The 142,983-nt window shown below is 39.4% G+C and overlaps 1 protein-coding gene across 2 annotated transcripts; it reads right to left on the bottom strand.

Annotated features, from left to right (window-relative positions):
• Window positions 1-21,958: 21,958 nt before the first annotated feature.
• LOC134355659 (RNA polymerase II elongation factor ELL) lies at window positions 21,959-123,938 on the bottom strand. 2 transcript variants are annotated; one of them, XM_063065905.1, is made up of 12 exons: window positions 123,581-123,938; window positions 109,386-109,433; window positions 75,146-75,276; window positions 69,174-69,337; window positions 67,869-68,134; window positions 58,843-58,967; window positions 44,822-44,936; window positions 41,203-41,704; window positions 40,039-40,102; window positions 33,519-33,690; window positions 30,911-30,955; window positions 21,959-28,251 (listed from the first exon to the last, which is right to left on the bottom strand). In XM_063065905.1, the coding sequence occupies exons 1-12, from the start codon at window positions 123,713-123,715 to the stop codon at window positions 28,141-28,143; spliced, it is 1,878 nt and encodes a 625-aa protein (XP_062921975.1). In that variant the 5' UTR covers window positions 123,716-123,938; the 3' UTR covers window positions 21,959-28,140. The 2 variants fall into 2 exon arrangements, with proteins under 2 accessions (XP_062921975.1, XP_062921976.1); XM_063065906.1 differs by having other exon boundaries at window positions 75,146-75,273.
• Window positions 123,939-142,983: the final 19,045 nt, after the last annotated feature.

Genomic DNA, 142,983 nt, shown 5'->3' with positions numbered 1-142,983 from the left:
GAATTTCCACTCTGGGACCTCCATCATGCTGAGTGTCTGCCCCTGGACTGAGGGAGGAGCAGTGGTGCAATCGCCTTTATTCGGGGATCTGTGGAAGGAGCCACAGGAGCGGTCAGCAGAGGAGCGTGTCCAGACAGGTAACCCAGTTACAACATATATATATGGTTTACCATAACCAGCAAACCAGAGTGGAAGCTCGTCCTCATTAGAGAATGAGTGTTAGGGCTGTGACAATTTATTTTTCCAGAGCACATCTACTGCATGGCTCTCAATCCTGTGTAACTTGTACAGTACAAGAGTTGGAGGCACGGGCAGGGGAAGGGATCTGGCAGTCTTTGCTGCATTTGGCTTTATATCACATCAAGATCATATAGATGGACAAAGCAAACCAGAACCTTGGATGAAACTTGAGATGCGCAGTCTGCTGATGGCCAGATCTCTGGCATTCAAGACCGACAATCCAGAACTCTAGATGTGGCGGCACAATAGTGTAGTGGTGAGCACAATGCCTTACAGTACAGGCGACTCAGGTTCAATTCCCTCTGCTGCCTGTAAGGAGACTGTACATTCTCCCTGTGACCGCGTGGGTTTCCTCCAGGTGTTCCAGTTTCCTCCCACAAGGCGTACCAGTTGGTAGGTTAATTGGTCATTGTAAATTGTCCAATTAGGCTAAGGTTAAGTCAGGGATTGCTGGGTAGTGTGACTCGGAGGGCCGGAAGTGTCCATTCCATGCTATATCTCAATGAATAAATAAATGTCTAATATGACCTAGAAAGGCTATCTTAAGACCAAAAGGCACTTCTGAGTGAAGTTAGAGATGTATTTGGATGCATGTCAGCTATGGCGTTTGCTGGTCACTACTATCAACAAGGCAAAACCTAGCATCATAAGTGGCTGTGATGCTTCAGTTCCGGATGAGCTGAATGTCTTTTATGCGTTTATTGAAAAGGAGAATAAAACTCTAGCTGTGTGAATCCCTGCAGCATCTGGTGATCCTGTGAGATCTGTCTCAGAGGCCAATATCAAGAGGGTGAACCCTTGCAAGGCGTCAGGCACTGATCGAGCACTGAAAATCTGCGCTGACCAATTAATGGAGTGTTCAAGGACATTTTTGATCTCTCACTGCTGCCATCAGAGATTCCGACCTGCTTCAAAAGGGCATCAATCGTGCCAGTACCCATGAACAACAGAGTGAGATGTCTCAACAACTATGAAGTGTTTTGAGAGGTTGATCATGGCTAGTATTAACTCCTGCCTAAGCAAGGACCCCAACCCACTGCAATTTGCCTATCGTTACCATAGGTCTACAGTGATTGCAGTTTCACTGGCTCTCCACGCAGCCTGGGACCACCTGGAAAACAGCAATACCCACATCAGGCTGCTTTCTGATTGCAGCTCAGACTTTGAGGAGACTTGATATGTCACCAAAGACTCTTCCAAATTTCTACAGATGTACCATGGAGAGCATTCTAACTGGTTGCATCACTGTCTGGTACGGGGTGTGGCCGGGGGGGTGGGGGGGTGCAATGCACAGGATCGGGAAAAGGTTCAGAGGCTTGTAACCTCAGCCAGTTCCATTTTAGGCACAAGTCGCCCCATTTAAAAGGCAATGCCACAAAAAGGTAGCATCCATCATTAAGGATTCCCCACCACCGAGGACGTACCCTCTTCTCATTATTACCACCAGGGAGAAGGTACAGGCACCTGAAGACACACATTCGATGTTTTAGGAACAGTTTCTTCCCTTCTGCCATCAGATTTCTGAATGGTCCATTAATCCATGAACACTACCTCATTACTATTTCTCTCTTTTTGCATTACACATTTATTTTTTCAATATATTGTAATGTATAGCATATTTATATATTGTACTGAGCTGCAGCTGCAAAAAGCTAATTTCATATTGATTATAACATTGATTCTAATTCACTCTGACTTTTGTCCAGTCTCTCGTTTGCAAAACCCATAAAAAGCTGAGGTCTGATTAATTTAGACCTGAGTGATGTTTATGTTGTCAACAATAGCCGAATTCTAATCAGTCATGGGATGTGAAATTTCTAATGTTTTATTGAGCTGGTTCACATTATTGGAAGTATGGAGACTGTCTGATTAACTCCTAAATTGGGAAATCATTTACCTCATTCTTACAAAAGGGTCATAAAACATTATCACATGTGATAACTAGAGAACAAGAAGTCTCTTGTGCTCTAGTTCATTCTTGGTTGCAGTGGAAGCAGCATCAAGAATAAACTAGAAACATAAAGACTCTGCAGATGAATAGATAGTTGACGTTTCAGGCCGAGACCCTTCTTCCCCCTTCCTTTCCAGCTTTGAAGAAGCGTCTCAGTCTGAAATGTCTATTACCTTCCATAGATGCTGTCTGACCTGCTGAATTCCTCCAGCATTTTGCGTGTGTTTATTTGGATTTCCATGACTACTGCCACCTAGAAGGATGAGAACAACAGATACCTGGGAACACCACCACCTGGAAATCCCCCGAGTTACTCACCATCCCGACCTGGAAACATATCACCGTGCCTTCATTGTCACTGGGTCAAAATCATGGAATTCTCTCCCTAACAGCACTGTGGGTGTACCCACACCTCAGGGACTGCAGTGGTTCAAGAAGGCAGCTCATCACCACCTTCTCAAGGGCAGCTAGGGATGGGCAATAAATGCTGGCTCAGGTGGCGATGCCCTCATCCCGTAAATGAATAAGTAAAAAATAAAAATTCCAGCGTCTGCAGACTTTCTTGTGTTTAAGACACTGCAGAAGTTGGAATATGGACAACAAAATTGCTGGATGAATTCAACAGGTGATGCAGCATCAGAGGAAGGAAATGGATAGAAAACATGGTATGTTGACTCCAGTTGGATTAAAGATAATTGAACAGGTGCACGGACAGGAAATATATAAAGTGATATGGGCCAAATGTGGGCAAATGGGACAAGACATCTTGGTCCACATAGACAAATTGGGTCAAAAAGTCTATTTTCACACTGTATTACTTTATAAGGAGCATTTGATGGCTCTGGGCCTGTACTCACTGGAGGTTAGAAGAACAAGGGGGTGGGCAAGGGATTAAAATGAAAACTATCAAATCTTGAAAGGTCTAGATAGAGTAGATGTGAAGAGGATGTTTCCTGCGGTGTGGGACTCTAGGACCAGATGGCACAGCCTTAGAATAGAAGGACGTCCCTTTAGGACAGAGATGGGGAGGAATTTCCTGAGCCAGAGGATGGTGCATCTGTGGAACTCATTGGCACTGTTGGCTGTGGAAGCCAAGTCGGTGGGTACTTTAAAGCAAAGGTTGATAGGTTCTTGCAACCTATGATGCAAGGGCATCAAAGCTGTGGGGAGAAAACTGGGGAATGGGGTTGAGAAGGATAATAAATCAGTCATGACGGAATGGCAGAGCAGACATGATGGGCTGAATGGATTGATTCTGCTCCTATGTCTTATGGTTTTATAACGCTATCAGTCTCTGGTGCACTGTCCATTTTCCTCTACAGATGCTGCTTGACCTGCTGAGTCCATCCAGCAGTTTTATTTTGCTCAAGATAATATTAGATATGTTTCCACAGACAAGAAAGAAAAAATACAGGTAGCAGCTGGCTTAGTTCACCCCTGAAACATCTGGTTACAGCAGAGACCCATGAAAGGCATTGTCTGACTCCCAAAAGAATACCTCATTCTTGTGAGGAGAGAATAGGCCAAAATTTATATGTAGAACTAAAGTATACCTTAATTGTTGTTGATAAAGAATATTTTCTAACTTAAGAGACAGTTCTAGAGGACTCATTTCCCAGAACAGCTCTGCTCAATTGTTCCCACCCAGGGGAATGAAGATCTCCTTCAACATAAGCTGTTCCCTCATGGCTTTACTGAGAAAAAATAATCATTTTAACTTGGAAAATATTTTTCAAAATGATCCTAACACCTGCTCATGCTAATGTCACAGATGGCTGCAAATTTTCATCTTATTTATCATGTTTACAATTTTGTAAAAGAAGGTGAAAGGGTTATGGAGTTGAGGAGAGAGAGAAAAACACAGAGTGGTCAGCAAATGAAGAAAGAAGGAAGGAGGAGGTGAGAGGGAAGTAGAAAGTTGAAAGATGGAGGGATAGAATGAGAGAGGGGAAGAAAGAGAGACAGAAACAATTGTTCAGGATTCCTTAAAGGTTTATTTGCAGGTATTGTGAGAAATTTTGGGTCTCTTATCCAAGAAAAGATGTGCCGACACTCGAGAGGGTCCATAGGAGTTTCATGAGAATGATCCCAGGAGTGAAAGGGTTAACATATGAGCATGTTTGATTGCTCTGACTCCAATTACTCATTGAAGTTTAGAAGAATGAGTGGGGGGGGGTGGAATTCTCATTGAAACTTATTGAAGACTGAAAGGCCTATACAGAGGGGATGTGGAGAGGATGTTTCCTATGGTGGAGGAGTCTAGGACCGATGGGCACAGCTTCAGAATAGAGGGACGTTCATTTAGAACAGAATTGAGGACAAGTTTCTTTAGCCAGAAGGTGGTGAAGCTGTGTAATTCATTGCAGTGGAAGCCAAGTCATTGGATGTATTGAAAGCAGAGGTTTGATAGTTTCTTGATCAGTCAGAGTGTCAAACGTTACGGAGAGAAGGCAGGAGAAAGAAGTTGAGAGGGACAATAAGTCAGCCATGATGGAATGGCGACCACACTCGATGGGCTGAATGGCCTAATTCTGCTCCTATATCTTATGGTCTAAGGTAGAGTGAAAGGGGAAGAAATGAAAGAAGAGAAGAAAGGAATTGAGGAAGAGAAGAAAGGGTGGGGAGAATGTGGAAAGGAAAAATGATGTAAGGGTTTGGAGAGAGAAATATAGAGGATGAGTGCTGGATAAAGAGGTGAGATGAACGAGGATGGTCATGAACAACAGGAATGAAATTCACTTGAACACTAAGGTACAAATTCACTCTGCAGTGTCTACAGTGCATTGTTATTTGGGGATTGATAATGACAGGATGTGGTGTGGTTATTGGACCTTGTGATGTATTGCTGCAATATCACTATCATGAACTGACAAAAACTAGAGAAAATACTGCTTGGATAACCGGCCAGTATAGACAAATTAGAAAGCATTATATTAAAATTCTGCACTGACAATATAATCATCATTACAGAATCAGATTTATTAATACTGACATACAGTATGTCATGAAATGCATTATTTTGTGGTTGCAATACAGTGCAAGACAGTTTATTATGGGTTACACAAATAAATAAACAAATAAAAATTGTGAAATGGAATAGTGAGGTAGTGATTATGGACTTCTCAGAAATCTGATGGCAGAAGGGAAGAAGATGTTATTAAAATGATGAGTGTGGGTTCCAGCTGCTACTATCCGGGAAACTATCCAGTACCGCAGATTAAAGCCAGGACCAACAGTCTCCGGGACAGCTTCTTCCACCAGGCCATCAGACTGATTAATTCATGCTGACACAATTGTATTTCTAAGCTATATTGACTCTTCTGTTGTATATCTTACTGTAAATACTATTTATTACAAATTACTATAATTTGCACAATGCACATTCAGGCAGAGACGTAATGTAAAGATTTTTACTCCTCGCATATGTAAAGAAAGTAAGGGATAAAATCAATTCAATCCAGTTCAACTTAGACTCCTGTACTCCTTTGCAAGGCCGGCGGGTGGCGCAGTGACATCAGTGTCAGGCTCCGGAGCGAAGGTTCCTGACTTGGAATCCAGTTGGGCCGCTGCTGGACACGCTTTCCATCCGTGCCGGGTTGAGTGTTGAGCTCGCAACTCAGCCTCGTAAAAAAAAGACTGCACTGTGAGAAGGACGTGGGGGACCATTCACAGAATCTTTCCTCCAAGACAACCACTTGAAAAAATAAGTGGTCGCAGAGACTCTGGCAGAGTGTGGCACACAAAACAAAAGCTCCTTCCCAGTGGTTGTAATGAGAAGAGGGCAGGCCCCAGGGAGGGAAGGGTGGCATGTCGCAAATACTTTGTACTTTATTGTCGTCAAATAATTGATACTAGAACGTACAATCATCACAGCGATATTTGTTTCTGCGCTTTCTGCTCCCTGGATTACAAATATATAATATTAAAAATAGTAAAAATTAGTAAATATTAAAAATTTAAATTATAAATCATAAATAGAAAATAGAAAAATGGAAAGTAAGGTAGTGCAAAAAAACCGAGAGGCAGGTCCGGATATTTGGAGGGTATGGTCCAGATCCGGGTCAGGATCCGTTCAGCAGTCTTATCACAGTTGGAAAGAAGCTGTCCCCAAATCTGGCCGTATGAGTCTTCAAGCTCCTGAGCCTTTTCCCTGAGGGAAGAGGGATGAAAAGTGTGTTGGCTGGGTGGGTCGTGTCCTTGATTATCCTGGCAGCACTGCTCCGACAGCGTGCAGTGTAAAGTGAGTCCAAGGACAGAAGATTGGTTTGTGTGATGTGCTGCGCCGTGTTCACGATCTTCTGCAGCTTCTTTTGGTCTTGGTCCCATGCTTGTGGGTAGCAAGACCAGAGGCAGCGACAGGACGAAATGATGCCATTACACTATTTTAAAACAATCACTCAGATGCCAAATTTATTTTGAAATATAAAAATCTATAATCTATCAAATTAGAATCAGAATCAGGTTTATTATCACTGACATACGCCAGGAAATTAATCATTTATTAGTTAATTTAAGCACAAACAAAACAGTTTTGTGAAAGCTAAAAACAATGAAAGGATTCAAGTGGTTATCTTGGGTGCAATAACCATAGTATTTACATGCCCATTAGATCAGTTAACAATAGACAGTGCAACAGCAGACATCGGAGAAATGCCTGTGTGTTTGGAGAAGAAAGCTATTGTGAGTCGCTGGGTGCAGCTCAGTAACCTTGAAGCAAAAAGTGATAAAAGTTCACTCGGACATCATCACTTGAGCGTTCCCACTAAGATGCTGCAGATCACTAGAAAGCTGCCACTTTCAACCGTGCTGATGTAGAATACTGGTCCAACTGCTGAGTTAGTAACGAAAAGAAGTCAGTGCTGCTCTGCAGACAGACAGATACGATTCTTCTTTCTGCGTAGCAAGATTTCTCAAGAAGCACATGAGATAAATTAACTCCTCATCAAGTCCCTCACAGATATCTTAAGTAGATTTCCCAGACACTGTTCTCCTTCCTCTTAAAACTCCCCATTCTGAGTAAAAGCATTACAATGTATCAGCCAGACACACAAAATGCTGGAAGAACTCAGCAAGTCAGGTAGATTCTATGGAAAGGAATAAACAGTCAATGTATCGGGCCAAGACCCTCATCAGGATTGTCTTTTGCTCAAGGTTTTCAGCATCTGCAGAATCTCTTAAAGTTACAATGTATTAGCTTCTCCCTACTTCTGATAATTGGCAAAGTCCGCAATCCATGTCCGCTTTTCTCACAATGTCACCTGCTACTCTCTGACCGTGTTTCTGACTTGTCTGTTTCCCAGAAATGGCCTTAATCAAAGCCACAAATGCACCACTGCACCTGTGAGTACGATGTACCAATCTAACTCATGCAAGTTCTCTGTAGTCCTGGATATGGAGGAAGCACTGTCGTGTATCGGTTATCATAATGCTATTGCAGCACCGGTGACCCCGGTTCAATTCCTCCATGATCTGCAAGGAGTTTGTACATTCACCCCATGACCACGTGAATTTCCTCTGCGTGTTCTGGTTTCCTCCCACATTCCAAGGCAGACAGGTTAGTAGGTTAATTGGTCACATGGGTGGTATTGGGCAGTCTGGGCTCATTGGGCTAGAAGGATCTGGTAAATCTATCTATCCAGCACAGAGGCTCTGGAGCTAAAATATGACAGGGATCTGTGAAAGGTTCAGCTTGACTTCTTAAGGAATATCTTATTTAGGAGGGCTGAGACTAAACTGACATTTAAAAATGAAATATATTTCAATGATTTTTTGAGGAATAACATATTCCAACATAAGGGACAGTCCTGGAGTTCTAGTTTCTCAGATTTGCGAAGGATTGTTATCTGCCCAAGCACAAACGGCCCTTCTCCAAAATGCATTGTTATACACCCAGGAAATTAAGATCTTCTTCAATATAAGCAGTTTGAGTCAGTGCAGTGTACACACTGTGTGTGTGTGTGTGTGTGTGTGTGTCCATTATAGTTAAGTCTGTGCATCATACCCCATTCTCCAGTCATCACTGGCTTCTGGCATTGAGTGAAGACTTCACTTTGTCAAGTGCACGTGCTGGTTAATGTGCCAAAACTTTTATCAATCTCACAAAAACCCTTTTCATCGGTATCAGATCCCCATCAACAATGCAGAGGGGGATTGTGGACAGTCATTCTCAAATCTAGCTCTGCTTGGAAGTCTATTCAGCTACATGATGATATCCAAGTAGCTTCATTGCAGGTATAACACCTTTGCAGACCAAAGTCCAGGGATCGTGAGCCAACACTCTTCTCAAACATCTACTCCATTTCCATGCAATAAACTATCCCTAGGCTACTCTCTATAGGAAGAAATGAGAAGCTTTTCAATCAAATGCACTCCCACCTCAGAATTAAGATGACCTCACCGCTAGTCATTGGATTACTGCATGCTTTTGTTACTAATGTATGCGCACACAAGGGGCTGAGCTTTAAGTCATGATTGAGGCAGACATGAGGATGAGCCTTTATTAGATATCCAGAAGAGGCAAATCCTCTATCAAGCCACCCCTGCCACACGTACCACACCCTGACAATAAGTATTCATGACATAACTCTGGAGAACATCACCAATGTTTCATATTTCAGGACATAGACAACAACAACCACATCAAGTTCAATGTGTCAGCTCACACACTGTACTATTTCCAAAATGTTAAATGCAGAACCAGTGGCCTTGCTATCCTATCTGTTTTCAAAAAAAAACAAGCAAGCTCTAGAGAGATACTACTGTTGCTGGAAAATCCTCCAAATGCATTAGTAGTTTAGGCAGGTCAAGGTCAATATCTTCTCCTAGGTTTCCATTCCTGTGATCGAGGCTCTAATCAACTTATCCTGCTCTAGGAGGCAGACCATGTTGTCATCAAGTCATACGGCATTGTAACAGGCCCATATGGCTCACTGTATCCACACTGACCACTGAACTCATAATCATATTAATCCCATCTTTCTGCACTTGACCCGTACCCTATTCCTGATACCAGGTTCTCATAACAAACTCTCTACTCAAAACCAAGTTACAGCAATAGGAGGAAAAGAGATTTTTCAAGACAAAGTTTTCTTGAATAATTGCAGCATTTCAGGTTATTGTCCCTTGAAATGATGACTAGCTGTATGAAGGCATTGCTTACACATTGTCAGTTGTGCCCCGGTGAGTGTTTGTGGACTGGGAAAGTCTTTTGTGGAGTGTACCTGTGTGATGGGGTGTCTGAGATAATTCTGCTTGCAGCTGAAGTGGAAGCCAAGCCATTGACACATGATGTGGACGTATGGTTGATGAACAGTTGCTGGATCAGCAATTTACACTTGGTTACCATAAATATTATTGCTTGACTCAGTAATAGAGTTGAGCTACAGCTAAAAAAAGGAGACCTGTTTTCTAAGTCATAGGATGATATAGCACCAAAATGGGACCCTTATTCCAACTGGTCCTTGCCAATTAAGACTCCCATTGAAACTGGTCCTATTTGTCTGCGATTGGCCCATATCCCTCTAAACCAGTGTTTCCCAACCTCGGGGTCATGGACCCCTCGGTTAATGGTAGGGGTCTATGGCATAAAAAGGTTAGGAATCCCTGCTTCACCTCCTCTGTCAAGCATCTCATGTAGATCCACAATCGTTTCAGAAGCCACAGATGTGGATGGAAGCACATAGCTTCCATCGTGAGGCACTATCTGAGAAGAAAGGTGAGGAGTTCCAGGACTCAGACTCAATGGCAAAGGTTCAAAGGTGAAAGTAAATTTATTATTAAAGTACATATATACCTCCAAATGATAACTTGAGACTTATTTTCTTGCAAGCATTCACAGTAGAACAAAGGAATTCAATAGAATCAATCAAAGCTACACATAAAGACAGACAAACAACCAATATGCAAAAAAGACAAACTGTGCAAATAAAAAATAATAAATTAGTAAATAATGCAGAGAACACTGGTTGAAAAGTCCTTGAAAGTTGTATAGTCAGTTCAAAGTTGAGTTGAGTGAAATTATCCACCTGGTTCAGGACCTGATGGATGAGTTCCTGAACCTGGCAGTGTGGGCATCTATACCTCCTTCCCATTGGCAGCAGCAACAAGAGAGCATGATCTGGGTAGGAGAGGTCCTTGATGATGGATGATGCCTTCTTATGGCAGCGCTCCTTGTGGATGTACAGGATGGACTGGGCTGCATCCGTCACTTTTTATACACCTTTCCATTCTTGTGCATTGGTGTTTCCATAGTAGGCCATGTTACAACCAGTCAGTATCATCTATAGAACATAGAACATAGAATAGTACAGCACAGTACAGGCCCTTCGGCCCACAATGTTGTGCCAACCCTCAAACCCTGCCTCCCATATAAGGCCCCACCTTGGATTCCTCCATATACCTGTCTAGTAGTCTTTTAAACTTCATTAGTGTATCTGCCTCCACCACTGACTCAGGCAGTGCATTCCACGCACCAACCACTCTCTGAGTAAAAAACCTTCCTCTAATATCCCCCTTGAACTTCCCACCCCTTACCTTAAAGCCATGTCCTCTTGTGTTGAGCAGTGGTGCCCTGGGGAAGAGGTGCTGGCTATTCACTCTATCTATTCCTCTTATTATCTTGTACACCTCTATCATGTCTCCTCTCGTCCTCCTTCTCTCCAAAGAGTAAAGCCCTAGCTCCCTTAATCTCTGATCATAATGCATACTCTCCAATCCAGGCAGCATCCTAGTAAATCTCCTCTGTACCCTTTCCAATGCTTCCACATCCTTCCTATAGTGAGGCGACCAGAACTGGACACAGTACTCCAAGTGTGGCCTAACCAGAGTTTTATAGAGCTGCATCATTACATCGCGACTCTTAAACTCTATCCCTCGACTTATGAAAGCTAACACCCCATAAGCTTTCTTAACTACCCTATCCACCTGTGAGGCAACTTTCAGGGATCTGTGGACATGTACCCCGAGATCCCTCTGCTCCTCCACACTACCAAGTATCCTGCCATTTACTTTGTACTCTGCCTTGGAGTTTGTCCTTCCAAAGTGTACCACCTCACACTTCTCCGGGTTGAACTCCATCTGCCACTTCTCAGTCCACTTCTGCATCCTATCAATGTCTCTCTGCAATCTTTGACAATCCTCTACACTATCTACAACATCACCAACATTTGTGTCGTCTGCAAACTTGCCAACCCACCTTTCTACCCCCACATCCAGGTCGTTAATAAAAATCACCAAAAATAGAGGTCCCAGAACAGATCCTTGTGGGGCACCACTAGTCACAATCCTCCAATCTGAATGTACTCCCTCCACCACCACCCTCTGCCTTCTGCAGGTAAGCCAATTCTGAATCCACCTGGCCAAACTTCCCTGGATCCCATGCCTTCTAACTTTCTGAATAAGCCTACTGTGTGGAACCTTGTCAAATGCCTTACTAATATCCATATAGATCACATCCACTGCACTACCCTCATCTATATGCCTGGTCACCTCCTCAAAGAACTCTATCAGGCTTGTTAGACACAATCTGCCCTTCACAAAGCCATGCTGACTGTTCCTGATCAGACCATGATTCTCTAAATGCCTATAGATCCTATCTCTAAGAATCTTTTCCAACAGCTTTCCCACCACAGACGTAAGGCTCACTGGTCTATAATTACCCGGACTATCCCTACTACCTTTTTTGAACAAGGGAACAACATTCGCCTCCCTCCAATCCTCCAGTACCATTCCCGTGGACAACGAGGACATAAAGATCCTAGCCAGAGGCTCAGCAATCTCTTCTCTCGCCTCGTGGAGCAGCCTGGGGAATATTCTGTCAGGCCACGGGGACTTATCTGTCCTAATGTATTTTAACAACTCCAACACCTCCTCTCCCTTAATATCAACATGCTCCAGAACATCAACCTCACTCATATTGTCCTCACCATCATCAAGTTCCCTCTCATTGGTGAATATCGAAGAGAAGTATTCATTGAGGACCTCGCTGACTTCCACAGCCTCCAGGCACATCTTCCCACCTTTATCTCTAATTGGTCCTACCTTCACTCCTGTCATCCTTTTTTCCTTCACATAATTGAAGAATGCCTTGGGGTTTTCCTTTACCCTACTCGCCAAGGCCTTCTCATGTCCCCTTCTTGCTCTTCTCAGCCCCTTCTTAAGCTCCTTTCTTGCTTCCTATATTCCTCAATAGACCCATCTGATCCTTGCTTCCTAAACCTCATGTATGCTGCCTTCTTCCACCTGACTAGATTTTCCACCTCACTTGTCACCCATGGTTCCTTCACCCTACCATTCTTTATCTTCCTCACCGGGACAAATTTATCCCTTACCTCCCGCAAGAGATCTCTAAACATCGACCACATGTCCATAGTACATTTCCCTGCAAAAACATCATCCCAATTCACACCCGCAAGTTCTAGCCTTATAGCCTCATAATTTGCCTTTCCCCAATTAAAAATTTTCCTCTCCTCTTTGATTCTATCCTTTTCCATGATAATTATAAAGGCCAGGGAGCGGTGGTCACTGTCCCCCAGATGCTCACCCACTGAGAGATCTGTGACCTGACCCGGTTCATTACCTAGTACTAGATCTAGTATGGCATTCCCCCGGTCGGCCTGTCCACATACTGTGACAGGAATCCATCCTGGACACACTTAATAAACACTGCCCCATCTAAACCCTTGGAATTAATCAGGTGCCAATCAATATTAGGGAAGTTAAAGTCACCCATGATAACAACCCTGTTATTTTTGCACCTTTCCAAAATCTACCTCCCAATCTGCTCCTCTGTATCTCTGCTGCTACCAGGGGGCCTATAGAATACCCCCAGTAGAGTAACTGCTCCCTTCCTGTTCCTGACTTCCACCCATATTGACTCAAAAGAGGATCCTGCTACATTACCCACCCTTTCTGTAGCTGTAATAGTATCCATGACCAGTAATGCCTCCCCTCCTCCCCTTTTTCCGCCCTCTCTATCCCTTTTAAAGCACTGAAATCCAGGAATATTGAGAATCCATTCCTGCCCTGGTGCCAGCCAAGTCTCTGTAATGGCCACTACATCATAATTCCATGTATGTATCCAAGCTCTCAGTTCATCACCTTTGTTCCTGATACTTCTTGCATTGAGGTACACACATTTCCGCCCTTCTACCTTACTGTCTTTACACCATTTATTCTGCTTCTCTTTCCTCAAAGCCTCTCTGTATGTTAGATCTGGAAGTTTGTCACAGTTTTAGATGACATGTCAAATCTGCAATAACTGTTAAGAAGGCAGAGGCACTGTCATGCTTTCTTTGAAATTGCACTTACATGCTGGCCCCAAGACAGGCCTTTTGATATGATCATGCCAAGGAATTTAAAGAGGCTGATCCTCTCCACTTCTGATTCCTTGATGAAAACTGACTCATAGACCTCCATTTTTCCCTCCTGTAATCAATAATCAGCACTTTGGTCTTGTGATAAGACTGTTGCTGTGGTGTCATTCAAACAGATTTTCAATCTCCCTCTTAATATGCTGACTTATCAACACCTTTGATTTGGGCAACACCTTTGATTTGGGCAACACCTTTGATTTGGGCAACACCAGTGGTGTCATCAGCAAACTGAAATATGGCACTGGAGCTGTACTTAGCCACTTAGTCGTGAGTATAAGGAGAGTAGGTCCTTGTGGTTCATCTGAGCGGATGGTGATTGCGGAGGAGATGTTGTTGCCAATCTGAACTGACCGTAGTCTGCAAGCAAGGAAATTGGGAATCCGGTTGCAGAGAGAGGCATTGAAGATTTGTCTTGGAGTTTGGTGATTAGTTTGCGGGGGGGGGGGGGCGTGATAGCTTAGTGATTGATTTATTTAATTATTTATTTATTGAGATGCAGTGTGGGGTAGGCCCTCCCAGTCCTTCAAGTAGTGCTACCCAGCAACCCCTGATTTAATGACCAATTAACTTACCAAATTGTATGTATTGGCCTGTGGGAGGAAACTGGAACACCCGGAGGAAACCCACCCAGTCACAGGGAAAATGTACAATCTCCTTACAGGCAGGAATTAACCCAGGTTGCTGTTACTGTAAAGCTATAGCCATTGCACTATAGTGTTGAAAGCTGAGCTATAGTCAATAAAGAGCATCCTGATGGATGGACCTTCATTATCCAAATGTTTCAGAGTCTCGTGAAGAGCCAATGAAATAGCATCTGCTGTTGACCAGTAAGCAAACTCAAGCAGGTCCAAGTCACTTCTCAAGCAGGAGTTGATAGGCTTTATGACCAAACTCTCAAAGCAATTCATTGCAGTGGATGTAAGTGGCACTGGACGATAGCTATTGAGTCAGGTTACCACTTTCTTCTTGGGCATCGTATGATTAAAACCTGTCTGAAGCAGGTCTGTACCTTAGACTGCTCAAGTCGAGGATGAAGATGTCAGGAAATGCTCCAGCTGATCAGCATATTTTCAGTGCTTGTCCAGGTATATCGTCTGAGCCTGATGTTTTCCATGGGTTCATTCTTCTGAAGCATGCTCTCACATTGGCCTCAGAGTCTGAAATCACAGGTTCGTCAGGGACAGCAATATACCATTTACTCAACTCTGCCAACAAATTCACACTCCCAGAACTATCTCCAGCTTTCTTTGCCATTGACACTGAACAAGATTGGTCACAACCTTATGTCCTCTTTGATCCTATGCTGGGCCAGACCATCATCCAAAAAGGCCAACTTCTACCTCAGCATTAACACCCTGCCTTACCTTTTTACACTTCCATGGCCATTTCAAATTTCTCCTTGGTAGCATCTGCCTACCAGACTCCATCAACAGCATGCAACCAAAGTATCTTGCTGCTCATTCAGCCCAGGTCTTCCTTGACCTGAATCAGTTGTCAGTACACCAAAGTTATTAATCTACATTCTCAAACTTTTCCTTATATATTTCTACACTGTTCTCTCTTCTGAAATCTGTTTTATTTTCCACTAGTAGTTTGTGGAATCATGAGCCAAGAAAAGCAATTCCACCATGTCTTTTTTTTAACCCAGTTACCGACAAGACACCCAAACATTCAGTATGTTTGGACAGGAAACTTACCTTCCACCTGAGCCTCAAATTGTGTTTGAATTTAGAGTTTTTGGAGTGTAAGGAAAGAGTGCAATGCCTGATTCAGGCTCCTTCCATGATACTATGCTTTCTGGAGGTAGTTATGTGTTTACTCAGTGCCTGTTGAGACTTACATTACTAAAGCCTTGACAGGCTAGATGCAGGGAGCATGTTACCCCTGTCTGAGGAGACTAGAGTTAGAGACACAGCTTGAGAACAAGGGGTAGACAATTTAGGACCAAAGTGAGGAAAACTGTGCTCATTCAGAATCTTTGAAATTCTCTAGCACTATAGAAGCTCAGTTATTATGTTGGTTCAAAACAGAGGATGATATATTTTGGGATAATGATGGAAGTCGCCACTGCAAACACAGGTGCACCCTCAGATTCTCACTGGATGCCAGTACCTCCCCAAAGGTGAGTGGTAGAGATGACAGAAATCTGTGGAGAATAAGTCACAGAGGAATTAATGGAATCAATGAGCCAAGATGGTCTCCTTCAGGAAAGCAAGGAAATACAGCATTTCCAGCATTGCCTGCCCCTGTGAAATTCCCCTCTGACTTTTCTCATTCTTCGTCCCAGTTCTTTCTCTCTCTCTCATTCATTATTTCTCCTGCTCACTTTTACTTTCCCTTTAGTGTTCCTTGCTGATGAACTGACTGGAGAGTGACCAGCAAGTGATCACAGCTCAACAATCTAACTGAGGAATGAGGCCCCTCGTTGGATGCATTTGTTCTGAGCAGTTTAGATGCAGGGATAGCTCCTTACATTCTATCAGTGGTTCATGCATTCAGCCTAATACATACAGCAGGTGGCAGTGTTATACAGATTTCAGTTATTAATGGGCAGCACACTTCTTCATTTTCTAAGGGGACGAAAATATGCCTTTGATATGGATTTCCATAGGTCAAACATTACTTTTAAATAAAGGAATTCCGCATGCTGAAGGCATACGCTACATGCTAAGGCACAGAAAATCCTACAAAAAGTAGTGGATTGGCCCAGTCCATCACAGGTAAAGCCTTCCCCATCTTTGAGCACATCTACATTAAACACTTGCAGGAAAGCATCATCCATCATCAGGGATCCCCAACATGCAGGTCATGATCCTTTCTCACTGCTACCATCAGGAGGAAGGTACTGAAGCCCCAGGATTCACACCTCCAGGTTCAGGAACAGTTACATCCATCACCACCCATCTCCATCCCACCCCCACCCAGCCATCAGCATCTTGAACCAAAGGATAACTTAATTCCATTTCACTTGTTGCATCATTGAAATATTTCCACAACTAATGGAATCACTTTCAAGAACTCTTCAGCTTATGTTCTCAATATTTATTGCTTATTTATTTACTATTATTGTATTTACGGTTTGTCGTCTTCCACACTCTGGTTGAATGCCCTTGTTGGATGGTCTTTCATTCATTCTGTTACAGTTATTATTCTATAGAGTTGTTGGGTATGCCCAGAAGAAAGTGAATCTAATGAATCTCAGGGTTGTATATGGTGACATATATGTACTTTGATAATAAATTTACTTTGAACTTTGAATGAACTCTGTAAGCTTATTATATTTGAATTAGTCACATTGTACCTTTGATTTGTAAATTACTTCTTTCCTTTACTTTTAAAATTTTGAGTGTAATTGAATTTAAGTTCTGTGCTTACAGCAATACTTGCTGATGAGAATCCCATTTCATCACTATATAAACATAATCAAATGAAGTGAGAGCACTATATGAACAACATTAGTTTTATCAGACTAATGATATCTATTCTTAGGCAATAGTTCTTGGACTTGAAACATTACCTAAGTTTCTCTTTCCACAGATCTGCTGAGTGTTTCCAAAATTTTGTATTTACATTTTGGATTTTCAGCATTAGCAATTTAAAAAAATCTTCCATTTAATGACTTAAGGAACAGGTACATATCTTAAACTTCAATGTTAAATGAATAGGAATAAAAAAAATGCTCACTTTTCACCAAACTACTAATCAGGTTGCTATTTCTATTTCACAAATTTCTTCTGTTGACTGAAAATGGTAGTGTGTAAACAAGACTTTGGGATAATCTGTTTATTTAACACACACGTAAGGTTATTGAAATAATTGTTAAATATTGGTTTCGAATTGTGTAATGCTGAGAAAACTGCCCTGTGGGACTCTGTTCTACAACCCACTCTGAGTACATCACTGTAGAGAAATGTTTTACAACTAGCAGTTTGGAAAGCAGCAAGTACAGGAGCCCTTCTAAATGTTTTCTTTTAGAGAATTGTGCTTTCTGCCATGGGTTAAACTTGTGTAACGAACAATTAACATGTTACACCTGCCCTCACAGTATCTAGCTATAACTTGTCCAAATTAGGATCTTTACAGATATCTAACAAATTCTTCTGGGAAGCTAGAAGAATGCTATGGAGAGACAGAAAGGGAAACACATGCACAACAGAAATTAATCTCCAAAGTCTCTGTGGCTTTCATTGGCTGCTGTGTTGGTGAGAACAGAGCACGCGAATGATGCTATGTAACTGGAAAGTCTCATATAAACCCTAAAACAGATGGCAAAATTAAGTTCAATGAACTAATTCTGGAATTTAAAAAACCTAATCTCAGTTATTGAGTATTGAATCCAATGCTGTAAAAACCCATCTGGTTCACTGAAGTCTTTCTGAGAACTTGTCATTCTTATCTTCTGTGACTTCTGGCCAAAAGTAAAGTTGTTACATTCTGAAACCACCTGGCAAGTCGCTCTCATATTTAACACCAACTCAAAGTATTAGCAACTTACAATGCCATTGCCAGACCACAGGGACCCTGTAACATCCTCTCACAAAATAAGGGGAAAATGCCCAAACTGGGAAGGAAATGTCCCACAGGCTCATTAAAAACAGACAATTCACAGGGTTGTACCTTTTAGTCAAAATTACATCTGTGGACATATCCTGTCCCTTTGAAGGGACACAGTCACCAGAGATGACATACGTAGGAAGGGGTGGTCATGGGGTCACACCACCCTGCTGAGCCATAGACTTAGAACAGATCTAAGAGTTGAATGGTGATCCAGACAGCCCTGTCAGCCATCAGGATTGTTCCATTCCATCACAATCTGTTACCTACACAAAATTCTGGTGGAACTCAGCAAATCAGGCAGTTTCTATGGAAGGGAATAACAGCTGACATTTCGGGCTGAGACCCCTCGTCAAGATTTTTAGCATCTGCAGAATCTCGAGTTTAATCAGTAACCTGCCATATTTCTCATAAAACCATTATACCAAACCAAAAATCAGTTTAGCTTTAATGAATGTAAACATTACCACAGCAGTAACTATCTACAAAATTTTCATTCAAAAACAAATTGCCAACATTGTGAAGCTACACAGTAGGATAACCACTTGCTAAGCAAATCACACAGCGTACTGATAATGGAAATTAGAAAATGCTGGAAACACTCTGCAGGTCAAGAAACATGTGAGAAAGGTTAAACAGTTAACATTTCAAGTCAAACATCTTTCATCAGGACAATTCCATTTCTACACTGCTGATAAGAGTTAAATGATCTACAACCAGTGGTTCATAGCACACACATCCAGCCATAAGTGATGGTGTGCAATTGAAACACTAACAGGAGGATGTTCCTTGAATATCACTATCCTCTAAAATTATTGGGCATTGCACACTACTAAAGACAAGACCAAAGGCTCAGCTGGTAGTATTGCACTGATGATTCTATTAACTCCCCAATATCACAGAGTCCAAACTCTTGCAAATTCATTGGACAAAATGTTAATAAGTAGATAAGAGAGCAATAAGCAGCAAGTGCTATGGAACAAGGGAATAGAAATAACTGCAACTGTTCCTGGATAGCTAGGACACATTGAGGAATGTGAAAAGTTGTCCAGGTATTTCTTTTCTAAAAGAGGGATAAATCTAATCCAACTATCAATTTTCAATCATTAGAGTGATGAAAGCTATTATCAACAATGCCATCAGATAGCATTTGCTCACTGGTAATCTGCTGACCAATGCCCAGCAAACAGTCAACCATTACACAAAGGAAAGTGTGCAAGTAGTAAGACTTCAATCATTTCAACCAATTATCACTGGACATCCTTATTGTACTTTATACTTTATTGTCGCCAAACAATTGATACTAGAACGTACAATCATCACAGCGATATTTGATTTTGTGCTTCCCGCTCCCTGGAGTACAAACCGATAGTAAATAGTAAAAATTTAAATTATAACTCATAAATAGAAAATAGAAAATGGAAAGTAAGATAGTGCAAAAAAACCAAGAGGCAGGTCCAGATATTTGGAGGGTACGGCCCAGATCCGGGTCAGGATCCGTTCAGCAGTCTTATCACAGTTGGAAAGAAGCTGTTCCCAAATCAGGCCATGCAAGTCTTCAAGCTCCTGAGCCTTCTCCCGGAGGGAAGAGGGATGAAAAGTGTGTGTTGGCTGTGTTGTCTATTGTAGCAGTGACTTAACCCTCCCATCTTCAAATGTTTTATCAATGGCCTTCCCTCTATCAGAAAAATTGGGGAGATTCATTACTGATGATTACACAATTCCATTTACAGCTTCTCAGAAAATAGAACAGTACATACTCGGACGCAGAGGGTACCTGGCAAACACACAGGAATGAGTTTGTAAGTGACATAACATTTGTATACACAATTACCAAACGATGATCATCTCCAACAAAAGAGTATCTAACATTAAGCTCTCGATTTTGACATTCAGCATTACCATCTCTGAAACTCTATCAGCAACACTGATAGTCAACGATGACCAGAAAATTAACAGGAGCAGCCACTTAAACAATATTTGAAGAGGAGAAATCTGTCAGTAATCAGGCCCTGCAACAGGTGAATCACCTCTCACAAACTTTCTACCCTCTACAAAACACACATCAGAAATGTGACTGAGTACTGTCAATTGCCTGAATTACTGCAGCTCTAGCAGTACCGAAGCAGCTCAACATCTCCTTGGGGATGAGAGGGTAGTTCGTTGCCACACGCATTTCCTTATAACAATGACTCTCCTCAGTATAGCACAACCTGCCTGAAGTGCATATCATCAAAAATTTAAATGCAGCAACAAGACAAAGTTCTGAAATGGCACCTGCCAAACCTGTGGCATTTAGTAGTTAGGACAAAAACAGGTGAACAGGAACATAACCACCTGCAAGTCAGATGTCATTAATTCACCTTTCCTTGTCACTACTGCTCCCTATCTAACAGCACTGTGGAATATAGTCTCCACATGGATTTGATCTGCCCAAGAAAGCAACTTGCCTTCATCTTTCAATATATATATATATATATAGGGATGGACAATGAGTGCTAGAAGCTAGGAAGATGTTACTTCCTTATATGTCTATATTAGGGCATGGGTATTATATGGAGTGAAGCTGCTCTTACTTTGCATGTTTCCTGTGTTACTCAAGTCAGAAGTCAGTGATGTAAGGAACCAGTCAAAAGAAAGTGTGGCATCACACATTCCTCAAAATTATACAGAAATCATTGTTTGGAGAAGGGTCTCAGCCTGAAATGTCGACCGTACCTCTTCCTATAGATGCTGCCTGGCCTGCTGTGTTCACCAGCATTTTGTGTGTGTTGCTAATTCTATTCTTTCTATTGAAATTCAATCTTTTTTTTACACTGAGTATGGATTATTATCGAACACCAAATTTTAACGAGTTTCGCTAATCTTGTAATATTCCTAAAATTGTGGGAGCGGGGCACAGTATTTAAGTCACAATGAACAGACACACACACACACACACAAAGTATAAACAGACACAAACAAGAGTTGGCACAAAATGCAGCAATGAATTGCACTCAATATGAAAAACACTCAAAATTAGGGGAACTAATATTTGTCTGTTTACTGGTCTGAATCTGACCCTGTGCAGGTTTTACTTTGATACTGGAGACTCGGAAACAATGTTGGCCATTATCACCTCTCCTTTCCTCAATCTGATAAATTCGAAATGCCTAAAATTATCACGGGGACTAGGGTGATCGCTTTCTCCCTCTCTCTCTGGGTGGTGAGTTTGCTGCCGATTCTTGAGTCAGGGAAGTCGAAATAAAATGCAACGCTTCAGACAGTGACTGTTTGTCTCCGCTCTCGCTCTAGAAGGAGTGATCTCCCTTGCTAGTAAGAGTGCCTGAGGGATGTCAAATTGCTGGAATGAAGTTAGGTTTTGATATACTATAGAGCATAGTCTCTCTTTGGGGGATTTGCTGTTGTTTGCATGGTGGGTGGTGGGAATACTTAAGCTTTCTGCTAGCCTAAGTGGGCGGATTTGATGCTTTCTGTTGCTGCTTGTGCGTGGGAGGGGGCAGGGCTTTTCAGCATCTCAACGTTTCTTTCTGTCATTCATTCTTTGTTTTTTTTTACCTATTTCAAGGATGTCTTTAAAAAGTAAGAATTTCAGATGGTATACTGTATACGTTCTCTGATATTAAACAGAACCATTATCATAAATATTTAATTTGTGATCAGAAGGAACAGGCAAATTCAAGGAGAAATCGCCTACTGCAAGTAAACAATCCATCACCTTCCTCTTTAATGAGTTGTCAGATCACTTGTTCACAGGTTTGATCATATAATTTGCAGCTGCAGATTTAAAAATCAACAATGCTTTATTAAGACATAATAAAACATGGCTAAGAATAATACATTTAAAATTTGAATGCGTTTTAAAATATGGAGCATTTTTCTGTAACATCATTTCAAATTTTCTGCCATTAAACCAGTGGTTAAATCCAGCTAGTTTCTGCCAAAATATATGTGGCAAACAAATGCAAAACAGAATTATTCCTAATTCACCATATTTATATGAAATCATTAGATTTGAATATTTGGAGAGGGCAAGCTTTGAGAACAGTTCACATTAAACACAGGAAATCTTTTCATGCTCTCAATGCTAGTGTTTGTGTCCAATTGTGGCATTCCAATCCTGATTAGTAATACAGTACTGTGTCCTCAATAAAAAATTTACTAAATCACTTTCATCATAAATTAATAAGCATTGAATAATACTCTGAACAATATTTGAACTTGACAGACATCAAACGTAATTATATCCCAAGTGCCAAATTCCAAACAATATTGATGGCAGATGAAACTATTAAACCTAACTGTGTTATAGAATAACACAAAAAAGCATAGCTGATTAATTGTCTTCAAAGAATGTTAACAAATAGAATCCAAGATGCCAGTAGAATGAAAGTTATCCATAACATTTGCAATGCTTTCTGAAGGGTTCTGATGGTATAGTTTTTCTTGCAGATGTTGTATAGTATAATAGTACTGAATATTTTTTTCAATTACAGTTACATAGTTAAGATGAGCTGATTATTGAATTTTTGAACATTAGATTCCCAATCCAATTTCTTTTTAAACTTGATTCAAATTACTTGCTTAGGTGCAAGAACTGATTCCCAGGAATTACCTAGTTAAGATGACTGAATGCTACCAAGCAACATTAACTTGCATACTAACAGGCACAATTTTGCAAAACTTCATTCAATGCCCAAATTTGATTGATTATGGAATTACTCATTCTGTAATGAATGGAAGCGAAGGGATTAAAATAGGCAGTAGTGCACCTTTCTATCTCATGATAGATGGAAAGGTATTACAAAGGTATGTTCAAAATCTGGAAAAGACCAACTTTTTATTTTTTCAAGCTTTTCTGGATATCCTTAAGGGATTCATAAGTAAATACAAAGGTGGATGCAAACTAAACATTCTTCCACTGAATTGAGAGACCCAACCTAAGTGAAATGATTCTGAACAAAGAAACAGTGTGTGGTGTTAAAATTAAGAAACACTGGATAGCTGTTACCACTTTATTTCGGAATCCTGTAATTTTTCCACGTACAACAGACACTAGTTGTGCACTGAAATGAATCCAAAATCAACATACTGTATATTACATGGTAAGCACACATTATATGTGAATGCTGAAACACAAATTGACCTTGAAACCATTTTAAACAGGTAATTTGCAGTCTTTCTCCTAGTTTGTCATAGAACAATTAATTAAGTATTGGTCAGTGGAATGTACAAAGATTTGGAGAGATGTGAAAGGAATGTGACAGCAGTTTGCACTTGGGGAAAGAAAAACAGTAAATTGCTTTACTTAGGACATAGTGGCCCTGGGAAAAAAATGGAGCTGCTTGGTTGCTTTTAAAGCAAAGGGGATGGCAGAAATCAAGAAAATTTGGCAATACCCCACCTTTTCCATGAGAAGGCTCAAAATGACATGAAAGGAAACTGAGTAGCAATATAAAATAAGCTGCTGGACTGGAAACCTGTGCAGTCATGCAGTCAGCCACACACTTCACTTGTAAATATAAGTTACAGATTCACAGTCCATTCAGTGGAGTATGTATATTTAATAAGAAGGAACAAAACAGCTAGTAGAAAATGGCAAATTTATACGTATATAAGTTGGTAAATCATTGTAAATGAATATTTTCTTTTTGCATTCTCTTTAAACTATCAGTGCTGAATAATTTCAGGTATATTTCTATTCATCGATGGCATCTGTCTAAATGATTGCTTTGTGGTTTACTTGTTTCTCTAGTTATATAGTTCTTTCCATCTAACAGCACAAATTTTCAACTCTGAATCCAACAGACTGATTACCAGCTCACTAGCTTGATAAAGATGGTTAAAACCAGAGGCTACAAAGGTAAGGGATAATCAAGAGAAAATCTGCAGATGCAGTTAATCTGGTATTAATCTAAATGAACAATGTTTAATATTGTGGCTCTTAAAAGTTGCTGAGTGAAATTATGGGTTCAAGACTCACAGATAAAATTTAAGTAGATATTCCAGTGCAGATGAGTGTGTGCTATCCTACATTTAGAAATGCAATTTTCAAAGTGAGATACTAATCCAGGATCTATACCGCTAAATCTGTGGAAGATCTCAGAGAAGAACAAAAACCCCAAATAAATTCACTATAAATAAAATACTGGGCCATCACCATATGGCCATCTGAGGCTTGCTATGCCCAAAGTGGTAGTGATGTTTCTTACATTAAACAATAGATATACCTTAAAAGTAATTAAGCAGTGCAACAAACCTTTGGCCTGTTATATTGCAGATACAAGTGCATGTCATTCTTTTATTAAATACAATTCACTTCCTGGACTGAATTCAACCTGTACCAATTTTAAAAGATTAGTTGTAGCTGAGGATGATTTAAGAACTGAATGTACATAGTGGTTAAAATATTACTGATGTTTTTAAGAAAGGAAAGAGCTGGATGGACATTTATATGACTGCATCGTAACTTAAAGAATATGAAGAACTGAAGTCTAAGTGGAATTAAAATGCAGCCTGCACACTCAACACAGTTCATTTCAAAATGAGACAAAAATATTAAAATTAGGAAAGATATGTTGCATAGGAAACAATTCAATGTAATTGCCAAAAGTTTCTGTTATGCAGAGTTCCAAAGCACTGTGCTGTTCCAAGCAATCAATGATGCAAAACTTGTCTTTGGCCCTGTTGAGAGCAACCACTAAAACTCTGAACTACGTTTTGGTGCCCTGTATCTCTTATTATAGTTTTTGTCAACAGTATATCAGGCTGGAATGGATCACTCAGATTTTCAGCCAGTCTGTTGCATTTCATACATAATACATAGGTGACACTTGTTCAAAGAAAAATGGGCACAACTTGAAATGATGTCATGAGATAAATATAAGCAATACCAGATCAACTCTCCACTGGAAAAAACTGACACTGAACTGAAATGTTGGGAAAATAACAGGCACCAGTATTATAATTTGGAATTCTATCAAATAATTTTACATAGCTGGACTTCAGTAACTCACAACTGTGCTCTTAATTTATCTTGTATTTATATTTTCCAGTAGAAGGCTTAAGAACAAATTGCACAGTATAAGAAACATAAGATGAGACCACATTAAAACAAATTTAATCAAAAATGGTAACTGCTATATAAAGGAGTAAGTTAGATTTTAGCTGCAGAATGTCACGTGCAACATTCTTGCTTAGCATAGATTACTTTATTTAATGCCAGTAAAGAGAAATGGTCTTTCAACAAGCAATAATGACATTTACAAGGACAAGTAAATATAATCCATGGAGCTAGTTCCTCACTGTGAGGAATGGCAAGTTACAGCTGTAATGCTGCTGGGAACACGAGATTATTTTTCATATGTACTACAAATTTATATGGAAATATCAGTTTTCACTATTAAATATTTAAAGCGGAACTTAAGAAAATAAATGAACAAAGGTTGTGTTGTAAGTAATGTGATACAAATTTCTTCACCTAAGGAAGTTCTGGAAGTAGACTTTGACTATGGCCTTTCGTTGCAAATTACTTAAACAGAGGCCTTTGGTGTGATATGAAATTCCGGATCTTTAAATATATTTTTAAATATTACACTCAAACTAGAAAGAAATCTCTGGATAAAAATGAAAATCAAATTCTAAGAAGCCAGTTTTTAACTCTTTTTCTTGAGTTAACTCTGTCTCCGTACAATATTTAAATAAACAAAAAACATGTTTATAAACAATTAAACAAATAATGCTGATGCTGCCAAAACTTGGCAGGTTAGGCACATCAGCTGAGACCACCTGCATTTAGAGTTCTGAGTTCTGAGTTCCACATCCCGTAATTCCATATAATCTTAGGCAGAGGCTGATTGTTTCCAATGTGTTCTGTGCAGGTGAAACATCTTTTAAGGTACTGCATATGTTAGGGTATTTAATATTAGGTGCAAATATGGTATAAATGGAGAGCAAAGGAAAAACAAATGATGAGGCTAATAATAGATGAAAGAATGGTAGCTAACTGATGCTGTGTTAAGACAATGGCAGAGCTGCAAAGAACTGAAAATTAATATTATCATGATCAGTAAAAAAAGGTGAGTGGCATACAAACGAGGGTTTGTTGCATGGATGCAACTGGATCACACATCCAAACAATATTTATTCAGCTTTTCATAAACTTATATGCCACTTAAGTCTATTTCAACTTCCTACTGCAAAACATTGTTTAAAAAAGAAAAACTAAATTATAGTGAAAGCCAAATTGGTTAACACAAATCTTCACAGATAGTGACTTGTAATATTCTGAGAACACAGAATAACAATAATAATTTTATCAAAGAAACAATAAAAAATTGTATATTTGTATACCTAGTTAGTGGAAAAATGGAAAAAGCAGGAGCTAAAATATCATGTACCCACAGCATGGAATCCTGCTCCATCACAACAAGCAAATATTTGTACTTGATTTATTTATTCCGTGTCTTTGCCAGAAATTCCAAGATCTTCAATAATCGTACTTGTGTAGATAAACAAAACTCCAAAGATGCTTTGTTTTTAGATGGACAGTAATGTCAATATGCGATTTATAAAACAGCATCAGAATGGCTCTGAATATCTGATGTAAATATAAGGTTTCAGTGATATCCATACACATACAGTACAAGTAAGGCTGCTGTACGGTCACATCACCATACAAACTAATGAATAGTTTAAAGTATTTTATACTGTGAGTGTACACTATATGCAGTATACCAACCCTGAAGCAGATTCAACCAAAAAACAGGCTGTTCTAATGGAGGGGAGCCAGAATTTCACCAGTGTTTTAGAATTATACAGATAGTACATATTTCCCTATAAACAGTGCACACCTGTCAAATACAGACACCATTGTTACTTTTTATTCCATATATTCTATACTTAGCTCAGTCACCTAACAATTTAAAAACCACCCTGTTTTAATTGTGCAAAAAAGCAAAATAATTGAGCAAGAAATTATTTTGTACACAGATTCAGCTGGTGGACTGATGCATTAAATCAGTACACATAATATCCAAATGTGTTTCCAAATAGTAAGGACAAACAAAATATTCTACATCATACACTTTGTGCACTAGTCACACAATCTCAGAGTACACAGTAACTTCTGCAATAAACTTATATAAAATCTGGCTTTAATTTTGTTCCACAAATCAGTTATATATCATTATAACCCTCACATTTTTCTGAGATTGTTGAAAAATATATCTCTAGGGAAAAAAATCTATATTGGGAAAAATGTGAATATGGTGCATCTTGAATACATTCACGAATTTGTTTTTATTTGTGTACAAGTTTGTAAGAAATCTTGATGAACATATTTTAAAATACCTTACTTCACATACTTGTAAGGTCTTGGATCAAATAAATCCTTTCTTTCTGGCTAGTTTATCAGCAAACTAAGGTAAAAGCAAAATTCTGCAGATAATTTATACTAGTGTTAATCTCAAGGAAGAAACAAAAACAAGTTAAGGCAATATTATTGATAAATTGGTAGCTTTGTGTTAAATATCACAACCGTGTTGCCTAAAGCTATTAATATAAGAAGTGTTAATCAAAAACAATGAATGCATGAACATAAACTGTATTCTAAATATTGGCCCCGCAGAAATGCATGGCAGACTTAAGTTTTCTTGTTTAAAACTTATTTTAAGGCATCTTCAAAGATAAATATTTTCCATGATACATTAATGTTTTTTCATTTTATGTAATACATATATACATTGCAAAAAATATATATATAAAAGATTGCAGTTTATGGCTCAGTTCAAACTGCTATAGGTCACAGGTAGTCAAAATTCGTTGCTAGCACTGATACAACTCAGTCCTTCATTGACAGATTTTACTCCAGTAATGGCAAACCCGCAATGGACAGAAGATTTCTTTTTTAAATAGAAAAAAGATCTCCTTAAAGTTAGTTTCTAGAACCTTAAGTTTTCATTTGTGTCCAGAAGTAACTAAATGGTCTTAAAATTCCAAACAAGAAGCTCTTGTTAGTGTAAATCATGATGGTATGTTGTTCTGATCATATTCTAAAATCAACTGCTTGATGTGAGACAGCTTTCGGTGCAGATACTCGCAACGATCCTTCTCTTCCTGATAACTAGGATGCGCCTATTTCAAACAGGAAAAAATAACATCTATTTTATAAAACTGTCAACTGAATTTTTAATTACCCTAATTAAGAATAATAGCTTGTTTGAAACAGTACAGAGTCCATACTAATTTTGAAATGAGAAGTGATCCAGAAAAGCATGGGAAATCCAAAGCTGCTTTGAAGGTATTTGCTGTTATTCTCGTATTTAATTCAGAAAGCTTCTTGAACCAGCTCAACTTTGACAAGAATATTGATAATTTATGGTGTTATAAAAATGAGGATGAAGAAAATGTATAAACAAGATTAGAGACTCTTAGAAAGGTACATGGAGCTTAGAAAAAAACAGAGGGCTATGCGGTAGGGAAATACTACGCAGCTTCTAGAGTAAGTTCTATAGTCGGCACAACATTGTGGACCAAAGGACCTGTAAAGTGCTGTAGATTTTCTCTGTTCTATGTTTCTAAGATATTGAATAAATCAGGAGAAATGGATGTTATAGACCATAGCACCAAATCTACCCAAGATTCAGAGCAGTAAAGCAAGTACATTATTAAGAGTGTTAACAGATCTATGCAAAATCACATCATTGCAATGCTTGTAACATTACAAGTATTAATATCAGTATTGTTGCAGGTCATTCACCTTTAACGTTAACTCAGATTTTCTCTTTCCACAGATGCTACCTGATCTTTTGAACATTTCTAGCATGCCTTTTTTTCTAATTTCAGGTTTCCAGCAACTGTTCTGCACCTCTCAGTTCCATTTATCCCCCTCTTTCTTATAGAGTTATAGAGTAATTTAGAACAGATATAGGCCCAGGATGCATGAGTATATGTTGAACATGGTGCCCACCCAGCTATCCCAATTTCCTACTTTTGCATATATCCCTTCAAGCCCCACCCCTTGAAATACCAATCTTAAATGATACTACTGTACCTGCCTCAATCAGTTCTTCTGGCAAATCATTAAATTTCCTCACCACCCTCTGCATGAAAAAGTTGTCCCTAGGTTCCTTCTAATCTTTGCCCTCTCACCCTAAATCTACACTTAATGACCACTTTATTAGGTACCTCCTGTATCTAATAAAGTGGCCACAGAGTGTACGTTCATGACTTTCTGCTGCTGTAGCCCATCTAATTCAAGGTTTGAAATGTGCATTCAGAATCACTCTTCTGTACATCACTGAGGAAATCATGATTGAACAGATCTGTTTGCAACTAGCAGAATAGAAAAAGGCAATGCATGTATGTGGATTTTCAGAAAGTCATTAAGAAATAATTAAGAAAAAATTAGAGGTTTAGATTAGGAATTTAAATATACTATTATCCAGGTTCACTGATGGTACAGACCTAGTTGACCATATGAAGAAGATATAGAGAGGCTTTAGAGTAAAATACAGGCTAAATTAATTGGCTATAACATGGCAGATGGAACATAATGTGCCAAAGTGTGAGGTAATGCACATCTTTTAGAAAAAATAGAAAGGTGCAGGAAGTTAAAAGGTGTTGGTACTCAGAGAGACCTGGGTGACCTTGATCATACATTACTATCATACAGATTCAGCAAGCAACTAGGAAGGAAACTAGTGTTGGTCTTTATGACAAGAGAATTCAAATACAGGAATTGAGACATTTTGTTCCATTTATATATAGTTCTGGTGCGAGTACATCTGAGACATTGTCTATTTTTCCTTCCTGGAGAAGGATGTATTTGTGAAAAAATGACTAGCAAAGGTTCTTCAGATTAATTCCTGGAATGGCAGGTATGACATATGAGAAAAGATGGCTTACTCTATGTCTGTACTCTCTGGAGTTTAGAGAAGGGAGACAACATTTTAAACCATACCGGATCGATTGTGAGGATTACCTCCTGTACCTAATAATAAATAACAAAGTGGCCATTGAGTGTACGTTTGTGGTCTTCTGCTGCCGCAGCCCATCCAATTCAAGATCTGATGTGTTGTGCATTCAGAGATGCTCTTCTGCACACCACTATTGTAACAAGTGGTTATTTGAGATACTGTCACCTTCCTGTTACTTCGAACCAATCTGGCCATTCTCCTCTGATCTCTAAGTAACAAGTTGTTTTCACCCAGAGAACCAGGATCCTAACCTTCCAGACCAAACTACAATCTAGGATTATTCTTAAACTACTCTTATTCTTCCTGTTTACACGCTTACAGGCAGAGTAGGATTAATTAACTAGCATTCTTTTCCCTCTGTTGGATAATGTGGAAAGCAATTGTGTCAACTAAATAACCATGGTCTCCATCCTACAACTCTCTTCAGCTCTCTGCTACTTAAAACACATTTGTTGTCTCCCCTCCCCCCACTTTTCCAATTCCAACCAATGACTGTTAACCTGAAACATTAATTATACGTCTTCCTCCACAAATGCTGCCTGGCCAGCCAAGTTTTGCCTGCATTTTTGTTTTTATTTAACAATAAAAACAATAACTTGCAAAATAACCATATCACAACACTACCAGGAAAATACTAGTTTCATTGTTACGTGGTTCTCTTAAGGCATCTTCTAATTGAAAACTTGAGAAATCAGCAACAAAATAATATGGTAACCATATGCTTGTAGTGATGATTGATCACACAAAACATGTCCAAATTTAGCTATTAAAATCTGTCAAATATTAAATTTCTTCAATTCTGAAAAACAACCTACCTTTTTAAATTTCCTATATTCCTCAAATATTTGATCTTCTGCCATCTGAAATGCAATATTATAAATTTAAGAACTTGAAGTTAATATTATTTAACCATCAATTGATCGTTGAAACTCTTAAAAGACTGGTGAAGTATGAAACGATCTTTCACCATTTTGCATTATGAATTCATAAGGCTGAGATCGGCTTAAATGAAATGTTAAAATGATTTTGCAGGCAGTTCACAGAGCATATATGAAAATACATTTAAGCACAGATTACAATAAAAATTGAATATTCTTTTCTTACTATACTAACTTGAATAAAAATCTCAATTTGTGTTTTTCTAAATCTATCTAAAATATGGGAGGATAGAAATTCTCTTGTGCACAAAAAATTAAGTATAAACATCTGCAGCAATGGTTTCTCTTTCAATGCCACCTATTGCCTCAGGATCAAAAGTAGTTCACAGCTGTTATTATTTACATGGCACTTCTTGGTGACATTATCTGAAAATGAACTAATCAATTGTCACATGTGCAATGCCAGCCATCTCTACCCTTACCGTAACTTTTCTAGACCCTTTTATTGCCACTAAATTATCAGACATTCTCGCTTGAATCTAATATTGGATAAAGAGAAATTTCCTTTGGGGAAATCAAGTTAGTTGCTTCAGTCCTCTTAACAAACTTCATTCTCTAATTGCCAACTTCACCTTTTTATTTGTTAACTGCCTGAAACAAAAGCAATTTGTTTGTGAGCCTGACATCACATATGAATGGCAATAAACTTGGAACTTATATCCAGGTCATCAATAAGACTGTATACTTCTATCTCAGTAACTTTATTGATCACTATCCCCACCAGTTTATGCCCACGCTTCTGTTTGCTCTTTCCAAAGTACCTCTGTCATCCAAAGATCTGCAACCCAGGTCTCAAATTGCATCCAACTCTTTTTGGTTCCCAGTTAAGCAGTGCCTCAATTCCAATCTCTCACCCATATTTTCAATTTGCTCCATGGCCTCACAGCTCCCCAGATCTATAACATCCTCACACCATAAAATGCAAAAAGGTTTCTATACTTAAACAACTGTTACTCTTAATCACTCCAGAGATGGTGCGTGTAGCTGCAGTTGCTTAACCGCCATAATTCCCTCCAAAACCTCTCCACCTTTCTCACATTCTCTAAACATCACTTTCATTTACTTGTTCTAAATTCTTCACCTGACTTATATATTTTTTCCCCTTTGATAAATGCAGGAGTCATTTTGTTATGCTAAAAATATACATTTTCAGATGTACTGCTATTACTCTTTGAAGCTATATATGATTCAAATCAAGAGCAAGGGAAATAATGCCATCACTGCTCACAGTGAGAAACTTCCACATAAGCCCATATACCATATCGTATCAACTGATCTCTGCTCATGGAAGCTGCATTGTTTTCTTTATTTTATCTTTGGCTTCCCCATACTGTACGGCTAAATGATGACACTTACCAAAGACTCCCATTTCTCAAAATTTCATCTTTTCCTAGAAAGGACTGTTAAAAGTACTGTTATAGTGTTCTACTATCTGCTCTATTGAACTAAATATTATCCAAGTAAAGAAATATTATCCAAATATTGTCTAAGTAACAACATTCATAACAGCTATAAATTAGATTGGAGTCATCAGAATAGTTTACTTTGTCATTGTAAATAACTTCAGACAAATGTGATATATCATCACAGTATTATAATATTACAGTACAGTCAAACTGATTCTGCATTTACTGGTCAGCTTCCATTTTTACTTTTCAATTATTACATTTCACAAGCTGTGCAGTACATATTTAATTATGCTGTTCTTTATCATGCTTGACTTGCTTTGGTGCAAGTTAGTTGTAATAGTAGCTGAATATACTGTAGTCCTTCTTTAATTATTGTACTCCTGACTTGAATGATCTAAACACAGCAATCTACTAATTTAACATATTTCCACGTGTGTAGAAGGTTAGAGTTACAATGCTGAGATACATCCTAGGATGTGCTGGAATGCATCATCAGTGATGTAACCTGGGGTCATCGGGTGTTTCGGGTCTTTCAATATCGAACACCCTCGTTCAGGTGACTCAGCCAGGATTAATCAGCCCTGGCTTGTGTTCTAGTAGTCTTGATCCATAACTATCGGGAGGCTCCCTCTGCAGCCTCTGTGATGGCCCTGATGGCTCTTTTCTTTGTAGCCTCCATAATCCCAAGGAAAGGGTAGAATCTGCACAGCGAGCAGCCAGCAAAACCTTTACACCCCACCTCTATAGGCTCACATTGTGCCCTCCACTCCTGTCTCTGGCACTACACTGCCAGCTCCTGGTATTTAGCTTTCTTACACTCAAACAGCTCTTCAATCAGGTCTTCCCAAGACCCTGTCAATTACAGGTAGATATAAATAAGACACAAAACACATGTCAGAACTAAGTGTGCAGTATACTTCATTTTCTACCCCTAATATTTCAGCTTCTCAATGCTACCAGTGATTTTATTACGTAATCATTCAAAATTGGCTGGAGGTCAAGGGATGAAGAAATGCAGAGGAGAAAGAAGAACAAAAAAGCAGCATCCTTTGCTGGTCAAACATGCATTCTTTTACCTTGTATTCCTCTGTCCCAGGGCTAAGTGTTTTGATCTTTGAACCCAGCTGCATGAACTGTTGTGTTATATTTCCAATTCTCGTGTGAAGATCTCGATATTCATTATATTCTGCATTGAAATCATTCCGATAGTTTTGACACAGCTCTAAGGATGTAATGGCAGTATACTTCCTGCAAAATGAATTGACCATGTAACTAAGTTTTCAAAGACAGTTTTTGTAAAGAAATCAATAATGTTACAAGATGTTACTGCGAGTCAATTACAAACTTCATTGAACCTCAATAATATGTACAAAAATTAAATGGCAGATGGGAGAGAAGAGAAATGGCACCCCCACTCCTTATATGCATACAAGATACTTGTTTTTCTTTTTCTATTACTTTTAGTTGAATGCTTGAACTTCTTACTCTAGATTGTACCCCACATGATAAACAAAATTCAAACTAGACATTTGGCGCAGACTTAAGTTTTGGAATGTGGACATTTTCTCTTGCCTCCAAAGGCACAAGAATACTTAACAACCCAAATTTAATTAATAAATATCTTGAAGAAAATTAAGTGAAAACGTGACAAAATAAGCTCTTTTGCAATGTTAAATTAGATCTTGTTCCAACTTTCAATTGTGTATTTATAAAAAATTATAAAATTCCCCCAAAAATAGTTAAAATCAACTGCAGACTAAGAATCTGATGGACTTTAGCTATCCACTTCTCAGATAAATAATATAATTAACATTTTTTCTTATAAAATATTATGTTGAACATAATGGATAACAACTATAGTGAATCTTCACAAAAATTGTGTTACAATATATTGATCAACATATTACAGAATGATTAGTAGTTTAAATATTAAATAATTTAACTGACAACTACTATATTTAGTATGATGTTTAAAAATTTGAAGCCTTTGGATGCTTCAATGCAAATACACTGGTGACTATTTTATTTTGGCACAATATTACATGCCTTTCAATTAATTATAAAATGTGAAAACTGTTCATCTTTTTATAAAAAGGCACTACCAAGGTAGGCAGGCACTTGACTATTTATCCAATAAAATAAAATAAACACTTGTGGTAAAACTAATTCTCCCAGTTTTTCCCGCCTGGATATCACATTTAGCTTTACCAGTTAGCATTTAATATTCAATCAAGTAGAATACAAACTGTTTGGCTAAAATATCTACCTGCTTGAGCATATTTGTCTATTAATTACAAACTAAGCTGAAATTCTGAAAATCCACAACTGGATTCTTTGTTAAATTTCCTCATTTTTAGGATATTAAAACACTTTAAAATACATGTGATTTTCCACTGGTGACCTCCCAATTATCATCAACTATAGGACTGTAATAACAACCAGTTGCCATTCATCTTTCAGCATGACTGATTAACATTAATATGAAGAGGAATGCAGTGTATGAATTAACACCAGAAAATGTCACTAATTTTAAAAAAATCAGAAGGTTAATTTCCAATTATAAATTGCCTATGAATCCAGTGATTAGGTTAAAAAATCTTGTGAAAATTTGATCTATCCTAAAGCACACTGGGAATCATGCATTCTTCTGTTTTTTTTCTAGCTACGGAGACTCAAGCTCTACAATTCACCAGTCAGGACATGCCTAAAATGATCACTCATTATGTTTCTGCAACAATAGACCAACATATACAACTATGTTGAAACACTGGTAACAAGAAAACCAACAACTTTTCTCAGTTCAACCAGGATAATCTAGAAATTTGCAATTTCTATTCAATTTTGTTTGAAATAAAATCAATCATAAAGGGTAATAGTGGATCACTGCAAGTTCCACAAAATCTGCCATTTTCCTTGTCAATCCTCTAATGCAAGAAGGAACACCATTCCATGACATTCAATGCAAACCTACAGAACACTTCCATGATTTTGATTAGTACACATGCCCCAAAAATTATCCCTGGCAACCGGTGGCAACAAATATCCTTCCTTTTAACCTAAAGAACCTAACTGATGCTCAATTACTCTGACTGGTGTCATGAACCTCCCAAAACTACTGCCCAAATGTTATCCAGGCCCCCTTCCCCCCCAGTCAGCCCAGAGTTAAAGATTACGTAATAATCTACATTTATCCTTGCACTGTGCTGAGAGTGAAAGAAAGTACTTTTAAGGTCTGTATTGTAGTAATAATGCCCTGCTGCTACTAGATTTTGCAGCACCACACCCTTAATAATTCACCTTATTACCATGTACTGGCCCCCTTTCGTATACCATTACAGTGTTATTCAATTCCTAGCCAGTTGCGTCTCTGAAAACTTAACTACAAATAAAGATGTCGAAACACCTGTAATTATCTAATCTGTGATATCTGATATAGAGTTCAAAAATACAGAGTTTAAAATAAGGCCTCTCTTAACTTATGGGATGTGGGTGTCACTGAAAAGATAAAGGTTTACTACCAATCTCTAACTTTGGAACACAATGGTGTGCTGCATCTTTACCATCACAATCTGTGTAGTTAAGATACATCCAAAGCATTGTAGGGTGGAGAATTCCAGTACTTAACCCACAGATGAAGGAATGCAGCATATATTTGTTAATACAATAAGTGATGTGTAAGGGAACTTGCTTGGGAATGGGGAGGCATGGAGGCTTCCCATCTGGTTACTTCCCCTACCTATGTTTTAGAGGTCAAGAGTTCGGAATGCACAGTACTTTCTGAATACTTTCTAAAGTCACTAAAATAGTTGCACTTTCTGGAAACACAATTATGAAGTTATCATTTTCTAATCACCTTTAAACATTATAAAATTGAATTAATATGCAGAATATTCTTAAGTCTGGATGCAACTGAATACTGAAATATCTCTAGGCTGTGGGAGAATTTCTGGTTACATACTGGGGGTGTGCTTTATTTTTCAAATGTACAGCATACAAATAATGTAATAATGTTCAGTTACATGAACAGAACCAAAGTAACTGAAGCTTACATCTAACTGCACAACTAGACTGTTCTTAACTCTTCACACCCCCTTTAATCTTTCTCCAAGATTCATTAGCCTTATTGTGAACATATCCTCAACACATTTTCAGAAGCAGTGACAACATTCAGGCATTTACCACAACTGCTGAGCATTTGGCTTTTAATCCTGGCCATTTAATTGCAACAAGTGAAAGAGGAAATACCAAAACAGGACAGTGCTTTTTATATTGAATGCAGTGCAGCCTTTATTAGAAAAATATGGCATTCAGTATCATGTTATTCATCTATCTACAAGTTCAGATCCAGGTAGACAAATCACTTCAAAATAAGAGTTTGCTATAATGCTGTATCAGAGTGATACAGCAAGGAAACAGACACTTTCGCCCAGAGTCAATGCTGATCACCAAGCATCCATCTACATGAATTCACCTTATCACAACATAATACTGTACAGTACAGCTCAGTGTTTACACCGAGCATGATACCGAATTAAGCTACTGTAAGTTTCTTCTGGCGAAACATGATTCAAATCCTTCCATTTTCTAACAGTCCTTTAAATGCTACTATCATATCTACTTCCACCAATACTGGTAGCCCATTCCAGGCTTCTATAACTCTTTCGTAAAAAAACACTTGCCACACATCTCTTTTCAACATTTTTCCGCTCACCTTCTGCCACAAGAAAAGGATTCTGACTGTCCATACGATCTACACCTCCCATAATTTTATAAACTTCTAACAGGTCTCCCCTCAGCCTCCAGAAAAAACAATCAAGAGTTTGTCCAACCTCTCCTTACAGCTCATACGCTCTAATTCAGACAGCATCCTGATTAACCACCTCTGCACCCTTTTCATGACCTCCACATGATCTACTGTTAAAGAACAAAATTTTTTCCCCACTTTCATAGCAAATCTCCCCTTATTTTACCACTCACCAATGTAATTAAGACTATTTAGGCCAATTAACCTACTAAAGACTTGAGGGTTGATGTGTGAGGAAATCACAACATCAAAAAGAAACTCACAGAATTGTGGAGAAACATATACACATACAGAACCAGAGGTTCAGTTGGTCCTGAATCACTAGAATTGTGACACAGCAGCTCACCAGCTGCGATATTATGAGCCCCCCCCCCAACTCCCGCTCCTCAATTATTTCTTGGGTTTCTCCACCACACAGTTAGCAGCAACAGCTCATATTAGCGAGGTTGCCTCAGGTTAATTCCTTCAAATTTCCTTTGAGGAAAATCTTGACAAGTAGGCTGTCTGATTGATAAAACCAAGCAATTATGCCCAGAACAGACTGGAAAAAGTGAGGATCTCAAAATCTATGGAGTATCTGTGGACAGTGAACACTTACAACTGCTTGTCTCTTGTTCAGATTATAATCTATTTTTGCACCTGAATCTGCAAAGATAGGATGCAAGTTGACAATTCCTTTAGATTTAAGAAGTGTAGAGATGATACAATAGTCAATTCAAAGAATTAAGCAAGTACCATTAAACACATTCATATTAGGCTGTCCTTAGAGTAATTTTGTACTTATTCACCTATTTGGCTGCATACAAAAACAGCATTCCTTTCATGCCTTTATGGCAAGCAATTATATTAAGGTTGTTTAGCACCAAATATTTAATAACTGTTTTTCCATATCTACTGATGGGCAGAAATTCAACTGCTCTCAGTCTTTGCCCCAAGATACAAATACTTCAATGGAGATATTTCTACTTTTCCCCTGTTCTGTGTTAGAAAGTTGGTGACTGTCATCCAGCAGTTTAACACACCTTGCCAGGATAACCTAGTGCTAAATTTGCAGAGGAGTAATTGTAACAGTAATAAATCAGTAAAGTCAAATTTCTTTGAAATATCTGTGACATATCTCCAATAATTTTATGGGGATAAATGAAAACCAGCTGCTGCTACATGGACACAGGACGGTTTATCCCAAAGTTAGTTAGTGGAGTTTTTCTGATACTGTACTTACTCAAAAAGCTTTGATGTAACAGGATTTACCAAGGAAAAATTGCAAACATCTAACCTCCAACATTCTCCCCCGGAGGGCTTAAAGCATCAACACTATTATTCCTCTGGTGTCTCTCTCATTGGTGAATCCAAACTAAAATCCTGTTTTGGTCTAATCATGCCAATCTAGAAGTAGAAGAGTGGCAACTAAAATATTCTGTGCAGAAAGCCAACTTATAATCACTGTTGGACAAAATTCCTACAATATTTGCCTCCCGTCAGGGAAGACATTCATGAAAAGAACAGCAATAGATAACAATGTGATCCCAGCCTGTGGTTAAAAGAGAAGTGAATTCAAATTCACTTGAATCTTCAAACTTACCACAGGCACAAACTATTAGACTTAATAAAAAGTCAACAAGTGTTAAACCAGGACAAACATATTAGCTAAAGTCTGGCTGAAGAGAGGCAGCACAAGACTTCAAAAATTAAACAAGAAAAATTTAATATTTTCTATGCAATTAATTTCTATGAAGGGAAAGAAGCAAAAAAATGAAACAACTAGGAATGTTTCTATTGATTAATAATTATTAAGCTAAAAATAAATATTAAATGTCTTCCCAACTAGGTTAGACATATAAATGGGCATAATGGGCCAAAATATGCCTAAATATTGTAAAAAAAATCCAGAAATCCCTCCCCCTTTCCACTTCTGCGTCATTCAGTCAGGAAAATGTTTTATTGATTGCTGTTTTCAAAGTATAATGATGTAAACCATAATGTACAGATACATTATATTCTTTTATAGGTGAAGAAATTGCTGTATTCTCAAACTTCTGATATTTTAAGGAACATTTATTGTAATAATAATTGGAGTGCACTAGCAAAGATCAGCATAGACTAAATGGATTAAATTTTAACCTGTGTTTGAAGAGACCATTATCAGTTCAAATGGTTTAATTTAATACAAGGATTTGGTTTTATTGCTTCAAGGTGAAAGTGACAAAATGGACTTTTAACACATCGTAAACCAGCGGGTTGTTGTTACGTCTCCAGCTCGCCGTGAAAGTGGGGACACCACCCTCTCCCTTGCCAGGGAGAGAGAGAACTTGTGGTTTGTCGTATGTCTGATGAAACGCGAAGCCTTTGGTAAGCTTTGGTCTGTGTCTTTGCTATTGCTTAGCACACGCTTGGGCTCAGTGACAGTACCCATGTACAATTTTTTGCTGGTGGGGGGGGGGATCGTTGCTTGCTGTCACTGACACGTGGGAGGGGGAAACTCGGGGGGGACTTTAGGGTTTTCACGTTTAACTGTCACTCATTCTTTGGGGCACTTCTCTGTTTTCCTGGATGTTTGCAAAGAAAAAGCATTTCAGGATGTACATTGCATACATTTCTCTGACATTAAATTCGACCTTTGAACCTTTGAAGATACAACTTTTACCAATTTTGCAGAGGATTGCTTTTAACTCTTTAGGAAACAGTAGAATCTCAGCTGCCAACTAGTGCAGGGCTATATACAAGGCATTATTGCCATCACTAAATACAGATATCCTAAACAATTTTTTTTTTACCAAATTAAGACTACTCACAATAAATAGTCTGGCATTTCCACTGTTGAATTAGCGGTTGCAGATGTATTTGTGGTCTCATGCTCTGTAGATAAGATCATACAGGTTATTTGACTATCTAAAATACTAAATGTCAATGGAAATTACTAATTGCCAGTGGTAGTTATATGGTTATTTATGGTAACAGGCATTAGTAGCAGCATTTCTTCAATTTTTGTTTTAATGACTTCAACAGCAACAGTTACTTGGGTATTAAGATCTTCACATCTATTCTTAGTCAGTAATCAGCAAAATGAAAAGCTTTTGTACATTGTGAACAAAGATAAAAGCAGATGTACTAACATGCACCTACCACATTTCACAGAACCTCAGACTGAATATCTGAACAGCAACAACAATTGGAAATAAAAAAGGATCATTAATCATTTCCATTGACAACCTACACAAGGACATCTATATTAGTCCCTATGGCTCTTGAACAATTTGCTTCTGAAATTAATCAAATAGTACATTTTTATAAAATGTACTTAGAAATTGAGGGATCATGTTTAATAGCATTTCATGAATTAACATTTCAGAAGAAGCGGATTTATTTTACAGTTACATGCTAATAATGATCAAATGTATAACTACTCATAGCAACCTGAACTCTGCGGGGTAGACAATATGCAGATTAAGTTGTTTTATAGATTTTAAATGAAACTATATTCAAATTACTACTATCACAAAAGAGCAATTTGTTATATTCCTCATCACTGGTTGTGGGACTCCATGACTGTGAGAGCTCTGGAAAAGAAGGTGGGCATGCAGCCCCTCAAATATTTCCTGTCAGTCAATCAGATCAATGATAATTTGCATCTCAACTTCACCTGTCTGCCTATGATTTATAAAACTGTGCCCAATTTTAAAACAAAGTCTATGTTTAAGAACAGTTTGACCAGCACCATGAAGCAGTATGTCCAATGACAAGAAACATGAATAATCACTTGAAAACAGATAAATGCACATCAAGACTTTAAACTGTAAATTTAAAGTTGAAATGATTTTTTACAATAACCCCCAAAAGTACTACATTAGAATAATAATTGATTATTAATAATAGTGACATAATTTGAGGATTTACTTCCATGGCAAAACTTTACAAAATCAATATTTAAAGGAAAATTCATTGCAAGACATCATTACCTTTATGATTTTCTTCATGTGATTTTTCAAATCTCTGAGACGGACTCTCTTTCAGCCACTTTCTTGCTTCTGGTTTCATGTGCTCCCTCTCCTTCTCTTTATGTTTTTTGTACTTTTTTTTATTATGACCAGCACCAGGTTCCATATCCTCTGGAAGATGGTAGGATGTCTGTTCTAAATGTATTTGTGCAACTTGGTTATGAGAAATCCCAGAAATATCACAATTACCTTTGAATTCTTTATCATTTTTGTTTATGTGCGTCCGTGTAGAGTCATTACAGTTTTTAAATGGCTCTGTAACTTCATTCTGACTGTCAGGCAGTGAAGAATTTGTTTTCTGTAATTCTGTTTTAGTAGGAAAACAGGAATTCGATGTGGTAATAGGACATGTTGAATGAGGAAGATGACCATTCAAAATAAGCTGCTGATTACCCCTGGAATGCAATACTTTACTTCTCTTGTTTTTGTGAGAATCTGTTCGTTCTGAAGGCACTGATCGTTTCTGAAATTAAGGCACATTAAAAAAGAAAGCTTTTTAAAACAGCCAATACTAGGAGCTATATATATTTTCCCAGATGCCATATATAATGATCACAATTTAAATACATGGGGCTTCTTGGACCAATTTCAAAACTGCCTGTAATAGTCTTACTTTTAAGGTTATGTGACCAATAATGGAAGGGATGACAATGAAACGTAACGATCATTTTTTAAATTCTAAATTTAATCTGTAGAAACCCCCAAACAGTAATGGTGCTAGCAAGTACCAATTTTTTTCCTCTGTATTGTTATTCATAACTAAGCAGATAAGCAACATTGTACCATTAAATCTTTCTTATTTTAACCTTGAAGCTAACTAAAACTTTGAGAATAATTCAGGAAATCACATTACAGGTTAAAATTTTCAGTAAAAGAGGGCTGAGTATAATTCACTGAACTGAATTTGGATTGGATTGAAATATAAAGAACAGGTTGAATAAAGAAATGTTAATTATTTTATTTTATTTATTTATTGAGACATAGTGCACAAAAGGGCCTTCCGATCCTTGGAGCTGCGCTGCCCAGCAACCCTAGCCTAATCACAGAACAATTTATAATGACCAATTAAACTACCAACCTGTATGTCCTTGGACTAGTTGAGGAAACAGGGGCACCTGCAGGAAATCCACACAGTCACAGGGAGAACATACAAACTCCTTTGAGACAGCGGCAGGAATTGTACCTTGATCGCTGGTAGTGTAAAGCATTGTGCTAATCACTATGCTACTGTGCTGAAATTCTGGAAGTTAATCTGACAGAAAGAGGTTGATATCAAGATGAGAGGAATTAATGGGATAGAGTGAAGAGGGTAAGGGTAAAGATCATTGGAAAGAGCTGAAGGTTAAGGGTTGGAGGAAAAGTGAGGGTTAGATGAGAGAGGTAAAGGGCAAAGAGTGAGTCAATGGAGATGTGGTAGGGAATAGGAAGGTTTGCAAATGACACAAAAATTGATGGTACACTGGACAGTGAAGAAATTTACTAAAATAACAATCGGATCTAAATCAACTGGCAAAGTGGTCCAAGGATTGGCAAATGGAGCTTAACTCCAACAAGTGTGAAGTATTGTGTATTTGGCAAATTAAAGCAGAGCAGGAATTACACAGTAAATGGCAGGACCCTAGAGCATGTTGTAGAACAGAGAGATCCAGGGGTACAAGCACATAGTTCCCTGAAAGTAGTGACACAAGTAGACTTGGTACCGAAGAATGCATTTGACATACTTGCCTTCATTGGTCAGGGAACTGAGTACAAGAGTTGGGACAACATGTTACAGCTGTACAAGACTTTGGTGGGATCATACTCGGAGTTGTATGCACAATTCTAGTCACATAGCTACAGGAAGTATGTCATTTAGGAGGAAAGTGCAGAAAAGATTCTCAACAATAATACCAGCTCTGGAGGGATTAAATTATAAGGACAGGCTGAATAGGCTAGGCTTTTTTCCCTAAAGTGTAGAAAAATCAGAAGTGATGCTATGGAGCCTATCTCCATGCTGTATCTCTCTTTGACCATGACCTAAGAGAGGGGCAAAGATAGGATTGGTATCCAGAATTTAAAACTAGAGGATTCAGGTTCAATGTGACACTAGAGAAACTTAAGAGAGATCTAACTTAAGGAAGAGTTTGGAACAAGCTGCCAGCAGAAGTAGTGAATGTGGGTATGATATCAACCTTTAAGAGAAATTTGGATAATTACATAATTGGGAGAGATATGGAGGGCTATGGCCTAGGTGCAGGTTAATGGGACAAGGCAGAATAATAGTTCAGCATGGACTTAATGGGCCAAAGGGCCTGTTTCAATGCTGTAGTGTCCTATAACTCTATCTGAGGTGTAAGGTAAGGGTGACAGTTATCTGGAACAAGCCGCCAGAGGAGATGGTAGAAGCCAATACAATTACAAAGTTTAAAAGGCATTTGGACAGATACTTAAGATAGGAAAGCAATGCAGTTAGGCTGAATTAAGCCTGTACCCCTCGATGCTTTCCTAGGATGAAGTCTATTTTCTATGAAATGGGGTAAGTGGCATGATTCTATGAAATGGGGAAAGTGGCAGGGCAAGGTAAAGGGCATCATTATAGGAGAGTGGGATGGCAGTAAGGAGGGAATAGAGGAATACAAATGGAAAAAGGGCAAGAGGCTGGATAGGAATGAAAAGGACTTGGGCTGTAAAAAGAGAGATGAAAATGATAGATGAAAGGAGGAAGTTGTTGAAATGACAGCAGAATAAAGGTGAAAGAAGGGCAGAAGAATGAAAAATGTATGGTGCACTGAGTTTTATTAACCTGATTTCACACTCACTAAACATAGAGTAAATGGCACATTAAAATTAAAGTTAACAATCAACCTTTAAATTTTCACCTTTAAGCTATCTGATGATTCATGTAGTCCTCATGATTTAATGCCAAATTAATTTGTTTTGTTTAGCTGAAGTACTACTACACCAATCACAAAAGTAATATAAATTACAGTTAACACACATAAAAATTGCATTACTGTTCCTTACTGTGATAAACAAAGTCAAATAACAGGAATAGTTTCAAAGTATAGGTCATGTTTACAACAAACCTTCAAATTCCTTTATCAAATATATTTTGCAATCTGGCTATACACAAATAAATATATTTATATGCAGCAATTTTTAAACTCTAGTAAGTAAATAATTGCAGGAGCTAGAAAAGAAAGGCCAAAATAGAAAATAACATCACGATCAACAAAAATATCTTAGTGGTTTAAATTAGAACCTTTCAAGTTCTATTAGGTATTCAAAGTACTTGTTTCAATCAATGTTTCTTCCTGCATATTCTAATTCCTCTATTTTATAATGCCATTTTGAATGCATACACAAGTATCATGCTCCATTTCCATTCACTCTTTGAAAATGAATAAAAATCCACATATGTTCATTTTGGGGATTTTAAAAGGCATTCCAGTTTTCACCATAAGTTCACATATTAATTCTATGAAAATGAACAAGGAAAACACCATCAAAGCTCTTCTAATAAGTAGGACATGTATTTTATTTGCAACAGACGTGTTATTGTGAGAAATCATAGAAATAACATAAAAACAATCATTGTTACCAACAAAGAAGTCTTGACAGGGCTTGACTGTGGTGAAATTTCCCCTGAGAGCTTCTGGAATGAAGAACTGAGTTGAAAAGTCTTGGGTTGACAAGAAATTGGCGGCTGAAGTTTCCTATAAGGAGATATTAGTTACAGATGGACCAAACTCTGATCTTCTATAAGAATATGCTTCCTTGTTCAGAATCATACCAAAACATTGCACAGCATATAACAAAACATGATCATAAGCAGAATCTCAATATTCTTCTCACAGCTTTGATGGCCAATTCTAATAATACAAATTATGCTGAATAAGCCTTTCCATTACAATGTAGCGGCAAAGAGAATTAGAGATTTTTGCAGTAACAGCATGCTTTCAATATGAATGTATAGTTCATATTTCTTTAAGATAGACATACAGGTGTCCCCCGCTTTTCGAACGTTCGCTTTACGAAACCTCGTTGTTACGAAAGACCTACATTAGTACCCTGTTTTCGCTAACAGAAGGTTTTCACTGTTACGAAAAAAATCAGCGCGCAATAAAAGGCAGGGCGCCATGCGCCCCAAGCAGCTGCTCTCCCCCGGATTCGGAAAAGCATTCTCGCCAGTATTGCTTAAACACATGCCTGTGAGCAGCCGTTAGCAAGATGAGTTCTATGGTATCAGAAAAGCCTGAAAGAGCTCGTAAGGGTGTTACACTTAGCGTAAAACTAGACATAATTAAGCGTTTTGATTGTGGTGAATGAAGTAAGGACAAAGTGAGTTTCGCTTGTGCAAGCTGACGAAGATGATGTTGAAGAGGCTTTGGCATCCCATGACCAAGAACTGATAGATGAAGAGCTGATGCAAATGGAAGAGGAAAGGATAACAATCGAAACCGAATGCAGTAGCGAAATGAACGTCAAGCAACAGCGTGAGATTTTCGCTGCAATGATAAAGTACGACTTTAATTTTGAAAGGGTACGTCAGTTTAGGGGATATTTGCAAGATGGTTTGAGTCCTTACAAAGAATTCTGTGATAGAAAAATGCGCAAGGCTCAGCAGTCAAGCAAGCCTTCCACATCAGCCACAGCAGATGACGACCTTCGACATCGAGGCAGGCGGTCACAGGAGAAGATGAGCCGCCTGCTCTAATGGAAACAGACGATGAGATGACACTCCAGTGTCCCACCACCCCAACACCCGGGCCACGGACAGATACCGATTCGCGGAGAATGCAGCGGTAGCCGGGAGGTACACAGCACATCTTTAAGAAAAAAGCCAAAATAAACATGCTGATTAATTAGGTGCCACCCCACATGTAAATGTCGGCCCAGATCAGAGGCGATGCAATCGGCACTGATCTGGGCAACAATTACGTGCCGGGCGGCACCTAATTAATTAGCATGTTTATTTCGGCTTTTTTCTTAAAGCTGTGCTGTGTGCCTTCCGGCTACCGCTGGACCCCTGCATGCTTTGTGGTAATGTATCGGTTGGCGGCCTGGGAGGTGGGGGCCACTGCACCACCCAAACTCCGACGACTCAGCCTAATACACCATCATCAGTGTGCCCTGCGCTGTCTTCCCAATTCCAGTAAGTGATACTACACTGTAGATACATTATTTCTACTTTATATAGGCTGTGTATTTTTACGTGTTATTTGGTATGATTTGGCAACTTCATAGCTTAAAGGCTACTGGAGAGCGCTTGCGTGAGATTTTCGCTTCGGCGAACAGTGCCAGCAATGATTGTGGAAAAGTATTTCTACTTCATATAGGCTGTGTATTTATCATATTATTCTTGCTTTTACTATATGTTACTGTTATTTTAGGTTTTATGTATTATTTGGCATGATTTGGTAGGTTATCTTTGGGTCTGCGAATGCTCACAGAATTCTCCCTTATAAATAAATGGTAATTGCTTCTTCGCTTTACGACATTTCAGCTTACGAACCGTTTCATAGGAATGCTCTACCTTCAGATGGCTGGGGAAACCTGTAATATTTTTTAAAACCAAGTGATTTTGATCAAAAAATACATTTCTGAAATCATATCAAGTCCTTTGGATGATCTGCCTTCAAGTCAAATGCAGTATAACAGGAATGCAGCAGTTGACTTTAATATTGCCAAGTCAAGTAGGAAGTCATTAGCATGAATCCCTGTTGAAAGTTTACAAGTCTAATTTATATCAAGACAGCATCAGATTCTGTTGCGATGTAGGCAACTATACCTTCATATATTTCAATATAGATTACCATCTTCAAAAAAAGTGAAGAAAACAGCATATCAGGAAAAGTTAAAGATGCTGATCATCATCGAAAGACAATTATGTAGGCATTCAAGGTTGTGGCTGAAAGTTTCAGAGCTTGCCAAAGAGCTGAGAATGACCTTTCAAAGCTTGCTGAACTAGGAATACTTAAATCTAAAGGGAGAAATGTACCTCTGGTCACTGGAGATAAATCCGTATCATTATTGGCTGTAGTCATCTCCTGATATCAATAGTCTAAATTTGCAGATGAGTATAACCTACAGTTGATATACTGCTGAGTTGACATTAGGCAACAAAGGAGTACATCCTCTTGAAGTGTGGCAGGTGCGATGCAAAAGCGGGCTCTGCACATACTTGGAAATCAACTGAATACTTCAAGTTCATATTTTGCTATAATGCTATTTTAAAGCCTACGGCTCTCTGCTTTTCTTTGCTTCATGTTGGTGGATGCACCAGGTAGATGCTTCCCTGGTATCATGGATTCTTGACTACCTGACTGGCAGACCACAGTACGTGTGCTTGCAACACTGTGTGTCCGACAGAGTGATCAGCAGCACTGGGGCTCCACAGGGGACTGTCTTGCCTCTCTTTCTCTTCACCATTTACACCTCGGACTTCAACTACTGCACAGAGTCTTGTTATCTTCAGAAGTTTTCGGATGACTCTGCCATAGTTGGATGCATCAGCAAGGGAGATGAGGCTGAGTACAGGTCTACAGTAGGAAACTTTGTTACATGGTGTGAGCAGAATTATCTGCAGCTTAATGTGAAAAAGACTAAGGAGCTAGTGGTAGCCCTGAGGAGAGCTAAGGTACCGGTGACCCGTTTCCATCCAGGAGGTCAGTGTGGACATGGTGGAGGATTACAAATACCTGGGGATATGAATTGACAATAAACTGGACTGGTCAAAGAACACTGAGGCTGTCTACAAGAAGGGTCAGAGCTGTCTCTATTTCCTGAGGAGACTGAGGTCCTTTAACATCTGCCGGATGATGCTGAGGATGTTCTACGAGTCTGTGATAGCCAGTGCTATCATGTTTGCTGTTGTGTGCTGGGGCAGCAGGCTGAGGGTAGCAGACACCAATAGAATCAACAAACTCATCCGTAAGGCCAGTGATGTTGTGGGGATGGAACTGGACTCTCTCACGGTGGTGTCTGAAAAGAGGATGCTGTCTAAATTGCATGCCATCTTGGTCAATGTTTCCCATCCTCTACATAATGTACTGGGTGGGCACAGGAGTACATTCAGCTAGAGACTCATTCCACCGAGATGCAGCACAGAGCGTCATTGGAAGTCATTCCTGCCTGTGGCCATCAAACTTTACAACTCCTCCCTTGGAGGGTCAGACACCCTGAGCCAATAGGCTGGTCCTGGATTTATTTCATAATTTACTGGCATAATTTACATACTACTATTTAACTATTTATGGTTCTACTACTATTTATTATTTATGGTGCAACTGTAACGAAAACCAATTTCCCCCGGGATCAATAAAGTATGACTATGACTATGTTTGGCACTTCCCTATTTCGCACTGTAAGATTTAATTACCAAGTTTAATTCTTTCTTTATCAATACACTGAGCCAATTTTCTTGTGAAAGTACTACATTCACAACTCCCAGAAAATAATCGTTGCTTAAAGACAAATAGTTATATCACGCCAATTTTCACAATATAGTTAAATAGGTTCTTTGTACATGGAATTATTATTGTACAGGAGGCCACCATACGACCCATTTAATCTTGTTGATTCTCAACACGGAAATCCCATTGCACAATGTCACTAAGCCTATGTGTCTCTGTGTTCTTTCTGCCAAAATATCACTGCATTTTTTTATGCTTTACATTTCACTGCCACTTATCTGCTCATTTTGCCAGTATATGTCCTTTTGCAATCTATTCCTATGTCTCTCATTGCTTACCACAACTTTCCATAACAAACAAAGCTGATACTTAAAACCCATGCTAAAGGATCCATTTAAAATAACTTAAGAGTAACAAGACTAAGTCAACAGGAAGATATCATTACAGATAAGGCGAGAAACAATGCTGCTTTGCTAGATGTCATAAAAGCTGGAACGGAAGATCAGCTTTAATAGCACTATCTTATAGAGTGGGGTTGAGAGGAATAATAAATCAGCCATGATAGAATCATGGAGCAGGCTTGATGGGTCAAAAGGTTCCTGCTCCTATGTCTTATGGTCTGTTAACTACAAACCATTTGCAGTATGTTAACTATAGTGGCAAGCACGGAAGGATTTGTATAGGATTTTGCAAATGAACATTGGAAAAATAATCTTGTTAATACAGTTTGTTTGGATCTTGCAAAGCAGTTAATGAAGTTTATTGAATGAGATTTGTAAATAAGGATAAAACTTATAGAACAATCAGCTGTTTGGTTAGGTGTAGTGTTGAAAATTATTTAAAATAGCATTAATTAGAAACAGCAGTAAAATGCAGAGAAGGATATTCAATCACTTGTGAAAGCAGTGTATTGAATTCATTTAGAAACCCTTGGGCCAAATTGTGCTTGATCTAGTCCAGTATGCATATTATGTTCACCTGCTGTGCATTCCCCACAACCACACTAATCTTTTGTAGATTCACATTAGTAACCAAGTCCCAGGCCTTGCAGTTGTGATATTCCCTATATAGAGTTGATGTAACACAACCATGGAAGAGATCCTGAAGCCGTACCTCATACTATATTGATAGTGTTTTGATAATCTGAGCAGTCATATATTTTGACAATTTTTTCTAAGCATCTCTGATAATCAGACAATTGAAAAGATTTAATAAAGATTAAAATATGCTCTATCCTTAGAGTCCAGCAGCACAGCAGGAGGTGACATACATGGACACCTGACCACTTCTGTCAGAAGTCAGTAAAATGCTGACACACAAGGAGGACCTCACTGATGGTTATCTTCTGAACCACTAGTAAAAAGTAAGTACATTTTAATACGTTAACTTAAAATAAATAAATTATTATTGAACAATGACATGACTGAATGCACCATGTCCTGTTATGGAAACACCGATGCCTACAGAAAAGCCTACAAAAAGCGGTGAAGCCCTCCCCACTATTGACCATATCTACAAGGAGCATTGTCAGAAGAAAGCAGCTTCCATCACCAAGAACCCCCACCATACAGGCCATTCTCTCTTCTCGCTGCTACCATCAGGAAAAGAGGCCTAGGTCCCACGCCACCACATTCAGGAACAGTTATTACCCTTCAACCATCAGGCTCCTGATCCAGTATGGATAACCTCAACTCTTAACTGATTCCACAACCAATGGACTAACTTTCAAGAACTCTACAACTCAGGTTCTCAGTGTTACTTTATTCACTTATTTATTTTTAACAGTAATTTTTTTTCTGCTTGCATAGGTTGTACAGTGGTTGTTTCTTTGTGTGTAGTTCTATTACATTTCTTTGTCCTATTGTAAATGCCTGCAAGAAAATGAATATCAAGGCAGTATTTAGTTACATATATGTACTTTGATAATAAGTTTGCTTTGAACAGGTACTGACAGCCTTATCTTTTTAACAATCTCAGTATTAAAGGACAACAGATGCATTTGGATTAATTAAGAAATATTTCATTGGTCTAGACAAAATTAACTTCACTAAAAATTTTAGGTGAGGCGTAGTTTCATGGAAATAGTTAAAAAGGTATAAAAAGACAAACTATTGTTTAACTGAGTAATAAATTATGTATTTAAACAAAATACAGTACCAATTAGAACACTATCAATACTACTACAACACTATAAAACTGTGTATTAGTTCCTAATCATTATCAATGGAGGAATTCAGCCAGTATATGCTGCCATGTTCTTTTGATTGACTGTAAGTAAGCAAAATCAGCACAGCCACCTAGTGCAGATAATGGACTGCCTTCATGTAATGTTTATTATATTTACATCCTTCAAATCTTCATTTTCATCATAACCTTCAAGATGACTGTTGATACTTGCAAATTCTTTCTAATTCCTAACTTGCTGAAATGATGAAATCATTTCATTTTCACTTCTGGCCATTTCAGGCATGTCCAAGCCTGAATGCTTGAAACCGTAGGGAGCAAAATAGTTCAGAACGGTCTTACTGCTGATTTCCCACCAACTATCGGTGACAGAAGTCACTGCTTTTTGAAAAAAAACACGCAACTGACGCTATTTAAAAACTATTCACTCGAAGCATGGTGTAGTGCCTAATAGCCACACAGGTGCACATAACTGATATTAGTTAGAAACTGTTCAGTAACAGTTTCCTGTCCCAATTAAGTGGCATTCTATCCCAAAAAAAATAAATAAGTGGCTGTCCCGATTAACAAATGGCCTGATTAACTGGAATTCACTATACATCAGATCTGGTAAAGTACACTTTGAGTATAGCAGACCAAATCAACTAGCACTCCTATTACACACATGGTAGTTTTGAACATTAACTGCGCTATTCCATTGACATAGACCATTAATGACCCTTTAAGTATAAAGAGGCAGACTGGCCTCAAGTATTCTCAGCAAATCCAGACAAAAAAAACCAAAATGTTGTGGCAATGTGTTACTGGTATAAATCTTTGTAGGTTTACTGGTAAAGTGTATTTTTACAGTAAACAGAGCAGTCTTCTAACCAGTTACTGGAAAGTCCCAGGCTTGAGATTTATAAACTGCAATTCAACCACAGGGCTCAATGATAGATATAAAATCCTTTCATCTACAAAAACATGATGCAGACAAAACATGTGCACTATAACTTCACATCCTCAATGACTCAGATATTTTGGCATTGTTTCTGATTTTCCTCTATCTGTACTTTAAACACAGGGTGCACAGGAAACTCGAAAATTATACAGCTGATGCCAAAAATACTGAAGTATTTCATAACAGTCTTTCAAGCTCAAAAGTCCAATACACTAAACTGCTGGAAAATCAAAAGCAATGGCACTTCAATGCAGAATTTAAAAAAAAATCTTCATTGTACTTTAACAATATTACTTCACCATTGATTGTAATCCAGGCAATTTTACATCTTTTATAACTTGTAGGTGGTCAACTTGACAAAAAAATTGACACAACTGAAGAATAAGCCAAAGGCACATATTTACATATATTTAAGAACACGCTAGCAAAAGAAATAGGAGCAGGAGGAGGCTATCAGGTCCACTGACCTTGAATTAGATCATGGGTAATCTGGCCACGGGCTCAGCTTCACCTACCTGCCTTTGGAACAAGTTGATAGGTCAGTAGGTGAAGCTGAGTCCACAGCCAGACCAACCATCAACTTAATCAGATTCTTATTGAATTGATGTTTTAGTGACCAATTTTGTGGATGATACAAAGACAGGTGGAGGGACCTCTAGTATTAAGGAGGTGGGGTATCTGCAGAAGGACATAGGCAGATTAGGAGAATGGAGAAAGAAGAGATTAGTAAAATGGCAGATAGAATACAGTGCAGGGAAATGTATGGACACTTTGGTAGAAGGAATAAAGGCATGGACTATTTTCTAAATGGGGGAGCAAATTCAGAAATCAGAGGTGAATAGGGACTTGGGAGTCCTAGTGCAGGATTCCATAAAGGTTAACTTGTAGATTAAGGTGGTAATAAGGAAGGCAAATGCAATGTTAGCATTCATTTTGAGAAGACTGAAATACAATGTAGCATTGTTAAGGCTTTATAAGGCATTGGTCAGACCATGCAACACACAGAAAATGCTGGAGAACTCAGCAGGCCAGGCAGCATCTATGGAAAAAAGTACAGTCAACGTTTTGGACTGAGACCCTTGAGAAGGACTGGAGGGTCCTGCTCCAGTTCCTCTAGCATTTTGTGTGTGCTGCTTAGATCTTTTTTCTTCAGTCCTGCTGAAGGATCTCGACCTGAAACATCAACTAAACTATTTTCCATAGATGCTGCCCAGCTTGCTGCATTCTTCTAGCATTTTGTGTGTGTTGATCTGCAGATTTTCTCTTGCTTTTGACTGGTCCGATCATATTTTGGAGTATTGTGAGCAGTTTAGGGCCCCAGATCTAAACGATGATGTTCTGGCATTGGAGAGGGTTCGGAGGAGGTTTATGAGAGTTATCCTGGGGATGAAAAGGTTAATGTACAAAGAGTATTTAAAGGCTCTGGACCTGTATTCATTACAGTTTAGAAGATAAGGGGGAACCTCATTGAAACCTACAGAATATTGAAAGCCCTAGATGGAGTGGACGTGGAGAGGATGTTTACAATAGAGGAAGTGTCCAGAACCGGAGGGCATAGCCTCAGAATACAAGGACATTCCTACAGAACAGAGATGAGAAGGAATTTCTTTAGCCAATGGGGGGAAAGGCAACATATGTTCCAAATCTTTAAGCTGTTACATACCTCGCGGGTATCTTGTGCCTGTCTTATGAGCATGATGTAACGGTCTTGCGGAGGTCACATGATGCAATTTTCCCGCCAGAGAGGTCACATAATGACCTGTTCTCAACAGGTATAAAGGAGACCCCTGGTGTGACATAGTTAGCTTTCAGTTTAGTTTTGTGTTAATTCGTCAGTTACTCCATTATGCTGCGTATTTGTCATGACGCAGTTTCGTTTTAAAACGGAGTTTTCCTTTCTATTGTAAGGTGCAAAAATTGGTGCTGGCAGTTTCGCCAATTGCTGCCAGGTTTGTGTGTTGCATCTACAGTTTTTCCTTTACAGTAGTATTGGAGAGTGAAGACTTTATGAAAGGACCGGAGCCTGAAGGATTGGAATAAAGTTGGAGTCGTTCGGCGGCTTTATAAAAGATCAACCTCATTGAGGATTCGTTCATAATATGGTGACCTGTGTCTGAGATAACCCCTGCAAGAGCAGGGGGAAATTGTGCAGTGTTCACTCGCCAGGAAAAGGTCAGTTCCTTTAAGTCGTATTATTTCCTTCGTCGTGAATCTTTTGGAGAATCAGCAGTAACGTCACGTCTTCGAAGAAATCCGTTTCCAGAGAAATCTCTCCTTATTGACTGTGTAAATCATTTGGACTTTCGAATTTACCATTTTAAGATTGGGTTCGAATTTACCACTTTAAGAACTGTTTTCACATTTACCCTTTTAGGAACTGTTCCAGAGTTGCCGTATAGCTGTTAACTTCTGGTTAAGTTAGTCGTTTGAATACTTTTCGCTATTTGTTGAGCAGAGTTTAATAAATGTTAGTTTGTTTTTTATAAAACCTGCCTCATTAGATAATTCATTGTTGCCAGATCATGTGACAAAACACACACATAACCCTGGTGAAGGGTATTGGCCCAAAACATCATCTATTTATTCTTCAATGATGCTGCTTGACTCCCTGAGTTCCTCCAGCATTTTGTGTGCTGCTAATGTTAAATTCAGGTTGACATGTATTAATCTGTTTTGGTGGTAAGTTATTTTATTATTAAATAATAATCTATTCCAGTTCTTAGCTTGATATTTACAGCACAATCATCAGTCAGTTTTCTATGAATTTCCAGGAAATGATACCTAAAGTCACTTTTCCGGATGTATTTTTTCCTGGGTGAAGGGCTGCATCCATGCTGTATTATTGTAATACTCCAGCAGATTTAGCATAGAATTATCCCTGGTGAATTTTAAGGAGAAAACATGCAAATTCTCAATGATCTGAAAAGCATTTCTGGTAATGTGCTCAGACGATAAATAGTTCCAGGGGTGAAAAATAGATTGTAATAATTTTCATCATAGTATGTGTTTGCAGGATATCACTAACAGCCAATACAGTCACTGAAATAATTGGGACATTCTTTCTTAAGGAAATATTATTGTGATGTATATTAAAAGCTAACATGTGCTTACTAGACCGGATGAAACAGTATCGTTCTGTGTACTCATGGGAAATTTCTACATGGCCGCCTCAAGTTATCACGAATATAGGTGTCGGCGGGGGGGGGGGGGGAGAATATAGAGTTGGAGGAGGTGATGTCACATAAGTATCCCAAGAAGACTCCCTCCTGAATAGGGAGCAGCCCAAAGGTCCCTCATAGCCAGTGGTCCCAAGAACAAACCTGATTAGTGGTAGCAACAGGACGAAAGATTTGTGAATCACACTTACCAATTTTCAGAAGCCTTAATTTTGCACCAGTGTCTGATGCCAATAACAGAAATAAAAATTATGTGATGACTTTCAACATATAAAAGTGATATCCCAGGAGGACTCCATAAATCACATGTTCACAACTTTTGACACAACTTTGCACTCCTTTTTGAATTGTGTGCAGGTCATAAATCTAACTGAATTTCTATCATGAAGTAAATGGTAAGAGCTGTGCATGGTAATGACATTGTCGCAAATGCACAACACAATAAGGAAATTATATCAGTGCCAGAGTGAATCATGTACAAAGTGCTTGATACAATTTCTTGTTGCGCAGAATTTCAGCAAGAAATGTGTGCAAACACTGCAAAACATGACCAAAATTAAATTGCAGCTACTGCAGCTATATAGGACCCTGGTCAGACCCCACTTGGAGTAATGTGCTCAGCTCTGGTCGCCACAATACAGGAAGGATGTGGAAGCCATAGAAAGGGTGCAGAGGAGATTTACAAGGATGTTGCCTGGATTGGGGAGCATGCCTTATGAGAATAGGTTGAGAGAACTCAGCCTTTTCTCCTTGGAGCGACGCAGGATGAGAGGTGACCTGATAGAGGTGTATAAGATGATGAGAGGCATTGATCGTGTGGATAGTCAGAGGCTTTTTCCCAGGGCTGAAATGGTTGCCGCAAGAGGACACAGGTTTAAGGTGCTAGGGAGTAGGTACAGAGGAGATGTTTTTTACTCAGAGAGTGGTGAATGCGTGGAATGGGCTGCCGGCAATGGTGGTGGAGGCAGATACGATAGGGCTTTTTAAGAGACATTTAGATAGGTACGTGGAGCTTAGTAAAATAGAGCGCTATAGGTAAACCTAGTAATTTCTAAGATAGGGACATGTTCGGCGCAACTTTGTGGGCCGAAGGGCCTGTATTGTGCTGTAGGTTTTCTATGTTTCTATATGATGTGGTATTTACTCGTTAAAATATATGCATTAATGTACTGTCTTTCATTGAATTTTCATATACCCTCGAAGTTGAAACAAAAATATCAAATAGGTGGAAAGATTAATCATTTCGGGTGTCAATTTCATAATGGAAATGTAAAACAAGTTTCCATCTTTCCTTTTTATCAAATATCATAGCAACAATATGTAGTATAGCTAGAAAAAGGATTTCCTTTAATAAGTATAGAATTTAACCTGGTATAGTATGGTGTTATAAACTGACCGCACTAAGTGAAACCATATGTATCTCTCTATTCTATATCCACAGCTGTATTCCAGATAAAATATGTAGATCAGATTCTTAGTACTGCATTCCAGAATCTATTGCTCTTTCTATGGTACCACAGTTGTCAGAACAACCTGTCTCCCTGGAATAAACATCTATATAATCTAAGAGGACATGAAACTACCTACAGTATATTTGAAACTATAATATAATGAGGCATATCATTTTTAGTAGCACTCTACCTGAATTCTGTATTTTTAATTTCAAACAAAATACTACTATAATATTAAGTGTAAAAATTTCAAAATATTTGTAAAATCTATCCACTGTGGTAATTTAAGAGCACAGCACAGCTTAAAACACTATTTTAAAAAATAATTATCAATTTTGCTAGTTCTTTTTACCATTGACCAGGCTTTGTTACCTGCCCATTAGTGACTTGGTTTTTTTGAGCCTGCTTTGCCTTTCAATGCCATGATTGTTTGACCTCCATCTTCCCACATTATTCTCCATATCTCTAATCCCTTCATAATCAAGTCTATTATCTATGGGCATTCCCATCTACCTAAAAGTTGTGAATTCCAATGATTCATTACATTGTGAAGGAATTTCCTCTTATTTCCATTCTAAATAGCTTTTATTCTGTGATTCCCTTCCATAGGTTCAGCAAGATATTTTCAGTTCCTTTTAAAAAGAAGCTGTGTTTTAAGAAGACACATCTCTTATTTTTCTGTACTTTAGAAATGTTGAACCTGGTCTATTCAGTTTTCTCTCAAGCTAGAAAGACGTTTAATGCAAATTCATCATACACTTGCAGACATATCCATCATAAATAGACCAGAACTATACACAATAGTTTTGATATGGTCAAAATAAGGCCATGGATAACTTTGAAAAGACATCTGCTCTCTTATCTTCTTATCCTTTTGTAATGAAAGTCAACATAAGATTTGCATCCCTCAACATATGACAGAACCAGTGCATTAATTTTCCGCAATTCACACTCAAGAAAACCCAGATCATCTCAACACCAATGTTACAAAAAATTTAAGAACAATATCTAGAAAACATGTTTACATTATCTTCAATCTGCTGCATTCTTAACTATTTAATCTAATAATCTGTCTATTCGTGCAACCAGAATCTCTCTCACAAATTGCTTTCCCACCTGGTGGCTTCACATAAATCACAGGCTATTATCTTTATTACAAACCTAATGCACACAACAGAAACTTAGTACTGACTGGCAGTTCTTTCTCTGTATGTTCATTTTTGAGATGTGGGGGGTACTCACATTAATTTACATTCTCACATGTAAGACCATAAGACAGGAGCAGAACTAGGCGATTTGGCCCATCGAGTCTGCTCTGCCATTCAATCACAGCTGAGTTATCATCCCTCTCAACCCTATTCTCCTGCTTTCTCCCCATAACCTTTGACGTGCTTACTAATGAAGAACCTATCACTGTCTGCTTTAAATATACCCAAAGACTTGTCCTCCACTGTTATCTGTGGCAATGAATTCCACAGATTCACCACCCACTGGTTTAAGAAATTCCTCCTCACCTCTGTTCTAAAGGGACACCCTTGTAATCTGATATTCGTGCCTTCTGGTCATCGATTTCTCCCACTACTGGAAACATCCTCTGAACATCCATGCTGTCTTGCCTTTCAATATTCAGTAGGTTTCAATGAGGATTCCCACTCCCTTATTCTTCTAAATTCCAGTAAGTACAGGCTCAATGTTTTTAAGGTAGTGGTGAATTGCTACCATAAAGCGGTTCAATTCTTCTGCATTCCCACAATTCTTTTAAGTAGGGAATTTCAGGATTTAGACCTGGGAAGAAATGGCAATGTATTTCGTACTCAGAAAAGTGAATGACTTGGAAGAGAACATGCAGGTGATAGTTTGCCCATGTACATGGCTTTGTCTGACATGCTTTGGGAGGGTTTATTAGAGAACATTTGTTTTGTTCCTGCAGTGCTTTTTTTAATCTAACACATTGCCGACACAATAAACCACATAGATATTTAGGTTGATGAAAGCAGTACCAATCAAAAGAGTTGCTTTGTGTTGAGCTTAAGTATCTTTGAAGTATGCACATCTAAGCAAGTGGATTATACTGGTAAAAGTCCTAACATATTTTGAAGATTATTAAAAGGCTTTGGGGGATAAGGAAACAAGTGACTCTCGACATGATATTCAGCCTCTGACTTGCTTTTATTTATGTGGCTAAAATTTCTAGTCAATGAGAATCTTCAGCACTTAGATGGCTAGTGGCTCAGCGATGATAATGTCAACGAATGTTAATAAGAGTTTACTGGAATTACACATGTAACTTATCACTTTATGATCCATGCCTACATCCATAGCCAGGCTTTGTTTCATGTAAGAATGGGCAGCCTTATTATCTTTAAAAAAATCACTTCTAATAATCTGAAGTGCATGGTAGTATAAGTATATTCAAAGCAAATTCTATAAGCCGTTGTAGATTTACAGAAATCTACCTTATTAGGAGTCTCCGTATCAATTGCTTTTCTTCGTCACTGTATCCAGGCCAATCCTGCTGAATTTCCTTGTAGAGCTCATCCTTTAGTGTGTAACTGTTGTCCTTTGTATTTAACTTTGCCACCTATGGAGACAGCAAAACGGATGCTCATAGAAAAGCAATTTTAATCAATTTGTATTAAGACATAAAGTTAGAAATCAGAATGCAATTTTTATATTAAGTAGAGGTACTTATTCACAGTACAATTTTTGGTTTGTGGAGGCAATTAAATTGTTTTGCTAATAAGACCCTTTTTCCTGCTTCATCGTGAGGTACATTCTTGCAAGCTTCAACAGAATAAACAATATTACTTTGTACAATAAAGCCCATTTAAGTTTGATACCAATAAAATGAAATTATTGAATACAAATTTATGTATACAAATACAGAAAAAAACTCAAGTCATGCAAATAACTTCACTGCCAGACTCAATCAACAGAGATTATTTTTTCTGATTTTAAATTTATAGTAGTGGAGGCCTCATTCTACAATCCTGATCATTAATTGCATATTTTTTAAAAATCTCAGGGTTGTATGTGGTGACATGTATGCACTCTGATAATAAAGTTTACTTTGAATTTTATAATGAATGTTGTAATACAGGTGTTCCCCGCTTTTCAAAAGTTCACTTTACGAGACCTCACTGTTACCAAAGACCTACATTAGTTACCTGTTTTCGCTAACAGAAGATGCTTCACTGTTATGAAGAAAGGCAGCGCGCAGGAAAAAGCAGCGCGTGCCCTGAGCAGCCGCTCTCCCCCGGATTCGGAACGGCATTCTCGCCGACATTGCTTAAACACATCCCTGTGAGCATCCGTTAGCAAGATGAGTTCTAAGGTATCGGAAAAGCTTAAAAGAGCTCGTAAGGGTGTTACACTTAATGTAAAACTAGACATAATTAAGCGTTTCGATCGTGGTGAGTGAAAGTAAGGACAAAGTGAGTTTGGCTTGTGGAAGTTGACGAAGATGATGTTGAAGAGGCTTTGGCATCTCATGACCAAGAACTGATAGATGAAGAGCTGATGCAATTGGAAGAGGAAAGGATAACAATCAAAACCGAATTCAGTAGTGAAAGTGAAGTTGTCCAGGAACTGAACGTGAAGCAACTATGTGAGATTTTCGCTGCAATGATAAAGTACGACTTTAATTTTGAAAGGGTACGGTACATCAGTTTACGGCATATTTGCAGGATGGTTTGAGTCCTTACAAAGAACTGTATGATAGAAAAATGCGGGAGGCTCAGCAGTCAAGCAAGCATTCCACATCAGCCACAGCAGACGACGAACCTTGACCTTTGACATCGAGGCAGGCAGACATAGGAGAAGATGAGTTGCCTGCCCTAACGGAAACAGACGACACCCCAGTGTCCCACCACCCCAACCTCCGGGCCGCGGACAGATACCGATTCGCGGAGAATGCAGCGGTAGCCGGGAGGCGCACAGCACATCTTCAAGAAAAAAGCCAAAATAAACAAGCTAATTAATTAGGTGCCGCCCGCACGTAAATGTTGGCCCAGATCAGAGGCGATTGCCGATTGCGACTGCCTCTGATCTGGACCGACATTTACGTGTCGGGTGGCACCTAATTAATTAGCTTGTTTATTTTCGTTTTTTTTCTGAAAGATGTGCTGAGTGCGTTCCAGCTACTGCTGTACCCCTGCATGCTTTGCGTATCAGTCGGCGGCCCGGAGGCTGGGGGCCACTGCACCACCCAAACTCCAACGACTCAGCCTAACACACCATCATCAGTGTGCTCGGCAAACTGTCTTCCCGATTCTCCTAAGTGATACTACACTGTACATACATTATTTCTACTTTATATAGGCTGTGAATTTTTACGTGTTATTTGGTATGATTTGGCAGCTTCATAGCTTAAAGGTTACTGGAGAGAGTGTTTCTGCCAACAGCGTTTGTGTGAGATTTTCGCTATGAAGAACAGTGCCGGCAATGATTGTGGAAAAGCATTTCTACTTTATATTGGCTGTGTATTTATCATATCATTCCTGCTTTTACTATATGTTACTGTTATTTTAGGTTTTATGTGTTATTTGGCATGATTTGGTAGGTTATTCTTGGGTCTGCGAACGCTCACAAAATTTTCCCATATAAATAAATGGTAATTGCTTCTTCGCTTTACGACATTCTGGCTTACAAACCGTTTCATAGGAAAGCTCTACCTTCAGATGGCGGGGAAACCTGTATAATGTACTGGAATCAGACTCCAAATGTTACACATTTAAGGTAAATACAAATAAAACAGTGAGATCTTTTATCGACAGAATTATGAAGTCATTATGTATTTATCTATGACACATTTACAGCCTACAACTGTTTGTTTAAAAACAGGTTCAATGAATAATTCACCTTTGGCTGCAAATTCAAATAATCTTAAATGGTTTTCAAGTTTAAATTGAAATGACTCCATATATAATAACTTGCCGTTATTTCATGATCACCTTCATACCACAAAAGCAATCCTATCTGAATAACGAGTAAAACAAGTATATCTTCAAATAGAGTAAAAACTTAAGAGCTAGATGAATGTTAAACACAATATGTCAGAATTAAGATCTACAGCTTTACCATCTCTTGATGTGGACAATAGCATCCAACTTGACAAATACAACTGAAAAAAGCTTTATGAATACTCTATCATGTCGAATGCAAAACCATGAATGTAATAGACAAATTATTGTGCATCTCAGCCAAAAAATCACTAATTTTATTTCACTTCTCTCCTAAAGATCCATCTTCATTGAGTTTAACATCCAGTTGAATTAGATTATGCACTGAAATTAGCCAATTCCCCAGCCTGGTAGTTCCAGCACAGTTAATGGCATTAGCCTTCAACAGAACATGATAATTGCCCTGATGCATATCATCCACAAAAACAGGATAAATGTAATCTCCATCATTACATCAGGAATGGAATTATCTCACCTCCATTTAATGTTAATAATTATAAATTTGCCCCCAGCTTTGGAGCAGACAAGGATATCACTGAGGCTTGAGGTAAAAACTGGCAGGTAGCACCTGCTAAGCAAGTAATAACAACAAATAAAAGAAAGTCAAGACAACATCCATTGATGTAAGCCACTTCAACTATGCCTAATTCAGCTAAATGCATGAAACAGGTGCCAGGAAGCATCGCAGCTCTCTGGTCGGTCTCTCTCTCTCTCTCTCACACACACGCTCACTCAACACGACCATTAAATGATTACTTAATTTCCTGACTGATGATAGTTCTTTGCATTGAACAGATCTTGTGCCAGTTTTGCCTACATAACTAGGTCTATATTTAAAAGTTATTTTAAAAAAGTACTTAGGTATCCTAAGGCTTTGTTTTTGAAATATGTCCGCACAATGACAGCAAGAATGCAATGCGCTGATGAAAATCAGGTCAATATGTATTAAACCATTGTGCTTAGAATTAATGCCAGTCATTATTTGGGCACAGAATTTTTGGTGCAAGGTTTCTTGGCAGTCAGCTTGCTCAAATAGTTAAAATGTGTGTGACAAACTGGCAGCCAAAATTTATCTCTAGTAGAAAATTGGTCAGGCTAGTAATTGTCGCTGTTCCCTCTCAAAAGAACCAGATTTAAGAAATGCTGAAGGCTAAAACTGACCATTACTCTAAGGGTCAGTAATTAGCAGAGTACTAGGCACTCATTGCAAAACAAACTTCAAGTAGGCAACTGGAACTATGATCTTTGTTATTGTACTCTCACATGCTTTTAGCAGGCTTCTCATCAAAATTAACAGATCAGAAATGCTGGAAGAAATCCAACAATTAAAGGTTCATTCCATATTCATTAAATGAAGAATTAGTTTAAAAGGGTTAAAATACATTAGAGATGGCATGAAAAAATCTTCTATTTCATAAGGAGCTTCCTCTCATCAATATTTCATTACAGAGTAACATTTGTACAGCCTTCAGCCCCACAAGTTAGACCATATTTTCATCTGTGAACTCTGCAAAACATCAAGTACAAACTCATACAAGAAGCTATGTTGTTTTAAAAATCAGGATCACTCTCACTCAGAAACTTCATTTCAGGGTCCTTTCAAGCTGCATCTGATGATATAATTCAAATATGATATTTTACTAATGGCTGTTGCTTTGCAAGAATCAGGCAAATGCCTATCAGAATAGCATGTAATCTTTATTATAACTTTTACAATCACACCTGGAAGGAGTACTTTGCTGCACTACAGTGTCCCAAAGTGCAAGTGTTAGGGACATCTTCCAGGCTACCTCCTGCCCCTTTGCACAATGTTCCTGTGCACTGTTCTTGAAAAGCATGTCCAGATTCCTTGCTTCACCTCTCCCCCAAGAGTCACAATGATATGTACATTTATTGCAAGACTCCGCAATAGCTGAATGACTGCTGGTTATAGTGTGGTGAACCTTTTTAGTACTGCCTCCTGGTTCAGAGCTGTAAGGAGAGGTGCTATTAATTCAATCCCTAAAAGCTGATGTTTCTGAAACAGAGTAGCATTATGTGACAGAGCTTGCTAGTATTGTCATGGAACTGGCACTGATGGATGAATTTTGTACTTTTGGCTAGAACATTTTATAATCAGTATTTAAGAGACTGTTAATACTGCTTTCAGCTGCCATGTTTATTACTGAAGTTTTAACATTTTATTTTTACTTCAGATATTTCAACAGCCTTTTTCAGAAGATAGTCTGTGATTTAATTAGTTAACACATCATGAATCAGAAAAATGCTTCAAATTTAGGATTCCAGATGAAGAAAAATAGAGAAACACTTCTAAATTGTGCGTATTGGATATTGTCATAAAATGCCAAACATTGACACAGAAAGATTTGTTGACAGTAGGGAATGTGGCTTGCTTAAACTAGTAAATATTTGAAGTCAGATATTCTACAGAGCATAAAATGCTCTGTTTATACTTTGCAGGTACTGTTCATTCCTCATTTTGCTAAAGCTGCAATGAACTGAGGTTCAACAGAACAGAATGACAGTAAACACAAATTTAGTATCTAAGCTCTTAAGGAGATTCTGATCATAAAACAGTTAAAGGAAGATTTTAATTCACATTGAAACTTTAATGGTTTGCAAATTATTTTGCTTACCCTCCTATGCAAACAGAAATGTATTAACTGTACCATATTATGCAAAAATATATTAAACCACTAGACTATCTTCCTAGCTCGTCAGAGAATATACTGTTTTATGCTAGGGCTCATGCCATGCAACTGTGATTGTGTTATTTTGTTTTTATGGTGGAGTTGTGTTAAATCCTGTTGCTCCTTTATGAGTACAAAATTTAATTTGTGGTTCAACACAACCAGGAATTAAATGGAGACAAAATTACCCCACCTCTTTCACCCCAGTTTTTAGAAAACTTTCTGGTTGTACTCTTACTTATGATTTGATGCTCTGTGAATATATTTACATCAAGTTTATGATGGATGAAAGGTTTTCACAGAAAAATATTAAACTTAACTTGTCTATTTAAACATCTACATTGAAAAACCAAATTGATGCAATTATCAAGTGTAATAGGAAAGTTGAAAGTATTGAAATATGAACTTAATATAGTATAGAAAAGGTGGCTGAAATCTTGGCCATAATAGTGGATAGAACCCTTACATAGGAAGGATTTCACTTAGGTCGATATAATTAAAAAGGTGGAACAGTGGGAGCATACTGGTAATCAACTGGTACTGAGCTCATCAACTGACTGGAGTGTTTATGGACATCTTCAACCTCTCGCTTTGGCAGTTTGAGGTACCCACCTGCTTCAAGCAGACATCAATCATACTGGTGCCCAAAAAGAATACAGTAACCTGCTTCAATGACTATTGTCCAGTAGCATTGGCATCCATTGTGATGAAGTGCCTTGAGAGGCGGTCATGAAGCCCATCAACTCCTGCCTAAGCAGTGACTTGGATTTGCTCCAATTTGCTTATTGGCCAACAGGTCAATAGCAGATGCTATTTCATTTCCTCTTCACTCAGCTCTGGAACACCTGAGCAATGAAGGTGCATATATCAAGATGCTCTTCGTTCATTATAGCTCAGCAACCAACACTATCAGCCCCTTGAAGTTCATCACTAGGCTCCAAGAACAGGACCTCAGTACCTCTGTGCAACTGGATCCTCAATTTCCTCAATGGTAGGCCCCAGTTAGGAGAGATTGGCAACAACATCTCCTCCACACTGACCAGCAGTACAGGTGCACCACTCTACTCATTTTATATTTATGATTGTGTGGCTAAATACAACCCCAGTATAATATTTAAGTTTGCTGATGATACCATTGTTGTCAGCCAAAACAAAGGTGGTGACAAATCTGCATATAGGAAAGTCTGAAAATCTGGTTGAATGGTGCCACATCCACAACCCTTGACTCAATATCAACAAAACCAAAGAGCTAATTATCAACTACAAGAGAAGCCAGAGGTTTTTGAGCTTATTAGAGATGAAAAGGGTCAAAAGCTCTAAATTCCTGATATCAACAGATCAGGTGATCTGGCCTGGGACCAGTACTTAAGTGTTATCACAAAGAAGGCATAACAGTGTCTCTATTTTCATACAATTTTATGTACATTCTGTATGGCATCAAAAAACTTTGGCAAACTTCTATATATGCACACAGGAAGAGATCCTAACTGGTTGCATTAAAGCCTGATGAAATACCAATGCCTAGGAACTGGAAAAGGCTATAGAAAGTGGTGGAATCACAATGAGAAAATCTGCAGATGTTGGAAATCCAAGCAAAAACACACTAAATGCTGGAGGAACTCAGTAGGGCTGGCAGCATCTATGGAAAAGAGTAAATAGTTGCTGTTTCAGGCAGAGACCCTTCATCAGGAAGTGGTGGATACAGCACAGTCTATCACAGGCAATGCTCTCTCCACCACTGAGTATATTTACATGGAGATCTGTCAGCGTCCATCATCAAAGAACACCCCCAACCAGGTAATGCCCTCTTTTGCTACCACCATCAGGTAGGAGGTACAGAAACCTTAAGTCCCACACAACCAGATTCATGAACAGTTAGTACCCCACAATCATCAGGCTCCTGAACCGTTGTCAATAACTTCACTCAGCACTATTCTGAACTAATTGCACGATCTACAGACTCACTTTCAAGGTCTCTTTGCAACACATGTTCTTCTTATTATTTTTAATTGCACATGGATGTTAATCTTTATCTGTTTATGTTTAGTTTTTTATAAAATGCCACTGTATTTCTTTTTTCCCTTGCAAATGCCTACAAGAAAATAAATCTCAAGGTAGTATATAGTAACATATACAAACTTTGATAATAAATTTACTTTTAACTTTAGTAATGAAGTATCAGTATAACCAGATAGAAAGAAATGTAATGATTTAACTCTCTGTCTACCTTTGACCAGCTGAATAGACCCAGTGATATTTTTAACTCAGATGAATCAAGAGAAGCAATTATCTAAACAGACAGTAATGGAGGAACCCAAAGCTGTTTACATCTGTAAAATTGATTATCCTGAAGATGTCAGTTGAAGTAATTCTGAGTCAAATTGGAAATGATGGATTGTCAATTATTTTAAAATAAACTCTTCTCAATCAAAAAGAAGTGGACAGCTATATGTTATATCTATAGTGGTGTTGTTTTCAACATACAAATACATTTTGAATTGAATTACTGAATGTTCCTATTGGCAAGGAGTTTCCTTCCTCCATATTATATTCCCTTTGGAATTAATTTGTGTTAATTAATTATGCGATCTACCAATTGGCATTTTTTTCCTCTATGAAGTTTTATTTAATAACCCATCTCCATATTTGTATCTACTGAAAATAGATTTTCACCAAATGCTTTGTTCAATCTAACAGGCACACCTGTAAAATTTCTTTCAAAATATTGAAGTTATTTTCTGATACTACCTATCGAGAAGAACTCAATGTGAATGATAGATAAATTGTCCCACCAGCTAAGATTTCCACTTGTATGTAATTAGCAATAGGTTAACAAATCTGTTTCCAAAGCAAATACATTGGAAACTTGATAATTAAAATTAATGGTTTAATAACTTTAAAAAATGAATTGAAACAAACTAGAGAAGAACTGACAGAGCAATCAATCTTACACGATAGTATGGGTTAATTGGAATGCATCAGGAAATTGAGAGAACAGTTAACTTTGTAATAATCTTATCAAAAACATTTGGTAATAGTATACTACGCAGTGACAAACAAATACTGCGTTCAACTAATTAATTCTGCTAAAAACACCAACGTATCTTACACAAAGTTGTGCAATGTATTCATACCACACACATTCCTCTGCTTGGAATTATATGCCAAGATACAGAAAATCAGCTCTCCACGGGGAGTGAAATGCTATCCTGCAAATTAACCCATTCACCATTATACTGTATGTATGTCTATAGCCGCCAAACTTTAAGCACAGTTTTGTCCACTTTTGATGCAAAATTCCCTATTAAAATAATTACTCGCTCTTACCCTGGCTGCCAGCTCCTTAATCCAAATCCAGTGTTGCTCTGATTCTAAAATTTCAACTCATTTTCGAGCACAAGAAACCCACCAATGATTCCTTTGTCCTTGCAAACTGCTATAACACCAAGCTGCACCTCAACACCATGCTCTTAACCATTCTAATTTTTCTATATTGTTAAATTTCATGACACAGCATTAAGAACAGCAGAAGACTTGACTACACTTAGATGGTCATTCTTTCAACCTACATCATCCAAAATTCTGCTTCACATAGTCTTAATTTGTATCAAGCCCCACTCATCCATTCCTCCAGTGTTTGGATACCTAAACAGGGCTCTGATTAAATAATGTTACATTCAAATACCTCCATGGCATCTTCCTTCATATCTCTGTAATATCCTTTAGTCTTTTAATGTAACATTAAATGGCAATTACATTTCAAATACATTTAATTGATTGTAATGCACTGGTATCAATCTTAGGTTGGATAAGCTGTTTATTCTTTCTCACCTGGTCCAATACATATGAAAGTTCAGCCTTGTCCTTTGGATTAGCTTTCTCTCTCTCCAACCATACAATAAGCTCAGGCTTTTTATATGGTTTCAAAGCCAAAAGGTGGGTGATACGATCTCTCAGAGGCTTATAGGTAATTGAACTGACATGATTTTTCTTTGCCGCAAGGCATGGCATCATAGTGGGCGAGTGTTTCCTGAGTGGAATGACATCAGTAGCTTGGCTTGCTGGTTGCTTTCGAACACTGATTGGTTTGCGTGTACCTAGGAAACAAAATTGGATTTTAAGTGGTGATAAACATGTAACATGAAAAGAAACCAAAAAGGACTTTCATGTGCTATTAGAGCGTTAAGTGGAAATATGTTACAGAGAAATTCAATAAAAATAATGATTCAAAAGTGCTAATGTGTGGCTTATTTTAGAAATTAGTTAAAACAAATATTTGACAATTTCAAAATAATGTTTTCAAATGCTGTGCATAAATCTACAACTGTTCATACATTATAAATTACCTTTTCAACATTTTGAAACACATATTAAGGTACATACTTCTTGTATATGCTTCAACATTTTTAACTGAAACAATACTGCAAGTTTCTTGAGTTATAAGTTCTTATGATTGCTCAAATATATCTTGAGGAATGGGATTGGGGAACTGGATAACATAATTAGGAAGGAGAAGAGCAAAGAACAGGTCAGCATGTGATTGAAGAAGGGTGTAATTCAGAGCAACACCTCATGTGGGGAGTAGAAAATTGGAGTGTAACCAATGATATTTGTGAAGCATATGTGGAATAGGACTGGCTGTATGGTGAAGATAGGGTGAGCTTAGGAGGATTAACTGCATATTCAGGGGAGGGAGAGGATCAGGCAATTGGTCTATTGTGGAAGTGGAGAAACTCAAAACATTTAGTTTAACATCATATGTATATCCCCAGTTGGTCCTATGGGATTAAAACCAAAATCTGCTGCAGATGCTCAGCAATAGGTGCCCAAGGACAATGTGATACAAATTTTCCCAAAATTCTCCAAAAGATGTGTTGTATGGGCAATGTTGCCAACTCTGTATCCATGACTCTGGGGTTGCAAAGGTCTCCTACCCATACACACAACAAAATTTTAGGATTGATGTATTGTAGCTGGACTCTTGTCAAAATACACAATCTTTCAACCAATTTGACATGTGAGAAAACTGCATTCCAACAGAAAACTAATTCTTAAGTTTGTTGCCTAATAAAGTTTGGTTAAAACAGGTACATTCTGTTTAGTCTGTAATTGAATACAGTTTTAAGATGTTTTTACCTTGATGTGATGACCCTGGTTTAATTTCTATTGTTGCTCGACTCCAAGATTCCTTCTCTACTTGTGACATACGGTCCCGAGTCATCTGATAGGAGTCATCAGTGGCACAAACTGTAATTTTATCTTGAATGCTTCCCAGGCACTCAAGTTGGTTTCTTTCAAAACTGGTTTAAACAACAAAAGCAATGCTCAGCAACACAAATTTCAACTAAAAGTTTTAATCCTATTAAATTATCTTATTCAATTAATCTTCTAATAGAAAAAAGAAGAAGTCTACATATATTTTTACATGTTTAAAATAATAAGCTAGGTATCACAAAGAAAATCAGGCTACCAGAATACATAAAGTTTTAGAAGCCATTCAGCTATACTTTAGACAAAACTAATTTTCAGCTTCCTAAATTCTGGTATGATTTTACTAATTTCCAATGTCACTTTGTAATGCCCATGACTAAATAATAGAGTGAGTATGTTCAATGTTAATGACATCGTCAATTAAACACTTTCCTGCCCAATGGACAGACAGTAGATCCTTGCTCATCACCTCTAGTTTAATCATGTTGAAAAATAACAAATATCAACAGAAAAAAGCAGAAGAACATATCAATAATGGTATCATATTCAATGGTGTACAAAAGAACATGAGAAATACAAGCAGGAAGAGGCCAACTGGCCCATCATATCTGCTTTGCCATTCAATAAGATCCTGGCTGATCTGGTTGTGGACTCAGCACCACTACCTGCCTTTTTCCCCGCAACCCTTAATTCTCCTGTTATGCAAAAATCTGTATTTAATATGGTAGCCCATACTGCTTCCCAGCGCAGAGAAACCCACAGATTCATTATTCTCTGAAAATAGCAATTTTTCCACATCCCCATCCTACATCTATTCCCTCAAATCTTGAGGTTATCTCCCAATTCTAGTCCTACATACTAGTGGAAAAAAGTTCTTTCCTCTATCTTATCTATCCCTTTCATAATTGTATATCTCCAAAAGTTCCCCTTTCATTCTTCTGTATCCCACCTAGTCGCAGATGACTCAATCTCTCCTCTAAGCTGAATCCCTCATCACCGAAATTAACCACCTCTGCACTACCTTCAAAGGCAATACATCTTTCCTCAGGTTAGGAGAGCAGAACTGCATGCAGTACTCCAGGTACAGACTCATTAGTACCCTGTACCGTTGTAGCACAACTTCTCAGCAGGTAAATTTAATCCCTCTAGTAATGAATGACAAATTCCATTTGCCTTCTTGATAATCTGTTGCAGCTGCAAACCAGCCTTTTGCAATTCATGTACAAGCCCTCTCAAGTCCCTCTGCATAACAGCATACTGCAACCTTTCACGATTTAAATAATAATCTGATCTTCTATTTTTCCTTCCAAAGTGGATGACCTTGCATTTACCAGTGTTGTACTCCATCTGCCAGACCCTTGACCACTCACTTAACCTATCTATATCTCTCAGCAGACTCCCGTTATCTTCTGCACCATTTCTTTTTCCAATAAATTTAGTGTCCTAAGTAGACAGAGAACATGGATAAATAGGTTTAAATATTTTTTCCATCTTCTGAGTGATATAATCTAGTGCCTTAGTGGCAAATCTAGAGAAATATGATCTAGTAACAGCTGATGGCAGTCTGTTGTCCATTTTTTAAACTTTGCTCCCAAATTGGGTTGTTATCCCCAAGACAAAATGGCTTATGATGTTCTATATCATGGAAGTTAGGACACAGATGAATGAATTTATTGATCTAAACAGATATAAGGACCAGTGTCTCCAGAAAAAAAACTGAAATGTTAAACTATATGAGGCGAATTGCCATTAAATATAGAAGTTTGCAAAAACAAAATCTAAGGTTGCACATGTCAGGAGATCCAAAAGGGGGCAACAAAAGTATGTTAGGGCAAGATTCTGCAGGTGGACACTTCAGTAAGTTGAGAGGGCAGAGCATGTAGCGATCCGATGAAGAGAGAAGATTCTTGGTGTTGTGTCAGGTAAAATAAATAAACCTCACTGCTTGGAAGTTATCTACGTATATTATTCAAATCACTGGCATGCTGTTGATCACCATATAATTTCTTTGAAATGTCAAACATATTGTAAATCAACAAGGATTGATCAAAATCCCCTGAAGTTTGTAAAAATAACTTCGAATGTTAAGAACCATAGGCAGAAAGTTCAAAACCATAATATAAGACCTTAAAAGAGATATATATAACACAATTTCCATAATTTGTAGTAACTCCAGCAAATATCCTGATTTTAATTTATAAATTACCTATATTCTACTTCAACCTTGTTTCTGTTCACATTTGATTTTAACCAAATACATCGTATATTGTGAAAACTTTTCAGAAATGTTTCAAAATTAAAGTCAGGACACAGCTGAATCTACCTTGTTTTAATGAGACAAGTTAGAGCACCCTGGTTTACTTTGAAATGCTTTACTATTCTCAGAAATGCCATTATCAGCATTATGTTGTTGATTATCACAGTCAATGGGAGCTCTTATCACGTGTAAGGCTGCTTGCTCTGAGTTCTATAAGTGAAGTTTTGGAAGGAAAGGCATTATCTTCTTATAGGAGTTGGCCTTTGCGTCTCCAGAACGTGGTGTTATAATAAGAAGAGCTGGCCTAAATCAGTTCAACAATACTATTATGTTCCCCTGCAAATCTCCACTGAAGATGTACCATGAACTTCCTTTACACATCATTGCTACTTCTAAAACATGTTGTAATTTAAAGGGCAGAGAAGGTGGAGGAAAAAAAACACAAAATTTCATGACAGGACAGGAAAACATTATTGTTTTGTTAGAACTGTCAAATACGATCAACAAAAAATATAAAGGGACTGGTAAAAAATTAGGCAACAGCCTCGAGTATCAGTCAAATTTTCACACATAAAGTTAACCAGGCAACTGAAAGAGAACTCAACATGACATGGCATGACAGTTAATGGAACGGAAAACAATTTGATACAACGACAAAATGAAAAAAAAATGAGGTCTTAGTGCAGAGACATACACAAGAACAAACTGTTATGAAGTGAGAAACAGAGAATTAGAAAACAGGCTTAAAGTAAATGAACAGACACAGGAGCTTATTTAAAAAAAAACATTTTTTTACCCAAGAGGTTAATTTGGCATTTTGATAAGTAGGCAGCAAATTAAATATTAAGGCACTAACAAAAACTATTTGTTTTGTCAAACCACAGTAACACAGAAGTTGATTATTTAGAAGCAAAATGCAAAATATAAAACAACCATATATACAAAGGCCTGTAGTATTTATTATTTTTCAGGATCAAAGCATCACAAGCAAAGCCACCGTAATACCCCTTGCATTTTGTTGTTTGCTAAATCCTCAGCGTGTTTAAGAGTGAACTACACTGGTGTCCCATAGAAACTAAATTGGATAAGGAAAGCAGATTTCCTTCGCTGAAGGATATTGGTAAACCAAATAGATTTTTATGACAAATTTTCATCATCACTAAATGATTTGTTTTTTTATTCTAACCAATCAAGTCATAAGTACTATGATGAAATTTGATCTCAGGTTTCTGAAATGCTAATCCAGGACACTGGATTATTTATCAAGTTTTTTACTGACTGCAAAATCATCATACCCAAGAATATTACACCATAAATATAAGTTGTGTCCACTTATTTAAAACAATATTATCATTGATAAATAATACAAAGCTGTTAAATGTTCAGGCACGTCTTTTTCAAATTTAATTTCAAACATTAGGCATATTTGAAAAGAAACAGTGCTGCAATAAAGGCAATTGCTCAGAGACCGGAATGTTATTCTTGGCTGGGAAATAATATGTTACTGCTGTTTGAATTTCCCTCAATGTTTTTCAGACCTGGTGCAACTCGCAATGAATGATCAAGATTGTATACTTTCACAAGATACCTTTTACGTTGAACTGAATTTAGTGTAGCAATAACACAAAAGCAGCAGATCTAGTTGCACATTTAAAGATACTTCTACAGTGCTTAAGTTACAAAAAACAGTAGCAGTGAATTCAATCAGTCAAAAGATCATAATTTCCAGCTTCTTGCCAGGACTTGAGCATGAAGAGAGTGGTGCATTATTAGCAGTGTTGGTCTAGCAATTTCGATGAGTAATGCTGGTTTCTTAGTGCACGTGAATGAAAGTAGATTTCTTTTTTCCTCCTGCTGTAGTTTGGCATTTGTAGGTCACATCATAGCATACTACCTCGGATAGTTTTAATGAATCAAACTGGTCCTGAATCAGAAACATATGTCTAGTGACTTGTTGACTAAGATGCAATAGACCACTGACAGGAAATTTGTATACTTGGTTGTGAGATACAGCTGTCAATGAGCACTCTCAGAGTAACCAGTTTTTAACAGTGCAGCTTTCACAGCAGCAGAGTGACTTAAAGGTCACCTTCCTGAGCAGATCCCCACTTGGCACTGGGCACCTCAATCTATTGGTTCACTTTAATTATTCACCTGCATTCTTTTGGTTTCTCAGTACCATCCACCCCCACCTAATAACATCTACCAACCTCCTGATTTGTATACACCCACTCACCTCCTCGCCCTCCACATCCCATCTTGAAACCAACAACCTAACCTCTGGAATGCTCTTTCCCTAAGAATTTCCTACATCCACCCTGGATCAGGCCTGATCTAATTTCCTCTCTCACAATCGTGCTGACAGCAAAGGAAGCTGATTAAGAACTAAATAGGAACACTTGACACTTTGAATTTCAGACACTACTAAATTTTTAAGATACAATAGACAAATAATGGATCGTAATAATGGACTATTGGTGATCTTTTGATACCAATGAATCTGGAGACTATCACATTTCAGGTGGGACATTCCCCTATCTGCTTGATCAATTAGGTCAAACATTATATACACAGAAGAGGAAGAAACTTACTAGCTGTGAGAAATACAAGGATGTGAACAATACAAAAGTTACAAATGCTAAGTGTTAAATACAAGTCATTTATATTTGTTGAGCAGGCACTTATATCAAAGGGAAAACAAATTCAACTCTTTATGAGACATTAATGTAATATCTGTAAACAGGGTACTATTTACAAATGTTTCAGATATATAATTTAAATAACTTCCTATTTCAAACAAAAGCCCTTAGTAGAAACTACCCAGTGTGCAATTTACTAATATATTACTAAAGATGTGCCTCTAATAATTAATTATTAATCTACCAATGACACTTTCAATACTTAATTGCAGCACTTGATAAATAATCCTTCCATCTAACCACCCAACATTAAATGAAGTTTACATATATATACACAAATAAAGTTAAAAAAACACAAAAGAATACTGATTTCTAATCTCTACATTCAATTAACAGAGGTTTATGATTACAAGTAAACAGGAGAAATACAAAATAAGCAACAAATCCCCACTCAACAGCAAGAATTTCACTCTGAAGGCAACAAGATTACAAAAGAGTGAATAGTAAAGAGTAAAAACAAATATGAATGATATATTTTAAGCTTCTTAAAGGAGATACAGATCCTCCCCAGGTTACATGTGCCAACTTATGAATAACCGAGGCATACGAACAGGAGACTGGCAAGATAGATTGGTATGGACCTGCCCAGCTGTTGTGTGACTACAGGCATCTTCAGCCAAGTGGGAACATGGCATTTCCCCATTTCTTCTTTACCCACCCACCGATAAGGCACAATAATCAGGGACTGTGTTGAGCTGAGAAAGCAGCGAGGGCCTTGCAGACTTACTTGTAGACTCGCTGAGTCAGTGATGCAGGCTAGTGGCTGATTTTTCCACATCTCCCATTCACAGAACACCATTTTTGTTCATTTTCTACTTGAAAACAATTCATGTTACAAGCTTTGAGATAACCTGGGGATTGCTTGTACTTGACACGAAATAACCATGGCATACAAGAACACAAGAATTTCTCTTAATTACTATACACTTTATTTATTTTACCTGGAAACATACTGGTGGATACAGTCAAAGCTTGCTTGAGGCTTGTCTTTGCTGTCAGTTGACAGATAGAATGAAAAACACCGCACACCATCATGGCAGCCTGACTTAGGAACAGGTATTTTGATGTACTGCTAGGGAAAAAGATAACCATGCTTCATTTTTCTTCCACAATACACAATAAAGCAAAAGTTTTGTTAAAATGATTATTGTAATTACATGAAAAATCACAGCACATTAAGTTTTGCCTTTGCATTTAAAACATTATATGAGCCACGTTCTCACCTAAGAAATGGTTTTATGTGAGTATAATTGCATAACACAGAATAATAATCATTCTCAAATACCACTGTGCTGAAAAGTTGACAATACTGAGGATACTGGTATCACCAAGCAAAATCTTAAGATATCAGGGGAAGTAATTTTCCAGATATTATTATAGTGAAAAAATACTGAATTTGGAGGGCACAGAGATCTAAACATTTAATACAGTAACCTATGCCATGAAATTTTGTATATAGATGCATAAGAACTTGCAGAATGAAAACAGAAGTATCTAACAGAACTTCTCTTAACTCAATTTTGAGAACATTTTAAAATTATAAACTGAAAATTTACTTAGAGTGCAACTTATTTGATATCATGAATCAGTACAAGGAAATCAATTGTTCTGTGAGAATCAGAATGTATACTAAAGACTGCAATTTGTTTTCTTGTGTGTATACCAAGATAATAAGGGCAAAAATAGTTAACCAGGATCAGAAAATTCAGCTAAAAAAGTTTAAGTTCCCAGAAACAGACATCATATTCAACTATGCGTGCAATTAGAGCACTAAGTAATTCAGTGTTAGGGAGGTCTTTGTGACCTATATATCTCCAATGGATAAGCAGCCACTTGCAAAAATATCGCTCTGCCAAGTTGTCATAGGTTATGGCTGCAGTACCTAGCTCTAACAGCTTTTATGCTTCTTTTGTTGAACAATGTGTCTAATTTTGTGTTTGCAACTATATACTATAATAACTGAAATCATTTGAATGATTATTTTTGATAGAAAGCCAATTCACTTATATTTCTCTCGGAACATACCACTGATGGCTATAAATAGGTATTAGTAAATCTGCCATGACGCTACATTTTAATTATCTTAGAAAATTATTAGTGCATGCTTATGTGACGCTCAGGAATGACTCTCCACTTCTCACATCAACTATGTGCTGAGAGGTTACTAAGATAACCATTTACTCTTTAAATTCTACAAGACCAAATGAGTATTTGCAGATTACTGCCTCAACAGGTCTACAGCTCACTTGCTCTCCACTCTGTTTTGGAGCACTAGGAAAAGCAAAGCACATGTCAGGCTAAAACAGACATAATGCTGGAGGAACTCAACAGACCAGACAATTATAGAAAAGAATAAACAGCCCTGATGAAGGGTTTCAGCCCGAAACGTTGACTGCTTACTATTTTCCGTAGATGTTACTTGGCCTGCTCAGTTCCTCCAGCATTTTGTGTGCTTCACTCTGCTTTCCAACACCTGCAGATTTTCTTTTGTTTGTGACACATGTCAGGCTGCTGTTTATCAATTACAGCTCCGCAATACCATCATTCCTTCAGTATTAATCCCTAAGCTTTTAAACCAAGCCCTCCAAACCTCCCTCTACGGCCGAATTTTCCATTTCCTCATTGGGAAACTACAGTCAGTATGGATCAGTAATAATAACTCTTCCTTGGTGACAATCAACACAAGCACCTCGAGGATGCACACGTAACCCACTGATCCACTATCTCTAAATTCATGACTCCGTGGCTAACCACAGCTTGAATGCCATTTATAAATTAGCAGATGACATCACTCATGCGGGTAAAATGTGAGATGGCAACAAGGAAACGTATAGGATTGAGACAAACTGGCTAGTTAAGTGGTGTCGCAACAGCACGCTTGCACTCAGTGTCTGCAAGACCAAGGATTTTATTGTGGACTTCAGAAAAGTCAGGTGAACAAGCACGAGTCCTGATTGAGGAGTCTGCTGTGAAAGTGGTGAGCAGCTTTAAGTTCCTGGATCTTAACATATCAGAGGATCTGCCCTAGGCCAACAGTTTTGATAGAATCAGAAAGAAGGCACACTAGTGGCTCTACTTCATTATACATTTGGGGAGATTTGGCATGCCACTAATGGCTCCTGCAAATTTCTACAAATATACGGTGAACAGCAATCCAACTGGTTGCATTGCAAGAGATTAGAGGATTGCAGTCTCAGCCAACTCCATGATGTGCACAACCCTCTCCAAGAAGTGATGTCTCAAGGCAGCAGCAGCCATCATTAAAACCCTAACCATCCAGGACAAGTCCTCTTCTCGATGCTACCATCAGAGAGGAGCTGAAAGAGCTTGAAGACCTATATTCAATAACTCAGGAATAACTTCTCCTGTGTTATCAGATTTCTGAACGATCCATGAATCTATGAATAAAACCTCATTATTCTTTATTGCATTATTTATTTTGTAATATATAGTAATTTTACTTCTTTGCACTTTACTGCTACTACAAAATAAAATTTTACAGTATATAGGACAGAGACCTGAATCTGATTCATTTCTATATTTTTAAAGGATGTACCTATCTGCAAACAATTAAAATTATGCTATTTTTTCACAGTGCACTAAGGCTGAATGTTTTTTTCACAATAATAAATATATTACATGTAACAAATGTCCAAAATACTAAAATCACTAGGAAGTTTTCACTCCTGTCCAGGTTGCAAGAAGTCTAAGCTACGCGTTAAATATAATATGCCAAACTCTTTCAGTTTTAAGATGTTGGCAAACTGCTGCTAATGGAAGAAAACCTTTCTGTTTGTCATGTTCTTGGAAGACTCGTACACATTGATGACCAAATAATACTTGGATGGTAAAATATATTCCATAAGAATTAATCCATAAATAATAATTGCAAATAAAACACAGCTTTAAATATAAAGTTCTAACCTGTTCAGTTACCATAGTTATCTTCTATGTTTAATATTTACTATGTATTTAGAACAGAATCGTTTTGCTTTGTCTAGAGCCTATACTCCCATGCTCAGCAGGTATACAACAACATACAATGAAGAAAAGTGCATCATCAAAAACACACCATCCCTACTGTGAAGCATAGTGATGGCTGTATCATGCTGTGGGGATGTGTCACTGCAGGCCCTGGAAAGCTTGTGAAGGTATAGGGTAAAATAAATGCAGAAAAATACAGAGAAATCATAAAGAAAAACTTGATGCAGTCTGCAAGAGAACTGCGACTTGGGAAATTTGTTTTCCAGCAAAACAATGACTCTAAGCATAATGCCAAAGCTACACAGGAATGGCCGAAAAACAACAACGTTAATGTCCTGGAGTGGTCAAATCAGAGTCCAGATCTCAATCCAATTGAGAGTTTGTGGCTGGACTTGAAAAGGGCTTTTCACTCACAATCCCCATGCAACCTGACAAAGCTTGAGCAGTTTTGTAAAGAAAAACAGGGATAACTTGCAGTGTCCAGATGTGCAAAGCTGATAGGGACCTATCCACACAGACTCAAGACTGTAATTGCTATCAATACTGACTTGAAGAGGGTGAATACTTATGCAATCGATTATTTTGTGTTCTATATTTGTAATTAATTTAGATCACTTTGTAGAGGTCTATTTTAACTTTGACACAAGTGTCTTTTTCTGTTGGTCAGTGCAAAAAAAAATTAAATCCACTGTGGTTCAATGTTGTAAAACAATAAAAAATGAAAACTTCCGGGGGGGGGGCGGAATGGGGGAATACTTTTTATAGGCACTGTATATTGCACTATTCATATTTTCTACCTAACATATATTTTTACTTTTGGAATAACCATCTGATAATATGTTGAACCACAATTTCTTAAACTGTGCAGCGGGTCTTAAATCAGAACATATTTGAGAGATAAGGAAATAAACTCTGAGGGCTGGAGCCAAACTCAAAAGATGGTATGATTTAGGGGTTTTTAATTTGTGAATTAAAAATGGCAAGGTACAAAGCGTAGGAGAGCGTCAGGTTAATTCAGAACCCATAATAATCAGCGGAGCTTAGGAGGACAATGGCACCTAACTGTGACTCCTTTGCTTGCATCTTTGGAAACAGCTATTTCTATCTTTGATAATCTCTTTTTTTCCTTTTCAAGGTCCTTTTGAAGACCCTGACCTGGAATTACACGCTGACTTCGGTTCCTTGCAGAAATGGGACCCGCTCTCAACCGGCTGCTGTTTGATACGCCAAGCACGCTATGGCGGTCGGTCTTTCCACCTGGAGGTGAGGGGGATCCCCAATGGAAGTCCCTTTATGAGGGAGTTCTTCCCATGCACCTTGGGGATCTGGGGTGGAGGCTGCTGCATCGAGCAGTGGCTTATAATAAATTCTTTAGTTTGTACACGGATCTCCCAGACGCATGTCACTTCTGCAGGGTGGAGGAGACCATGTACCACATGTACATGGAGTGTGTGAGGCTGCAGCCTCTTTTTGCGAATTTGCGTGGGCTGCTTCTCGTCTTCTGGTTGCATTTTAGCCCCACCCTATTTATATACAGTCATCCAGTAAGGAGGGGGGGCATGGAGGGATGAGAATGTCCTTGTCAACTTGCTCCTGGGGCTAGCGAAAACAGCCATCCATGGGTCTTAGAAACGGGTGGCAGGAGGATCTGCCCGGGTAGACTGCCTGACAATGTTTAAGGGGTATGTTTGTGCCCGGGTAAATATTAAAAAGGAACACGTGCAGTCCATAGCGACCTTAGAGGCGTTCCGGGACCGTTGGGCTCCGCGGGGTGTAATTGCCATCACTGATAGAGGTGGAAACATTTTGGTTTAATGTGTGTTGTCTATTTGTAGTGAAGTAATTGTGTTAGTCACTATTTTGTACTGTTTTGTATATATAACACTGAATTTGTAATAAAGATATTTTGTATGAAAAAAAGAACACAGCCTGGAAGACTAGCATGCCTTCAGGGTGCTGGATTTTCATGGCTCTGGAGGCGGGCGGATTCAAGGACGGTGCTGCCATCGCCTGATGCGTTGCGGGAGACGGAAGATCGAAAGCAGTAAGCCGGCTGCTGGCTGTGTGCCCAGACACCCGAGTTCTTTGGGCACAGAACTTGGAAGACGCGAGGCAACAGATATTTAACACGATAAATCAGCGAGTTGCTTTGTTATGTCTTCACTGTGAAACTGGGATACCTCTTTTTTCTTTATTAGGGAGAGAGAGAGAGCCTATGTCTAATACCGGGTGAACGAGTAGTCTTTTGGGTACTGCAAGTCTGTGTCTTTACTGATGCTTTGCTGCACGCTTGAGTGCTCGGTGGGAGGGGGTGTTGTTGATGTTTTTTGTTGGTGGGGGAAGGGGGGGTCATTGCTGCTTATGCATGGGAGGTGGGAATGGAGGGGCTTTGGGGTTCTAACATTTAACTGTCATTCATTCTTTGGGGCACTCCTGTGTTTTCTCTGATGTTAAATGTACCTATAGAAACTTATTAATACACAAATTAAGAGCAAAAGTAGATCATTCAATCCTTTGAGCCAGCTGCACCATTCAAATGACTTATGTTTTATGAATTAAATCTTCTTGGGCTTCTAGCTGGCTATGGGCAACAATTATAACCGACGTTTTGATGACAAACTCTGCCATCTTCAGGGATGATGCCTGGGTATGTCTAGTCCAGTGGTATTTACAGCCCTGCAGTCTGACCTTTCTGATTGGTTAGTCCTCATTCAATCAGGTTTCCGCTCACCCTCCTTGTTTACAATCAAATTCCAGTTCTTTCTTTCAGCGAGACCTTTGTCTTTGTTAAAATTCTTTTCCTCTAGTTTTATTTTAATGGCTTCCCTTGCCAGACTAGACATGCCCAGGTATCATCCCTGAAGAAGATGGCATAATTTGTCATCGAAATATCAGTTATAATCGATACCTGTAACCGGCTGGAAGCCCAAAAGTGTTTATTCATTATATACACCAGGAAAGCACTAGATCCTTTCTTGACCTATGTTTTATTTCAAAAAACTTTTTTTTGGCTTGACCAATGTTCCCTCTAAGGTGTGCGCACGCATACATCTTTTGCTACTAGCGCACAAAGGAATTTAAACTACGCACCCTCCACCCTATTAGCACGTTAAGTACATTTCATGATCGTACACAATTACAATTACTTTTCTGATGTGGACAGTGTTGACAATGAGGAGTTTGCGATGATTTGTCTGCAGATTTTAGAACTGGCTTATTTATACCATTTTTATTGAAGAAATTATTGATTCACTATGTCGAATTCCAAAGAAGCAAAGGGCATGAAGCGCAAAAGAACTGCTAGCTCATTGAAAGCAGAATGGCTTAATGAAACAGTAGAAACTGCTACACCGAAAGCTCATGTGGTTAGGAACATGCAGCTGTGTGAAACATAGAAACCGGTGTTACCTGCGTGCACTGTCACAATGCAAAAGTTGCTAGAGAATTTTCAAGTGGGAGGAAGTGGGGTGATATTTGGAAACTTGACTTTTTAAAGTGTCATTTAGCAAGTAAGTCACATTTGGACGGTGTACAAATGCTCCAGCGAGAAAATCCTTCATTACCCACTATAGGCCTGCTACATATGTTTTGTGAGAGTGCAAATGAACAAGAGCGAAAACGATCAAACCCAGAGGAGATCAAAGTACTTCTTGACAGTGTTTTGTGAGCTGTTAAAATGAATACCTCTATATATAAAATTCAGTGGCGCACACACTATTGTCACTGGGCAAAAAGTAGCACAGGACAACAGTTTTGCGCATACTCATCATTAAATTAAAGGGAACATTGGGCCTGACCCCCATTTCTCTTGATTCCTTTAATATCCAGGAATCTGTGTCTGAAGACAGTTAGTGATAGAGTCTCCATAGCTTTCCAGGGAAGAAAATTCCAAACATTCCTTACTTTTTGAATAAGTTTTCCCCTCATTTCAGTACAGGTCCACAATCCCTTATTTGAAATCCTTGGGGCCAGTTGCATTTTGAAATTCAGAATTTTTCGGATTTCAGGCCCCCCCACCCCGGATACCGAAAAACATGTATGCTGAAGTCCCTTACTTAACCTGTCTCAGTACGGTGGACTTTAGGACCCAGCAGCACACCAAACCTATGCACATCCTCCCGTATACTTTAAATCATATCTTGATTACTTATAATACCTAATACAATGTAAATGCCATGTAGATAATTGTTATACTGCATTGTTTAGGGAATAATGACAAGAAGAAATTTTACTTCCAACAAAAACATTCAATAAAACATAAAAATATACAGCTTCAAACGAACCGAATCAAACACATGGTAAATGACTTATTGGAATAAATGTAGAATGTCATTGTCACTATAAAACTTCAGTAACTTGTCTTTCTGTTTATTTAAATCATATACAGTGGTGGTTCTGACACTATTTTTTTCAGTAAGATGCCGCACAGACACACCACGATCAAGCTTCTGCAATAACTCCACTTTCTGAGTTACTGATAATGATAGATGCTTCCTTCTCTTTTTCTCATTGCTACCCATAGGAGTACCTGCAGCTCTTTTTGACATTTTCACAGTGAAATTAAACACAAAGTCAACAGTGAACACAAACTATCAGTGAACAGCAAATGCACGTGTAACCAGTACGAGCACTGAGCCACAACTGACGTCTGGCGGCCTCTGCTAGTGTTGCCATGTCACACCTGAGTGACGTCAGCTGTTGGCAAAAGAAACTCCAGTTTTCGGAGCTTTTTGGATTTCAGAATTTCGGATAAAGGAATGTCCACCCATACCAATTCCCAAACTCTTACTTTTAGAATGTGATCATTAGTTCTTGGGCACAGGAAGCATCTTCTATGCATCCATGCTGACAAGCCCTCTGAGATCTTTGTATGTTTCAATGAGATCACTTGCCATTCTTCTAGATCCTCCTACACAAATTTCTTCTCATACGAAATGCTTACCATACCAGTCCAGTGAATCTATAGCAAATGTATCTTTTCTTCGGTAACAAGACCAGCAAGACCCGCAAGACCCTAACTTTACTTTTGTATTCAAATATATTTGCAATCTATTCCAACTTGTCATCTGCCTCTGCAAATACCTGCTGCAGCTACACGTTACTTTTCAGTGATCTGTAGGACACACAGGTCATCTTGAATATCAACATTTCCCAACTTCTCACTATTTAAAAAAAATTCAGTACTTCTGTTTTTCCTAGTTAAGCAAATAACCTTTTCTCCCCCACATTACAGTCCATCTGCCAAGCTACTCACACAGCTCATTTACATCCTCTGAAGGCCCTTTGCATTTTTATCATACTCACTTTCACACTTAGTTATACAGTAATTCATCAGCAACCTACAAATATTAAATCTAATCCTTTACCCATAACCATGCTAAGAAAAACAAAAAAAAAACAAAAAAAAAAACTAAATACACCACTCACCCAGATTTTTCCAGGTCAAACCCATCAAGGACTCTGATAAGAGCCTTCGATAAGGTGCCGCATAAGAGGCTGCTTAATAAGATGAGAGCCCATGGAATTACAGGAAAGATATTGGAATGAGTGGAGCATTGGCTGATAGGCAGAAAGCAAAGGGTGGGAATAAAGGGATCCTATACTGATTGGTTGCCGGTTACAAGTGGTGTTCCGCAGGGGTCGGTGTTGGGGCCGCTTCTTTTTACCATGTACAATATATCGATGATTTAGATTATGGATGAAGTGGTTTTGTGGCTAAGTTTGCAGATGATACCAAGATAGGTGGAGGAGTAGGAAGTGTTGAAGAAACGGAAAGGTTGCAGAGAGACTTGGTCAGTTAGGAGAGTGGGCAAAGAAATGGCAGATGAGATACAAAGTTGAGAAATGTACGGTTGTACATTTTGGAAGAAGAAATAATCGGGCAGATTATTATTTAGATGGGGAGAAAATTCAAAAATCAGAAGTGCAAAGGAACTTGGGGGTCCTCGTGCAGGATACCCTAAAGGTTAACCACAAGGTTGGATTGGCAGTAAGGAAAGCGAATGCTAAGTTGGCATTCATTTCAAGAGGAATAGTGTGTAAGAGTAAGGAGGTGTTGATCAGGCTCTATGGGGCACTGGTGAGACCTCATTTGGAAAACTGTGTGCAGTTTTGGGCCCCCTATCTTAGAAGGGATGTACTGATGTTGGAGAGAGTTCAGAGATTTACAACGATGATTCCTGGAATGCAGGGGCTAACATATGAGGAGCATTTGTCGGCTCTTGGACTGTATTCATTACAGTATAGAAGAATGAGAGGGGATCTCATAGAAACATTTTGAATGTTGAAAGGGTTGGACAGAGTAGATGTGAAAAGGCTGTTTCCCTTGGTGGGTGAGCCCAGGACAAGAGGCTACAGTCTTAGAATTAGAGGGTACCCATTTAAAACAGAGATGAGGAGAAATTTTTTTAGCCAGAGGGTCGTAGATTTATAGAATTTGTTGCCACATACAGCTGTGGAGGCCTGATCATTGAATGTGTTTAAGGAGGAGATTGATAGGGGTCTAATTAGTCAGGGTATCAAGGGATATGGGGGAAAACCCGGAAATTGGAACTAGATGGGAGAATAGTTTAGCTCATGGTGGAGTGGCGGAGCAGACTCGGTGGGCCCTTTGTCTTGTGATTTTTAACAACATAAAGTAAGTGAAAGAAAATATTCATTAAAATGTTTAATCAGTCCACCAACTCAGTATGTTTTAAGTTAACAATCTGTTTTGCCAAAGCAAACCTAGATTTCTCTAATCCTGACTGAAGTTAATATAGATGCTGCAATTCTATTCTGCATTTGCCTGTATCAAATAAAGCAACAAATGGGAGTTTAGAATTTCTCTAGTACAATGGAATGGAAAGTAGGAAGGCAGAGAAGAGAAGAAACAGGCACATTTTCTTACTCTTAACTGTCTGTCTGTCTGGGTACCAAATCCGATGCCGACTTTGGTGACCATGGTTTTCCATGTAGATCATTTATACACTATTCCTCTTGAAATGAATGCCAACATAGCATTTGCTTTCCTTACTGCCAATCCAACCTTGTGGTTAACCTTTAGGGTATCCTGCACAAGGACCCCCAAGTCCCTTTGCACTTCCGATTTTTGAATTTTCTCCCCATCTAAACGATAATCTGCCCGATTATTTCTTCATCCAAAATGTACAACCGTACATTTCTTAACTTTGTATCTCATCTGCCATTTCTTTGCCCACTCTCCTAAATTGACCAAGTCATTCCGACTTAAAACAAAATATACAGATCCCAGCAGTGTTCAGGCTCACAGTCAGATATGACAACCCATCACATTCAAAATTTATCAAAATTGTTTAGCTCCACACACAATGAATATACTCTAGAGAGTTTCCCTGTATTAGAAATTCTACCTAAACACAAATTAAGTATTCTCAAAAGGTAGATTTCTTATGTTCCTATACAAAGGAACATCTGCAAAGCAAAAACAAATGAATTCCGATACTGATTCAAGATTTCAACTGTCTCTTCATTTCCCTACCTCAAATTCTGAAGAATGATTGCAAACTATATCACACAAATGCTAATGTGTCAGGTGAGTCGCACATCATGATTTTCAGTCCAATATTTATACCTTTTAAATGAACTCTTAGCTACAAAAACCTACAGTATATTACAGCAATTCACAGGATACGAAGCACAGAAACAGGCCTTCAGCCCACTTTGTACATAAAGTCTTAACAATAGTAATCCTATTTGCTAGCACTTGATCTGTAACCTTTCATATCTCAACAATTTAAGTGCTCATCTAGATGCTTCTTAAAAGCTGTGGGAATACCTGTCTCCACCACTTTTTCAGGCAGTGTATTTCACATTGTAATCACCCTCTGGGCTGGAAAAAAATCTTCCTTAGATTCCCTGTACAATCTTACTCCTCACTTTAAAACCTAAACCCTCTGGACTTAGACACCTCTGCTATAAGAAAATGTTCCTCACTATCTGACTTCTCAAGGTTTGGTAAATCTGTTTCAGGTGTTCGCCCGGCCTCCTCTAGTCTGAAGAAAACACATCCAGCTGATCTAGTCTCTCCTTATAACTAAAAAGTTCCATCCCATTGTCTTTTTGTAACCATATCTGTTCCACACCATTTTAAAATCAGGATCTACAAAACTACAAAGCATTACATTATAATTCATAGAATATTTTAAGCAGTGAAAGGATGATCAAAAATGTGAAAACAAGTGAGAATTTTTTCCAATCTAAATGGAAATTTTATGCAGCAGTGCTGTGAGAAACTGCAGTTGTTTATTTTTCTAAAACAAAATGCTTGAGTAGGCTCATTCCTGTTGGTACAGGCTCATGATCTATTCTGTTTCTGCACGTCAGGTATAGTGCCACACCTTGGACAACTGGCTTGCATGAATAGTTTTTGTTATCAGCACAATTCCCAAGCCAGATCTCTTCTTTAAATAACAACTGAAAGCACACCCATGGGCTTTTTTGGTTAAATAGATTAAACAAAACATCATTCCATCAAAGAGGCTTTTAAATCTACTCAAATAAAAATGCACATGCCATGCCAGAAATCAGATGACAACAATTAATGAGATATTTTGAAGTTCTATAAAGTGTGCTGTTCCTTTTATTAAAATTAAGTTTTTCTGAAGAAGGCCAACCTGAATCAACCAAGTCCCAGGTTTCTAACCTGTACCAAGCTTGATCTCAGTTTGAGCGGCAGCAGAGGCACTATTATTTTCTTCAGGGTCCTGAATAGAAAAAAACGTGTAAGTGTACATTTCCTAAATTGATGCATGTGTTATGTTTTGTAACTCCAAAACATAAAACTAAATGAAATAAAAAGCAGAGCTGGGAAAAACGTGTCTACTTCATTCTTTACTCAAGTGAGTTGTGCACTTATGACGTGATGATGTAGTGACATATGCCATTCACATATTTTTACAAACAATCCATAATGAAGTAAGTAACAACAAAGAATGCTTAATCAAACTATACAGTATACTTACAACATTACTGAAATATTAAATACACAACAGCGTGGTTCCCTCAGCTGAGCACTCATCAACAACCTGAGTTTGTACAGGTACCAGGTGAAAACAGGATGATTGATTTTTTTTAATTCACACAGAGAATGAGGGCATTGCTGCCAAGCACATCATTTAGTTCTGATTTCTCCGTGTCCTTGAGTGGATGGTGGTGAGGTGCCACCTTAAACCACTGCAATCCTTGCTGTGAAGTTATTCCTACACTGCTGACAAGTGAGGTACAACAAGTTACTGACCCAAGTCTGTTAAAACCACAACATATATTCAATTCAGGATGTTACATGACTCAGAAGGGAGTTTGACAGTGGTGACATCCTCAAGCCTCTGCTTATCATTGTCTGTATGAAGAAAAGGTATCTTGGTAAATGTTGACTGTCAAAAAAAAACTGGTGAATTGCTGCAGTGTGCTTTGTATGATCCTTCAAGCCAAGCATGAATTTGCACTGATACTTCACAGGCTGAAATCTGATGTGTCGGTGTTTCAGTGGAGTAAAGGAAACTACAGTGGCATGAGAGAGGAACTGGCCAAAGTTGACTGGAAAGAGACACTGGCGGGAAAGACGGCAGAGCAGCAGTGGCTGGAGTTTATGCGAGAAATGTGGAATGTGCAAGACAGGTATATTCCAAAAAAGAAGAAATTTTCGTGTGGAAAAAGGATGCAACCGTGGTTGACAAGAGAAGTCAAAGCCAAAGTTAAAGCTAAGGAGAGGGCATACAAGGAAGCAAAAATTAGTGGGAAGACAGAGGATTGGGAAGTCTTTAAAACCTTACAAAAGGAAACCAAGAAGGTCATTAAGAGAGAAAAGATTAACTATGAAAGGAAACTAGCAAATAATATCAAAGAGGATACTAAAAGCTTTTTCAAGTATATAAAGAGTAAAAGACAGGTGAGAGTAGATATAGGACCGATAGAAAATGATACTGGAGAAATTGTAATGGGAGATGAGGAGATGGCAGAGGAACTGAACAAGTATTTTGCATCAGTCTTCACTGAGGAAGACAGCAGGATACTGGACACTCAAGGGTGGCAGGGAAGAGAAGTGTGCGCAGTCATAATTACGACAGAGAAAGTACTCAGGAAGCTGAATAGGCTAAAGGTCGATAAATCTCCTGGACCAGATGGAATGCACCCTCGTGTTCTGAAGGAAGTAGCTGTGGAGATTGCGGAGGCATTAGCGATGATCTTTCAAAAGTCGATAGATTCTGGCATGGTTCCGGAAGACTGGAAGATTGCAAATGTCACTCCGCTACTTAAGAAGGGGGCAAGGAAGCAAAAAGGAAATTATAGACCTGTTAGCTTGACGTCGGTAGTTGGGAAGTTGTTGGAGTCGATTGTCAAGGATGAGGTTACAGAGTACCTGGAGGCATATGACAAGGTAGGCAGAACTCAGCATGGATTCCTTAAAGGAAAATCCTGCCTGACAAACCTATTACAATTTTTTGAGGAAATTACCAGTAGGCTAGACAAGGGAGATGCAGTGGATGTTGTATATTTGGATTTTCAGAAGGCCTTTGACAAGGTGCCACACATGAGGCTGCTTAACAAGATAAGAGCCCATGGAATTACAGGAAAGTTACATACGTGGACAGAGCGTTGGCTGATTGGCAGGAAACAGAGTGGGAATAAAGGGATCCTATTCTGGTTGGCTGCCAGTTACCAGTGGTGTTCCGCAGGGATCAGTGTTGGGGCCGCTTCTTTTTACATTGTACATCAACGATTTGGATTATGGAATAGATGGCTTTGTGGCTAAGTTTGCTGACGATACGAAGGTAGGTGGAGCGGCCGGTAGTGCTGAGGAAACAGAGAGTCTGCAGAGAGACTTGGATAGATTGGAAGAATGGGCAGAGAAGTGGCAAATGAAGTACAATGTTGGAAAGTGTATGGTTATGCACTTTGGCAGAAAACATTAACGGGCAGACTATTATTTAAATGGGGAAAGAATTCAAAGTTCTGAGATGCAACGGGACTTGGGAGTCCTCGTACAGGATTCCCTTAAAGTTAACCTCCAGGTTGAGTCGGTAGTGAAGAAGGCGAATGCAATGTTGGCATTCATTTCTAGAGGAATAGAGTATAGGAGCAGGGATGTGATGTTGAGGCTCTATAAGGCACTGGTGAGACCTCACTTGGAGTACTGTGGGCAGTTTTGGTCTCCTTATTTAAGAAAGGATGAGCTGACGTTGGAGAGGGTACAGAGAAGATTCACTAGAATGATTCCAGGAATGAAAGGGTTAACATATGAGGAACGTTTGTCCGCTCTTGGACTGTATTCCTTGGAGTTTAGAAGAATGAGGGGAGACCTCATAGAAACATTTCGAATGTTAAAAGGCATGGACAGAGTGGATGTGGCAAAGTTGTTTCCCATGATGGGGGAGTCTAGTACGAGAGGGCATGACTTCAGGATTGAAGGGCGCCCTTTCAGAACAGAAATGCGAAAACATTTTTTAAGTCAGAGAGTGGTGAATCTATGGAATTTGTTGCCACGGGCAGCAGTGGAGGCCAAGTCATTGGGTGTATTTAAGGCAGAGATTGATAGGTATCTGAGTAGCCAGGGCATCAAAGGTTATGGCGAGAAGGCGGGGCAGTGGGACTAAATAGGATAAAATGGATCAGCTCATGATAGAATGGCGGAGCAGACTCGATGGGCCGAATGGCCTACTTCTGCTCCTTTGTCTTATGGTCTTATGGCTTAATAAATAATGGTAACCACAGAAAAGGGAATAACAGCAGCAACTGTGGTTGAATTTATCTTCTGTATCAGAACCAAGTATAAATACTGTGTTCCCTTTTAAATGAAAAACAAATTAACGAATATAAGACTGATGGGTTAATTTTACGTCAGAAGATAATTCCAGGAATTGTGATTGTATTAACATCAAAATTACTATGTCCATTGTCATTACATTAAGAAATTAATGGAAACTTAGCGTCAGTGGTTCAATGTGTCTCCACTGGTTACATTATTTGCAGCATCCTTTCATGAAACCAACTTTAATTATTTATTGCAAATGTATTCTTTAATTGTACGAATAACAATAATGTATAAATAAAGTGTTTCTGATACTTTGATTTATACGGAAGAGGATTTAATTAACTATGGGGCTAAGCTGGGGGGCACAAGATGTTTTGCAGCTTCTTACTTGTTACTAAACGGCTCTGCAAACAGTTGTTTGTAGCTCATTTTAAATGGGTGGGCATAATAATGTTATTTCATATTTTATAATTAAATCAGAATTTGAACAAACAAAAGTCAAGAGTAGTCGTTCAAAATGCTGCAAGTTTAAGCTATTTGCAAACTAGCATTTCTGTAAATATCCTGAAAAATCATTTGATAGGCAAGGCCTAAGACAAATAAATATAGTAAGCATAATGTTTAAAAATACAATCCTGGCATTTTAAGTGAAAAAGTAGGCCTGATAAAACTAACTTCATGCATGCATGTTATTCCAAATCCAGCTTTATGAATAATATAAATATAAGTTTAATAAAAATTCTGCCTTTTCATCCCAGTATGCAATGTTAAGATTTATTAATGTTATGAAATTAGAGGTAAGTTGTATACAATTTGTTAGCTGGGCAAGTTGTTGTTACCAGCCTGTCTACTTCACAAAATTAGCATCCTATCCATAGCTTACATGTTACTTTTAAAAATTTGCTTGATTTGTACATAACTTGTCAGAGAAAAGTCATGTCTGGTAACTAACAGCAATGAGGTACCCTCTTGACAATGTATAATTGTTACTTGCTGTCAACTGATCTCTATCCAGAAAGACTAGAATGGAAAAATTACAGAAGCAAAGGCAGCATCTATTTGGTCAATTCAGTCTATGTTGGCTCTTGTTAGAAAAATGGCCATAACCTACTCTTTCATGAGGAAGGATTAAAGAGAGATGTATAAAAAAATTGAGAAAGATACTGAGAGATGGAGAGAGTTCAAATTTCAAAGTTTATTATCAGAAGTACATATATGTCATCATGATGTCATCATCCTGACTATGCTGAGATTCATTTTCTTGCAGACATTCACAATAGAACAAAGAAATACAACAGAATCAATGGAAAACTACAGGAAAGACTGACATTGTGCAAAAGAAGACAAACTATTCAAAGAAAGAAAGAAAGAAAGCTGAGAACATGAGTTGTACAGTCCTTGAAAGTGAGTCTGTAGTTTGTGGAATAAGTTTAGTGTTGAGCTGAGTGAAGTTATCCATGTTAGTTCAGGAGCCTGATGCATGAAGGGTAATAACTGTTCCGGAATATGGTGGTGCAGGACCTAAGGCTCCTGTACCCCTTTCCTGATAGCAGTAGTGAGAAGAGAACATGGCCTGGATGGTAGGGGTCCTTGATGATGGAGAGAGAGACTACAATGTAACTTTTAACATGACATTAAGTTTATTTTTAAATGTGGGCAGATGTTCATTGAACAATAAAGATGGAGATTAACATTACTTCTGAACTGTATCCTCGGTGACCTGGTTGGAATCTAGCTGTCCTAGTTGTGTTTGAAGGGGCACTATTTGGAGTTTAAGACAATTTCTGCTCATGAAAGGAGCTATGTTCTATACGGGACACACCTGTATGTCCTAAGAGTACCTCAGCATTAGGTCCTGAACGTGGTAGGGGAAAAGACCCAGTGGGAGCTAGATAAAGTTTCTGTAACTTTTCTCTATAAGCGGATTTAGTCTTCTGAGCAAACTGTTTCATGCACAATAAACTTTGATATGATGCAAACCCCCACCCCACCTGCAGCCTATCTGCCTACCTGACTAAGAGGCTAACAAGACTAATTCAGAGTTCCATTTCTTCCAATAAGAAAGTTATAGCTGGAGAGTCCTAAAATGGTGATTCTTAATTTGTATTCTTACTGTCAGGGAGATGCAGCTATAATCAGGAGATGAAGGGTAGTAGCCATTAATACAAATGAGAAATAACATTCATACTGTTTGAGATGTGACCTACCCAGTTATCAATTTTGAAATTACAAATACAGCTGTGTAAACAGAAGCAGGCTTCTGGCTCACAGTGATAGGCCACTTAGCAGATAATGTTGGAAACTGACATGAAGGCAAGACATTCTCATGGGCATTAACCAAAAGTGTATAAAGCAATGTATAGGCAATGTTAACTGGTATACAGACACATGCATTAGATATTCTTATTATGCAATATTACAGAATCAAGGAGGATTCCAGATTGACTATTTTACCACTAAGCATATCAATCATTATCGTAGGCATATTTCTTCTGTCAATCATTAATTGGAGTGTTTGTGTACCCAGAGAATCAATTCTCACAATTCTGTAATTAAGGCCTCAGAATCTTTTAGAATGTTGATGTGAATTACAATGACCCGGGTTCCAAGGTTGTCAAGCCAAGGAGTGGTAGTGGGGACAAGCTCCCACTACCTAAAAGTGCTCCTCACGGCATGCACCTCAAATACCCTCTGACAACTAAGTCCAACTCCTGGCCTTCTCGTGTGACCTAGCCTCTAAACCCAGCGGAACTGTTTCTACTGACAGAAGGGGCGAAGACGGGTCCTGGCGCCTTAAAACCAGTGCTTCGGGTAGATGGAGCTCGTCAGCCTAGGAAGGCAGTCCATATAAGACAGGAAAAAAATCTGATTTCAAACCTCCGCTGCCTTGCGGCCATACCCACTCATGGGAAAGGCTTAGGGAGTAAACCCTGAGGTCAAATCCGGAGCTGGAGTCCTTAAGGCAGTCCGACGTTGCAACTGGGCTGGGAACTCCTGCGATGGCACTGGTGCAAAGCTGTACCGGCCCTTGCCCTTCCTTTGGACAATATCAGTGTCGTGGAGAGGGGAGACTTGCTGCATGGGCAACTGTCGGTCTTCCATACAACCTTGCCCAGACCTGCGCCCTGGAACTTTCCAGACACAGATCCGTAGTCTCGCGAGACTAACGGATGCCACCAAAACAATGACCCAACAAAAGTATTTGAATATTTGGGCTTAGGCTTGTGGTCTCACTAAAATACTGTATTTCGTAAAATCATTCCTCTATGCCTAAAATATGTACGTAAATTATACAATTATAATAAATGAAACTAAGCTGTTATCAAGTATAAAAACTTTATGTGCTTTGATGTCATAGTAAAACACAGAAAATGCTGGAGGAACTCAGCAGGTAAGACAGCATTTACAGAAGTGAATAAACCTCTGACGTTTTGAGCCAAGATGCTTCATTAAGACCTGAACAGAAGGTGAAAGAAACCAGAATAAGGTGGTGGGGGTGAGGAAGGAGATCTTGCAGGTGACAGATGAAGCCAAGTGAGGGGGGAAAGTGGGGGTTGGGATGAAGTGAAAAGATGGGAAATGAAAGGTGGAAGAGGTAAAGAGCTGAAGAAAGAATCTGATAGGAGTGAACCATGGAAAAAAGGGAATGAGGAGGAGAAGTTGAGGAGGAGGGGGGTAAGAGGGGAGCTAGAATGGGGAATGTAAAGAGAAAGAAGGGGGAAGGGGAGCAATTACCAGAAGTTAGAGAAATTCATGCTCATGTCATCAGATTGGATGCTACCCAGATGAAACATGAGGTGTTGCTCCTACAACCTGAGGTGGTCTCATCATGACTATAGAAGAGGCCATGTATCAACATGTCAGAATAGGCATGGGAAGTAGAATTAAATTGGTTGGGAACTGGGAAATCCCACTTTTTGTGATGGATGGAGTGAAGGTGCTTGACAAAGCTATCCCCTCATTTACTTGGAGTTCCCCTGATGTAGAGGATCCCATACTAGGAGTATTGGATACAGTAGATGACCCCCAAAACACAGAGGTGAAGTCTCGTCTCCCCTCTAGAATGACCGCTGGAAGATCTGAGTGGTGGTGTAGGGGCAAGTCTGACACTTATCCCACTTGCAGGGTTAAGATGCAGGAATGCAGCAGGGAGATCATTGGAGAGGGATGAGTGGACAAGGGACTCATACAGAAAGCAATCCCTGCGGAAGGCAGAGGATGGAGGGGGGTGGGAGGGATGGAGGGATGCAGAAAATGTGTTTAGTGGTGGGATCCCACTGAATATGGGGGAAGTTGCAAAGGATGTTGGGCTGGATGTGGAGACTCATGTGTAGTAGGTAAGGACAAGAAGAACTCTATCCCTGTTATGGAAGTGGGAAGATGGGCTAAGGGCAGATTGTCAGTAAATGAGTGACATGTGGGTGAGGGCTGCATCAGCAATAGAGGAAGGGAAACACCATTCTTTAATGAAGGCCATCTCAGATGTTCTGGAATGGAAAGTGTCATCTTGAGAATAGATGTGACAAAGACAGAGGAACTGAGAAGAGGATTGCATTTTTACAAGTGATAGGGTGGGAAGAGGTACAACCAAGATAGCTGTAAGCATCAGTAGGTTTATAAAATATATTAGTAAGCAGTCTAACTAGATCTAGAGATCGAGAAAGGAGAGAGAGGACAAAGTAAATTTAAGGGCAGGGTGCACGCTGGAGACAAAGTAAATGAAATTGACAAGTTCAGCATGGTGCAGGAAGCAGCACCAATGCAGTCATCAATTTAGCATAAAAAGAGTTAGGGATGTTACCAGTGTTGGCTTGGAACATGGACTGTTCCACGTAGCTGACAAAAAGCCACGCATAGTTGGCTACAACTGGGGTTTGGAAGAAGTGGAAAGAGTTGAAAGAAAAATTGTTGACAGTGAGGGTGACAACCTGTTCTGCCAGATGGAACCGGTGGTGGTAGAGGGGAACCGATTAGGTCTGTTGTCTGGAAAGAAGCCAAATGCTTTGATTTAAAAGAAATTCCTTGATCAGATTCCCCCATTAGAGTTTTCTTGCATATCCTGCATATATGAAATAAAGCCATTATACATCTACAGCTAGAATCTCCATGCGACTCATCAAAGGTGACAATGCTTTTCATTTTAATGCCTTTTCCTTCCTTTTATTCTAACTTTTGCTTCATATTCCATGCACTTGATTTACTGAATCATACTGTTTCTTTTCGTCATGCTCTTGTGTCCTTCTAAATCCTGAAATTTTACTAGTTAGCATCATGCATCCCACCATCTACACATAGTTATCAACCTGAATTTTCAACTGGTTAAGCAAAAACTGCAAGAAAACAGCATTCGTCACACAATGAATGCCCTGCTTTGGCTACCCGCACCTTAAGAGAACAATATTAAAACCAGATTAGCTGCTCCTATCACAAATTAATGAGATCATGAAATGTTACAGTTAAAAGCGCCATTATCATGGCTTTATATCCAACAGGGGCAGATATACTTGCCTTCTTACACATTTGAAGATACCTTAAGTTTTAAATGAAGGCACAGAACAAAATATTCTCACTCAAAGTTGAAAATTGAAATTATGATGTGCTCATGATTTTAGATTTAAAGTTAACTGTTCAAAATGCAAGCATGCCTTGCATGCAGGGTGAAAAGTAACTCAAATTACATAATACAAGTACAAAGGTTGACAAATATACACAAAGTATGTCCATTACATCAAACAAGTTAAGATCCAAAATGTTTAATGCTTTATGCAATGACTTAATGGTCAAAAGTACTTTTAAAGAACCATGTTCAGAATTATATCAAAAGTTCTAATGCAATTAAATTCCTCCCAGGGAGAAGTCAATGATTTTCTAAAACCTTACAGCTGACATAACAATATTGCAACAACAACCACCTCTCACTCAATTACCAGCAAAACCAAAAGAGCTGATTATTGACTACAGGAGAGGAAACTGTAGGTCAATGAGCTGGTCCTCATCAGGGATCAGAGGTGGAAGGGTCAGTAACTTTAAATTTTCAAAAGATCTGTGCTGGGTTTAGTATACAAGTGCCGTAACAAAGAAGGCACGACAGCGCCTCTACGTAGAAGTTTGTGAAGATTTGGCATGGCATCTGAAACTTAGACAAAATTTTAATGATGCACAGTGGAGGATATACTGACTGGCTACATCACAGCCTGTTGTGGAAACACCAGTGGCCTTGAACAAAAAAGCCTATAAGAAGTATTGGATAGAGCCCAGTACATCACAGGTAAAGCCCTTCCCACCACTGAGCACATTTACAAAGAGTGCTGTCACATCAAGGACCCCCACAATCCAGGCCATACTCTCTTTCACTGCTGTCATCAGGAAGGAGGTATAGGTGCCTTTGGTCTCACATCACTAGGGTAAGAAACAGTTATTACCCCTCAGCCATCAGGCTCCTGAATCAGAAGATAATTTCACTCACCCAATACCCCAACATTAAACTGATTCCACAACCTATGGATTCACTGTTAAAAATATGGGTTATGACCTTCAATCTTACCAAAAAAAAAAGCTGGTGTCACTTAACACTTTAGTGCAAAAGTGTTTATTAGGTGTGTCAAAATCAAAGTTACAAGAATTAGTGAAAAACAGTGAAAATAGTGAAAAAAATGCCAAAACTTACAAAAAGCTATCTACAAGAATAAGCTCCCTACTTATTCTTGTCCAGTGTGAACTCCTGGCAGCCCCTATCTCTTTCTCATAATGGAACAAGTTAAAAATCAGCAGTTTCACAGGCTTGCAGATGATACACTACTGTAGTAAAATTGTACCTAATCATATTACAGCAAAAATTATGCACTTCCATTAGATTAAAACAGAAATATGGTGAACATATTTAATCAATGTTATTTTCAATGCATTATTTACAATTTTCATCATTATGTTGCTTTTAAGAGTAAAATTAGTATTAGCTTCTCTAAGCTATACAAGTTAAGTTACAGCAGTTCACATCAAAGTTGCTGGTGAACGCAGCAGGCCAGTTCACCAGCAACTTTGATGCGTGTTGCTTGAATTTCCAGCATCTGCAGAATTCCTGTTGTTTAAGTTACAGCAGTTAGTTATTTTGTCTCCCTTTCTTTCAAATGTATTATTCCTGCTTTTTTGAAAATTCTCAAAAACATTACATCGATATGATTAATTTTATATATATAATGACATATTATGCACAAATTAAAGAATTATCAATTTATGGGAGAGTTTCTTTCTAGGAGTGAAAATCTCAATTCAGAGAACTCTTAAAATTACATTGCATGTTAATGAAACAGTATAATTGAACAATGAATTGAATATTAGTTAATGACAGTGCTGATAACTGGTGATTCAAACACAAGGAATGACTCCAAGTCATATTTTCCTGATCTCAGTATCGTGAATTTCAATAAACATCCAAGCTGGTCTGTGGAAGAAAATATTGCTACTTTCATACTTCTAGCAACTTTTTTCAATGCATACCCTTTCAACATATGACATTTAACTAATTTCCAAAGACAAATGAGCAATCTCACGTGTTCTAAAAAATGTGCACTGAAGTGTGAAAACTTCAAAAATTGCAAATGCAGGAGACATCTTAGTCCAAATTAGATCTACTTAACTCTTTAGTGCATACTATCGGCATAATGATCAGAAAAAAAATCCAACTCCTACTCTGCTGCTTCATTTTTGCCATAACTATTTAAAACTACCTTGCTTAATCTGAAAGGCAGCTTTCAAAACAGCAACACATACAAAATGCTGGAGAAACTCAAGAGGTCAGGCAACATCCATGGAGGGAAATGAACAGTCAACCCACCCACCTACCATCCCCCTCTTACCTGAGTTCACCTATTCCCTGCCAGCTTTATGCTTATTCTCCTCCCCCTAACTCTTTTATTCTGGCTTCTACCCTTTTCCCTTCCAGTCCTGATGGAGGGTCTCTGCCCAAAATATTGACTGTTCATTTCCTTCCATAAATGTTGCCTGTCTTGATGTGTTCCTCCAGCATTTTGTGTGTGTTTTTCAAGATTTCCAGCAACTGCAAAATCTCTTGTGTGTCAGTTTTCAAGATAGGCTTGTTCTACATAGTAAGAAAATATGAAAATAAATGTATGCAGAGACAACAGAGACCCATATACAATTCTCTACCTTTACATTGTAATCAGTTTCCAAGACTTTCTCAGTGGGTACAGGCCATGTTTGTAGAATAAATATGGTGTGAGGTAGGGCACCTAGGGGAATCTAGTTTCTCTTGAATTCTTGTTCTGTAAGATTTCCAGGGTCCTGCTCGAACTGTCCTCTAAACTAAAGAGCCAAGATGAACAAACAAGATTCCATAAATAGCTGGAGAACAGCAGAATATTTCACGCTTTCAACGTTTTCTCAGAAACAACACTCCCCCCAAAAAATTATATGGTCACTGATTTATTAAACTGTTTGATGCACATAGTATTCTAGTTCCCTACCACATATACACAGAAAAGCAAATACAGCAAAACCTTATATCAATCAATGGAAGTGCTTCCTTTATATGGTCTAAATGATACGAGTAAAGAATAATCATACTCTTCTGTAACTATACAATTGAGAAATAGATAACTGCTTTTCAGGTAAGTTGTCAGAATCCTGGACTTAATTGTTAAAAGATCAACAAGTAACAGTTAACATTATGGCTCTGGTAAATTCTCGACAGCATGAATAAACTGCTATTTCTTCTCCATAATCTGAAAACATAACACATTAATTCAAAGTACAACCGAATCAACAGACTAGCTTTAAAGTAGTTATGGCGCAGGAGTCAATGCAGCCCTGCAATTCTCTACCACCAAAGTCACGTCTTTTCTTAAATCTGTAACTTCTTACAGCCTTACAACCAAAATTTTGTTCATCTTTTTGTCTCTCTCCCTTTATCCCACCACTATCATCCATACAAAGGTTCGGTGTTTTGGGTAACCATCTATAAAGGTACGAACTGTCCAGATCAGTTTATTATTTTTCTCCCCTTTTTGTCTTTTGTTTTCCTCTAAAAGTGGAATCATACCCATCCTGACCTACTGGGCACATCTTCCAGCCCTGCAATTTACAACTACGTACATTCTTTCATCTACATTCTCATTCATTCATTGACCAGATAACACTGTTTGCACCTTATTTTTATGGTCATTCTGATTTTATCTAATCAGAGACTATACCCTCACCCATTCCCCTTGCAGCTGATTCAGCCTTTTCTGGTCAAAAAACACGAAACATCAGCTGTTTTGCTTTCCACAGGTACAGTGTGACCTGCTCAGAGTTTTCAGCATTTCTGTTTTTAAGGTTCATTTTATTGTCAAAGTACACATGTACAAGACAACTTTGATAATTGTCTACTCAAGATAAAATTAAATACAGAAAAACCATGTGTTGAATGAAAAGACATCAATTCCCCCCACCCCAGCACAAGAAAGAAAAGAAAAACTCACAGACACCCTCCCCCACAGCAAAAATACTGTGACAATAACAGTCCCCAACCCCTTTAATCACAGAAAAGAAACAGCAACAGTAAAAGTCCCTGACTCCCTCACCCACAGAAAAGAATAGGGGCAATAATAATCCCTGACCCCCTCACTCATAAAGAATAGTGACAGTTGCACCAAAACCCCAATCACCCTCTCCAACACACAAAAAAATAACAGATCACCCATCCACCAATTGTTCACAAGAAAGAAAACACCAAAAAAACAAAGGAAACCAATATAAAGTACAGTCCAATAATCATATAAATCTCAGAATATTGGAAATATTATTTTGTCTGTATATGAGGAGAGTAGCCGCATGAACTCAGTCCTTCCGTAAAGAGTGACCACTGATCCGGGTCTGAACACAAATGATCTGGGGCCAAACGTGCTAATCCGGCTGCTGACTGTCTCTGTTGGGAGCCATTGATGACCCCCCTCCACAAGTCAAATTATGTGGTCCTTCTCATCTGTGCACCACCCACCCCCATCTCTAACCTCCACAAGGCACCTCCTCTCTGGACATAGCACAATGCTATATCCTTCTTCGATTGAGTTCCAACCTATACGTCACAGGCGCCAAAAGTTTCCATGAAATAAACAAGCCAAAAAGAACAAGCAGAAGGCATAGAAGAAGTGAAATAATTGGAGAGATTTGCTATCTGGAGATGTCGCCCGAGGAATCGTTGTTCCATACTACCATCTTCACTGGAAGTTTGCTTTACCTGCCCATCTCACACTCCTTTAACATCCACTCTATTATAGACCTATCTGTGATCAAACTTTTGACTGCACATCCTTGTCAACCTTTCTTGTCTTTGTCTGTGGCTTTCCACTTTTTTTTGAAGCAGGGTGATTTTTATCACTAAAAATGCTAAAGAAATGTAAGTTCTTTCTTTACTTAATTTCAATGCAGCAAGAGAGCTGGGGCACTAGCAAGGCTAAGAGCTAAGCAGACCAGACCAATGGTACCATCACTATTCCTGGCCAACATCCACTCACTAGATAATAAAATGGACTTGCTCAAACTGAGAATGAATACACAGAAAGATGAGAAACTGCTGCAGTCTAGTTTTCACTGAAACATGCCCGACTCGAACTTTCAGCTCAACTGGGATGACTCTGTTTGAAGCAAATAGGAAATCCCTTTCTGCAATGTACACAGATTCCACATCCTTTGGATTTCGGGAAAACAAAAGGAGGTGGGGTCTGTGTGTATATTAGTAAAGGCTGATGCACAACCTTATCTGTAATTTGTGCTCATTGAGGAAATTGAGCATCTTACAATTAAATGCCAGCCATATTACCTGCTCAGAGACTTTATTGTTGTGTTTATCACTGTTGTCTACATTCCACCAAGAACGAACACCAAGGACACACTAGGAGAGCTTTACTGTATCATCAGCTCTCTACGAAACAAGCATCCAGACGGTGGCTTCATAATTATAGGAGACTTCAATCATGTTAAGCTGCAGGACATTTTACCCACAATCTACCAACATGTCACCATGGTCACTAGGGGAACAAACAGACTGGACCACGTTTATACAAACAGACACGGTAATTACTAAGTTATTCCACACTCTCACCTCGTCCTCTATGACCACATCTCCATTATGTTAATCCCAGTATACTGACAGCTGCTGAAAATGGAGAAACCAGTCAAGAGGACCATCAGAGAGGCAAGCTTTATTTTTCAACATTGTTTTGAACGTTTGAACGGATCAACTGATAGACGTTCAAGGAGGCCACCACAGAGTAGACATAGATCTCAAGGAATTTGCTTCATTTGTCAATGGCTACATCAGTAAGTGTATAAACATAGGTACCTCAAGAATGGTCATCTCACGATCCAACCAGAAACCCAGGCTGAAAGGAAAGGTGCACTCCCTACTGAAAGCCCAGGCTGCCTTTAAGTCTGGTGACAGGACAGCCCTCAGAGCAGCCAAGAGAAACCTCATTTTAGGCTTTAAGAGAACAAAGACAACTAAAACCGGTTAACATCTCAGGCCGAGTACTCAGAGAGTATGCACACCAGCTCACTGATGACTTCATGCACATCTTCGGCATTTCATTCATCCAGGCTGCTGTCCCCACATGCGTCAAATCAACCATTATGATCCCTGTATCAAAGAACTCTATACCTTCAGAACTAAATGACTTACCACTCCAGTGGCACTGGCGCCAACCATCATGAAGTGTTCTGAATAGCTGATAATGGAACATATCAAAACTCCATTCCTGCCACAATGGACACTCACCAGTATGCTTAATGACAGAACTGCTCTACAACAGATGCCATAGCATCTGTCATGCACCTGGCCTTGACACACCTAGAAAATATGTCAGAATGCTGTTTCTAGATTTCAGTACTATTGTTCCACAGACTTTGGTGAACAAACTCCTTACTCCTCTGTGTAAATATATCACTGTACAACTGGGCATTGGACTTCTTAACGAACGGACGTCAAAAAGGCAGGGTGACCAATTGCTCCTCCTTCCCCATCATCCTCAACACAGGTGTCCCCCAGGACTCTGTGCTGAGCCTATTGTTGTAGAATCTGCTCACACATAACTTCACAGCCAAACACCTGAACAATCACATCATCAAGTTCGCTGATGACGCGACAGTGGTGGAAGAACTCAAGGCCTGGTGTCATGCAAATAGTCTCTTCCTCAATGTCAACAAGGCAAAAGAGATGGTTATCAACTTCAAGAGAACATGCATCGCTCACACTCCCCTTTACATCAACAGCAAAGCTAGCCAACGCCTCTACTCTTTAAGGAGGCTGAAGAGAGCTAGACTATGTACATCTACAATCACGTCATTCTACAGATGCACAGTAAAGAGAATCCTAAGAAGCTGCATTACTTCGTGGTGCAGGAACTGCGGCAGACTGAAAGGCTCTACTATGGTTAATCAAAACTGCCCAATATATCACTGGTACTAGACTACCTGCTATCAAGGACATATATACAGAAAGGTGCCGGAGGGGGCCAATAACACCATGAAGCATCCCACACACCCTAGTCATGGACTGTTTGTTCCACTCCCATCAGAGAGGAGGCTGCATAGCATCCACACCAGGACCACCAGATTCAAAAGCAGTTATCTTCCCCAAGCAATAAGGCTGGTCAACACCTCTAACTACTAACTCCACTGCCACTTCATTATTTTCTGCCTTATGTACAGCCTAGCAACATTTTACAGACAATCAATTATTATAAGCTCTCTTATGTATTTATATTTACGGAGTGTTCTATTATTATTATAATTATTATTATTACTATGTTTTTTCTCTGTGCTGCATCAGATCTGGAGTAACAATTATTTTGCTGTCCTTACAATTGTATACAGGAAGTGACATTAAACAATTTTGAATCAGCAAAAACCAAGCACATGCTTGATTTCATATCATCATACCTTTATGTTCTAACAGTAATTTTAGAAATGTACTTCACTAGTTACATAGCCACATACTGCACTGAATTACCATTCTACTTATTGTATTCAAGTCTGGCTTTTAGTCAAGTTTTAGATACGTTCCAATTAGAATAAAATTTACCAACTGCTGTTACAGCAAATTAGGATTCACTGGCTTCAGGAAAAGTCAGAAACAAAGAATACTCTCAGATACCATCAAATCACTGATAAAGCTCTTCAGACTTACTGTAATAAAATAATAAAACAAATAGTTTCAGAATGCAATAAATATAAAATGAATTCAAGAAAAATGCACCAAATGAAAACTAGAAAACCCCACAGTGAACATTTTCTGGAAATCCGTCACACATATTCAGATTTGTAAGCAACTAGATTTCAAACCATTAACACGTCATCCTCTGCAACTTCTGTCATCTGCAAAGGGATCCTACCACTAAGTACATCTACATTCTCCAATAAGAGTAAATACCCACTCTATTTCCACCTACAGGTAACAAGACCCTTCAGGATCCTGTATGTTTGATGCACCATCAATAACTCCAAAAGACTGGAAGTAAAGTAAATACCGAAAGGCTTATATTAGCAGTAAAATGTGACCTCCATCATGCTGAGTATCTGCCCATGGACTAAGGAGGAGGAGCAATAGCACAATTGCCTTTATTCAGGGGTCTGTGGGAGGAGCCACAGGAGCAGTCAGCAGAGGGGCATGTCCAGGCAGGTAACCCAGTTACAACATATATATATGGTTTACTACAATGTTTCAATCTAGTCATTTATCACTTATCGAAACTTAGTGGTTACAAGCTTAAGCTATCCAACCTTCCCTTATCAGTCGACATGTCTGTTCCAGGTATTAGTCTAGTAAATATTTTCTGAACTTTTTCCAACACATTCCTATTCTTTCTTAAATAAGGAGACCCATGTGTACAGTATTCTAAATGTGATCTTTATCCAGGCTCTATATAACTGAAACATAACCATTAATTCCCAGGAAATAAACAGTAACATTCTGTTAACATCTCTATAATTGGCCACACTTATACACCTAACTCTACAGATAGTATCCCACTGCTAAATAGGTCTAAATATTCTTCTTTAATTTAAGGTGGAAACCCTACTCCCATTGCAGATTAAACTATTTGCAGTACATACAAATATAGCTTCCACACAAACTCTTTCCTTCCTTTATTCCCTTCGCTTCTCTCCAGGTAGAACACCACTGGTAGAATGAATACCAAAGATCTTCAACAGAGCAGTGTTCTTCTCTAGGAACATGGCATGAAAAAGATAAAAGTACACTGGGCAACTGAAAGTTCAGGTATTAGAGTAGACTGACAGAATGTTTTTAAACGTAAACACGAGGAATTCTGCAGATGCTGGAACTTCAAGCAACACACATCAAAGTTGCTGGTGAATGCAGCAGGCCAGGCAGCGTCTCTAGGAAGAGGTACAGTCGATGTTTCGGGCCGAGACCCTTCGTCAGGACTAACTGAAAGAGCTAGTAAGAGATTTGACAGTGGGAGGAGGAGGGGGAGATCCAAAATGATAGGAGAAGACAGGAGGGGGAGGGATGAAGCCAAGAGCTGGACAGTTGATTGGCAAAAGGGATATGAGAGGATCATGGGACAGGAGACCTAGGGAAAGAGAAAAGGTGGGGGGGGGGAACCCAGAGGATGGGCAAGAGGTATAGTGAGAGGGACAGAGGGAGAGAGAAAGAATGTGTGTATATAAATAAATAACAGATGGGGTACGAGGGGGAGGTGGGGTATTAGCGGAAGTTCGAGAAGTCAATGTTCATGCCATCAGGTTGGAGGCTACCCGGACGGAATATAAGGTGTTGTTCCTCCAACTTGAGTGTGGCTTCATCTTTACAGTAGAGGAGGCAGTGGATAGACATATCAGAATGGCAATGGGACATGGAATTAAAATGTGTGGCCACTGGGAGATCCTGCTTTCTCTGGTGGACAGAGCATAGGTGTTCAGCGAAACGATCTCCCAGTCTGTGTCAGGTCTCGCCAATATATAGATCACCACATCGGGAGCACTGGATGCAGTATATCACCCCAGCCGACTCACAAGTGAAGTGTCGCCTCACCTGGAAGGACTGTCTGGGGCCCTGAATGGTGGTAAGGGAAGAAGTGTAAGGGCATGTATAGCACTTGTTCCGCTTATAAGGATAAGTGTCAGGAGGGAGATCGGTGGGGGAGGGATGGGGGGGACAAATGGACAAGGGAGTCGCGAAGGGAGCGATCCCTGTGCAAAGCGGGGGCGGGGGGGAGGGAAAGATGTGCTTAGTGGTGGATCCCGTTGGAGGTGGTGGAAGCTATGGAGAATAATATGTTGGACCCGGAGGCTGGTAGGGTGGTAGGTGAGGACAAGGGGAACCCTATTCCTAGTGGGGTGGCGAGAGGATGGAGTGAGAGCAGATGTGCATGAAACTGGGTAGATGTGTTTGAGAGCAGAGTTGATGGTGGAGGAAGGGAAGCCCCTTTCTTTAAAAAAGGAGGACATCTCCCTCATCCTGAGAGCTGATGCGGCGGAGACGGAGGAATTGCGAGAAGGGGATGGCATTTTTGCAAGAGACAGGGTGAGAAGAGGAATAGTCCAGATAGCTGTGAGAGTCAGTAGGCTTATAGTAGACATGCTGATGAAGGGTCTTGGCCCGAAACGTCGACTGTACCTCTTCCTAGAGATGCTGCCTGGCCTGCTGCGTTCACCAGCAACTTTGATGTGTGTTGCTAGAATGTTTTTAACCAGTGTTGTGAAAGTGAAAGAACAAGACTGAGATGCAAGATCCAAGAACTTCTCAAAGCTGAAAGTGCATAAGAATGTATAATGGACAGTTACATCAAGAACATATTCAAATCCTTGCAAAGGTGGGACAGTAAAGAGCCAATGCCATTAAATTAATAGAGCTGACTTTAACCCTGTTATTGCTTTGGTTACAATGTTGTTAGTTTTTATTCCCTAATTTGTCTTGAAAGAAAAGTTATTTTTCAATATCGGAGACATCACACGAGGTTTAATATGTTCTCATAGTGGATCTCTGCTTATCATGTGGGTCAGTGATGCTGGGGAGACAGGGACAAGAAAAAAACCTGGAAGCATTAAGCAAATCAGAGAGCATCAGTGAGAAGAGAAACAGCACTAACATTTCAAGTCAATGACTTTTATCAGAAGTAATAAGCTTATCTAGGGCAGGTCCTGATCCATCATGACATTGTGAAGGCTTACTTGCCCCAAGAGTATTAATGATGAACACTCCCAGAGGAATTTCATTTAATTTCCTCTATAATGCTTCAATTTAGTGTTTGTTTTGGTCATGACAACACCCCATGAGTAACTGACATGGAAGCTAGACATAAAGAGTGAATCATGCTTGGAAGTGTTCAGAGAAATTCAGTAAAATTGCATACAAGAAACTGTTAACAGGAATAATGGCTAATGGGAAATGAGGCACAACGTAGTGACACATGTAAAACACTGATAAGGTACAAAATACAGTGTAGATATTAAGAATATGCATTTCAATTGAAACAATATATTCTAATAATTTGCTCTCGAGTTCTAATTTTTCATTACTTTATGACTGCTTCTTCTGGTGGGAGAATCTAGACTAAGGTGCACTGCCTAAAATTAGAGCTGATTTATTTAGAAGATAAAAGGCAAGCAGAAATTTGGAAAATTTTCCATTCACTTGATACCCACAAGCAAACAAAAACACTTGAAGTTCAACAAGTTTAAATTTTCACAATTCAGGTTGATTTTTTTTAAAAAAGAAAGATAGCTGCGAATTCAGGTACAAGTTATCTGTAAACTAATTAAATAAAAGGACTGGTTATTTTGACAGTTTCCATCTTGTATTATCTTTCACTATATCATAATTTAAATAACAATGTTGATACCTAACTTGGTGAACTGACAAGTGCTAATTGTTATAATAAATTATTTACTTTCCCATTAAGAGTAACTTATCAAATATATTTGTACACAAATTTCACTATCCTATGGTTCAAAGAATGGAAGAAGGACCATTTCTGTACAACTCTGCAATAGCAGTTCCCATCTGATAGAGGTGAGGCAAAAAAATTAAGTGTTCAACACCCACAGATTCAGACTGAATTTAATCAATAGGCAAGAATTTTAATGTGCCTCTTTGAGCGAACTTTGTTGCCAATGCTAGCCCATGGTATTACAGGAAAGTTACTGGCACGGTCAGAGCATTGGCTGATTAGTAGGTGGCAGTGAGTGGGAATGAAAGGATCCTTTTCTGGTTGACTGCCAGTGACTAGTGGTGTTCCGCAAGGGTCGGTGTCGGGACCGGTTCTTTTTAAGCTGTATATCAATGACTTAGATGATTGAATAGATGGCATTATTGCTAAATTTGCAGATGATACAAAAATTGGTGGAGAAGCAGGTAGTGCTGAGAAAACAGGTAGGCTGAAGGACTTCGACAGATTAGAAGAATAGGCAAAAAAGTGGCAAATGAAATACAATGTTGGAAAATGCAGTCATGCACTTTGGTGGTAGAAATAAATAAGCAGACTATTTTCTAAACAGGGAGAAAATCCAAACATCTGAGATGCAAAAGGACGTGGGAGTCCTTGTGCAGAACACCCTAAAGGTTAACTTGCAGGTTGAGCTGGTGGTGAGCAAGGCAAATGCAATATTAGCATTCATTTCAAGAGGTCTAGAATACAAGAGCAGGGATATGATGCTGAGGCTTTACAAGGCACTGGTGAGGCCCCACCTTGAGTATTGTTAACGGTTTTGGCTCCCCATCTAAGAAAACGTGTGGCATTGGAAAGGGTTCAGAGGAGGTTCACAAGGTTGATTCCGGGAATGAATGGGTCATCATACGAGGAATGTTTCATGTCTCTGGGTCTGCACTCGTTGGAAGTTAGAAGTGTGAAGGGGATCTCACTGAAGCATTCTGAATGTTGAAAGGCCTAAACCGAGTAGATGTGGAAAGGATGATTCTCATGGTGGGGGAGTCTCGGACAAGATGGCACAGCCTCAGGATAGAGGGGTGTCCATTTAAAAATGAGATGTGGAAAAATTTCTTTCGCCAGAGGGTGGTGAATTTGTGGAATTTGTTACCACAGGATGCTGGGTGTATTTAAGGCAGAGATTGATAGGTTCTTGACTGGTCACAGCATCAAAGGTTACAGGGAGAAGGCTGGAGAGTGGTGTTGAGGAGGGGAAAAAGGATCAGTCATGATTGAATGGCGGAGCAGACTTGATGGGCCATAATAGCCTATTTCTGCTCCTATGTCTTATGGTCTTATGCTAACATCTCTCCATAATTTCCAATGCACAACCTTTCCTGATTTCTGAAAGTCTATCTCTTCCAAGAACCATTCCAATTTCTAATTATCCAATTTGTCACCAATACAGCATTAACTAAAAGAATCCCCTAAGCATCAAAATTATGTATGTATGTATGTGTATGTGTGTGTGTATATATATATATATATATATATATATATATATATATACATCTGTTAGTCTCGTGAGGCCATGGATTTGAGCCTTGGAAGGTTTCCAGGCCTGGACAAGGTTGTATGGAAGACCGGCAGTTGCCCATGCTGCAAATCTCCCCTCTCCACACCACCGATGTTATCCAAGGGAAGGGCACTAGGGCAGATACAGCTTCGCACCAGTGTCGTCGCAGAACAATGTGTGGTTAAGTGCCTTGCTCAAGGACACAACATGCTACCCCAGCTGAGGCTCGAACTAGCGGCCTTCAGATCACTAGACCAACGCCTTAACCATTTGGCCACGCATCAGCCCAACTCATTAATAAAAACCAATATATCTATTCAAGCTAATTCTATTTGTTTATGTTTGGGCCATGTCTCTTTGAACCTTTTCTATCTATGTACTTGTCTAAATGTCTTTTATCCACTGTAATTGTACCTGCCTCTACAGCTTCCTCTGGCAGCTTGTTCCACATGTCCACCACGTATGAAAAAGTGTCTTTTCAGGTCCCCTTTAAACCCTTCCCCTTTCACTTTAAATCTAAACTCTAGTTTCCTCTCCCCTAGCCTTGGAAAAATACTGTGGCTAAACACTTTATCTATGCCTTCATTATTTTATATACCTCGATAAGGTTAGCCTATGTTCCAGGGGAGAAATTTCCAACCTACAAATCCTCTTGTTATAATTCAAGCCCTTCAGTCCCAGTAAAGTTAACTGGTTACTCAGCTTACGTCTGTGAAATCTTCCTGTGCAAATCAGCAGCTGGATTTTCCTATGTGAAACAAACATATAACTGGAAGTAATTAATTCCATGCTGATGTTTTTTGGAGGATCCCAGACTCGTGACTGCTTTTATTATAATATGCGAATACTATGTACTAGATGTAACACGAATTTAACATACAGCCTTTCCATCAGCAAAATTCTTCAAAATTAGCACATTTAAAAAGCTTAAGTGTGAAATGAAGATAACAGAGATTGGTACTTACTCCCTGATTTCCTTGAAAGCAGATTACAGGTTGATTTGGTAAGGAAGCCTAGGAAAGAAAGTAACTGTTAGTTTCAAAGAATCTAGTTTCTGAAAATAATGTAATAAGAGCTACACAACACAAAGATGGGCCCTCAGCCTAAATGACAGGGTAAAATGATCACTGCAGATTGATTATTTTACTTTAAATTCATTCTCCGATGTAGATCACTTCCTTGAATAGTCTCCAAGCAAGTCGTTTCAAAAATTCTGTGAGTAAAAGGTTAAATATACTCCATATTCTAAAATTATTCATATTAGCAAAATGATCACGATTGCTGCCGCACATACTATTTTTAGAAATGAATACCTTAGTTGTATAAACATTTCAAACCATTACAATAGAAAATGCCTTCTATTAAGAAAACTCCCAACATTTCTTTCACTTTTCATGCATCATAATACACACAAAGGTGGTGGCTGTGTATCACACTTTCTGACTTGGCGATTGATGCTAAGTAAATTATTTATCTGAATTCTAATTATATTCCATTTTGTTGCATGAATCACTGAAATTTTTCAAATGCATATACTTTACAAATTAAGATTACTTTAAAATATGGAAGAGGGATTTATATATTTAGTGAACAAGTTCAATTGGAAAAAATCACTTTCAAATGACATTAGTTTTGATATTACTAAACTAATGTTATTGACAATTATAATATTTTGCAAAGTTAACTACTCCATTTACATTTTCAAATACACTTGAAGAATTAGAAGTGAAAAACTATTCTTCACTATTACTTTATTGTGGAGAGTACAAAGATGGGTTGAACCTTATATAAAATTATGGTTCAAACACACTCACTATACAGCTCATAAATCATCATAATCATACATCCATCCAAGACAAAATGGGAACAGTCAAATAACAATACTGTACATTGAATGAAAAAGAATTAAAAAAGTTGTATAAAGCTGAACTATATAGCAAGCAGCAAAAATATTATTGTTTCATATTATAATCACTTCAAACAATATGAATGACCAAAGCATGAATAATACTCAGAACCTGGTCAATCAATATTGTCCAAAACATAGATCTATTTTTTTTTAATTAAAGGAGGAAATGAAGGTTACTATTTAATAAATCATCTTCAAAATTACGCATATCTATGTGTATAAATTATCTATTCCATAGACATAGATGGGTCAAAGTGGCATTTCTTTTAAATGTTTTCATATCAGGAAGAAAATAAACTTCAGTTGTTCTGTGTTTTAAGGAATTATTAAATCAAAGTACAGCCTGCTTATTAAATTCTTATCCAACATTTCTAACTCCATTCACATAATTAAAAGAATAAACTCTAAATCGTCTCAAACCAATCTGTATGCCCTACTTCTTACTGCCTCCAAAACAAATGCTTAATTCTGTGAAACGCTTAAGATATTTTGTTGGGAAAATACTGAATTCCTATTCTAAATTCCAGCCTTAATGTGCAGAACAGATTATTTATTCATTGACTGGTATGGCTCTCACAGGCCAGTGCAATGAATACCGAAATGCATTAAAATTCAGAAAAAAAATGCTTTTAGTTAATTGACATCCACTGGAAAACTTCAGCACCACAAAATGCAGAATTAATTGTATTCTCCTGTATATAAAGGTTTCCATAATTAAAAATCTTAAAAACAAAATTTGGTCTTTAGCTGGAAAATGCATCTAAATATTTCAGTATCAGCTCTCTTAGATCCTTTGTACGTGCCATTCAGTATGAATGCTCAATATTCTGAACTTCTCTTCAATACAGTTATGACTGATTATAGTGTAAGCTAATCTGAATAACTTTATTTCCATTTTACTCAGACAAAATTTGTAAGCTACCATCAAGTAAATCTTCTTTGGTGTAAGATCAGAGTACCACCTACAAGCATCTCTAAGTAAAATCCTGCAAAATGTACAACTCTTAGATCCATTTCAAATCATAGGTCAAATATGCATATGTCAGCTATGAAGAAAAAGTTTAAATTCTAAAATATTTAAAATAAGTACAGTCCTGGCCAACCATCTGCAAATGATATTATATGTCTTCACAGAAGCTCAAAAAGTAGTTTTATTTTACACAACATTGACCCAGGAAAGAAGTTGCAGTTTATACAGAAACACGACATTCTGCAGATGCTGGAAATCCAGAGTAACACACACAAAATGCAGGAGGACTCAGCAGGTCAGGCAGCATCTAGGACAGGAATTAACCGTCCGCTTTTCATGCCAAGACTTTTATCAGGATTGGAAATGAAGGAGGAAGAAGCCAAAATAAGAAACTGGAGGAAGGGGTACAAGCTCGAAAGTGATAGGTAAAGCCAGGTGAGGGGACGGTAGGTGGCTCGATGGTCTGTTTGGGGTCCTGAATGGTGGTCTAGTTTGGCTATACCTAAGCTGTCTTGACTGTACCTCTTCCAATCCTTTCACTTATAAATAAAGTCCATCCCCTTTTCCTTGTTCATCACTCTCCACCACACCTGTTCACAGGAAGTAGCTTACCTTTCGAGAACATCTTCAAAGAATAGAATTTCCCTTCCTCTACCATCAATGCTGGCCTCACCTGTATCTCCTCCATTTCCCAGTTATCCTTCCTCACCTTAATATTCCCCCACCTTAAAGGTGGGGTTCCACTTATTACCTATCACCCCATGAGTCTCTGCGTCCAGGACATCATTCTCTGCAACTTCCACCATCTTCAATAGGATTCCACCACCAAACACACTTTTACTTTCCCACTACTCTCCGCTTTCCACAGGGAACACTTTTTCTGTGATTCCCTTGTCTATTCGTCCCTCCCACTGATCTCCCGCCTGGTACTTATCCCTGCAAATGGAACAAGTGTTACATCTGCCCATTCACCTCCTTCCTCACTAACATTCAGTGCACCAGTAAGTTCCTCTAGGTGAGCAACACTTCAACGACAAATCTGTCAGGGTCATCTACTGTATCCGGTATTCCCAGTGTGGCCTCTCCTACATTGGTGCGTCCCGACATAGACTGGTGGACCACTTCGTCATGCACCTTTGCTCCATGTATAAAAGGTAGAAATTCCCAGTGTCAACTATTTTAATTCCACTCCCCATTCCCATTCTGGCATATCAGTCCATGGTGCCCTCTACTGCCACAACGAGGCCACTTTCAGGTTGGAGGAATAACACTCTATATTCCATTTGGGTATCCTACAACCTGATGGCATGAACATCAATTTCTCCAATTTCTGGTACTTTCTCCCCCATTTCCCCATTCTGGCTTCCCTCTTACCCCATCTCTTCTCACCTGCCTATCACTCTCTTCTGTTGCCGGTCCTCCTTACCTTTCTCCTATGCTCCATTCTCCTTTCCCATCAGATTCCTTCTTCTTTAGCCCTTTACCTATTCCACCTATCACCTTCATGCTTCTCACTTCATCCTCCCTTCCTCCACCCAGCTACCTAACCCCTTACCTGCCTTCATCTATCAACTTCCAGTTTGTACTCCCTCCACTTCCCACTAACTACTTATCCTGGATTTTCCCCCTTACTTTCACCTTCTGATGAAGGATCTCAGCCTAAAACAATGACTCTTTGTATTCCTCTATTAGATGCCTCCTGATCTGCTGAGTTCCTCCAGCACTCTGTATATATTACAGATTATACAGCAACAGTTAAAATTCACTTCAGAATTTGTGTGGTAGGAAGTGAAAAATAAAAGCTAGAATTTCTGCCTTTTGATCTCTTGATTACTAATAATAGATTTACTTTGTAATAGAACATTAAAAGCAATGGAAGAATCAATTTGGCTGTGATTTCTTTAGGTCAAATAATCAGTTTATTATTAGTTAATAATCAGTCTGTATTTACAGTGTCTTGTAAAAGTATTCAGCCCCCAACCCTTTCTTCACATAAATGAGTATTATTGCTAGGGATTTTGATTAACTTCACTGAGAGTTTGTATTTGTGAATAACATACTTTTTTTTCCCACAGTACAGCCCGAAAAACTTCTACCCTGCGCTATATTTTACAAGTAGGGATGGTGTTACCTGGCTGATGTGCAGAATTAGATATACGTCACATGTACTACTTAGTGTTGAGGCCAAAAAGTTCCATTTTACTCTCACCTGACCACATCACCTTCTTCCACATCTTTACAGCATCTTTGAAGTGACACATTGCAAAGTCTTTACAGTAAGGATATGCTTTCTTTTTAGCAGTATGCGTGCCTAAATCTAATATTCTGCATCAGTCAATATGGTGGAGGTAAACTATAACGTATAGTGGAGGTAACATCATGCTACGGGGATGCTTTTCAGCAGCAGAGACTGGAAATTTGGTCAGGATTGATGGGAAGATGAATGCTACTAAATACCGAGAGATCCTGGATAAAAACCTGCTAGCCTCTGCCAGAAAGTTTAAACTGGGGAGTAAGTTTGGTCTTCTAGCAGAACAACAGCCCAAAGCACACTACCAGATCAACAATGGAGTGGCTTTAAATGACGAAAATTGTTGTCCTTGAGCAGTCCAGTCAGATTAGTGACCTTAACCCAATCAAACATCTCGGGCAAAACCTCAAGATTACTGTCCACTGCCGCTCCCCAACTAACCTGGCAGTCTGAGGAATTTTGCAAAGAGAAATAGGCATATCTTTCTCCATCATGTAATGCAAAGCTAATAGAGACTTATCCAAGAAGACTACTGGCTGTAATAGCTGTAAGGGATGGTTCAACTAAAGTTCAAACTTCAAAGTAAAATTTTCTTTTGGAGTACATACGTCACCACATACTGTACAACCCTGAGATTCTTTTTCCTGTGGGCATACTCAGCAAATCTATAGAACAATGACTGTAAACAGGATTAATGAAAGAGCAAGAGCATAGAAGACAACAAACTTTGCAAATGCAAATATAAATAAATAACAATAAATAATGAGAGCAACAAATTTCTGCAGCCCAGACAGTCGATACTAAGTATTGAGCAAAGAGAGATGAATACTTTTGATCAAATATTTCAGCTTTTGAATTTTTAGTTTTTCACGCTTACAACTTCCTTGTTCTTTGGGCTCTACTTTAAAAAAAACCATGTGATTCACAAATAAAAACTCTCAGTTCTATTGATCAAAATCCTTGGTCGTAATACTCATTTATATGAACGAAGGGTTGGGGGCAGAATACTTTTATAAGCCACTGTTAATAAATTATGGAATTAAGACTGCAAGGGAAAAAGGCAAATTGTTTTCAGGTAACAATGTAATTGCAAAAGAATTACATAAAAATAAGAGAAAACTAAATATGTCAAATATTTAAGTACCTGGAGTTAAAATGGGAGGTAACTGAAAAATGCACAGAAATTTGACAGGCTCATACAGCTAAATGAATAATTTTACTGAAAGTAGAAGTCCTAAGTCTCTCTTTAATTCAGATTGATCTATTAGAAACAGTGGTCCTTTAGCTCAAAATAGGCCAAGTTATGGTTGGAGAAGCTATAGTCAGTGATATCAACAACATTATTGACTCCAACATTTTCAAACACGGCGGAATTGAGCATTCTCACTATACTGAAAGTTGTTTTATCCCAATTCATGTCACTTCTGCTGAAAATTAAGGTGTGCAAGGAGATAGATAAAAATGATGTTGATATAAGATGGCACCGATGTACATTGGTGACTCTCTGCGGGCAGCAGGAAATTGTACCAGTTTTCTATTAAATGTATTTCTTTTGAACTACTTTTGCTGCAATCTGCATGTAAATTTCCTTTTAACAACAGACTACAAAATTACATCAATGATCTTCAGATCTCATGTTCGATGGTTAAACGCAGAGCAATTAAATGCTGCGCCTTTAAGGGTCAATGTACGGCTGAAAACGCGGGAGGAGAGGCAGAATTCAAACCAGGTTGGAGCACAAAGGGATGAGGCCTCCTCTGCCTCATACCTTGTTTGCGAATGTATAGTCACTAGGAAATAAGATTGACAATCTCAGGGCAAGGCTGCTGTATCAGAGACAGACGAGGCAGATCTCAACTGAAAAATGCAGATACACCAGACGTAGCTATCCGACTGGAAGGTTTTACAATTTTCAGAAACAATCGAACTGTGAACTCTGGCAAGGAAAAAGGTGGCAGCGTATGCTTTTCAGTCAATTCTTGCTAGTGCATGAACATTGGGGTTATGTCAACTTCTTGTTCTCCTGACTTAGAACAATTAACAATTAAACATAGACCATTCTGTTTGCCACGGGAGTTCTCATCCATGATCCTGACTGCATTTTACATACCACCAGCGGCCAATTACAAGCATGCACCTGTGAAACTGTATGGCATTATCTGTAAGGAAGAAACAGCTCATCTTGACGCAGTTCAAATTATAGTTGGTAACTTTAACCAGGCCTGTTTGAAGAAAACGCTGACCAATTATCACTAGCATGTAACCTGTTGCACCAGAGGTCCCAACACTAGACCACTGCTACACCATGATAAGTGCAGAGCCCATCATTCCTTCCAGAGACCACACTTTGGCAAGTTGAATCTCAGAATCAGAAACAGATTTATTATCACCGGCATGTGACATGAAAACAGCAGCAGCAGTTCAATGCAATACATAATCTAGCAGGAAAAAAATAATAAATAAAACAATAACAACAACAAAACAAGTAAATCAATTACATAAATTGGATAGATTAAAAAATGCAAAAACAGAAATACTGTATATTAAAAAAAAGTGAGGTTGAGTATGCTTTTGGCTGTATTCCTACGACCTGCATACAGACAGAGCCTAAAAATTAAGGCTCCAGAGATCTAGACAATAAAGAGGTGGCAGAGGGAGGCAGAAGAATGGTTAGAGGATTGCCTGGAGTCAGTGGACTGGGTTGTGTTCAAGAACTCATTTGAGAACCTGAATGACTACACCAGGGTCATTACAGACTTTATTTAAACAGCTATGGATGATCATGTCCCAACAAAATTGTTTAGGGTTTTCCCCAATATGAGATGCTGGATAAGCAATGAAGTCCAGAACCTGCTGAGAGCCAGATTGGAGGCATTCAAGTTTGGAGATCCAGAATGCTATAAGAAATGCAGGTAAGATCTCCGGAAAGTCATCTCTTGGTTTAAGTGGAGATTCGGGACTAGACTGGAATCAACAAGGGACAGCTGTGGTAGGGTTTGAATGCCATAACCTCTTACAGATTTAAATCCTGTGACACAGGGGACAGCACAGCTTCCCTTCCAGATGAGCTCAATGCCTTCTATATTTGCTTTGATCACCAGAACAGGAAGGGACCATTGCATACCCCCATGTCTCCCAATGACCCGTTGGTCTCAGTACCTGAAGATGACATCTTCATCCGATCTGCCTTCTAGAGAATGAACCCAAGGAAAGCATCCAGTTCAAACAGAGTACCTGCCTGAGTACTGAAGATCTGTGCTAACCAACTGGCTGGTGTATTCATGAATATCTTCAACCTCTTGATCTGGCAGTGTGTGGTACCCACCTGCTTCAAGCAGTCTTCCATCGTACCGGTGCCCAAGAAGAGCATGGTAACCTGTATAAATGACTATCACCCAGTGGCATTTACATTCACAGTGATTAAGTGTTCTGAAAGGCTGACTTTGAAGCACATCAGTTCCGGTCTGAGTAGTGACTTGAATCCACTCCAATTCGCCTACCAAAACAACAGCTCTACAGCAGATGCTTATCTCATAGGCTCTTCACACAATCCTGTGTTATGTGACCACAGGTTTCGTTTACTGTGGGCGTCACTTTAAGCACCTGGACGAGGCTGGAGTATGACGTCAGTATAACAGAATGCGGACAGAACGGAGAGAGATGGGGAAGGAGAGGGGGGGGGAAGAGGGATAAGATTTCAGACTGCGAGCAGGAGCTGGCTACAGTAATGGGTGAAGTTTGATACTTTCCCATGCCCAAAGGATTGGGTGAATGAGCGATACACAGTGCATATTGGATATGTGACTGTCGCCTTATAATATCTCTACATGGATTTTGGAATACAACTCGACGGCTGAGATATTTTGTGACTGTTACATCATTTTCCCAGCATGAAACCTATGGAATTCTTCGCGATCTCCTCGTTGCATTTTAATGTGGATATTGTATACAAGTTTCTCCTCTCACCTATTCCGTGGATAGCTGAAACTTTTCAGCTTGCCATCTTAAAACTTAAAGAACTGTTCCTAAGCTTGATGGTTTGGGAGCCACAAACGCATAACACTGTTAACTTCTGTTTAGAAAAGTAGTTTGTTTAATTTTCTATATTTTGAGTAGATACTAATAAATATAGTGGTTTAACATTAAACCCTGACTCAGTTTGTGGTGTATTGTTGCTGGTACGTAACACCTGGAACATCTGGACAGCAAAGATGCATACATCAGGATGCTCTTTATTGATTACAGCTGTTGATGAATCAGCATACAGGAGGGAGATTGAAAATTTGGCTGAGTCCTGTAAAAACACAACAACCTCTCATTCAATGTCAATAAAACCAGGGAACTGATAGTAGACTTCAGGAGAAGGAAACCAGAGGCCCATGAGCCAGTAATCATTAGAGGAACAAAGGTGGAGAGGATCACTTACCTTAAATTCCTGGGTGTCAATATCTCAGAGGACCTGTCCTGAAACCATCATACAAATATAATTGCGAAGGAAGTACGACAGCACCTTTACTTCCTCAGGAGTATGCCGAGATTCTGCATGTCATCAAAAACCTTGGCAAACTTCAATAGGTAAGTGGTGGAAAGTGTGCTGACTGGCTGCATTATGGCCTGGTGTGGGAACACCAATCCCTTTGAGCGGAAAATCCGACAAAAAGTACTGGGTTTGGCCCAGTACATCACGGGTAAAAGCCTCCCAACAATTGAGCACATCTAAATGAAGCATTGCCTCAGAAAAGCGGCATCCATTGTTAAAGATCCTCATCACCCAGGCCATGCTCTTTTCTCACTGCTGTCATCAGGCAGAAGGAACAATACCTCTGGACTTGCAATACCAGGTTCAAGAACAGCTACTACCCCTCAACCTTTTGAACAAAAGGGGATAACTATACTCATTTAAGGACTCTTTCATCTTGTTACTTCACGCTCATTATTTATTGCTATTTATTTACTATCTGCACTTGCACCATATGTTTATAATTTACAGACCCTGTTTACAATTACTATAGACTTGCTGAGTCTGCCTGCAGAAAAAGAATCTCAGGGTTGTATGTAGTAACATGTATGTACTCTGATAATAAATGTTTGCTAATAAATCCAGCATTTACTGTTTATTCTTTTGATGCATGCTATGTTGACAGAGTTATATATTTCATATAGCTCAGATTGAGCATTATGAAAGATAGCAATGAAGATATGCAGTAGTAGGCCCTTCAGCCCACCATGAACATCCCAATCATCTATACCAGTGTTTCCCAAAGTGGCAATATCGCCCCCCTCGGAGCAGTGGTAGTTTCTACGGAGATGATAAAAATAAAAGAGATAGTGGCGGGGGGGGGGGCTCAGTAGCAACAGGGTGCAGTTGAGGCTTAATATAAGAAATGAATAACGTGTAAGTATTTGATCCTCTGGTCTCATGATTACAATGATCATGTAATCATTCCATCTCTTGACGTTCCCTTAGACTTTCCTCAAAGCGCACTATAATTATTAAAAAGCAATGTGGCACTTCTGTATATGGCATATCATGAGAAACTTGGACGGAAGAAACTGTGTTATTTCTGGGCCCTGCCCACATATTATTGCTGTGCACTACTGTAGTACTGTGTTAGCTAGTACCACTCCCATACTCTAAGTAAGCAGAAACGCAGTTCCTGTGAATTAGGGTATGGCGTTCAATTGGGTAAAGTTCAGAATCTGCTCTTTCGAATGACTTTGATCACAATTCTGTAGCCCGTAGCCCAACTGAGATACTACTGCTCCCCTTTATGTACCTTCAAGCAGAGAGTCAAGTTTTGCCTGAGCTCTGACGCAATCATAACTTTCCCCTTTATTGATCACACCACTTGAGGTTGGACTTAAACAACAGGCCACTGACCATGGTAGTTCATCTATAACAAAAATGGCAGAAGCAGACCAAACGAAAAAATGTAAACATTACATTACGGAGTACCTGATGAATTTATGTCAGCAGCAAGCAGCCAATGTGTTTCTTTTTTAAAATGAGGCAATGAAACTACCTAGGCTCCTTGAACATTGAAGAGAATACACTCTCATAAAGCAAACAAGAACTTGGCTTACTTTCAGTTACCTAGTGAAAACTTTCAGAAACATAAAACACTTCAAAACATATTCGCAAGTACTTCACAGTAGTGATTGTTTGTGTGCTTCATACAATATTTCATTGGTCATTGCTAAAACTGGAAAGCTCCATACAATTGGAGAAGAACTGATTCAGCCAGCAGTAAGGGAGGTTCTGAGTATGGTTTTGTATAGTTACCAGATCACCAGTCAAAATAATTAAAGTGATTCCACTCAGCAACATTTCTGTTCAAAGACAAATAAAGGAAATATCTGAGAATGTGGAACATATTGTGCAATGTACTTAGGACAACTGAATCTGCTTTGCAGCTGGATGAGTCAACTTTGCCAGACAACAAATCTTTGCTTCTTGGCTATGTTCACTTCATAACTGATGAAAGCATGGTTCAAGAGTTACTATTTGCAATGGGACTAGAAAGAGATACAAAGAAGGAGTCAATATTTTGGGGTGTTGAGCAATTTTCAAAGTAAAGGACATTCTGCTCATCAACATTCTTGCTTTTGCAACAGATGGGGCACCATCAATTAACGGACGTAACTGTGGGTTATTACTTTCTTGCAAAAGCTGTACCTAACATATTTACCTTTCACTTCATAGACATCTTGTTGCAAAAAACCTGAGTAATCAGCTGCACAAATTATTGAATATTGTTATCACAGTGGTAAATAAAATCAAGTCCCATGCTCTCAACTCTCCACAATTTCAAGAGCTTTGTACTAAGAATGATGGAAATCTGATTGCTTATTTCACACATAAGTCAGACGGTTCTCAAAAGGAAACTGCCTGAGATGTATTTGAAACTGTGATGAAATTCTTCATTCAGTAATCAACTCAAGAACATTCAGTATTACGTGGCTTAGTTGTCAGAATTATTTACAAATTTTAATGAAATCAATCTTTAATTCAAGGAAATGATATGAATCTTATCTAAATTAAATCTGTTGTCTCCATATTTCTGTCCAAGTTAACCCTATTTAAGTACAACACTAGCTGTCACAGACTTTTCCAGAGCCTGAGTTGAAAGAGAAAGAAAAGAATACCAGATGATGATCTTCAAGGTATACTGTGCTCACCTGGATGAGCCCCATCAGAGATATTTCAGGATCTTCACTTAATCCAAATAACAGACTGGGTAGTAAATCCATTCTTGAACACTTGTAATGAGGAATCAACAGAAAGGATGGAGGAAGAACTGATCTTGCTACAAAACTGGAGCTGCAGCTGAGGTTCAAAAAATCATATCAAGATTTTTGGTTGCAGAAAGAAATCTCTGAATACTATACTGCACTCTGGAAAAGAGTCAAGATGTTCTTCATCAGCTTTCCAACATCATATTTAGTGGAGTATTGTTTCAGTGTAGTCACCCAACTTCTTTCAAAACAAAGAAACAGACTGCAAATTACTAAACATGGGGATCTGAGACACCTTCTGAGTGACATTCAGCCTGATGTTGAGAAACTGATATCTCTGCACCAAACCCACCCATCTCACTGAAAAGTGAAAAGGCGATGAAATAATTGGACTGCTTATATGCTCTAAAACTGTTGATGGAATTCTTTTTACTGTAATCAAAAATATATTTGTAGCTTTACATAGATTTTAATTTTCTTTGCAATTATTTGTCATTACTTTGAATTTGCAGTTCCCATTTTCTTTCACTGAGCATCCCAAGTCAAAATTCTTTATAGTTTTTAATGTAATGGTGGGAAGTGAGAAGCGGCATTGGCCATGTGGTTTGGAAGTCAGGGGAGCAGTAATCCAAGAAGTTTGGAAGCCACTAATCTATACTGATCCCATTTTCAGCACAGAGCATGAAACATCATAGAACAGAAGGCTACAAGTGCTCATCTTATATCATCCAAGTACATATGAATTCCACCATTCACTGTGTATATCCCAGCCATGTTACACTTTTAAAAATGATGACCTTGTTTTTCTTTTGCAATTTCTATTATCTTACCAACTTATGAACATCATTTTGTAATTTTGGTATCAGCTGCAAACTTACTGATCATACTTTCTGCATTTGCATCCAGATAACAAACAAAGGGTTCCAACACCAATCAACCAATCACTGGTTACAAGCTTCCATGGGCAAACTACACCCACCGGACCACCAGAGTCATGCTCTGCCTCCTGACCACTAAACCAATTTCGAATTTCATATGCCACGATTCTTCAACCCACTGATATTTCCGTAATCTTGCCCACCAATGTTAGATTCATTAATTTAATTGTTCATGTATTATATATTTCACATTCCTATAATACAGTATCTCTCATTTTTTAAAATTCTCTAAACCTGCTAATAAGTACATTTTCCTCACCCGACTCCACAATAACTCTTGACATACAGGTGCCTTCAAGAACTATAGCAGTGGGGTCAGCAGATCTGAATTCCAAAAATTCATTCAACCTTCTTAGTTAACCTCAATATTCAGGTAAACATGTTTGAAACTGAACATTTTGACGGTGGTCTATTTTAACTTTCATCAAAGCTTTTATACTTAATTGTTTTCCTTGACTGAAAAAAGCATGCCTGTTTCAAAAAGACAAATAAAAAAATCCAACTTGTGGCAGTTAATGACTGAGAACCTGCAAATTTCTGACTCCAATGGCATTTTTTGCTAGACCGGGTCTGAAGAGGCATACATCAACAAAACAACCAATTGAAAACAGCGTCCATTGGAAACTCGGTTTTAATAAACCTGTAAGGAATGTAGCCAATTGAGAACAGGCGCAAACTAACCAATAGCGGAAAGAGTAAATTGGAAACTAGGATTTAATTGACCAATGGTTAATAAGCAAGACGAAACGGGAGGGAGTTGCTGGCTCAAATTGACCAATAGATGAAAAGCAGGGAGTGACCACAGCGATGTCAAAACTCCAACAATAACAGTGCTGAACAGTGAAAGGGAATTTACACTGTACACATCTGGAACAAACCACAGAGTAAGGGGCGAAGAATCAACAGCCGTTCACCGTTTCCAGGAATATCGAGGCAGACTGACCCTCATCCCTAAATGAAGGGGGTAAATATATATCCCACCTCAAAGAATAAAACAGAACCCCTCACACAGCACCCCATACTCCCCTGATTTGAATGGGGCGATGGTCGAGACATGAAGAGGATATGAAAGGAGGAGGAAGGCGGCTTTGGGAGATTTGGAGCAGAGCAAGTTGAGGGGCAATGGAGTGTGCGCACGGGAAAGAGGGCTATTCAATTAAGAAATGAGAATAGAAGAGCGAGGGGCTGACTAAGAGAGGGCGTGAGAGATGTGTAAAAGAGGGGAATGTGTGGCGAGGGGTAGGTGGAGAAGGATTTGAAGTGGGCTGTGGCTGGAGGGAGAGGGATCGGTGGGTTTGGAGCAAGTGGAGAGAGAAGTCGAAGGGCTGATGGACTTGGGGGTAAATGGGGAAAGGTAGAGGGAAGGAGGAAGAACGTGGGCAGAGATGATGTGGAGATAGGTGACATGGAGAAGTGAAGGGATGCGGGCGGGGAGATGCTTCGGCACACAAGAGGGTCGCGAAAGCCCGAGGACCCCAGCGTTACAGGAGCCAGGGTGGTGGTGGGGGGGGGAGTAATGTCCCGGGATCACCGGGGGTATCGGTGGAGCATCCAGTAACTCTGGAAAACCCTGAGCCCTGGTAAGAGGAGGGCAGATCCCGAGCAGTGGGCAGCCTCCGACGGACGGCGGGCTGTCCGGTCAACGAGCAGCGTCGCTGGCGGGATAAGAGCGCTCCGAGCCCAGACATCGAGAAGTCGAGCCGGAGCCCTGCACCCCGATTCCGGGCTGAAGGAAACGGATGAGGGGCGGCAGAAAGAGTTTGGGTCGCGTTGGTCCCGGTACCGAGGACTGGCAGCACCGGGCTCGGCAACAGGTCCCTTGAAGCCCGGCGCCACTCCAACCGTCTACTACTTACCGCCAAGCGCTCATAAGCCTCGAGCGCCCGCAGCGCCGTGTCGGTCAGCTTGACGTGGTAAAGCGACAGCCGCTGCCCCTTGTTGAGCCTCCCGCACGACAGCCCGAAGCGCCGCTCCTCGCCCAGCGCCGCCATCTTACACTGAGCGCGAGCAGCGCCGCCCGCTCGAGCCCCGCCGCTGCCAGCTCGTGCGTCAACCGCAGCAGCGGGCGCTGACTGAACCCGCGGGACGGGACGGGACTGCACAGGCACCGGGGTGGGCAGTGCAACCTGTCACTCAATGCACATGCTCCGGGGAGGACAGTGCAGCCTGCCACTCTGTGCAAATGCTCGGGGGGAGGGTAGTGCAATTGTATCAGTCAATGCATCGGCACCGGGGAAGGTAGTTAGTCAATCAAGGTACAGGCAACTTGGGAATGCAACTTGACACTTAATGCACGGGTACCAGGAAGAGCAGTGCTACCTGCTACTCGATGCACAGGCACTGGAGTGGGCAGTGCGACCTGTCACTTAATGCACAAGCACCTGGAAGGGCAGTGCTGCGTGGACAGTATCGAGCCCAGCGAGGCAGTACTGCCTCATTCACTGCATGGGACCGGCTTTGCCGCTTAATGCGGGCTCAGCTAGGAAGCCAGGGCACAATCTCTTATTCAATACACAGGAAACAAGCGCCACTCAACACACCGGCACAGGGGAAGGCAACGCAACGTCTTTCTCTGTGCCCAACTACTGGAAACGCTGTGCAATGGGCCAATACACAGACACCTGAAGGCAGTACAATTTGTTATTCACTGAAAGTACTGCAGTTTATCACTCGATGCACTGACACTCCAGAAGACAATCTGTCATTCAATCCACGGCACCAAGAATGTAGTGCAACATTTCAATCAATATTAGGACTCCGATGAGGGCAGTGCAATCTCAAAACTCAGAATGCAAATACCGGAGAGGGCAATCCAACTTGCCACACTGCACACGGGGAATTCGTGCAGCACTCCAGTGAACGCGCAGTTGCAGGGCAATGCGCTTAGTGCGTTCCACGAAAAGAGGGGAGGCAGAGTACTCCAACGTACCGAGACTGGGGAGGGCTGTTCCATCCACTGCCGAAAGGTGGGGGCCAGGTTAGCAATGTAACCTGGCGACCTATGGTACCTAAAGACGGCAGTCAATAAATGAATAGGATCGGCTGTAGAAACGAACAACTCGGTGTACGGGGACCTGAAACGGGATTTTGTCACTCAGTGAATGGAGACTATGAAACAACGCTCATCCAGTCTGACCTAAAGTTCGTTGACAGCAATGTAAACTTGCACCAAGCCTTTCGGTGTAAAACTTTTTTTCCCAGTTTGCCAGCAGCTGGTAAGGGGGTGGAAGCCAGAACACCTCAGGCTGGCTGAGGAACCTAGACGTGACGAGCGGGAGTGCAGCCCGTCACAGTGCTATCTGGAGCACTGCGCTCGCCGCAGTCACAGCCACCGGGACATTTGGGTTGGGAGAAGATTTCTGCCCTATCTGAAAGCACATGCCCCACGCTATGGCCTGATATGACCATCTGTCAATCAACATAGGGAGGATCTAGAGTACTGAAGAAATAGTGCAACCAGTCATTACTCAATCGAAGTGCAAAGATCAGTGTTGCTTACAGGGGTACAGAAGTAGGTACGGCATGCTGATGTGTATGGACACAAGAAAACACAGTGGTTCTTGGGGACAGAGGGATGAACCCCACAGGACACAATCCGACACGTTACATTGCGTTTCAGACAATATCAATGGAATTGCTTTATTTTTCTCTCATGTACTGACAACAGTGAAAAATGATCTTGCATTCAGGAATTGCCATTGTTTTATTGTAAAACGTACCGAGATACGGTATAAAGCTTGCCTTGCATTCTGCTAATACTGCACAAATAAATCATAACACAGTGCATTCAGGTAGAACAAGGTACAACAATAACAATTCAGAATGAAGAGTAACAGCTACTGAGAAAATGCTCTGCAGGTGTACAATAAAGTGCAAGATCATAACGAGATAGATTGTGAGGTCAGGAGTCCATTTTATTGCACTAGGAATACGGTTTAAAATGCCATTGTGGTGCCCAGTGACTGCTTATCGGCGGCAAAAAAAAACAAAACAAACAAAAAAACCACTGAATACTTTGTTAGTAATGATCACGCTAATAATGGAGAGGCGAGCGGTGGCGATGGCGAGAAATGGCCGAAGCAATGGAAGGCGGGGGCGGGGTCGAAGCAGAGCCAAGGCTGAGCGTGTCTTTCTTGAGAGCGAGGAAAGTCCCGATGTCTGATCGTTTTAAGTGCCAGGTCGGATATGGTCCGAATTGCCGTGGCGGCGTTCAGACTCCAGAGCGGTACGAGAGCAAGCAATGACCCGATGTTTGGGCTAATTAAGTGCAGGGCCAGACTGAAGTCAGGGTGTCGGGACCGGAGGCGAGACGAGGGCCGGTTTTGCTCACTGCGCTATGATTATTTGGTTCTGTGATGAACTGAGGCTACGGCCTGCTTCAGCTGCAGTGATGTCTGGCTTTGTGTCTTTCGCAGAATTAAAGCAGACATCCCACCTCTCCAGGAAGTTCCAGGAGTCTCCCGCATATTAATAGTGGCTCCCTGATGCCCGCAAATTATATACAGTATCACGGAAATCAATTTTTTTGAGAGAGAGCGAGCGAGAGAAAGCGACAGCACGAGAGAGAAAGCAAGCGAGAGTGCGCGAGCTACCACGAGCCGAAGGGGGGGGGGGAGAGAGAGAGAGAGAGAGATCCAAAAAAAAAGAAAATATAAAACGTACGTCACCCCAGACTACAGTAGAGTGTACCCCTGCCTAATAGGGGTCAAAAATAATGACAGTGTTGCTCGCTGCACTGGTTGCAACAGTGACTTTTCTATTGCCTATGGTGGGTTAAGACTGTAAAAGACATGTTGAGGTGAGTTTAACAGGTGTCATTCCTTCATTTGCATAGCTAATGTTATTTAAACTAGCTGGCTAGCTGCTCAGGAGCTACTCTATTGCAGACATCCCACCTCTCCCGGAAGTCCCCTGTAAATTGATGGTGCTACCTTCCTGAAATCAGTTTTTGCAGGGTGGGATGTCTGCTAAAGTTATGAAGCTACTTGCTTAATTTCCTGTTTGCACAATTTGTTTTCTTTTTTCTCTCTCTGTTCATTGTGTGTTTGACGATCTTTTTTTAAAATGGGTTCTTTTGAGGTTTCTTTGCTTTGTGGCTGACTAAGACAAATATCAAATTTGTATAATGTATACATGCTTTGATAAGTGTACTTTGAACTCTGATTTAATAATCTTATAACAGCAGGGTAGACTCTATCCGTAAGCCTGGTAGTGTGTGATTTCTGGCTTTTATATTTTCAGGCCATTGGAGAGGGGAAAGGAGAGAAGGTTGGTGGTGGGTGGGGGTTTTTAATTATGCTGGCTGCTTTACTGAGACAGGGAGACGTTCCATAGAAGGGAGGCTGGTTTCCGTGATGTGCTGAGCTGTGCCCACAACACTGCAGTTCCTTGCAGTCACCTGCAAAGCAGTTACCATCCCAAGCCATGCTGTATCCAGATAGTACACTTTCAAAGGGTGCATCAATAATGGGTACTTGAGGAAGTAGAGGTGATGGTGAGCTTTCTTGGCCATGGTTTCTGATGTGGCTGGACCAGGACAAACTATTGGTGATGTTCATTCCGATTATGTCATGATTCAAGTAATTAAATGAGTCAATATCATGACTCATAATCCAATGCTCTGTCTATAGAACCAGGAGTAAAAGGACACTAAGTTATCTGGTATAGAAAGCATTCCAGTACAGATTCCCTATCAGCCTTTACATCAGAGCAGAGCATATACTGTACTCCATTAATGAAGGCACCCTGATCATTTGGACCATGCATGGCGTGGCACATGGCAACCCCACATGCATATTGGACCCTATTACTGAACCTGCGTGGGGTACAATATATGGATGGGCAGCATCCATACAGCATTCTCTCACAGAGCATCAAGAAATGTAATAGCCTTCACTCAATGCTCTGTGAGCATATGCACGCAGGCAACCTGCCATTCCAAACACAATGAATAGTCTACTCAAACATAGGGAGCACACCATATTTTGTATCACATACCTAAAGCAGATAGATATCACTACGTGGACCTGGAAAAACGTGCCCAGGTTTGGGACAACCATCACATTGTAATCCATGCATCAGGAACAGAGAACCACTATGCAGTTTGCTGCTAACTACATGAATATTCTTTGGGTGTGTGGAGGATCGACAGGGCACATCAGTGTTTCCAAGTTCTTGCTTGGGAAAAGACAGGGAGCAGAAATGCACCAACACTTGACCGACTGGGGACTATGTGCATATCCAGGCAGAGGCCCCAGCACAATTTATCATTCAAGGCACCTAGAACGAGGAATTCATTGCTACCTGCCATTCAGTGTATCAGAGACAATGTGGGGCATGGTGTACACAGTGACATTTCAAGCCAAGTCAAATTTATTATCATTTATCTATATACACGAATACCACCGAACGAGATGTTTCTCCAGACTAGAGTATAAAGCACAGTAGTACGCAGAATACACAATAACTTAGGAAAGTAAGAATTAAATCTACAAATTAATTATGCTTAAAGTGTGTAAAGTAAATATTGTAGGTACAGTACAAATTATCAAGTGACTCTTCGAATGCGACACTTCATTCATTGTGTTAGTATGTGATCAGGAACTTGGGATGGAATATTTTCAGGGCATCAGGTTAATATGGGAATGGGAAAATGTCTCAATCAGTGTAGGAGACACACATCGTGTGAAGAATAAATGCTACAGGCATTGCTATATGTAAAGGTGTGCAGCACATTCACTTGGTGTGCTGGGGCCATTGTGTTCAGGGATGCGTGTAGCGGAAAGAAATTGTGCAAAAAAAGCAAGGATGCGCAGTGCCATGTTGCTAATGCGAAGGGAACTATGTATATATAAGGGTATCCTGTGGATTATGAGTACATAAATGGAGAGGGAGGACAGAATATCTCTGTCACTAGCGCACCTGCAATAATGTGCATATGGTGAAAAATTATACACCTGTTAACAGGTCTTTAAATGCACCACAGAAGAAGGTGTTCAATGTTCTGTCAGTGTACCTAAAAGGTGAATGGACAGTGTTCTATTAATCAGTAATCCAGGGACAATGTTCACCAATGCACTGTATATGTGCAGTGTCCAGTTATTCATTGCAGTACACTTAAAAGAGGACTTAAGTAATCCACACTCAGCATATAGTGGGTAACTTATACAAAGAGAAAGAGGCAGTATTATCTCCCTATGCATGAGTAAGGGTTCAGAGAAAACGCACTCGATGCAGTGACAAAGTGGAGGGAGAGCCATGGTGGACTAACTCCCATTCCACCTTGAATCTTGAAAGGGGGAATGTGCAAAGCCAAACATAAAGAGAGAGGACAAACATTGCTCCAGTCACTGTATTAGAAATGGCATGCAAGGCCAAACCACAACAATTCATGGCGATGAGTTTCCTGCTTGTCTGCTTTAACGTCAGTCCAAAGAGGCTACATAACAGCCATGTCTTTTTGTTCCCAAAACCCTGCTTCTTAATTACACTTCAAGACTCAAATCTGTTCACTGTGTTTATTTTCAGACTACAGGTCATTAGTTGTGGAAAGGTACATTGTATGTTTTCTACTGAAAGTATCATAGATTCACTGAATGTTTGCACATGCTGCCTGTCAAATCCATACCAACTAACTTGTTATCATGAGAGGGCACAGTTTTAAGTACTTGGAAGTAGGTACAGAGGAGCTGTCAGGGGTAAGTTTTTTACGCCGAGGGTGGTGAGTGCGTGGAATGGGCTGCCAGTGACGGTGGTGGAGGCGGATACGATAGGGTCTTTTAAGAGACTCCTGGACACGTACATGGAGCTTAGAAAAATAGAGGGCTACGGGTAACCTTAGGTAATTTCTAAAGTAAGAACATGTTCGGCACAGCATCATGGGTCGAAGGGCTTGTACTGTACTGTAGGTTTTCTATGTTTCTATATAATATCAGAGACACACAAAGGTTCACTTATTATCAAAGTATAGAACTCTGAAATTCTTAAATTCTGGTAACCATGAAACTAAGAATGAAAAGAAAGGCAGCACAATCATTAACTCCCAAATCCCACCTCCCCACAAAAAAAACAAACACGAACAAGACAGGCACATCAACCCCGCCCCCCCCCCCCCAATCTCTTCTCCTGCACAAGAAATGAGCAAAACGGAACATGCACATTGATCCCCAAATCCTTCCTTCCACACAAAAAAGCAGACAAAATGGATCAGGCATATTATCCCCCAAATCCCCATTCCTGCAAATAAAAACCGAGAAGATTGGGTGAGAAAACACAGAATATGAAAACTATATGACTGAAAAGAAGTCTATAGTCCAAGTCCACATCCAAAATGCAGAAAAAACGGGGCAACATTCAGGTGCAGTAGCAGGACCTCCTCCCCTGTCCAGAACAAATCAACTGATCAAAAGGCAAATAGCTGGCGCTCACCCTCTGCACTCGCTTCGATGCTGCTGTCTCCAGATACTGCAAATGCAGGAATCTGGAGCAACACGCAATGCGTTGGAGAAACTCAAGGTCAGTCAACATCTATGGAGGAAAATGGCAGATGTCATTTTGGATCAAGGCCCTTCATATAGACTCCAAATGAAAGGTCACAAACTAAGAAGTCAACCGCCTATTTCCTTCTTGATGGTGCCTGATTTGCCGAGTTCCTTCAGTGCATTGCGTGTTGCTCAGTGTAGGAGTAATTCGGGTAGACCCACTCCCATGTCCTCTCCCCATTGCCTTTCAGATTCGTTCTTTCCAAATAATTATTCAGCTCTCATCTTTATAATGCTGATTACATTGTAAATACAAGCTGATATTTATCTATTTATGCACATTTTATTCCTTATCTGTACTCCTAACATTATTTTTATATAATTCTTTATTCTGTATAATAATTGAATGTTGTTGTTTTTGCGTTTTATGTAGCGCCAATACACCTAGAGCAATTTCCTAATTGTATAGAATTAAGTTGATCTTGATTTGAAAATTACAGCTGAATCTGCCTCTATCACTATCCCTGACAATGTATTCCAGATCTTAGTCATTTCATGTATAAAAACTCCCATTTCATATTCACTGATCATCTACGGATTTTGCTCCCTGGTTCCTGAACCCACTGCCAATGGGAACAATTTCTCTCTGTTTACTCAGATTGTAGCCTTGATAATTTAAAATAATTCACACAACCTCCTGTATTCTAAAGAGAACAATCTTAACTTCATCAGTTTACCCGTGTAGTTAAAGACCCTCATTCCTGAAATCAGATAGTTTCCAAAGAGTTCAAATCTTTTCCAAGGCGCCACATCTAAGGATACAGCATTCCAATGGCTGAGCCTTTGTTGTGTCAGGATAAAAGGTCTTGATCCAGAATATTGAGTGTCCATTGTCCTCCACAGCTGCTGCTTGTCCTACTGAGTTCCTCCAGCAACTTTTCTTTTGCATTGTTTTGTGAAGTTCATCATAATTTCCTTGCTTGTGTCCCTCTATTGATATAGCCCAAGATCCTATCACTTACCCAACCTGCCCAGCTCTTAGAAAAAACTCTGTTTTTATACTTTTTTTAAGAACTATTCCTCCTCTTCCCATTACATAACTCTTTCCAATTTTCAGCATTAAACTTTATTAGCTGCTCTTTTACCATCCAACAATGCTGCCTGTATAGCTTGAAATGTATTTACCATCCCATTTATAGTTCATTACACTTCCAAGTGCACTAATGAGTGATGTGGTAAAATATACACAAATATACACTTAAGCCTATGTCCTTCCTTGCAATAACATTATATCTCTTTATCTTAAGAAAACATTTTGTAAGTTTTCTTAAAGCTTTTAACTTGAATGATTTATTTTAAAACATCTTAATCTGTATTATTACTTATTCATAGAATATAATTTATAACATTGTTTACGTGGTAAAATAATGCACTTTTATGGAGTTGAATATAGTCTTTCCTCTTTGGTATGAGTTGGTGTGTTGATGAAATGATACTAGCTACTCATGTTATAGCAAAAGTTGCTGATATTGCTTCTGATACTTGATTTTACCAGATCTGATAAAAACTGGATAGATTTTACATCTTATTTTTTCTTCCATATCAGTTCAATTTATAATCCCAGGTTATATAAACTTCATGTAGTTGTATAAATTTTGCTGTATCTCAGACCTGAAATGTTCTCTCTGTTTCTCATTCCACTGCAACCACCGGGCCAATATTTTCCATTTTTATTTCAGACTTCTAGCATTAGCAGTTTTTTGTTATTTTAATTTTAACTGTACCACTGGTTGCCATAACTGGATCTTGTATTTGCACCGCCTATGCTCAAATCAACTAAAGTCATGATTTTGCATGGTCAGTGTAATGTGGACTTCCCTTTGCTTATACATCATTTGGCTGTTATCTTACATGTTATTTAGTGGAGGATACAATTTACTTAGCAAAACTTGTATTGTGTTTCCTGTTATTCAGCAGCTAATTTGATATCAGTCTTAAGAATTGTTGCCACAGTAACAATAAGGCAACTTTTGCGTCCTCTTTTGTCTGTCTCAGTTTGATAAAATTCTCTCGGCTGTTTGTGTCATGGTCCGGTCCGTGAAGTCCGCATTCCAGTTCACGGTCCGGTCCATCAACCCTTGCTCCAGGTTTTCCTGTCTACCCTGTTTCTGTTCCTGTTGAGCACTACTTGAGGCAGCTGATTCTCGTTGGGGCTGGCTGCATAAATACCTCCAGAGACCAAGGTGTGGCTGCTGGATTGTTCTGGTCCTTACTCCATGTATCCCTTCCCCTGCCTTCTGATTCCTCGCCTGAAGTTCTTGTCTCGCCTTGCATTGCCTGAAGCCTTGCCTTGTCTTGCTGGTAACTCTCGCCTCGCCTCGTCCGAAGTTCTTGTCTCGCCTTGCATTGCCTGAAGCCTTGTCTTGTTATGCCAGTAACTCTCGCCTCGCCTCGCCTGAAATCTTGTCTGGGAGCCACCCTGTATCTAGGTCCCTTGCTGTTCCTTGCCTCTGCCAGGTAAGTCAGGCCAGATTGCCGTTACTCTGCGGTTCGTTCTGTCCATTCCTGTGCCTTGCCTCTGTCGGGTAAGCCTTGCCGTTACCCTACGCTTGGTTCTGTCCCTTCCTGTCCCTTGCCTCCACCAGGTAAGTCAGGCCGTCTTGCTGTTACCTGCAGTTGGATCTGTCCCTTCCTGCCCCTTGCCTCCATCGGGTAAGCCAGGCCGTATTGTCGTTACCTATGGTTGGTTCTGTCCCTTCCTGTCCCTTGCCTCTGCCGGGTAAGTCAGGCCATCTTGCCGTTACCCTGCAGTTGGTTCTGTCCCTTCCTGTCCCTTGCCTCCATCGGGTAAGCCAGGCCGCATTGTCGTTACCTATGGTTGGTTCTGTCCCTTCCTGTCCCTTGCCTCCATCAGATGGAGTGCTGCGCCCTGCCCAGGAGTACCGCACCCTGCCCAGGAGGAGCTTCAAGACCCCAAGCCTCGAGCCTCTGGTCCCCAGCCTAGCCTCAAGTCTCTGGTCCCCAGCCTCACCTCAAGTCTCAAGTCTCAAGCCCCGCCTCAAGTCTCAAGCCTGAAGATTCCAGCCTCGTCCTGCTTGCCAGCCAAGTCACGTCCTTGCCTAGTTCTAGGGCCTGAGCCAGAGGAAAGACCAGGTTCTGGGTCCTTGTCCAGTCTCTGGCTCGGATTCCAAGCCCTGACTCCTAGCTCTCTTGTCCAGTCCTGTTCCGGGTTCCCAGTTCTTGTGTCCATATCCTAGCTCTCACCCTGTGTCCTGGTCCTGTCTCTAGTACTTCAGTGTCTGTGTCTTGCACTTGGGTCCGTTCCCAGCCACCACCTTATGACGGTTTGGATATATCTCTCTATAATACAGCACATTCTTGGATATTGTGTGGAGATGACAATGATAAACCCATAAAACACTGCAAGCCTACTATCACCTTGACTTCGGTTCATGAGAACAAGAGGTAGTAATAGGGTCAATGAAATGGTGGACGGACTGAATAAGTATTTTGCATCATTCTTCACTGTGGAAGACACTAGCAGTATGGTGAAAGTTCCAGGTGTCAGGGGGCATGAAGTGTGTGAAATTATCATAACTAAAGAGAAGGTTCTTAGGAAACTGAAAGCTCTGAAGGTAGATAAGTCACCTGGACCAGATGGTATGCGCCCAGAGTTCTGAAAGAGGTGGTTGAAGAGACAGTGGAGGCATTAGTAATGATCTTTCAAGAATCACCTGATTCTGGCATGGTTCTGGAAGAATGGAAAATTGCAAATGTCACTCTTCAAGAAGCGAGAGAGGCAGAAGAAAGGAAACTATAGGCCAGTTAGTCTGACCTCAGTGGTTGGGAAGATGTTGGAGTCATTAAGGAAGAGGTCTCAGGGTACTTGGAGGCACATAATATAATAGGCCGTAGTCAACATGGTTTCCTCAAGGAAAAATCTTACCTGACAAATCTGTTGGATTTTTTTTTGAAGAAATAACAAGCAGGATAAAGGAAGGAAAATCTATCGATGTTGTGTATTTTTCAAAAGGCCTTTGACAAGGTGTCACACATGAGGCTGCTTAACAAGCTGCAAGCCCGTGGTATTACTGGAAAGATCCCGGCATGGATAAAACTGTGGCTGATTAGCAGGAGGCAGAGTTAGAATAAAGGGAGCCTTTTCTGTCTGGCTCCCGGTAACTAGTGGTGTTTCACGGGGATCTGTGTTGGGACTGATTCTTATATGTCAATGATTTGGATGATGGAATTGATGGCTTTGTTGCAAAGTTTGCAGATGATATGAAGATAGGTGGAGTGCAGGTAGTTTTGAGGAAGTAGAGAGGCTACAGAAGGATTTAGACAGATTAGGAGAATGCGCAAGGAAATGGCAACACACATAAAAGTTGCTGGTGAATACAGCAGGCCAGGCAGCATCTCTAGGAAGAGGTACAGTCAAAGTTTCGGACCGGAACCCTTCATCAGGACTGAAGAGGGAAGGGGCAGAGGCCCTATAAAGAAAGTGGGGGGAGGTGGGAAGGAGAAGGCAGGTAGGTGCCAGGTGAAAAACCAGTAAGGGGGGAAGATAAAGGGGTGGGGGAGGGGAAGCAGGGAGGGGATAGGCAGGAAAGGTGAAGAAGGAATAGGGGAAAACACAGTGGGTAGTAGAAGGAGGCGGAACTATGAGGGAGGTGATAGGCAGCTGGGGAGGGGGCAGAGTGAAACTAGGATGGGGGACGGGAGGGAGAGCGAATTACCAGAAGTTGGAGAATTCAATGTTCATACCAAGGGGTTGGAGACTACCCAGATGGTATATGAGGTGTTGCTCCTCCAACCTGAGTTTAGCCTTAGTTCCCCTTACTGGTTTTTCACCTGGCACCTACCAGCCTTCTCCTTCCCACTCTCCCCCCACCTTCTTTATAGGGCCTCTGCCCCTTCCCTCTTCAGTCCTGATGAAGCGTTCCGGCCCGAAACGTTGACTGTACCTCTTCATAGAAATGCTGCCTGGCCTGCTGCGTTCACCAGCAACTTTTATGTGTGTTGCTTGAAATTCCAGCATCTGCAGATTTCCTCGTGTTTGAGGAAATGGCAGATGGGATACAGTGTTGGAATACACTTCGGTAGAAGAAATGAAATGATTGACTATTTTCTAAATGGATAGAAAATACAAAAGCCTGAGGTGCAAAGGGACTTGGGAGTCCTTGTGCAGAATTTCCTAAAGGTTAATTTACAGCTTGAGCCTGTGGTGAGGAAGGCAAATGTGATTTTAGCATTCATTTCAAGAGTACTAGAATATAAGCAAGGATGTAATATTGAGACTTTATAAAGCACTGGAGAGGCCTCACTTATTGAGGGCAGGTTTGGGCCCCTTAGAAAGGATGTGCTGAAACTGGAGAGGATTCAAAGGAAGTCTATGAAAATGATTCTAGGATTGAATGGCTTGTCATATGAAGAACATTTGATGACTCTGGGCCTGTATTCACTAGAATTCATTAGAATGAGGGGTGACCTCATTGAAACCTATCAAATGGTGAAAGGTTATGACAGAGTGGATGTGGAGAGGATGTTTCCTATGGTGGGAGAATCTCAGAGCAAAGGAGACAGCCTCAGAATAGATGGGCATCTTTTTAGAATAGAGATGAGGAGAATTTCTTTAGCCAGAGCGGTGAATCTGTAGAATTCTTTTCCACAGGCAGTATTTATGGATATTTAAGACAGAGGTTGATGGATTCTTGGTTACTCAGAGCATGAAGGGTTACAGGGAGAAGGCAGGAGACTGAGATTGAGAGGAAAATTGTATCAGCCACGATGCAATGACGGAGCATATACACAATTGGCCTAATTCTGCTCCTATATCTTATGGTCTTGTTTCCATTGTTATACACTGATTTCTAAGGATTCAACCTGATGTGGTAATTGCTTATGATGGAAAGGATTTGCAGCACAAACCTTTGATATTTAGATTATATGAGAACAAGTCAACCTACAGCTGCACTTAAACTTCAATCTTTACGATGTTGGTTCCTGCTCTTGGGGCTCACTGATTGGCCGTTTTTCAATATCCTAAGGACATGGCCCAGAAGCTGAGCGTGCCTTCGGGTTTCTGAGGCTTTTCAGCCCTGGGGACCAGGCGATTCAATACCAGCACCGCTGACTGAAGTGACTCGGGAGAAAACGGAATTTTGGGAAGAGCGGATCAGCTCTTTGGGTGGAGGATGGGAATGCTTTTTTTGCTGAAGTAAGTGGGGGAGGGTCAATGCTTTTCTGCTGCTGGTGTGTGGGAGGAGGTTGTGGGGGGGCTGGGATTCTAACAATTTTACTGTCGTTCATTCTTTGGGGCACTCATTTGTCTTCATGGATGTCAGTGAAGAACAAGAATTTCATGTTGTATATTGTACACATTCTCTGATATTAAATGGAACTATTGAACTTTAGTTGTATGTCATGACTCAGGTAGTATTTCAGTAGTTATTATCACCTCCTTTTTTCCATACTTCTGATATATGCAGCATGTTAACAAATTTCTCTCTATATTTTTCTATATGTATATAACAGACTCATTTTTCTATCTACGTTTCTCGACATCTGTGTGGTCTTCACTGATCTACCAAAGTAATTATTTTTCAACTGTTTGGAATGATGATTCTGCATCATGTTGTATTATCCCTGATTAACCAATGATTGATCTATTTTTTTTAGTTGCCAGTGCCTTGATCATCCTCCCCCTCACTCCTGATACACTTATTGAGAAAGTATCTGAAACTCTTCATCCTTTTCATCCTCTTTTCTGATCTTATTCACATTTGCTGCTGTCACGTTTATAAAATAGCATATCTACACATCCAGATCTCTCATCTTATGTTTCTCCTGTGGTCGCTGATAAGATGGCTCATCTGTCGGTACCATTTCTTTGAACGACTGGGTGAGTGTTTGGCAGGGCACCCTTGCTCAGTCCATAGAGTGAACCAGATCCCAGTTGCCCACCATTTTAATTCTCCATCCCTCTGCCACTCTCATGTGTTTCAGCATAGCTTTGAGTACTGTTCCAATCAGGCCCAATATAAGCTTAAAGAGAAGTACTTCATCTTCTTTACGGACATGATACAGCCTTCAGGACTCAATATCAAATACAACAATTTTAGGTAAGACATTTTCTCTGTTTGTATTAGCAGAGTACTTCATGCTGTAAAGTAATCCATCTGTGTTATTGATTTGTTCTGTTTACTTTGGGGTTACCTGATCTTCTGGGCGTTTCCTGCATTTAATTTTGGTTTCAGTTCTTTGCTTGTACCAATGTTTGATTTCAGTTCACATTTCCCATCTTTTACCAGTCCGTTTGTTTGTTTTCTCTCTCATTCATTAATCTATTTAAATAAACAGATTTGCATGCGATAACTCAGACCTTACACAATCAGATTTTCTCAATTTTCTTTGACCTCTCTATCCTACTCCAGCTTCTCTGCAACTAAAAATGTTTTCTCGATTTTTCAGTTTTGCGGAAGTGTTATTGCTTTGTAAGATTAGAGTTTCTCTTCCCTCAGATGCTGCCTGACCTTCTCAGTACTTCTGTCTCACTTCTTTTTGTTGCCTGTATTTCGGCATGAAATTGTAACTGTGAAGCAACAAGAAGAATCGTTAGAATCTTCCCAGAACTGTACAAAGAATTTTCATTTAGAATTGCTCCAGGAGTTCAAGGTCGCTTTACACTGCAAATATCCTTCTTCAGAGCTCGGCACGGACCTTCTCCTGTCCATGTACAAGTGCTGACAACTCTTCACCTTGACATATCTTGTTGCTACTGACAAATGTTATTGGGTTGATGTCCGGTCCCAAACCATCACGTTTCCGTCTGTTGTTATAATATAGGTGCTGCTTGGTACTCATCACTTCCCACATTTTTGTTAAAATGCATTTAATGGTGATCAGCAACTTCTTCCTTTAGTTCTTTTGGGTTTGCCATATGCTTTAACATGTGAGGAATGCAGGAGTTCAGGTATTGGATTACCCCAAGAAATCATATTCAGCTTCTCTTTCCCTTTGATGCTTTAATCTCAGTGGTAACTTTTTCATACTTGGCTTCACTCCATCCAGGCTAAAAAACTGCTATTTTTTCATATTTATGAGCCATTGTCAGCATTTAGCTGAGCCCAGCTTTACTAGATTTGCCGTTGCTTTATAGGGATAATAATCAGAGGCTTTATCATTCACTTCATTGATGTGGATACAAACTGCTCTGCCAAATATTCCCTCACATCCTCTGTAAGTCTCATCAATTCTCTCCTTAAACACACCTTCGAGGCCAAAAAGTGACATGGAAACTTGCACCATGCGAATTGTGTGCAAAATATTGCTGACAGTGAGGATTACCTATCAAGATTCACATTCCAGTTTCTGATCCTGGCAACTCTGACATAATACTTCCAAAATTGGAACTGGGTAGTGATCCTCTCACCACAATGGAGTTTATCCATTCAAAGTTCAAAGTTAATTTATTATCAAAGCACAAATATATCACCATATGTCACCTTGAGATTTCATTTACTTTCATTGGTAGGTTTGCTGACTTTGCCTATTAACCACTTCTGCTCCATCTTTATGAGTTGCTTTTCAAACTTCCTCTAAATCCCAGCGGATACTTGGGGTTGGGGAGGGAATCAATGGTGAAGTGATATCCTAAATCCAAAAGATACCCAACTATTTCATTAAAACTCTTCATTCAGCATGTTACTGCCAAGTTTCAGTGGTGTCTATTTTTCTTGTCTATCTTGTACTTCTTGTCTATTTTTCACTTTCAATTTGCACTTCTCTCAAGGTTTGTCATTTGATCGGTATGCTGCAACCCTCTAACTTGTACAACTTTCCATTATTCCTGCGGAGTCTTCTTTCACTCTGGTTTTCATGTGTTTTGCTAATGATGTCTGAATGCATTAATGCTGCTTCCCTTCCCAACAGAGACCTGACCACCATCTTTATCATTCTATTTGTGGCTTCCTGTGCTCTTTATCTATGGCATCTGTAATTACAGACTCCTGCTTCCCAAGCCAAATTGTATGCACATCTGGGTATACTAAGCTCTAAATGAATTAGTCTAATAACCTTTTGCCTATTTTAATGATGTTACACTTACTGCCTGAAAGATACAACCTGTGTGTATGTCTACATATCATCTGGGGCACTAGTTTATGACACAGTAGAATAAATACAGAAAGTATATTGTCACCCTTATATATTCTTAAAATTCAAAATTGTATCCTGCAGAAAGTTATTTTTCTATTGTTTTCATAGTTTTTTCAAAGGAGGTCATGAACAGGCTCACCTGGTTCCTGCCTCAGTCTTTGGAACTCATATTTATATGTCTGATAATTCGCTTTCAGCTCAAGGTGCATGCTAAATTTGTCAAAGGTACTGTCAGGGTTCTTATCCTATCTTTCATTTATCTCTCAGCTATTGAAATGATCCAGTTCTTCCTGCCTCGTCAACAAAAAGGATAAAGCTGATATTCCCTTTATCAATTGTGCCTTTAAAAGTCTGTTTGTATTTTTGCTTAAATTCTCCAAAAGCTGTTCTTTTCATCAGCATCCAAGTTTGTCATAGGCTGGAACTGCGCAGAGAAAGCAGCCATCTTTCACACACTGGCCATCTCCCATGGTCAAAGGTCTGTGCTTTTTTTAAAGTCAAGCTCAGCATTAACATTGTTCATGTGGTTTGTAATTTTACTCACTGGACCATTGCCATCACCTTATATCTTGTTGTTTCTGGAGCACTGTTGCCTAATTGCATGTTAAGATTCAAAGCTGTGGCTTATATTGGGTTTATTTTCTGACTACAAGTCCTGCACTACAGGAAGATAAACTTGAGTATCTACATATAATCTGGTGCACTCATAAAATAACTTAGTACATTAAGTACAAAAAGTATACTTGCACTCCAATATGGTTTTGCAATACAAAATTATAGCCTGCAGAAAGTTATTTTTTGTAGTTTCCTTGGTATTTTCATTGAAATTAATTGTGGATCTTCAAGAAGGCTCCCAAGAAAACAAGGTGAAATATGGTGATATATTTGTACTTTGATAATAAATTAACCTTGAACTTTGAATGGATAAACTCCATTTCATGCAGTAAAAGATATTGAACATTATTTCAGCTAATATTCTGCATGCTCTTGTATCTACATCATTAGAGAAATACGGGACTCTGGCAGCAGCAAACACATTCTAAATAGAAGAAACAATCCACAAAGCATGTGACATGTTAATTAACTCAAATGTGAAAGGTGCAAAAACAGAGAACCATATATAACCATACAACCATATAACAATTACAGCACGGAAACAGACCATCTTGGCCCTTCTAGTCCATGCCAAACTCTTACTCTCACCTAGTCCCACCGACCTGCACTCAGTCCATAACCCTCCATTCCTTTCCTGTCCATATAGCTATCCAATTTAACTTTAAATGACAACATTGAACCTGCCTCAACCACTTCTGCTGGAAGCTTGTTCCACACAGCTACCACTCTCTGAGTAAAGAAGTTCCCCCTCATGTTACCCCTAAACTTTTGCCCTTTAACTCTCAACTCACGTCCTCTTGTTTGAATCTCCCCCACTCTCAATGGAAAAAGCCTATCCACGTCAACTCTATCTATCCCCCTCATAATTTTAAATACCTCTATCAAGTCCCCCCTCAACCTTCTATGATCCAAAGAATAAAGACCCAACTTGTTCAACCTTTCTCTGTAACTTAGGAGATGAAACCCAGGCAACATTCTAGTAAATCTCCTCTGTACTCTCTCAATTTTGTTGACATCTTTCCTATAATTTCCTAGAAGCATGAGAACATGTCCACAAGTAAAATAAATAAATCATCTGGTGATACTCATTTGCAAACTTTAAAAAGGGAGCACAACTGCTTAATGCCAGAAATAGAAACAGAAAATATTGCCAATATTTAGTAGATCAGGCAGCTTTCACGGAAAGAGAAGTAGTGTTCGGTTTCAGCTCAATGACCTTTCATCAAGACGAGCCTTAACCTCTATATTTGAATACCAGATCCAAATCTTCTCCAACCGCTCATTCTAGCTGAAAGAAGAAGGACTTCTAAGGTGTGTTATGTAATACTAAGGTAACTTGGATATCCCTTATCATCACCTAATGGTGTCCCTGCAGTGTAATAACAATACTTCAATCCATAATCACAGGATCAATTGAAGGATCACATCAGCAATTTCTGTCATAGTGCCATATATAAGTTCCATCTTGCCTGATTTCACTTATCACAGCCAAGCTATTATTGAATATGGATTACCTATGTGCATCGACTTCCTAGTTGTTCAAACCGTTGAGATCCATATCAAAAGAACTTAAATAAATTGGAGCAGAAGTAGGCCACTCAGTCCCTCAAGTCTACCTGCCTTTCAATATAATCATGTCTGATCTGCTCCTGGCTTCACCCCCTCAGTGCCTGTTCCCCATAGCCCTCAATTTCCCAATCTTTCAAATCTGCTTCATTATTAAATACCCTGATTGATCGAGCCTCCTCATTTCTCTGGAGCAGAGAATTCCAGAGATTCAGAAACCCCTGTGAGAAGAAGTTCCCACACAGATCAGTGTTAAATAACTACTTCCAATCTCATAACCATGAACCCTAGTTCAAAATTCTCCCACCAATGGAAATATCTTGACATCTACCCTGCAGGATCTTGTAAGTTTCAATATAATCAACCCTCGTTCTTCTAAACTACAAAGAATGTGGATCTAATTTCCTTAGCTGCTCATGATAGCACAACCTACTCATCTCAGGAAATACTCCAGTATCATGTTCCTCATTTACAGCCTCTCCATGTCATTTATCATAACACCTCCACAATTTGTTTCTGTGTGTGTGCATTCTATTCTCCTGACTGTCTATAAAATGAATATTATTTGGTATCATCTATCAGACTAGAACCATAGTTATTAATTGGTAGTTGCTGCAGCTGTGTTGAAAATAACATACTAAGAGCAACAGTCATATATAAACCAAAAACAGATTCTAGACATATATTACAATCAAGCAATTCACACTGTCCATCCGATATGTCAGTGTTACAAAGTTCCAATCAAATTATAAGGTAATGGACATGTGAAGATCACAGGTAAGATTTCTACCATGTGTGAAATTGGGAAATTAGGCTGATTAGGATAGCACTTCAATTTCTGATAAATTTCATCGTTAATTATTGTAAAGTAGTTTGGCCCATATATGGTTCCAGTCCCAAGAGGTGACTCTTCAGAAGCTCTGCAGTAAGGTATGTTGTTTTCTGAGAAGTGAAAGTTGAACCTAGAGACCCAGACCAATAACCTCAAAGACCTGTTCAAATCCCACCATGGCAGCTGTGCATTCAAATTTGGTTTAATAATTTGGAGTTTTCTAGGGATGGTTCAAAAAAAGTGTTAACGCTATTGACCAAATGAATGTTTTGTCAACTTTCTGTATATATGAGGGATGATTGATAAGTTTGTGGCCTAAGGTAGAAGGAGTCAATTTTAGAAAACCTAGCACATTTATTTTTCCTACATTTACACACTTAGTCCAGCGGTCGTGGAGCATACGGATCCCTTCTTTGTAGAAGTCAGCTTCTTGGACCTCCAGAAGAGGTCCACAGCAGGGGTGATTGATAAGTTTATGGCCTAAAGTAGAAGGAGATGAGGAGAAATTTCAAACTTCCTGCATTTTCACTCAAAGAGTTGAACTGCATGTGCATGTAACGAGAGCTGTATAACTCACCTTCGGCCACGAACTTATCAATCACCCCTGCTG

The sequence above is a fragment of the Mobula hypostoma genome, chromosome 13 (genome assembly GCF_963921235.1).
Source record: "Mobula hypostoma chromosome 13, sMobHyp1.1, whole genome shotgun sequence".
In the NCBI taxonomy this organism is placed as follows: Eukaryota; Metazoa; Chordata; class Chondrichthyes; order Myliobatiformes; family Myliobatidae; genus Mobula; species Mobula hypostoma.
The sequence above is the reverse complement of the archived record's forward strand: the minus strand, read 5'-3'. Positions and strand labels throughout refer to the sequence as shown.

What these genes read in the sequence shown, in the direction of transcription:
- LOC134355659 (XM_063065905.1), bottom strand. Translation starts at nt 123,715, where the DNA reads ATGGCGGCGCTGGGCGAGGAGCGGCGCTTCGGGCTGTCGTGCGGGAGG. An exon ending in GAAATGCCAGACTATTTATT is followed by an intron (nt 33,691 to 40,038) that starts GTGAGTAGTCTT and finishes TTCATTTTGCAG; the next exon opens with GAAGTATACTGCCATTACAT. An exon ending in CTGGGACAGAGGAATACAAG is followed by an intron (nt 30,956 to 33,518) that starts GTAAAAGAATGC and finishes ATTGCATTTCAG; the next exon opens with ATGGCAGAAGATCAAATATT.